The sequence below is a fragment of the Oncorhynchus tshawytscha genome, linkage group LG05 (genome assembly GCF_018296145.1).
Source record: "Oncorhynchus tshawytscha isolate Ot180627B linkage group LG05, Otsh_v2.0, whole genome shotgun sequence".
Taxonomy (NCBI): Eukaryota; Metazoa; Chordata; class Actinopteri; order Salmoniformes; family Salmonidae; genus Oncorhynchus; species Oncorhynchus tshawytscha.
Genome location: NC_056433.1, coordinates 31,423,160 through 31,560,268, shown reverse-complemented (window position 1 = coordinate 31,560,268; position 137,109 = coordinate 31,423,160). Strand labels below are relative to the sequence as shown.

The following is a 137,109-nucleotide window of genomic DNA, read 5'->3' as shown; positions in this document are numbered from 1 at the left end:
ACCTTCACACAAGCATACACCCACACAGCTAATTATAGTGCCTGTGTGATGAGGACGAGGTGTATCTCACAGAACCCCGCGGGGTTACTTTGTGCCTCTAATCCTTTGTTATGATTTGTGTCTTAAACAAGCAGTGTCTACTCAGTCCTCCTAGTGTCAGCACCCAGAGTATCCATGGCAACTGCCGGCTGGGCCCAGCTCATGGAGATGCAGTCTGTTGCCCAACAGGCAGAAAAGATACCTCGCGTACACTAAATAGTGTGAATGACAGTGCTCTCCTATGGGGCGTTCCTCCAAGTGCATGGAAGAGGGTTTTGATCAACTCTGGTTCCAGCAGGGGGAGGCTGATTGATGCAAGATTTGACTCCAGGATCTGAATGGGTTTTGGACATTTGATTGCTACAGTTCACGTGAGAGCAAAAAATGCTAAAGCAAAGGCCAATGTAAACATCACAAACCAGTGAACAAAACAATTCAGCTATTTTGTAGCCATCAGCACCATCTATTGGTGATATTTGATAATAGATTAAAAAAACAAATGGACCGTTCTCATCTATTTCTAACCTATATTCAACCTGGCTGCAACACCGTACTGCTATACGCACACGATAAACTCTTTATTCTCAGTTAAAAGCAACAACAATAAAAAAAATACAATCTTGATATTCTTAAGTATAAAAATTAGAGTTAAAAGAATGTGAATAATTCCTCAAAAATGTGTTATGTAAAAAATGTTTTTTAAATACATGTGCAACATGAAATAGACCTCCTTTTGCATAATGTTTATTTCAATTTGAAACTGTAAGCATAACGCCTGACATGTAACATTTTACAAGTGGAACAGTAGATATGGTCAACTAGCTTTGTTGACATTTTGATAGAGCCTGATATAGCTTCACCTGCAAATTGAGGTTAATTGCGTTTACAATGTAATGTCTTTTTATGGAATAGGAAAAACGAATATATTAGATAAATGAATGGGTAGTAAAAAGTGGAATAGATATTAAGTGTAAATAAGTGTAATAAAGCCTGTTTTATATGGTAGCCTATGCATGAAAACCAAAATGCTTCACTTTCATATCAATAAGTATTCTACAGTTGAAGTCGGAAGTTTACATACACTTAGGTTGAAGTCATTAAAACTCGTTTTTCAACCACTCCACAAATTTCCTGTTAACAAACTAGAGTTTTGGCAAGTCGGTTAGGACATCTACTTTGTGCATGACACGGGTCATTTTTCCAACAATTGTTTAAAGACAGATTATTTCACTGTATCACAATTCCAGTGGGTTAGAAGTTTACATACACTTAGTTGACTGTGCCTTTAAACAGCGTGGAAAATTCCAGAAAATTATGTCATGGATTTAGAAGCTTCTGATAGGCTAATTGCCATCAATTTAGTAAATTGGATGTTTTTCAAGGTCTACCTTCAAACTCAGTGCCTCTTTGCTTGACATCATGGGAAAATGAAAAGAAATCATCCCAAAAAATTGTAGACCTCCACAAGTCTGGCTCATCCAAACGCCTGGTACCACGTTCATCTGTACAAACAATAGCATGCAAGTATAAACACCATGGGACCACGCAGACGTCATACCGCTCAGGAAGGAGACGCGTTCTGTCTCCTAGAGATGAACGTACTTTGGTGGGAAAAGTGCAAATCAATTCCAGAACAGCAGCAAAGGACCTTGTGAAGATGCTGGAGGAAACAGGTACAAAATGATCTAATCGTACTTTCTGGAGAAATGTCCTCTGGTCTGACGAAAGAAAAATAGAGCTGTTTGGCCATAATTGCCATCGTTATGTTTGGAGGAAAGAGGGGGAGGCTTGCAATCCGAAGAACACCATCCCAACCGTGAAGCACGGGGGTGGCAGCATCATGTTGTGGGGGTGCTTTGCTGCAGGGGGGACTGGTGCACTTCACAAAATATATAGCATCATGAGGATTGAAAATTATGTGGCTATATTGAAGCAACATCAAGACATCAGTCAGGAAGTTAAAGCTTGGTCACAAATGGGTCTTCCAAATTAACAATGACCCCAAGCATACTTCCAAAGTTGTTGCAAAATGGCTTAAGGACAACAAAGTCAAGATATTGGAGTGGCCATCACAAAGCCCTGACCTCAATACCATAGAAAATTTGTGGGCAAAAACGTGTGCGAGCAAGGAGGCCTACAAACCTGACTCAGTTACACCAGCTCTGTCAGGAGGAATGGGCCAAAATGTACCCAACTTATTGTGGGAAGCTTGCGGAAGGCTACCTGAAACATTTGAACCAAGTTAAACAATTTAAAGGAAATGCTACCAAATACTAATTGAGTGGATGTAAACTTCTGACCCACTGGTCATTGTGGTGAAAGAAAAAAAGAGCTGAAATTAATCTCTCTATTATTGACATTTCACATTCTTAAAATAAAGTGGTGATCCTGACCTAAAACAGGCAATTTTTACTAGGATTAAATGTCAGGAATTGTGAAAAACTGAGTTTAAATGTATTTGGCTAAGGTGTATGTAAACTTCCGACTTCAAATGTACCTTGTAAATGCTCCCTTTCATACCTTTACTATGCACATATCCTTAACGTTCCTCTACGCAAAGAATTAACACTATGATAAACCCCAGTACACAAAACCATGACATGCATGGGCAGAAGTCTAGATGCAGGAGTGTCGAGAATATACAGGTCAAAATAAAGGAAACAGTCAAATAAAATGTCTTAATAGGCCGTTGGGCCACCACAAGCCAGAACAGCTTCAATGCACCTTGGTGTAGATTCTACAAGTGTCTGGAACTCTTTTGGAGGGACGAGACACCGTTGTTCCATGAGAAGTTTTGTTGATGGAAAACGCTGTCTCAAGCGCCACTCCAGAATTTCCCATAGTTGTCCAATTGGGTTGAAATCTGGTGACTGAGACGGCCATGGCATATGGTTTACATAGTTGTCATGCTCGTCAAATCATTCAGTGCCTACTTGTGCCCTGTGGATGGGGGCATTGTCATCCCATGGGGGCATAGCGATGGTAGGCAAAATAATGGCATGCCCAGCATTTGTTTTATACAGGATGGGATGCTAATTGATTAATAAACTCAGGAACCACACCTGTGTGGAAGGAACTCATTTCAATATACTTTGTATCCCTCATGTACACAACAGTTTCCATTATTTTGACATTTAACTGTAAAATACGTTTGTCTCTGCAGCAAGTGTCCTTCTCTAAAGATATAACACTTTCCTGTGTGAAATGTGAACACACTTCATGAAATACATTTTCACACAAAAAAACTAGATATTCCAGTTGTTAATTACAGAATGTACTATGATGAATATTGCAGAAAAGTATTCTCCCTTTTCTTCTTATGAAACAACATTAGGTGACATTGTAAACTTCGTTTTATTTTAGCAAAAATCCCTGAGGTGAGTACATTTTACTACAGTATATTCTGATAAAAATATTTTAGTAGCAGTGGCTTTATTTTTTAAAATACAAAATCCAGAACAAAACAAAAACTACTGCTGATGACAGGGTTGTGCGCAACTAACTATTTGCATAATGTATTCTACCTTCCCACCCCTAGGAGGCTCACTACGTCGTGTCTTTGGCAGGCTGCTCAGTAAATATCCCCTTGTGGTACTTCTGTCCAATCCCATAAGGCACGTGTGCAGCGATAGTCCCCAGCTCCTTGGCACCTTCAATGTGGAACATCTGGTCATCAAAGAAGATGTGAGGCTGGATCTTCTGCAGGAGAGGCCCTTTAGGGGCCCCGGCTAGGAACAGGGCCTCATCTATCTCCAGGCCCCAGCTCCTGAGTGTCTTGAGGACGCGGACCCCTGAGCTGGCCGCACTGCGGGATGTTACTAGGTAGGTACGAATGGGGCAGGTCATACGCTCGTTCTTGGCATAGAACTTCCTCTGGAGCATCCCCAGCGCCTCCAGGAAACACTTTACGGGACCCTGAGTGAATGAACGAGACATAGGGTTGGCATTGCATAATTTTTGTACTTTAAAAAGATTTTTTTTTTTTAAATCTAGGCAAATAAAACAAATGGGTTCAACTTTATTTGGACATTCTCCTATTATAGATGGTCTTTAGACGCTCAAACTATCGCCAATCAATCAACTACCACAGATGATACGCAACAACTTACAAGGGTTAAGGTTAGGTCTAGGATTAGAGTAAGTGGGTGTGTTTGTTAAATATCTATAAAAGAAGTCGACCGATTAAACGGAATGGGCGATTAATTAGGGCCGATTTCAAGTTGTCATAATCGGAAATCGGTATTTTTAGACACCGATTTGGCAGATTAAAAAAAATATTTTTTACACCATTATTGAACTAGAGAAGTCAGTTCAGAACACATACGGAACGGTTCCGTATTTCATTGAAAGAATAAACATCTTGTTTGAGATTATAGTTTCCGGATTCGACCATATTAATGACCTACGGCTCGTATTTCTGTGTGTTATCATGTTATAACTAAGTCTATGATTTGATAGAGCAGTCTGACTGAGCGATGGTAGGCACCAGCAGGCTCATAAGCATTCATTCAAACAGCACTTTTGTGTGTTTTGCCAGCAGCTCTTCGTTGTGCGTCAAGCATTGCGCTGTTTATGACTTCAAACTTATCAACTCCCGAGATTAGGCTTGTGTAACCGATGTGAAATGGCTAGCTAGTTAGCGGGGTATGCGCTAATAGCGTTCCAAACGTCACTCGCGCCCCTTGCTTTGCATGGGTAACGCTGCTTCGAGGGTGGCTGTTGTCGTTGTGTTCCTGGTTCGAGTCCAGTGAGGAGCGAGGAGAGGGACGGAAGCTATACTGTTACACTGGCAATACTAAAGTGCCTATAAGAACATCCAATAGTCAAAGGTTAATGAAATACAAATGGTAGAGAGAAATAGTCCTATAATTCCTATAATAACTACAACCTAAAACTTCTTACCTGGGAATATTGAAGACTCATGTTAAAAGGAACCACCAGCTTTCATATGTTCTCATGTTCTGAGCAAGGAACTTAAACGTTAGCTTTCTTACATGGCACATATTGTACTTTTACTTTCTTCTCCAACACTTTGTTTTCATTATTTATTTGAGGCGAAATTGATTTTATTGATGTATTATATTCAGTTAAAATAAGTGTTCATTCAGTATTGTTGTAATTGTTATTATTACAAATACATAAATAAAAGTGGCTTTTTTTAGTCCTCCAATAATCGGTATCGGCGTTAAAATCATAATCGGTCGACCTCTAATCTATAACCCTCTATAGGCAGACTCCAAATAAAGTGTTACCCATCGAAAAGAAAAAAAGTGAATCAGAAACGAAAAGCTAAAAGAAAAATGGAGGCATGTTCTCTCGAACACCTGTGCACGAGGTTTGTTCTCAAACTCTGTCTCGTGCTCAAAGAACGTGTCCAGGCTGTGTTGTTTCACGATGATCGCCGACTCAGAGAAGAGGACGGCGTCCCCGTCAAAGGCAACTTTCAGCTGTGTGTCGGATAGCTGGTTCTCCACATCTCCGGACGCAAACGTGGTCGCTGCTGCAATGCCTATTTATAAAGACATTATAAAGGGGCTTATACATGCTCATAACAATGGTATCATAATGTATTACATCTGTAGGCTATATTATACCTATAAAGCGTTCCCACAATGTACGGCTACAGTTTTTATTTTTAACTCCGTTACAAACGCAGTATCCAAGCTAAACTAAAACAGTTTAATCCCTATAGGACAATAAAGGAAAGTAGCATTATCAATTACCCTCCTCAATGGCCTCGATGACTTGCTCTCCATCCTTTGAGAGGTACAGGTTGGTCATGTAGGCCTTCAGGTAGCCAATAGGGCTTTCCCCTCCCGTCATACAGAATCTTTCAATGGTTAAATCTGTCAGGGAGAGTGGAAAACAAAAACATATCAGAACCCAATAGAAATCTGATATCGTCATCAGGCTGGTAGCCAAAGACAGCCACTAACATCCACACAAAACAGGCATTTAACTATTAATAAAAAAACATTTGGTCAAAAATACCAGTTATTCAGTGAAATGCAGCACAGAAGTAGTGAGTCTTATAACCAAAGAAATAGAATTACTAGAATTACTGGTCATTGTATTTCTCTGCTTACAGCACTGTAGTATGGCTGAGAGTGTCGACCACGAACCGTAGTGGTTGATGCTGTTGATGAGGCGCACCCCGACCTGGGCATGGTTATTCGTCATCAGGACGATGTCAAACAACTCGTCGCTGTCGGGGTAGAGCCGCCTCAGCCCTGCGTTCACATTCATCAGAGCCTGCAGTGTGTGTGTGTGTGTGTGTGTGTGTGTGTTTTTAGGACAGAATTGACACAGCGGTAAAGTCAAAACCTGACTGGTGGGTACTAGAGCAACTACTTACAGGTGGTTGCTTCAGACTATTTAGTCCCAAGTTGCAACATATACATATGCAGGCAGGCACACTCGCATGTACTGATAAATGCACAGGGGTGGAAGGGGACCAGAATTCGGCCCTGGCATTTTTATCCACACCAGCCCACGTCGCTGTATAAACCACCATCATGCTACCACCCCCGGTAGGCCACCAACCACACACACTATACCCTGACAGGCAATAGTGCTGACATTACATTGGTAGTACAAATCAGCGTTTATCAACCATTTTCTGTTCCAGTGACTGGCAACACATGGTCCTCTTTTTTTATCCAGCTCATGTTTAAAAAGAGATGTATTTCCAGTGGTGTTTTTACAACTCACCACTATAACTGGGCCTCTTCTCTAACCATTTTGGTTTGCCTCCCTGTTGTGCTGTCTATTAACGACTTAGGCTATATTGCAAACTCGTGCCCGTCGTACATGTTCTCCTGAATCAGCACGGCCCATGTTGGTGGTTCACACCAACATAGATTAAACCTTGATTTAACCCAGTTTAAGAGTTCTAATAATCTTGGTGCAACAAATTTTACATTTAAATTAAATCTTTCCTCTAATCTAAGTTTAGTTTTCACTTCAAACCTGTTGCTCAACGAATAAAAAAATATTAACTTAGATTGGAGATTAATTCTAAACTGCCACTTGAGGTGGTTTAACTGATCAAACGACAGCACATTACTGTGGAGAAACCAAAATGACAAGAGTTCCTCAGAGATTAATTAGAGACAGGGTGAATCCTGTTGCGTGTTATGATAATTAACAAATGATTAGTAGGCTATTTACGTGCCCATTTTGTACAACAATTGAATTATGGGCTTATGACATGCCCAGCCTTGGTACGAATGATGTTATGCAACAATCTGAACGGGCCTGATAACGGTAACATTGTAGTGAAGAAGCATTAACGTTAGTTATAACGTGCACTATAGGCATTGATATTTACCAGTTATTTACGCTTACTAAATATTGCTGGGTGGAGTTGTGTGTCGTCATCACAGGAGTTATGGAGAGGGGCAAACTGCTGGGGAATCATCTCACATCTCTTCTGGGTGATGGGATCAATTGCCTTGGACAGACGCCCCCCTCCGAAGAAGTGTAACATTGTTTCATCTAACATGTACAAGCAGGAATACATGACTCAATACATTTTGTACAACCTAACCCAGTAATTGTCATGCATTATGGGTTGACAATTAGACTATAGCTGCTATATTTCGGTCAAAAAAAGGACTCCAGATTTTTGTTTTAATAGTTCAATAGAGATGATACGTCGTAATGTTCAAAACCTGAGGAAATGGAAACTCAAAACAAAATGAACCAGATCGATAACTCGCTAGTAGCCATGTATTCAACCAACAGTACATTTGATGTCCTAAAGCACTTTGCATTTGTAGGCTACTACCCATGTGACCTATAGGCCTACACTACACTTGCAATGTCCTTTGCGCATTTCGCACGTGTACCGCTCCATATCTCAAAGCCATATCAAATATCTAGGTGGTAAAATAATTGCTATTGAGCGTGGTTTAATAAAAATGATACCTGCAGAAAGCGGAGGCCCTCCAATCGTCAACCAGGAAAAGGGGGACAAAGCTTCCAAAGCTGTGTTTTCCCCCCCAATTACATTTTGAAATGTCATACGATTAGAACATATTTCTCTAAAGTGCATTAGGGTGGGGGGTTTACAGAAGCAGGCCCCAGTGAAAACAGGCACACACTTTCATTACAGGAATCTTGAGGCTAATGCACTTTACCGTTTGCCCAAATCATGGTTTTAGCTGCAAAAAAAAGACATTTTGAGTAAGAAGAAATGTAAAATGTGCTCTTCCTAAGTTTATAGGCAGTGACACCCACCCTAACAGTTTATGATCCATGATGTCTGTCTAACTGATGACAGTGTCGGAACAAGTATCTTTAGCTATGCCGCGTTTCACTTTGAATATGAGTTTGCATGACCTCGGCCTACCAGAAAATCAGGCCGGCCCATCTTGGCAGATTAGTATAACAGAAATTGCACAAATCAAATCAAATAAAACCAACAAATTAACTGGTCCAGCCCATCTGGCATTTCCCAGAATTGCCAGATGTCTAGGGGCAGGTTGGACAACAGTCGCTTACATGTGCTAATTAGCTAAATGAGTCTTTGAACACCTGTGTGTAAACAGAGGACAGACGCCACAAACATGTCACTGAAAAACACTGTTGGCTGCAACTGTGTTAACATTGGAGTCCACCTGTGGTAAAGCTGTGGTAAATTCAATTGATTGGACATGATTTGGAAAAGGACACACTTCTCTAAATAAGGTTCCACAGTTGACAGTGCATGTCAGAGCAAAAACCAAGCCATGAGGTCGAAGGAATTGTCCGTAGAGCTCAGAGACAGGATTGTGTCAATGCACAGATCTAGGGAAGGATACCAAAACCTTTCTGCGGCATTGAAGGTCCCCAAGAACACAGTGGTCTATATCATTCGTAAATGGATAAAGTTTGGAACCACAAAAACTCTTCCTAGAGCTGGCTGCCTGGCCAAACTGAGAAATCGGGGGAGAAGGGCCTTGGTTAGGGATATGACCAAGAAACCGATGGTCACTCAGACAGAGCTCCTCTGTGGAGATGGGACAACCTTCCAGAAGGACAACCATCTCTGCAGCACTCCACCAATCAGGCCTTTATGGTAGTGGCCAGACGGAAGCCACTCCTCAGTAAAAGGCACATGACAGCCTGCTTGGTGTTTGCAAAAAGGCACCTAAAGACTCGCAGACCATGAACTCATTGGCCTGAATGCCAAGCTTCACGTCTGGAGGAAACCTGGCACCATCCATGCTTCACGGTGGTGGCAGCATTATGCTGTGGGGATTTTTTTCAGCGGCAGGGAGTGGGAGACTAGTCAGGATTGAGGGGGGGAAAATGAACAGAAGTACAGACAGATCGTTAATGAAAAGGTTCACCTTCCAACAGTAAAATGACCCTAAGCACACAGCCAAGACAATGCAGGAGTGGCTATGGGACAAGTCTCCAAGTGTCCTAGAGCCCAAACCAGATCGAACATCTCTGGAGAGACCTGAAAATAGCTGTGCAGCAACTCCCCATCCAACCTGACAGAAGTTAAGAGGATCTGCAGAGAAGAATGGGTGAAACTCCCCAAATACAGGTGTGCCAAGCTTGTAGCGTCATACCCAAGAAGACTTAATGTAATCACTGCTAAAGGTGCTTCAACAAAGTACTGAGTAAAGGGTCTGAATACTTATGTAAATGTGATGGTTGCTTAAAATATAACTATTTCTAAAAACCTGTTTTTGCTTTGTCATTATGGGCTATTCTGTGTAAATTGAGGAACAAAAAAACAACTATTTTAGAAAAAGGCTGAAATTTAACAAAATGTGGAAAAAGTGAAGGTCTGAATACTTTCCGAATGAATTGTATATCTACCGCAGTCATATACCCTTGAAAGCACCTCAGCTATGACATCTTTGTCTGTCTGTAAGGTACACCGTTTTTAAAATGCCGAATTGCTACGCCATTTTACTTGTCTGTAAAGGAATGCCACTTTTGAAACGGAATAACGTCAATCACTAGCCGACCAGAAATGTCAATCAAATAATCTTGCGCGCAGACCACTCTCTCCAAAATAAAGTACTTTGAAATGTGTTAAATACCGTGACATTTGAAAGAAAACATCCACTAGGAATGAACTCCTAAGATTCAGTATTTCTGGAAACGAGGAGACTGATTAGTTGCCGTACTTCCACGAACACTTGCATCTTTCATAATGAGCTACAAAGGGTCGGGGAGAGAGAGGAGAGGGGCACAGTATAGGTAGGTCGGCCACCAGGCAGACAGTCAGAACTATGCACTAGGCTTATCTATCTGCAATCAAAAGTTGTATCAGGCACCTTCAGTAAAGAAGGGCCTATCATCAATAAATAGGCTAGGATATTCTACACGCAAATGACCAAAAGACTGAACACACACACACACTCGCATGATTTGCAAAGAGAAAGAGCAGGCTAGCCAACTGCACTGTGATGTTTCTTAAATTTTAAGGATCCATATTTTTTTGGTTTAAACATTTTAACATTCACACCCCCTCATAGACTTAATTAAACAGAAATTATGATGACTTTCACAGACTTTCCTCCAACCTATCAGAGCTCTTGCAGTATGGACTAACATCTTGTCCAGCCAATCAAAGGATCAGAGAATTAATCTAGTCCTGAAAGCATAAACTACAGCTAGCACTGCATAAAGTGTGGTGAGTAGTTGACTCAGAAAGAGAGACAATTGAACAGTTAAATTAATTTCTTCCAAAATTAATGAGAAGAAGCAGAGAGAGCTAGCTATGTTCCATTGTATTTTTTTCCCCTTCAGAGTTTACCTTTCACTTAGCTAGTTAATTTAGCCTACTCAACAACCTGCCTCAGAGAGGACTGCTATTTATGCAAGCTGGCCAAGCTTACCTTGACTTGCATTCATTTGCTGTACTGCGTGATTGTACACATGGATTGTATTGTGGGTTTACTAATGTTTTTTTTGCCTGGTCACAGGCAGCTGTTGTGAACTGAAGTCCAAATTTGAGTATCATGTAGTAGCCTAAACCTATCGATGTTACATTGAGCTGGGTGAATGGAATATGAATGACAGTCATTCAATATGCTTGCATTCGTGAAATTATTTTGATGTGATATGAAAGTAAGGGGCTGTTTCTAGAACCTCAATGCAATTGAGAATCGATCTGTGTTTAAATTCATATTTTGGCTGTTTTTGTTGCCAGAGCCAATTTGCCTATAAACAGAATCTAATACCCCTTACCAAAAAGATTGCAGTCAGAGTGCAGTATAACTGTAGTTAAAATGCAGTATAACTGCAGGAGGCTGAAAATACTACATCCCAAATAACTTTTTTTACCGCAGTAATTTTTCAGTATAACCGCAGTTGTTCTGCAATCCCTGCCTCCGAAATACCACAGTCGACTGCAGTTAGTGCACTTTTACTGCAGTTTCAAAACTGCAATAATAATAATTGTAGGGGCACACTCTGCCTTTTCCTCGCACAGACATGACGGTAGGCCATGTCCTTCAATCACTCTCTGAATTAACCTACCTCCACTAGAGGAAACGCCACCCCTGGCATGAGCGGCTCATTGTCGTGCTCCTGTTGATAGGCCACATACTTCTCGACCCCATCTTCTTTGTAGATCTTCCCCTCTGCAACCATGTTGAACAGGGAGCGAGAGGAGACGGCGATAGTAACGGCATACTGGGGTTTGGGCTGTTCGCAAGACAGAACAAAATTACGATACGAGATTAGCAGCAAATATACCCCTATTGACAATTATTTTATCTGCAAACAATATATTTTTATTTTACCTTTATTTAAACTAGGCAAGTCAGTTAATTAAGAACAAATTCTTATTTTCAATGACGGCCTAGGAACAGTGGGTTAACTGCCTGTTCAGGGGCAGAACGACAGATTTGTACCTTGTCAGCTCGGGGGTTTTGAACCAACACTCAAACCACTAGGCTACCCTGCCGCCCCAATATGCGAATGTATCACTTACAGGTCTAGGTTGGTTTGTTTTTAAACTGTCAAAAAAGGCTTTTGTTGCTGTCCAGTCCTTTTCCTCTCCAGCCTCCGTGGCTGCTGGATCGGTAGTTTTGCTTTCAGCCATATTTGGCCTGGAATTGAAACGTTTTTAGTCAGATAATTCCGTAACAACGATTACCAACGTAGACTACCAGACCAAGCGACAACAGGAAATGCTTGCGTGAAGATGTTCGTGTGTTTTTACCCATGATGCTCAATCACATGAGGTTGGTGGCATCTTAATTGGGGAGGACGGGCTCATGGTAATAGCTGGATCAGAATCAGTGGAATGGTATCAATACATAAAACCAGGGGCCGGCTCTAGCCTTTTGGAGGCTCTAATAAGATTTGGTCGGGGGCTCCAATCTCGTGGCAAAAAAAACAAACATTTTAGTGCCCCCCCCGCTTGACGTGGAGAGAAAATGTTAAAGCTGCAATATGTAACTTTTTGGACAACTTGACCAAATTCAGATTGACATGTGTGTTATAGATCTGTCATTCTCATTGACAGCAAGTCTAAGAAGCGGCAGATATTTAGAAGTTTAGCGGTTTAGATGGTACAATGATTATCTACACTATACCTGTTTTGTCACGTAAACTGAAATTAAGCGAACTATTAGAATTTTAACAACCAGGAAATGGCCGAGTGATTTCTGCATAGTGCATCTTTACACATTTTGCAAAGAGGCGTAGAGAAAATGTGGCCGTTTTAAAGCAAGTTTTCTTCAATTTCTTCAACGTTTTGTAAGTACTTATGACAAGTTAATATGATATCTGAGTGAGAATGACTAACTAAATCAATGGGGGCCCCAGAAGGTCAGGGCCTCTCGGCACGTGCCCTGCTTGCCCAGTCTGTATTCAGACAAGATTTCTACAAGTTTAGAACATGGCTAATTGAGTGACTGTCAGTGACTGACATAATGAGAAAAACTGCTGATGCGCAACCAATTTCGAAATTGCACCTTATGTAATTCTAATATTCATACTCTTAATAGTAAGTTGAGACCCTAGCTGTGTTCAAATACCCATACTAACATACTGTATACTACATACTTAATGAGTATATATTACATATGCTATTAGTTCATTTTAGTATACTGTAAACGGAACAGTATCCTTTCAGTACTAGCTCTTTGCCAGTCTACCGGAAGTTGATGCTGCTGCTATGCAACCTCTTGCTAGCTAGTTAGCAAAACAAATGACTAGTTAGACATTTTACAACTTTGGGTGTGTTGTTAAATTCAATCTGGAGTGCCAGAGTGCGCTCGAAAATTCAGAGCATTGTCAGATTGTCCGTTTGTAAATTCAGAGCATTTTGCTTTCGGAGCACACTGGACGCTCGGGCGGAGGAGTAGGGTTGATTCGAGCGTTCTGACCTTACAACGGCAGTCAAGCACCCAAGCTAACGTTAGCTAGCTACTTCCAGAAACAAATGAGTGACCATTTTACTCGCCCAAGCAGAGCTGGTTAGGCAGTTTTCATGTTATCTAGAGCGTTGGTGACTAAATGTGTTGCTGGCAACAATTGCCTTAACTGACACCGGCCATATTCAACCGATGTTGAGCGCTCGTAAATTCATTATTCTAACCTCTGGTACACTCAGAAGAGAGTGCTCTGAAATCAGAGTAGATAGCCAGAGCGAATTTACGAAAGCACCCGAATGTCCATTGAGAACGCACAACGACTATACCATTTAGCTAAACTAAGAATGACGGGAATAAACAAGTCAATAAACGTTGGGTAGTTAGTTAGATAGCCTATTGTTAAAACTTCTTATGGCTGCAGGGGCAATATTGAGTAGCTTGGATGAAAGGTGCACAGATGTGCCCAGAGTAAACGGCTTGCTCCTCAGTCCCAGTTGCTGACTAAATACTTTTTTGCCCCACTGTATGTTGCTTTTGCCTGGAACCGCCCTGCACATGGCTTCCATGCATTTGATGCCATTACATTTACTTTCTTCCCTCCTTTCTTTTCCTCCTTTCCTAGGATTAACCATGGCCAGTAGAGAGGAAATGAAAGGAAGAAGGAAAGGCAGGAATCTAGGAAAGGGAGCTATTAAAGGAGGAAGTTAGATAAGCTAGGAAAGGAAATTAGATAAGGAAAGGGATATAGAGAAGGAGGAGAGGAAAGAGAGGTAGGGAAGGAAGCTAGGAAAGGAGGAAAGGAAATACATCTAGGAAAGTAGAAAAATAAATGGAGTTAGGAAAGGAAAATGACAGGGGAAGGAAGATTAATCTAGGAAAGATAAGGAGTAGAGGAAAAGTAAGCCAGAAAAGGGAGCTAGGAATGGAAGAAAGGCACTAGGAAAGGAAAGGAGACAAGAACATGGAGATGGGGAAAGAGGAGAGGAAAGGGAAATAAGTTAATAAAGGAGCAAAGGAAGCTAGGAAAGGAAAGGAACCTATTAAAGAAAAGGAGTTCACATATATGTGGAAGGGATTAATGGCAGCCATTAGATGGCTATAGTATTAGTTTCAGTAACAGGCTATTTTTAGTGACAGGCTAGTTTTAGTTACAGGCTGCTGTGGATGATCGCTCTGTCATTCTGAAAAAAAGAAAAGAAAATACTAATGTTCCCAGGCTACACATTTTAAGCACATTATCTGGCTACTTTTTGCATAAAGCCAAACGGCCGCTATATAGTTACTGTTTATCTGGGCATTATTACTAATTCATTGTAATAACAGTGATACCAGCACAAAAACACAGAAAATGCAATAATGGGAAAACTGATTAATATTGAAAACTACACAAGATGATCCCACAGGTGAAGAAGCCAGATGTGGAGGTCCTGGACTGGCTTGGTTACACGTGGTCTGCATTTGTGAGGCCGGTCGGACGTATTGCCAAATTCTCTAAAACAATGTTGGAGGCAGCTTATGGTATAGAAATTAACATTAAATTATCTGGCAGTAGCTCTGGTGGATAATCCTACAAGTCAGCATGCCAATTTCACACTCCCTCAAAACTTGAGACATCTGTGGCATTATGTTGTGTGACAAAACTGCACATTTTAGAGTGTCCTTTTATTGTCTCCAGCACAAGGTGCAGCTATGTAATGATCATGCTGTTTAATCAGCTATTTGATATGCCACACCTGTCAGGTGGATGGATTATCTTGGCAAAGGAGAAATGCTCACTAACAGGGATGTAAACAAATTTGTGTCCAACATTTGAGAGAATGAACATTTTGTGTGTATGGAACATTTCTGGCATCTTTATTTCAGGTCATGAAACATGAGACCAACACTACATTTTGCGTTTATTTTTTTGTTCAGTGTATAAATATTACAAACATTTTTACTTTACGACAGTATGCATAACATAAAATAGCCTATTTGATACACACATAATGAATTCATGTTGACCTATACACTTAAAAATAAAAATACATAATCCATCATGCAAATGAACAATTATTAAACGATGTATTGCAAATAACTTACTAGTTCTTATTGCACCTACAGGTAGGCTACACTCAATGTGCGGTGCTGATGAACAGCGTCAAACAATGCCCCCCTCCCTCAAACACAAGAATAACTTCTCCCGAGTTTTCACCCCCTCGCCTTGGACCAGTCCGAAACAGAACATCATGGCGATTGATGGTAAGTACACCGTTAACTTGCATGGGACATAGTTAGAATGCTTAGTGACAGTACCATTAATTCAGCAAGATAGATGTCTAGTAATGATATAGATGCACATTGCGTTGTCCCGTCAGCTTGGGCTGTAGGCAGCCTACATAGCGAGACGGGATGCTGAAGATTAGACGCAAGAGGCAATAGGGATGTTGCAGTACCTTCACCGGATGCGCGCGAAGTGGTGTTGAAGTGGACAGCGACCAATAACATACATGTGACTCGGACATTACGTTGTCTTTGCTTAGTCGTATATCGAAATCTTGATAGGCTACACAAATGCTTCCTTAGAAACAGGAGTAAGTGTTCAAGTGTATTATAGGATAATGGGATGGGAACTTTATGAGAGGTGCTGTCAATGGTAGCCTACCTGTCAGTTTGTCTTTTTAAAGCTCTGAAAATGTCTAGATTGAAAACTGCATGCCTGCTTCTGGGCAATACTGCATGTCATACACATTTATGGGCTACTTGGTCACGTGTACTCACTAGCGCGTTGGTTGGTTGCGATCCCATCTCAGCATTGGAAGTGCGGCACTCACACCTGGCAAATGTGGTGCTGTGAGATGGAAGAGAGAGGAGAGATTGTCAGCTGTCAGTTGGTGAATGTGCTGGTCCTTAGCCAATGCTCGTCTATACTGTACTGGTCATTGGTGTAAATACACAAAATGTTTCTAAATTACTTAGGCTATTGCTTTTTTTGTAACCTATATCCATTTTTTGAGGCAGGCTTCGGCTCAACAGAAAATTGCGTTGAGAGCAAATAGGAAGCATTTTCTGCAAGCTACAGATATTGCCAGAAGATAGAAAAGCTTTGCCTATTTTCAAGTGCTTTTGGTTTTTTGACTTTTTTTGCTAGACGGCTGACTGAAAATATAGAAACGGAGAGCGATAGAAAAAGTAGTCACTACTGGTCATATAGGGCTACTGCCAAAGTAAACACATCATTCATTTCTAAGCAGTAGCCTGTTTTGCACTCTTTGAGCAACCTCTTGTTTTTGTCCTCGGCAAAAAATGTCAACACGGGGAAGGGAAGCTTTAACCAAGCTGTTAGTCAAGTGGCTTAGACTCACAAGACAGAGTAGTGTTGAGGTTGATTTGTGTGAAATGAGAAAGGTTGCCTCAGTGCCCTGACTGAGAGAGGTTGCCTCAGTGCCCTGACTGAGAGAGGTTGCCTCAGTGCCCTGACTGAGAGAGGTTGCCTCAGTGCCCTGACTGAGAGAGGTTGCCTCAGTGCCCTGACTGAGAGAGGTTGCCTCAGTGCCCTGACTGCCCTTGCTGCCTAATTGACCTCAGTGATGTACTTCGATTTCCTTCTTCAATGTGGACTTCCCGTGTGCTCTGTCTCTGTAAACTCACACACCATAGGGAGTATAGTACACATTCAGTAGTGAGAGGGTCATTTGAGGGTCAAGAGCCTGAGCTACTATGCGACTAAGAACTATAGTACACTCTCTCTGTAGCCACTCAGAAAAGTAATTCCTACACGACATAGTGCGAAGTATGTGTGTGTTGCATGAGTGCATGTGCCTGCATGTGTGTACTTTGCATGTGCCTGTGTGCGTGTTTGTGTATTCGTGTGTTTGTTTGTCTTTATTGTCCTATGAGTTTGTGAAGGTTGGGATACAGGGTTAAGAACATTGATCTATTTACAGTGCATTCAGAAAGTATTCACACCCCTTGACTTTTTACACATTTTGTTATTTTACAGCCTTATTCTAAAATAAACATTTTCCTCATCAATCTACACACAATACCCACAATGAAAAAGCAAAAACGGGTTGTTCAATTTTTTTGCAAATGTCTTCAAAATAAAAAAATAAATACCTTATTTACATAAGTATATACTTTATATAATGTAGCAAAATGTGGAAAAAGTCAAGGGGTCTGAATATTTCTGAATGCGCTGTATATAAGTATACTCTGTGTTCTCTATTCTATTTTACTTCTCAACATTTAAATTCAACGGTTTAATGGACAGACACGTTTTGTTCGATTTTAAACCCTTATTCATGTGTGATTCCTCACAGATAAGGAATTGAACCCTTTAGTGAATTCCTCCAGTGAAAGAGCTTCTCATTATGTAATGGGACAGTGCCTTGATAAATCTAATTGAATGTACTTAAACACTTGATAACCCCATGAGATTAGTTGGCTCGAGTTAATTAGTGTGACATCTGCCTCAGTAGCCTGAGGAGGAGTCGACATAGGAGCCAGAGCAATTTCTTAACCCCTGACCCCTGACGCTCGTATCCCTTTACTTACCCCTTAGGTGGTGGTGGTAGGAGCTGTGGGGTGCATGAGCTCATCTGTGCCAGACGAGGTAAGATCAGGGGGGTTGCACTGTTTGTCTGTCTGTACTCTACTGTGCTCTATGCTTCCTTGACTGTCTGCTTGACTGTACTTGTATCCCCCTAAAAGCAGAGAGATGGCTCCATCAAAGCACTTGGCTATCTGTTTTGCTTGTTTGTAACTTTCGAGTATAGAATTGGCTACTCTATTGTTACACATTTCTAGAAGATTCGATATCTGTGTGTGACAGTGGAGGCTGGTGAGAGGAGCTATAGGAGGACGGGCTCATTGTAATGGCTGAAATGGAACGGAGTCAAACGTGGTTTCCATATGTTTGGTACCGTTCCATAAATTCCATTCCAGCCATTACAATGAGCCTGTCCTCCTATAGCCCCTCCCACCAGCCTCCACTGGTGTGTGAATCAAGTTTTAGACCTCTTCTCCAGAGAAGGCAATAGTAGTCATTATTTATTTACCACAGAGGTTTTGTTTCGTATATGGGGGGCAACGTTTTCAGATTAACCAATTGCGTTTAAATATGCGTGCCCTACATTTCCTTAGTAACCTCAAACACTCATACAATGGCACTCTGATACTGGGTCCTGAAAAAGGATATTGCCATTGCTACCATGCTCAGCTAGTCGGGTGGCAGGTGGTCTAGCGGTTAGAGTGGTAGGCCAGTCCATGTGCCCTTGAGCAAAGCACTTAACCTTCATTTGCTCCAGGAGTGCTGGACTGCTATGACTGACCCTGTAAAACAACACATTTCGCTGCACTTATCTGGTGTATGTGACAATGAAACGTTTTTGTTTTATCTGAATGTAAACAGCGAATTATGCAAAGAGGAAATACTAGAATAAATGTGGCAGTTTTCTTTTCTTCTCATCAGTATTTCAGTGTCATATCGTAGACTCTCTTTTTTTCATTCGAATTTTGTGGACAAACATGGTACACATTTGTCAGAGTAACTCGGCTGTTGACATATATTCCATTAGTGGAATGTCAAATGTTCATGGTCTTTTACTTTTAATTAGTGTTTTTTTTTTTTTGTGTGTGAACAGTTTTTTGTGTGTCAGTTATCTGGAAAACAGATGTAGCCCTGAGGCTTGGGAGTTCAAGTTCACATACTGTACAGCAGAACGCGCTTGTTGTTTTCTTTCTCTGATGCTCGGTTCATAGATTGCCCTTGGGAAAACACAACACACACACACATACACAAACACATGCACGCACATGCACGTACTTTACATACGCACACACAAACACATGCATGCATGCACACACACACCCCTACCCATTCACATCCACCCATGCTCTCACACACACACACACACACACACACACACACACACACACACACACACACACACACACACACACACACTCAGCTGCTTTGGAAACTCATCATATGAGCTCATCCCATCTGTCAGTATGAGATGAATAAGTCCAGTGTCCATGACTTCACTCACCATCAGCCTGTATTGCCTTATAACAGTAATCCTTAGTGAGTGCAGAGCGGGACAACAGCATCTCACTACGAGTGCTGATCTAGGATCAGCTCTCCCTGGCCATATAATCATATTCATTCATCTCTAAAAGGCATAACTGATCCTCTATCAGCACTCTGAGACTCTGTGAACACAGGCTCGGGTCATGTTAGCATGGGGCTAGCTAATGGCTAAAGGTCCCCCAGCATCTGTCAATGAGAGAGTCATCTGGTTACTGCAGGTGTTTGAATTATTTAGGAGCAGTTGACATGCAAACAGCAGTAGCTTATGAAGTGTCACCACTGCACTCAGGTCAGGGACAGGGGCATACAGCACAGGACAGTTAAGCCTGGCATTTGGACTTCAGGGTCACTTCAGGACCTAATTTGACTCAATTACTAGAATTGTCTTCAGTGAGAGAGGATAGGTACTGTAACTGTGTTGGGTGTTGAGAAGAATCAAGGAATTTTTGACCAAACACGAAAGATCACCTTATGGTCTCGAAGCGTTGTTACAGCTTTTGGTTACGTTGGACTCAATATTAGGATCATAACCGATTTTTTGTGTGTTTTTTTTCTTTGTGTTAGACTCAATAATTGTATTGGATAACCGGATTACCACTAAGGGGAACAGCACACAACACTGGTGTTTTGACAGAATGGAATAATTCACCATAGCCTAGGCGTGAAGCAATTGAGACACATACACAATCGAAAGCTGCTAGAATGGAGAAGGTGAGCTATGCATGTGGGTTATTGTTCTCTTATCTCTCCCTCTCTTTCACTCTTTCTGCTGAGCTTTGACTATCAGTCTATCCGTTTTGGGAGGAGGAGGAGACAGGAGAAGCCACTACTTCTTGTCTGTTCTCAGGCTTCAGTGGTCTCTGCCTGTTGCCATGGTGAGAAGAAGAGATAGTCCACGAGAAGTAGTTCCTTCTAAACTCAGCCAGGGTTGGATGAATGGTGCACCTTTTCCTGTGGAGATGTAGTGTGAGCGAGAGCTGTAAGGCCTTCACTCCTCAGGCAATAGACGTTTTCATATTGATGAACGTCCGCCCACGATACTCTGCCAATGACCCTTCAACGTTGCTGAATTATTCTCAGTGTTTCTGAATTGTTCTGTGGCAGTGAATGTGCATATCAGATCGAAATGGAGGCTCTCGTGGACTCTTGGTGTGTTTTCCGAGCTTTTCTAGCAGCTCTGTGTTATTTTTGTAATTGAACGCCCACTCATGCACCTGTGGCTATTCCATGGCCTGTATATTATCCATTAACTACCCTGTTTCCATAACGACAACCCCAAAGTAATGGGAAAGATAAGCACCATATCATTTTCAGATCTTATTTAGTGCTATACTCTTTCCATTCATTTGGGTTTGAAGCATTTAGATGGATCGACACAATTGATGGCGTGAGACGTGGATTTCCCTTGAAAGCTATTTGTGCCCTGTTTGTCCCGGTATCTGCTTAATCAGTGAAACTCAATGCCTCAGAGGTCTCTGTTAAAAATAACACATCGGCAAGAACAGTGGGAGGCTGCTTAGTAACATGAGGTATTGTTGGCCTGCATAAGTGAGCCTTTGAAGTGAAAAATGAATCACGAACTGAACTGTACCGTAATGGGGAAGCTATCTGGTTTCTCAACTCATTCACGAACTGAACTGTACCGTAATGGGGACGCTATCTGGTTTCTCAACTCATTCACGAACTGAACTGTACCGTAATGGGGACGCTATCGGGTTTCTCCACTCATTCACGAACTGAACTGTATTGTAATGGGGAAGCTATCGGGTTTCTCAACTCATTCACGAACTGAACCGTAATGGGGAAGCTATCGGGTTTTTCAACTCATTCACTAGGGCGCATTCTCACACTGTCTCCTTCATTTGTCTGTTTGTCTTCTCCCCCTCTTCCTTTATGTCTATGTATGTTTGTCTCCCCTCTCTCTCTCTCTCTCTCTCTCTCTCTCTACTCAGTGTCTCCTGAGCTGCTAGGGGTCCTGTCCTCCATTGCAGCCTTCATGGGCCTGATGGCTCTCTTTTTTCTTTACCTCAGCAACAAGCTGTCTGTGGAGAGCACAAGCGACCTGTCATGTCTGGACGACTATAGGCCCGACCAGCAAGGTAAACACGTCAAGGTGTATAACATGCAAAGTCTGTAAACAGTTTGTTTATTGTTCAATGGGCCTGAGATAGTTTCTCGGACCAAGATTAAGCCTAGTTCTGGACTGAAAATAATATTATTCTACAGACATTTTAGCAAATTTATTAAAAAGAAAAAACAGAAATATCTTATTTACCTAAGTATTAAGACCCATTGCTATGAGACTCAAAATGGAGCTCAGGTGCATTCTGTTTACATTGATCATCCTTGAGAGGTTTCTACAACTTGATTGGAGTTCACCAGTGGTAAATTCAATTGATTGGACATTATTTGGAATGGCACACACCTGTCTATATAAGGTCCCACAATTGACAGTGCATGTCAGAGCAAAAATGAATTGTCCGTAGAGCTCCGAGACAGGATTGTGTCGAGGCACAGATCTGGGGAATGGTACCAAAAAATGTCTGCAGCATTGAAGATCCCCAACAACACAGTGGCCTCCATAATTCTTATATGAAAGAAGTTTGGAACCAACAAGACTCTTCCTAGAACTGAGCAATTGGGGGAGAAGAGCCTTGGTCAAGGAGGTAACCAAGAACCCAATGGTCACTCTGACAGAGCTCTAGAGTTCCTCTGTGGAGATGGGAGAACCTTCCAGAAGGACAACCATCTCTGCAGAACTCCACCCATCAGTCCTTTATGGTAGAGTGGCCAGACGAAAGCCACTTCTCAGTAAAAGGCACATGACAGCCCGCTTGGAATTTGCCAAAAGGCACCTAAAGACTCTCAGATGATGAGAAACAAGATTCTCTGGTCTGATGAAACCAAGATTGAACTCTTTGGCCTGAATGCCAAGTGTTATATCTGGAGGAAACCTGACACCATCCCTACGGTGAAGCATGGTGGTGGCAGCATCATGCTGTGGGGATGTTTTTCAGTGGCAGGGTCTGGGAGACTAGTCAGGATCGACGCAAAGATGAACGGAGAAAAGTACAGAGAGATCCTTGATGAAAACCTGCTCCAGAGCGCTCAGGACCTATAGTCACTGCCAAAGGTGCTTCAACAAAGTATTGAGTAAAGGGTCTGAATACTTATGTAAATGTGTTACGGCTGTCGTCGAAATGAGACCAAGGTGCAGCGTGGAGGCGTACATTTAGAATTTATTTAAATGAACAACCCAAAAAAACAAGAAAGATAAACTACACGTAAATTAATGTAGCGCTAAACCAGCAACTAAAAAAAACAAGATCCCACAACAGAAAGTGGGGAAAAAGGGCTGCCTAAGTATGATCCCCAATCAGAGACAACGAAAGATAGCTGCCTCTGATTGGGAACCATACTCAGCCAAAAACAAAGAAATAGACAACATAGAATGCCCACCCCAAATCACACCCTGACCTAACCAAACAGAGAAATAAAACGGCTCTGTAAGGTCAGGCCGTGACAGTACCCCCCCTCCCCCACCAAAGGTGCGGACTCCTGGCCGCAAACCTGAACCTATAGGGGAGGGTCCGGGTGGGCATCTACCCTCTGTGGCGGCTCCGGTTCGGGACGTAGCTCCCTACGCTGATCCCTCTGCTTCTGTGGAACCGGACCGTGGATTGTCGCCGGAGACAATCTGGACTGCAGCTCGTCGCTGAAGACTCTGGACTGCGGACCGTCGCTGGAGGCTTCGGACTGGGGACTGTCGCTGGAGGCTTCGGACTGGGGACCGTCGCTGGAGGATTCGGACAGGGGACCGTCGCTGGAGGCTCCGGACTGGGGACCGTCGCTACAGGCTCCGGGCCATGGATCATCACTGGAGGCTTCGTGCCATGGATCATCACTGGAGGCTCCGGGCCATGAATCATCACTGGAGGCTTTGTGCCATGGATCATCACTGGAGGCTCCAGGCCATGGATCATCACTGGAGGCTTCGTGCCATGGATCATCACTGGAGGCTTCGTGCCATGGATTATCACTAGAGGCTCTGGGCCATGGATCATCACTGGAGGCTTCGGGCCTTGGATCATCCCTGGAGGCTTCATACGTGGAGCCGGAATAGGTCTCACCGGACTGAGGAGACTTACTGGCAGCCTAGTGAGTGGAGCTCCCACAACACATCCTGGCTGGATACCCACTCTAGCTTGGTGAGTGTGGAGAGCTGGTACCGGATGCACTGGGCTATGACGGCGCACTGGAGGCATAGTGCGTAGAGCCAGCGCAGGACACACTGGACCGTGGAGGCGCACCGGAAGTCTGGAGCACAGAGCTGGCACAACTCGTCCTGGCTGGATACACCCGTAGCCCGGCATGTGCGGGGAGCTGGAACAGGCCGCACTGGGTTGTGCTGGCGAACTGGGGATACCGTGCGTAGAGCTGGTGCAGGACAACCTGGGCCGAAGAGACGCACCGGAGGCCAGGAACGATGAGCCGGCACAATCTCTCCTGGCTGAATGCCCACTCTAGCACGGCAACTGTGGGGAGCTTGCAGAGAGCGCACCGGGCTGTGGCTGCGCATCGAAGGCATGGTGAGCAGAACTGGATAACACGGTGCTTGACCAGTCAGTCGCTCCCCATGGTAAACACGGGAAGTTGGCTCAGGTCTGAACCCTGACTCCGCCAATCTCCCCGTTTGCCTCCCCCCAAAAATGTTTGGGGCTGCCTCTCGTGCTTGCTTCGTTGAGCCAACTCCTCGTAACTCCGCCGCTCCGCTTTAGCTGCCCCCATCTCCTCCTTCGGATGGCAATACCCTCAAGCCTGCGCCCAGGGTCCTTTCCCGTCTAAGATCTCCTCCTAGGTCCATTCCTCCTGACCACGCTGCTTGGTCCTTCTGTGGCGGGATCTTCTGCTACAGCTGTCGTCGGAATGAGACCAAGGTGCAGCGTAGAGGCATACATTTTGAATTTATTTAAATGGAACAACCCAAAAAAACAAGAAAGATAAACGACACGTAATGTAGCGCTAAACCAGCAACTAACAAAAAAAAGATCCCACAACAGAAAGTGGGAAAAAGGGCTGCCTAAGTATGCTCCCCAATCAGAGACAACGAAAGACGGCTGCCTCTGATTGGGAACCATACTCGACCAAAAACAAGGAAAAAGACAACATAGAATGCCCACCCCAAATCACACCCTGACCTAACCAAATAGAGAAATAAAACGTCTCTCTAAGGTCAGGGCGTGACAAAATCTAATATCAGTTTTTTTAAATACACATTTGCAAAACCTGTTTTTGCTTTATAATTTTGGGGTATTGTGTGTAGATTGATGAGGGAAAAATGTGTTTAATCAATTTTAGAATACGGCTGTAACGCATCAAAATGTGGAAAAAGTCAAGAGGTCTGAATACTTTACGAATGCACTGTATATAATCTGACTAGCAATTTAAAACTCTCATAATCACTGTTGAGATGCATGCTTGTGGGTGAGAATGTTGTGAATATACATGATCCCTATTCCCAACCACAAATTGTCCTCCTCATACATGTATAAAGTGTAAGTCATGGATTTCAGATAGTAATACCTTTCCCACACACTCTCATGAACCAAATGTCCCTGCCAGAGCTGTGATTATGATATAATCTAGAACACACCAGACAGTGTGGAGAAGGACAGCAGCCCCAGCCATCAGCGAATCCAACCAACATGGCGTTCTTCAAGAGCTTCGGTCAGAACCTACCATCGGTCAGCATCTCCTCCATCTTGGATTCAGTCAGCAGCAGAGTGGACGACCTAGCCAGCGCTGTCACTACAGCGTCAGTGACCAGCTGACTGAGCTCAGGTCATCAAAGAAGGTGCAGACAGAGGAGGAGGAGGAGGCTGCAGATACGGCAGAGGGGGGCCAGGACAGCCAGGAAGGAAAGGCCCAGGAAGGGATGGCCGAGTCAGTGAGGAGCAAAATCAAGCGGCAGGCTTCAGAGGCCTGCTCAAGCCTAACAGACTACAGCTCCAAGCTTAACCAATCCAGTGACTATGGTTTGAAGAACAACCAATCGAGTGAAGTGACCGCAGAGGACTATCTTCCAGCCCACTTGGAATGGGTGTGGAAAGACGGAGGCTGGCAGGCTGTAAAACCAGGGGAGAGTTCTGCGGGGGACAAGGAACCAGAAGACAAAAGGAAGAAGGAGGAGAAGGAGAAGAGGAAAGCGAAGAAGAAGGAGGAGGAGAGGCTGAAATAGGTGGAGGAAAAGGAAAATAGCCATGGGGAGACCATCAAGGAAGAGCCTGAAGATATAGAAACCAGCTTGTCCCCTAAAGAGAACCACACTGCTTGTCAGGACAACGATGGCCAGAAAGAGGACAAATCCAATGGGGTCCACCAGAGTGACGACCATAGCGATCCACCAGAGTCTCCTTGCCCTGAGGAAGAGTCGAGAGCATCCAAAACGAAAAAGAAGGGGGAAGCTGAAGAGGAGGAGAACGAGGTGAGCCCTGAGGGAGATGGAGAGCAGAATGAGACTGAAGCCACTGTATCTCCCGCTTCTGAGGGAAAGAAGAAAGAGCGTGACGTGAAGAATAAGAAGGGGAAAGGGAAGAAAGAGAACAAGAAGAAGAAGAAGAGAGGGGATAAAGGTGAGAGGGTGTGCTGCTTCCCTCCAAATATCTCTCTGGATCTCTTCTTCTCTTCTACTCTTCATGTCTGTCTGTGACGTTAATTAACTGAAGTCATGGGTTCTAAAACTGAAAACAAATCCTATTTTAACAGTCATGGATGGATCCAAATACATCTGTCTGTAGCTGTCATGTTTACACTTTCACTTCTTTCTCCTCACAGATTGACCTATTTCTCTCAAATGAGTGTTGTAGATGTGATATCGTGGACACAGAGGAATAGCTTACCAGTTAGAAATATGATACTTCTCTTCTCTGACGTTCGGCTAAGATCAAGTGTAGTATCCATTCTTATCAGTCTGCTATCTAATACATCCCCTAACTGGAGAACATGAAATAGATTTGTGGAACAGGGTAAAAAAATAAAAAATCCTTCCATTTTTTGCGAGGACACATCCTCTGTGGTCTGTGAGTGGAAATGTGTCTTATGTTGACTGATTGTGATGATGTACTATGATCTTGTGTGTGTATATGTTTGTCCAGACCAGAGCTGCCCAGAACGTGGCTCTGAGGACGATAGTGAGGAGGACAGACCAGGGAGACACTCTGAATCCTCTGCCCAGCACAGAGCCTCAGTCTGGGATAACAGACAGAAACACACCAGCGACCACAGCAGTGAAGCCTCCATTGGACAAAGTGAGAAACTCATTGATGTGACAACATACATGCATGCACACATACACACACATCCGAGATGTTTACTAAGTCACAGATGAATCGTATCCATCACTCTGTTCCACAGCCAACAATATCCAGTGGATGAGACGGGGCTCCCCCCTCAACGAGAACCAGCCTCCCCCGTATCAGGATGAGGATAGACCGGTCCGGGTGTCTCTCTCGCGGTCGGAGGTAGGGGGTCTGGGGGAGTCGAACCCTGACGGCAATGGTACACGGCGCTCAAGCAAGGCCAGCGTTGACCAGGACACTGCGAGTTACCTCAACAAGGGCTATGATGAGGATGTACCTAGTGACAGCACTGCCGTCCTGGGACCAGAGGTGAGCTAGGACAAAGACACTCATGCACCAGACTGTTAGCATTTCCCATAGGACACTGTGTCACGCTAGCCGGGCATGCCGACACTACCTGAGCATGCTCACTGGCGTAGCACAAACTCCACAAGGCGGGGGGGGTGGGGGGGGTGGAATACACATGTCTCTCAAAAAGTATAGAATAGCTGGAAATTAGCTCAGGGATTCTTGAAAGTCGGGACAATCCTTGTCTGGCAGGGAAACTATATTTTATTATGTTGCATTATTTGAGCTTAAAATGTACATTTAGGATGAATGTTACAAGGAAAATATTTTTGAAAGAATTTTCTAAATACTTTCGATATATACAGTATACACTACCGTTCAAAAGTTTGGGGTCACTTTGAAATGTCCTTGTTTTTGAAAGAAAAGCAAACATTTTTGCCCATTAAAATAACCTCAAATTTATCAGAAATACAGTGTAGACATTGTTAATGTTAATGACTATTGGCTTTCTAGGCAGAGTTGCAAAGAAAAAGCCATATCTCAGCCTGGCAAATAAAAATAAAAGATTAAGATAGGCAAAAGAACACAGACACTGGACAGAGGAACTCTGCCTAGAAGGCCAGCATCCCGGAGTCGCCTCTTCACTGTTGACGTTGAGACCGGTGTTTTGCGGGTACTATTTAATGAAGCTGCCAGTTGAGGACTTGTGAGGCGCCTGTTTCTCAAACTAGACACTCTAATGTACTTTGTCCTCTTGCTCAGTTGTGCACCGGGGCCTTCTACTCCTCTTTCTATTCTGGTTAGAGCCAGTTTGCGCTGTTCTGTGAAGGGAGTAGTACACAGCGTTGTATGAGATCTTCAGTTTATTGGCAGTATCTTGCATGGAATAGCCTTAATTTCTCAGAACAAGAATAGACTGATGAGTTTCAGAAGAAAGCGCTTTGTTTCTGGCCATTTTGAGCCTGTAATCGAACCCACAAATGCTGATGCTCCAGATACTCAACTAGTCTAAAGAAGGCACATTTCTTAAGCATTTTGGCATCCTTTTCTAGATTTAAAACATAAAAAAAAACATTTATTAAGCAAACAGGTCTAGCACAGCAAATGCTTCCATTGTTTGAGCATATGCTGAAGAACAGTGATAGAAATCTTTTTTCATGATATTGAGGGGTTAGCCATCAGTGACGTAGTTGACAAGCCACTTACGGAGTTGACAACAGATTCTCATAACAGATTTTTGCCTCTACAAATAAAAGTTCAATACAAACACTTGTAAAATATGGAATCCCAATAAAACCTTTACTTTACAGACCATGAGTGGTCATGTTGCACTGCATGTAATGGGGACATGAATAAGGGGTCCTTATGATAACTGATCCTGCTCTTTCTGGATTTTTTACAAATCTGACCAAATCTCCACACATCTTTTATGAATCGTAGTTTTGAGAAAATTCCAGAAAATGATGTCATGGCTTTAGAAGCTTCTGATAGACTAATTGACATCATTTGGGTAAATCGGAGGTGTACCTGTGGATGTATTTCAAGGCCTACCTTCAAACTCAGTGCCTCTTTTGCTTGACATCATGGGACAAAAATGAGTTTGGAGATTTGTATGACATATTTGATCAAGGCCTGTAAACACTTGCTGGTGAAATGCCTTTCATTGTTTCTGACGGAGTTGACAGAAATCCATATAGTTGCATTTTATGAGAAATAACATGGTGTGAAAGCTAATACTTTGATCTATCAAAATATGTATTTCACATTTTGTTAATATTAAGACAAATATGTGTGGAAGATTATCCCATCTTTCCAGAATCGCTTAGCTTGCTTGTACCTTGTGGTTTTATGCATTAAAATGAAACTTATCATTCTGTCTCTCTACCCCCCGCCCCTCTCTCCTCTCTCCTCTCTCTCTCTCTCTCTCTCTTTCTCTCCCCCTCTCTCTCTCTTTCTCTCCCCCTCTCTCTCTCTCTCTCTTCCTCTCTCTCTCTTCCCCTCTCTCTCTCTCTCTCTCTCTCTCTCTCTCTCCCCCCTCTCTCTCTCTCTCTCTCTTCCCTCTCTCTCTCTCTCTCTCTCTCTCTCTCTCTCTCTCTCTCTCTCTCTCTCTCTCTCTCTCTCTCTCTCTCTCTCTCTCTCTCTCTCTCTCTCTTCCCTCTCTCTCTCTCTCTTCCCCTCTCTCTCCTCTCTCTTCCCCCTCTCTCTCTCTCTCTACCCCCCTCTCTCCTCTCTCTCTCTCTCTCCCTCTCTCTCTCTCCCTCTCTCTCTCTCTCCCTCTCTCTCTACCCCCTCTCTCTCTCTCTCTCTCTCCTCTCTCTCTCTCTCTCTCTCTCTCTCTCTCCCCCCTCCCTCCTCTCCCCTCTCTCCCCCCCTCTCTCTCCTCCCTCCCACAAGATGGTTCACCATCCCATCTGCCCTTCACTCAGTGCTCTAAGGGACTATATCTACTCTCACTCTGTGATGTAATAGATGAGGACTGACTAACAGAATCATGCATTAAAATGCATATTTTCATTATCTCTCTCCCTCTCACCCCTTCCCCCTCACTCACAGGAGGGTTCACCCTCCCAGCTCCCCGGTGGCTATGAGCCCGAGCCACTGGCTAAGTACGGCACACTGGACGTGGCCTTCGAGTATGACTCGGGCAAGCAACACCTCGCCGTCACTGTCACTGCGGCAACCGACATCCCCGTGCTCAAACAGACAGGCAACATCGCGTGGCAGGTGAAAAAACTTTACTGTTGTACTTGTCTTACTTGCTCTCACACGTAAACATATTTTCTCACTAGCACTGATTTTGCTACTAGCGTTTATTTTCCAAGAAAGTTTTACTTGCAATGATTGTGATATGTGATTGTACCTACTACCTTAGTTGCCAGCACTGACTGCAAGTCACCCTGGATGAGAGCGTCTGCTTCAGCTTAAGTTACGGTGAATTATACAAAAAGAGAGATAATACATTAGAAGACATTATGAAGGCTCATGCATGCCTACAGCAAGCTATAAAGCATTCTACCAAACTCTCCTCCTGGAGATCTACCACCTGTAGGTTTTTACTCCAACCTTAATTTAGAACACCTTATTCTACTTGTTAGCCGTTCACCAAGATCTAACTAGCTGAATCAGGTATGTTAGGTGAGGTTTGGACTGGAAACCTGCAGGACGATAGTTCTCCAGGAAGAGGTTTGGGCAGCTCTGCTTTAAGTAAAGTGCTACCTACAGTGCATTCAGAAAGTATTCAGACCCCTGGATTTTTTCCACATTTTGTTACGTTACAGCCTTATTCTAGAATTGATTCAATAAAAATATTTCCTCATCAATCTACACACAATGCCCCATAATGACAAAGCAAAACCAGTTTTTTTTTAAATGTTGTGAATTTATATTAAAAAACAAACAGAAATACCTTATTTACATAAGTATTCAGACCTTTTGCTATGTGACCCAAGATTAAGCGAAGCTGCATCCTGTTTCCATTGATCATCCTTGAAAGTTTCTACAACTTGACTGGAGTCCACCTGAGGTAAATTCAATTGAAGGTCCCACAGTTCACAGTGCATGTCAGAGCAAAAACAAAGCCATGAAGTCAAAGGAATTGTCCGCAGAGCTCCGAGACAGGATTGTGTCGAGGCACAGATCTGGGGAAGGTGCCAAAAGATTTCTGCAGCATTGAAGGTCCCCCAAGAACATAGTGGCCTTCAACATTCTTAAATGCAAGAAGTTTGGAACGTCCAAGACTCTTCCTAGAGCTGGCTACCTGGCCAAACTGAGCAATCAGGGGAGAAGGGCCTTTGTCAAGGAGGTGACCAAGAACCCAATGGTCACTCTGATAGAGCTCCAGTTTCTCTGTGGAGATGGGAGAACCTTCCAGAAGAACAACTATCTCTGCAGAACTCCACCAATCAGGCCTTTATGGTACAGTGGCCAGATGTAAACCACTCCTCAGTAAAAGGCACATGACAGCCCGCTTGGAGTTTGCCAAAAGGCACCTAAAGACTCTCAGACTATGAGAAACAAGATTCTCTGGTCTGATGAAACCAAGATTGAAGTCTTTGGCCTGAATGCCAAGCGTCATGTCTGGAGGAAACCTGGCACCATCCCTACGGTGAAGCATGGGGGTGGCAGGATCATGCTGTGGGGATGTTTTTCAGTGGCAGGGACTGGGAGACTAGTCAGGATTGAGGGAAAGATGAACGGAGCAAAGTACAGATAGATCCTTGATGAAAACCTGCTCCCGAACACTGTTGTGTCTGTGACTATCATTAATGTGAAGACTGTTATTTTATCAAATCAATTCTCTATGTGTAATTATTATTGTTATTATGTGATTTAAAGTACTCATGTATACTTTAATTAACTAAGAAGTCGGGGCACAAATGTTTCTATTTCCTGAATTGACAAAACAGTCGCTTATTAATGAATTGTACCTCATCAGTTCTCATTACTGAACGTCGCAATCCCTTGGATATCTGCACGAACCCTAGCATAAATTATGAATCAGCGATATACAAATTGACTTAATTATTTATTTACTAACTAACTAATCAAATCACAAAAAAACATGAAAACACACAAAATTAGTTCATACCCCACGTATTGCATGATACAAAGAAAATGTCCCTAGCGGACAAAACCGATATGACGGCTTGGTAGACAAAGGAAAGGGGGTGTGGACCACTCAAGAGCATGAAACTCATAGCTGATAACTACATGAACGACCACTCATTGGAAAAATTTGGAAGCAATTGACATATTTACGAGCGTATGTCTTGTCTCTCTCTGGGGTCGCCGGTCCATCTGCTGGAGAGAGTTGACAGAAAAGTCTCTGGTTGTGTTCCCCAGAACTCGGTCTGTCGTAGTTGTTATAATAGATACTTCAGAGTCCCATTCGGAAATCTTTTTTTAATCAGATTCGTTTACCAGACTAAAGTATTTAAACAGCTGCATTCTGAATAATTATTCTTTAGTTTGTAGATTTCTTTGCCATTTCAACGTGGGAATGATCTCCACGTTCTCTGGTCTTGTCCTCTGGTAGAGTTGTAGTTTAAACCACTTCACACACTAGTGTCACCATGTTTTGGTCTTAGAAATTCAACCGTTTGCAACCTTAGCTTACACCGTGGTTTGCGTGGTCTGCGTGCTCTGCAGTGAATTGTGCCACAGGGGCTTTTATTCTTGAGTAGAAAAGGGCCGTCTCATCATGTTTGTGCCCACCTGGGCATGGCTACTGACTGTGCATAAGTTACCATAAAACAACCAATTGTCATTTAGAAGACTATATCACATTATCTTTCCAAAAGTATTATTTTACTTATTCATCCATCTTATACAACATTCAGAAGTAAACCTGACGGGGGGCCACAATATACACCCAAAAGACCACATCGTGACAGCACTCAGGACCTCAGACTGGGGTGAATGTTCACAATCCAACAGGACAACGACCCTAAGCACACAGCCAAGACAACGCAGGAGTGGCTTCGGGGACAAGTCTCTGAATGTCCTTGAGTGGCCCGGCCAGAGCCCGGACTTGAACCCGATCGAACATCTCTGGAGTAACCTGAAAATAGCTGTGCAGCAACGCTTCCCATCCAACCTGACAGAGCTTGAGAGGATCTGCAGTAAAGAATGGGAGAAACTCCCCAAATACAGGTGTGCCAAGCTTGTAGCGTCATACTCAAGACTGTAATTGCTGCCAAAGTTGCTTCAACAAAGTACTGAGGAAAGGGTCTAAATACTTATGTAAATGTGATATTTAAGTTACTTTTCTTTTTATACATTTGCAAACATTTCTAAAAACCTGTTTTTGCTTTGTCATTATGAGGTATTGTGTGTAGATTGATGAGGGGGAAATAACAATTGAATCTGTTTTAGAATACGGCAATAACGTAACAATGTGTAAAAAGTCAAGGGGTCTGAATACTTTCCGAATGCACTGTATGTAGGTACACCTGGTATTACTGCCCACTAAGAAGCAGCGGGCCAAGACGGGGGTGCAGAGGGGGCCGTGCCCAGTGTTCACAGAGACCTTCCGCTTCTCCCGGGTGGAGCAGGAGGCACTGGCGGACCACGCCGTCCGGTTCCGCCTCTACAGCGTCAGGAGGATGAAGAAGGAGAAGGTTTGGGGGGGAAAACAAGCATGTATGCAATAATTCTTGTAAGTCACTTTGGATAAAAGCATCTGCTAAATGGCATATCTTATTATATTATTATTTATGTTAGGTGTTGGGCGAGAAGGTTTTCTATTTGACTAAACTCAACCTGCAGGGCAAGATGGCGCTGCCCGTTACACTGGAGCCTGGCACTGCACTAATGGTGAGTGACTGCGAAGATAGGGGTAAAAAGGGGTGTGTGTATGTTTGTTTTACTATACTTGTGAGGACCAGAAAAGAGAATTCGGACAAGTGAGGACATTTGACCGGTCCTAAAAAGGAAAAGGATTAGGTTTAGGAGTTAAGGTTAGGTTTAGGGAAAATGGGATTTTGAATGGGCATCAATTGTTGGTCCCCAATTTAGTGTAGTAATACACAACTGTGTGTCTGTGTATGTGGTAGGGGTCTGTTTGTGCAATTTCTTGCCAATAAGAAGTAACCTGATTTGTATGATGTCCACTTAGATAAATTATCTTGGCATTTTTCCTATTTTGTTGCCTTGCAACCTGGAATTAAAATAGTTTTTTTGGGGGGGTTTGTATCATTTGATTTACACAACATGCCTACCACTTAGAGGATGCAAAATAATTTTTATTGTGAAACAAACAAGGAATAAAACAGAAACCTTGAGTGTGCATAACTATTCACCCCCCCCAAAGTCAATACTTTGTAGAGCCACCTTTTGCAGCAATTACAGCTGCAAGTCTCTTGGGGTATGTCTCTATAAGCTTGGCACATCTAGCCACTGACATTTTTGCCCATTCTTCAAGGCAAAACTGCTCCAGCTCCTTCAAGTTGGAAAGGTTCTCAATTGGATTTTGGTCTGGGCTTTGACTTGGCCATTCCAAGACATTTAAATGTTTCAACCTTAAACCACCCGAGTGTTGCTTTAGCAGTATTCATAGGGTCATTGTCCTGCTGGAAGGTGAACCTCCGTCCCAGTCTCAAATCTCTGGAAGACTGAAACAGGTTTCCCTCAAGAATTTCCCTGTATTTAGCACCATCCATCATTCCTTCAATTCTGACCAGTTTCCCAGTCCCTGCCGATGAAAAACATCCCCACAGCATGATGCTGCCACTACCATGTTTCACTGTGGGAATGATGAGAGGTGTTGGGTTTGCACCAGACATAGCATTTTCCTTGATGGCCAAGAAACTCCATTTTAGTCTCATCTGACCAGAGTACCTTCCATATGTTTGGGGAGTCTCCCACATGCCTTTTGGCGAACACCAAACATATTTCCTTATTTTTTTCTTTAAGCAATGGCTTTTTTCTGGCCACTCTTCCGTTAAGACCAGCTCTGTGGAGTGTACGGTTTAACGTGGTCCTATGGACAGATACTCCAATCTCCGTTGTGGAGCTTTGCAGCTCCTTCAGGGTTATCTTTGGTCTCTTTGTTTACTCTCTGATTATTGCCCTCCTTGCCTGGTCAGTGAGTTTTGGTGGGCGGCCCTCACTTGGCAGGTTGGTTGTGGTGCCATATTCTTTCCATTTTTTAATAATGGATTTAATGGTGCTCCGTGGGATGTTCAAAGTTTCTGATATTTTTTTATAACCCAACCCTGATCTGTACTTCTCCACAACTTTGTCCCCGACCTGTTTGGAAAGCTCCTTGGTCTTCATGGTTTCGCTTGCTTGGTGGTGCCCCTTGCTTCGTGGTGTTGCAGACTCTGGGGCATTTCAGAACAGGTGTGTGTGTATATATATATATATGCACACACATACATACACTGAGATCATGTGACACTTAGATTGTACACAGGTGGACATTAACTAATTGTGACTTCTGAAGGTAATTGGTTGCACCAGACCTTATTTAGGTGCTTCATAGCAAAGGGGTGAATACATATTTTCACCACTTTTCCATTTTATTTTTTAGAGTTTTTTGAAACAAGTTATTTTTTTCACTTCACCAATTTGTGTATGTCCATGTCATGAAATCCAAATACAAATCTATTTAAATTACATGTTGTAATGCAACAAAATAGGAAAAACACCAAGGGGATGAATACTTTTGCAAGGCACTGTTTAATGGTACAGTAACTCGTAGACTAACCTCGTCCTCAGCTTCCAATTGCTGGCGCATGGAGCCTGGTGACAGTGTGGGACTGTTTGGGACTTAGTGGGTGTGGATTTACTGAGTGAAATGATAAATTCAAATTCTGAGCAACTCACACGACTATGAAGCGTGGTTCCAAATCGAGGCGGCAAAGTGTGTGTTATGGTGCACCACGGAAATAATTCTCTGGAACCTAAGGTAGTAGGCACACAAAACATATCTTTTAGCTGGCTATACGAACCTACCATCTATCTAAACTTTTAGTAATCATGGTCGGATTACCGACCGGGGGCCCCATTGATTTTGTTAGTTACACTCACTCAGATATCATATTAAAACATGTCTGCAAACATTTCTCTCCACCCTATGGTAAAATGTGTAGAATTGCATGAAATTAGCTGTAAAACTGCACATTTTTGCCCCATGGCAAGTAGAGTAGAATTGCATGAATTTAGTAATAAAATTACTAAATCTTCTCTTCGCTCCATAGCAAAATGTGTACAATTGCAGCAAACGTTCTTTAAAACTGCAACATTTTCTCTACACCCCATGGCAACATGTGTAGAATTGCAGGAAATTATCTCTAAAACTTCTCTCTCCTCTGTCAAGAGAGAGGCTGCTAAAATGTTTTGCTCGCAAGGCTAAGGCCAGCTCTGACTGCATGTGTGGGTATGGATGTGGGTACACTGACCGGTGAGCCACTGCGGCTTCTCATGATGAGTTTCGATTTTTTTGTTTGCTCCCACCCATCAAAGTTGCCCATCTACACTCGAAGGTGATGGACTGAGAGATCAGCCAATTAAAACCAGCGGTTGTTTTTGTGCTCTCCTGTGGCGCTTGAAAACCAGACGAGAGAGCCGGCTGCTTTAGACAAAGCATAGCCTCACCCAATCCAAGCCATTCAGTTGCATTGTACTAATTCCTACCTGCCTCTAACGTCCATCCTCTCCTTTCTCCCTTACAGGGCTGTGGGTCGTTGGTGAGTGTGTCCCGTAGTGCAGGGGCTCTATCCTACCGTTCCACCGGGGACTCCTCCCCAGAAATTCTACTGGGCCTCATCTACAATGCCACCACTGGTAGGCTCTCTGCAGAGGTCATCCAGGGCAGCCACTTCAAAAACACAGCCTCAGACAAACCTCCCAGTGAGTGGACAAATAACACGTGTCTATTTTCCTGTTGTGTCTTTGATAATGTTTTGGAGTAGTTGGGTAGCTTAGCATTCAAATCCATAGAACTGAATACCTGTTCTTATTCCTATGTTTGTGTCTACCAGCCATTTACTTCAGTCGTCATACGGTCTTCTCTCTTCTTTCCTCCCTCTGTGTGGTGTCCCCCAGGTGGTCTGTTCTGTTGTATGAAACGGTTCATCGGGGGACAACTTTACATCATGAGAGGTGAGCCCACTGTTATCAATCCATGTACCTCTATCTATACCAGAGTCACTGTCTGTTCCTCTCTGGGTCTGCTGATAATGTCGGGAAAGGGGGATACTTAGTCAGTTGTACAACTGAAATGTGTCTTCCGCATTTAACCCAACCCCTCTACATATTGTATCGTGAAAAGGAACCCCAAAAAATGGCTGGTTTCAAAAAGCAATTCGTATTCTATTGTGGGTCAACAATTTTTATTTTACTAGGTTAGTCTCGTTGAGATTAACAATCACTTTTACAAGAGACCTGGCCAAAATAGCAGCACACAAAGTTGCAGATGCATTTTCAACATAAAGCAATACAGTTTAAAAACATGAATTTACACATTGAACAGCATGTATTGGGAAAGCGTGGTGCGACTAGGGGTCAAAACAAACCCCCCTCCCACACACACACTTTATTTTCCATCGTAGTGTTTAACCTAGCTTTAAACCCATTTAAAAGGGACGGGCTCCTGTTATTTCACGACCCTTTGAAGCTCGTTCCAGGTCAAAGAGGCAGAGAACTGGAAAGCTTTTTACCATAGCTCTGTACGGCCTTAGGCACAATCAACAAAACACAGTCCGGTGAGCGCAGGCAATAGTTTGTCTGCCGGACAATGTAGTTACGTAGCACAAGTAAAATGGTAGCTAGCTATCTATATATATAAACCTACCAATGATTCAATCTCAGAAGAGCTAAGGAGTTCCAGCCCACTCTCGCAGAGCGTACAGTGATGAGTGAGGGCTTTGGAGTTAGTAACAAACTTCAGCGCCCCATGGTACACAGTCCAGCATATGTACTGATGCCACAGGGGCATACATATACATGATATCACCAGAATCACTTACAGGCACAAAACAATGGAATTACAATAGACTATACATGACTTGAAGATCTTCTTCTGCAATACGCCATTTTGTATTATTCTCCACTAGATGGCAGCCTCTCACCATCTTCCTCCTCCCTTCCCCAGACACCTATGTGAAGCTGACCATGCTCGACTCCAAGGGCAAGGAGATGTCCAAGTGCAAGACGTCAGTTTGCCGCGGCCAGCCCAACCCCACTTACAAGGAGACCTTTGTCTTCCAGGTGAGGGAGGGAAGAGATATAAAATAATACATTTTGCATACATGGACCCTGTTTACAACCCACCCCATCGCTCGTCTTCCAGGTGGCCCTCTTCCAGCTGTCCGAGGTCTCCCTGGTGGTGTCCGTGTACAGCCGGAGGAGCAGCATGAAGGCCAGGGAGAGGGTGGGCTGGGTGTCCCTGGGGCTCAACAGCACCGGAGAGGAGCAGCAGGCCCACTGGAGCCAGATGAAGGAGGCCGGGGGACAGCAGGTGTGCAACTGGCACACGCTCTTGGAATCTTGAACAGGTCTTTATGAGAATCACAAGATTTCATCTCGGTGACACAGGAGGAGAAATACAGAGCCAGAGGAAGATTATAGGGTATCTTGATCTCGGTGTTGAAAGGGGATTGGTTCCTTGACCTTCCGTCAGAGATGCAGACGAGGAACCATCTACCAATGCTATGCATATGAACTTGGAATGGGATGTGTGTGAGGGTGCAGCGCTATGAGAGGCACGTGGATTCCACATGCAGTCGCTGTTCATTAAGTGCTGCTTTAAATACCCTTTAATATGTAAAAGCGCCACTTGACCTGAGAAAGACTGACTGGTTCTAAGCAATGACTTCCTGATCCTGTCATGGTCAATGGGGACTGTCAGACTGATCTTTTAATACAACAGCTGATAGACCTCAGTTATGAACTGGTCCTGAAATGGACGAAACTGCTACTGAAATGAACACAGCGGGTCCTGATCCAGTCTCTGATTGATGCCAATTTTGTGTAATTCATTTCCCATATTCTGGTCCATAATAATATTTTTGCATGTAATTGTTTACAGAAGATGATCAAAATAGGACCATACATATCTCGTACAATGGACCATTTTCATCCTGAACCGAGGACCAAAGAGTGTGTGGAAGAACAACGACCAAAACAAGCCAGCCCCCCTCACATTCTTCTGGAGTTGTACTGGCCATAGAAATAGAATTACAAGAAGGGGAAAAGCCCCTCAGACCACTGCAATTTAAATGATACAATCATGGATTCACTCAATATGGCCGACATGGTAATTCTAATGGTACTGACTTCTAATAACACCAGCATCAGTCATTTCTCAACTGACGCTCACAGCCATTGGTAACAGGTATGATGTTACCATGACTGTTAAAGCCAGCTGGGCCTGTAACAACTATGCTAACGAGCTATGCTTATTTTTTTACACTTTGACATTATGCAACATACATTTGACTGATTTGTAATTTTTATTTTTGGGGTTTCTTTTGACAGCCGTTTCACCTCCCGTTATAATAGCGTGTATTATCTTGTGTGCATGTGTTCAAGAACACAAAATACAAAGTACATCTTCAGAATCACATTTAGCATCATTTGAGAATTTTTGTGGCTCACTGAATCAGACAACTCTGTAACCAACACCATCCTTGTAAAAGACACGTCACCTTTCGTGTATTACATATTCGAAGCTACAGGGCCTTCAGAAAGTTCACACCCCTTGACTTGTTCCACATTTTGTTTCAATCCCTTTATGGCAAGCCTAAAAATGTTCAGGAGTAAATTTGTACTTAACTAGTCAAATAATAAGTTGCATGTACTCACTCTGTGTGCAATAATTGTGTAACATATTTTTTGAATGACTACCTCATCTCTGTACCCCACACATACATATAATTGTACGGTCCCTTGCAAAGAAGGGCACCTTTTGGTAGTTGGGTAAAAAAAAAACAGTAATTGAATATCCCTCTGATCATGGGTAGCCTAGTGGTTAGAGCGTTGGACTAGTAACCGGAAGGTTGCAAGTTCAAACCCCCGAGCTGACAAGGTACAAATCTGTTGTTCTGCCCCTGAACAGGCAGTTAACCCACTGTTCCTAGGCCGTCATTGAAAATAAGAATTTGTTCTTAACTGACTTGCCTAGTTAAATAAAGGTACTTTTTTTTTTTTAACAAAAATTGTGAAGTTATGAATTACACTTTGGATGGTGTATCAATACACCCAGTCAATAAAGATACAGGCGTCCTTCCTAATTCAGTTGCCTGAGAGGAAGGAAACAGCGCAGGGATTTCACAATGAGGCCAATGGTGACTTTAAAACAGAGTTGAATGGCAGTGATAGGAGAAATCTGAGGATGGATCAACAACATTGTAGTTACTCCACAATACTAACTTAAATGACAGAGTGAAAAGAAAGCCTGTACATATTACAAATATTCAAAAACATGCATCCTGTTTGCAACAAGGCACTAAAGTAATACTGCAAAAACAATTCCAAAGCAATTAACTTTTTGTCCTGAATACAAAGCGTTAGGTTTGGGGAAAATCACTTTACTGAGTACCACTCTCCATATTTTCAAGCTCAATGGTGGCTGCATCATGTTATGGGTATGCTTGTACTCAATAAGGACCGGGGAGGTTTCCAGGATAAAAACTAAACAGAATGGAACGAAGCACAGGCAAAATCCTAGAGGAAAACCTGGTTCAGTCTGCTTCACCATGACAATAACCTAAAACACAAAGCCAAATCTACACTGGAGTTGCTTACCAAGAAGACGGTGAATGTCCCTGAGTGGCCAAGTTACAGTTTTGAATCTACCTGAAATTGGTTGTCTAGAAATGGTCAATAACCAATGTGACAGAGCTTGAAGACTTTTTAAAAGAATAATGGGTAAACGTTGCACAATCCTGGTGTGGAAAGCTCTTAAGAGATTTACCCAGAAAGACTCCGCTGTAATCGCTGCCAAAGGTTCTTCTACAAAGTATTGACTCGGGTGTGAATACTTATGTAAATGAGATATTTCTGTATTTCATTTTCAATAAATGTACAAAAATGTCAAAATACATGTTTTCACTTTGTCATTGTGGGGGTATTGTGTGTAGGTGGGCGAGAAAATATATATTTAATTCATCCACATTACAGTATGCTCTTCCATAGAAATATAATCTAGTCGTTATATTTCTATGTAGAGAATCACTGGTGAAACAGAGCATTATGGGTACTGAAGTTATGCTACAAAAGGTGTACAGTATGACAAGCAGGCCTGGAACACAGGGTCTATTTCACATTTCACTGTGAAACATGTTTGATGGCTGCCACCGAGAAGCAGAAGTGAACACTAGAGTCTCGTACTAGCACCACACCCCGGCTTTACTGTTACAAGAACCCCCTCCTCCCTCGCTCTCCTGGCTGGAGATGAGGGGAGGAGTCTCATCTCTCCCTCTTGTGATGTTAGTGGCTCAGTGTTTAGTTCAGGCTTGCTGCCCAACGCCCCACACCCATTGGGTCAGGGTTTCTACCGTGTGCAGCCACACCTCGCAGCATGGAGTCATGGAGAGATGGGTGACATATTGCGCTGAGATCCACCAGTATGCTGACTGAAGTAAATCCCCAGAGTCTAACTTCCAGTGCCATTGATGAAGCTGAACATGCTCATAGTGGCTAATAACGTGTGAGAATAGAGAACGTCAGGAAATGTATGCCTACTTTTTCATTTCTGCGGTGAAAGGAGGAGACAGGGAGTTGGATGACAAAAGAACAACACGAGTCAGAGACACGCTTTAAACTAACGTTGAGATTTTAATTCCATGTCTGGCCTTCAACGGTTTGTTTTACCCTGTCATCAGTGGTCAGTCTGGTACAGAACAGGGCAGGCAGCAGTAGTTGCAGTTGGCAGGTAGCCTAGCCCAGGGTCATATTCATTGGGGCACACTAGCAAACAGCTTTAAAGCGTTTTTATTTTATTTTAGATTTTTTAATTTTTTAATGTATTGGACCAACTCCAGATAGGGACTTCCTGTTTCAGTCTGTTTGGTGCCTAATGAACAAGACTCAGGGCTGGGTGTGTTGGAGGAAACAGTCCCATGAGCGCATAGTTTCAGAACACTTAAACAGCTAGCTAGAGGAATGATTGGTGGCTTTTTTCTGGCCCTCTTTCTTCATCTGTTGACACTAGAAAAACCAGCTGTGTCATTGTCCGCCGAGGGGGAAAATGGGAAGGGGAGAGGTGGGACTTCCAAAGCACTGCATGAGACGTCACCCGAGTCGACCCCTCCCTGCCCCTGGAAATGTTAGGAGTGTGTCTGTCAGCCAGGTAATTTTTCAGACAGCATCTGGAGCTCAAACTCAAGTCACTGGTATGTGTGAGTGCACATTATTGCAAATGGGCTGACCGAGTCAGTCAAAAACAGGTTTGAGCACATACCCAGACTGTAGTGGTCTCAAAGACTTGATCTCAGATCAGTTTTGCTTTTCACCTCTTAAAAAGGTTCAGGTTAGGATTGGCGTAGGCTAGAGATGTGTTTTAGGGAGAGTTTTAAGTCGAGCTGTCAAGGCCACCTGCTGGTTCTCGTTAGTGTTCTAATGAGGCCCCCCCCACTGGGCACACACACTGGTTGAATCAAAGTTGTTTCCACATCATTTCAATGAAAGGACTTTGAACCAATGCGGAATAGATGTTGAAGTGGACCAGTGATGCGTGGTCAGTCAGGTGAGGAGGTTCCGTTGACCAAGATCACGTTTCATTTTATTGCAGTCATCATTTCTAGTCACAAAGTTAACCCCTTCAGAAGCAAGCCTTAGTATACCCATTTTATATATTCAATTCAATAAATATACAGACGATAATGTGGAGTTCCATAGTTTGAACTTCCCAGAATCAAATAGTTTCCTATTGCTGATCAACAGTGTCGTCACATCTCCTGAATCATCTCAAATAAAGGATCTAGTGTTACAGATTAGATCCTCAAGTCAAATCAATGGAATGAAGCCAGAAAAGGTCAAAGCACGTTAATTTATAAGGGCTGTATAGGCACTGCCATTTCAATTGGTGAGGGGGGAGTCAACTTTCTTTTCTTTTTTTTTCTTTTAAGAGTGGGGAGTGGGGGGATACTGTCTAAAAGGGGTGAGGGGGCAAGGGTGTACCAGACCGCATCCTATTAACAAGCGTTCACATTGTGCCGTTTTTCAGCAGTTAAAATCGTACCTATTTGGCAAAGAAAACATTCATTGGGGATTTACATCAATCGTTACAAAATGAAACTTGAGGGACCGGACGTGGAGACGCTGTACAGAGAAGCAGCTCATTTTGGAGGTTAATACTGAATGGAACTGTGATGATGATGAGGGATAGAAACACCAAAATAAGCTTGTTTTTCAGTTCCTTGCACTAAGGTCTGATATTTTTAGACTTGTGTTTCCCGAAAGTGCCCAATTGAAACAATTATTAAATGTTCCGGGGTCAAGTCTTCCCCTAGGTACAGATCTGGGATCAGCTTCTCCTCCCCCAATCCTAACCTTAAAGGTCCAATGCAGCCATTTTTATCTCAATATCAAATCACTTCTGGGTAACAATTAAGTACCTTACTGTGATTCTTTTTGACCATTTTAATTGAAAACAAACAAAAATAGCCTCTTAGCAAAGAGCAGTGGTCTGAGCTGTTATTGGCAGAGAGGTCTCCCTCCCACCAAAACAGGCTGAATTGTCTGTCTTTTCAAACAGATCACCATTTTCACAATTTCACAGTATTATTCCAACCTCACAGTGTGGAAATACATGATAAAACACAAAAATCAACGGTTTTCACTGCACTGGGCCTTTAACCATTGGTGGGTGAAATGCAAAACTGACCCAATATCAGAATCTAGGGGTAAGTTCACCCTCCTCAATTACTGAACACTTCATTAGAGGACTATATAGGAACGACTCCCCCGCCATTTAAAGCCGACCATTGATAGGTAGCCTAATACCACCAAGATCCAAAAAGTCACAAAAAGCCGTGTAAACACTCAGTGACGGCTGGTGACAACCATTCTGAAAACAACAGGGCCTACTAAGTGTTTCGGTCCAGCTTAAAACCATTGTAGTCTGCTGTAGCCTTCACAAACGTGTAAGGTAATTGCTTTCCCATTTTCCTATGAATATTTGAGCAATTTTTTTCGGGGCAGGGGGGAGGGGGTAAATATATAGAACTTGTGGCCTAATAATCCTGTTCTTTAGTCTCCATCTGTAGTCATTGAGAGGCAGAGTGACAAACGGGACTCTGTCTGGAGTTAGCTTCGGTCTGCCCATAGAAACAAAATCTACTCTGAGAATGCCATGGTCTGAGGGGCTTTGCCCATTCTAGTAATTCTATTTCTATGGGTCTGCCAACGACAAGAGGGTCTTGGTGACTGATAATCCCACGTCGAGATTGGGATTTACAAAATTAAACACCACATAAAAAAAACAAAAAAAACAAGATCACCGAAAAAAAAATACTTCTGCGACCATCAGTGCTTCTCTCGCGGTTTCATATACAAGAGTAGAGTATATAAATGTAAAATGAGTAAAAAAATAATAAAATAAAGAAATGAGTGCAATGACAAACCATATATGCCTTTGCCCCTTTGTTTCTCTCCCAAAAGGTTACATGTCTAGCTAGCGATTCAGGAGCTCAGGACCCACTGCGACAGTCCACTGTCTCTCGGTCTCGCTCTCCCTGTGTCAGTTTAAAACCAGTCGTTTACATTGTCAGTTTGAGTTTGGCTCTGAGAGTTAAGTTAAGTCCTTGGGTAGGCAGTGTTTACCACCCCTCGTGCCCATAAAAAGTGGCGCAAAAAATTGAATCTGTAGTGGTTGCTGATAAAACACACAGATGACATGAGGACAGAAAACAAATGAAAAGGCTTTTTGATTGGCAGCGGCCCTTCTCTGCTTCCAGCCTATCAGGGGTTCCAGTAAAGGTGTGGGGGGGGCGGCTCTGAGGGGGTTTAGCCAATTAACTGGAGAGGGTTGTTATTGTACATCCTAGATCCAATTCTTAGGTGTATGCCCTCACCCCCAAACCTCCATCCATCTCAGAACCAGCCCTCTCTGCTCCCTCTTCCGTTTTGCCCGAGTTCCTCATTCTCTTGCTCCGTTCTGCCCAACTTCCTTAGCTGGGCCTAGCCCTGGGCTAGATGAACTTGAAGCACTTAGTCTTGTCGTGGGGCAGACGTGTCTTGAAGAGCACAGAGTCCACGCGGAACTGTGTGTAGAGTAAGGGCATGTAGCCGTACACCTTGACAAAGAAGTTGATGCACTTGTGGCGCTCGTGGAAGTGAGAGTCGTCGTGCGACAGGGCCTGCGGGCAGCCGGGGCAGCGGAAGGTCCAACGAGACGTCACCTAAGAGGGAGGAAATGGAAAGGGTGGTGTCTGTGTGTATCTAATCACAATGCTACAACCATTTTGATTGCTTTGTCGATACCATGAACATGTGGTCGTAAAATATGGCAGTGTGTGCCAATGAATACTGGGACAGAATACTTGCACAGAATTGAATACCGCGACACATATTACAGTGCATAAAATAAGGTTGACTCTTAGGGTTGGTTCTCCAGGAAAAGGAAAGTCACTCATTGGTTATAGGAGGTTACTTCCCACCACATGCATTATTCACCTGCCTTATTCTTACCATGGCCAACTTGCTGTCAAGTCACACACGCCATCGAAGCCTGCTCTAATTCCGGAATGGAACACCTGGGAATATTCCAAGATTCCAGGTCCCAAAATTCCCCCTGGCTCGATTGGCATAATTAGTCCGCTAGCCATAAATATGTATATGCTAATATAAATGTCTTGCAAATAGATGTCGAGGGAAACGCAAGCGTAGGGCAACAATCCAATCTTGTTGTGCTCTGATTTATAATTTGCCACAGAATATTGAGCATGTCAGGTTGAGTAATGGTTGGCTAAGTGAGCAGAAATATAAATAAACAGTGCCCGGGGGTGTGTGTGTCTTTTTGGAGTATACGTGTGTGTGTGCGCCCCACTGACCTTGATAGGGGGCTTTCGGGTGATGTGTGACACCAGGAAGTTCATGGCGATATCCTCGCAGTTGATGTACTCGTCCACCATGTCGCGGATGGCCTGAGGCATCACATACGAGTACAGGTACGCGTAGTACTGCAGCAGAGAGACAAAACATATGAGGGAATCAACCGGCATTCCGTTCATTAGAACACTCAATGTAAAAAAAAAGAAAGAAAATGCAACAGAAAATGAGCGAGTCCAGTGGACAAGTCATCCCTCTGTTTTATGTTCTTTTCTTCCGTTTGGTGCCTAATGAATATGGCCCAGGTACAATGAGAGTGAGACAGGTCAGACCAAAGAAAGTACAAGGAAGTCATGGAGAGGAGGGATGAGGGTGATGTCTCTTATAGAAGACAGGTTTCGGAAAGTATTCAGTCCCCTTCCCTTTTTGATATGTTACAGCCTTATTTTAAAATGGATTAAATAAAACATTTTACTCTTCATTTTACACACAATACCCCATAATGACAAAGTGAAAACAGGTTAAGATTTTTTTTTTTTTTACATTTAATAAACCTAAAAAATAGAAATACCTTATTTACATAAGTATTCAGACCATTTCCTATGATACTCGAAATTGAGCTCCGCTGCATCCTGTTTCCATTGATCATCCTTCAGATGTTTCTACAACTTGATTGGAGTCCACCTGTGGTAAATTCAATTGATTGGACATGATTTGGAAAGGCACACGCCTGTCTAAATAAGGTTGCATAGTTGACAGTGCATTACAGAGCAAAAACCAAGCCATGAGGTCAAAGGAATTGTCCGTAGAGCACAGAGACAGGATTGTGTCGAGGCACAGATCTGGGGAAGGGTACCAAAACATTCCTGCAGCATTGTAAGTCCCCAAGAACACAGTGGCCTCCATCATTCTTAAATGGAAGAAGTTTGGAACCACCGAGACTCTTTCTACAGCTGGCCACCCAGCCAGATTTAGCAATCAGGGGAGAAGGGCCTTGGTCAGGGAGGTGTTCAAGAACCCGATGGTCACAATGACAGAGCTCCAGAGTTCCTCAGTGGAGATGGGAGAACCATCCAGAAGGACAACTATCTCTGCAGAACTCCACCAATCAGGCCTTTCTGGTAGAGTGGCCAGTTCGGAAGCCACTCCTCAGTAAAAGGCACATGACAGAGCCAGCTTGGAGTTTGCCAAAAGGCACCTAGAGACTCTCAGACCATGAGAAACAAGATTTTCTGTTCTGAATGCCAAGCGTCACATCTGGAGGAAACCTGGCACCATCCCTACGGTGAAGCATGGTGGTGGCAGCATCATGCTGTGGGGATGTCTTTCAGAGGCAGGGACTGGGAAAATAGTCAGGATTGAGGGAAAGATGAATGGAGCAAAGTACAGAGATCATTGATGAAAACCTGCTCCAGAGCACTCAGGACCTCAGACTGGGGCGAAAGTTCACCTTCCAACAGGACAACGATTCTAAGCACACAGCCAAGACAACGCAAGAGTGGCTTCGGGACAAGTCTCCGAGTGTCCTTGAGTGGCCCAGCCAGAGCCCAGACTTGAACCCAATCAAATATCTCTGGAGAGACCTGAAAATAGCTGTGCAGCGATGCTCACAATCCAACCAGACAGAGCTTGAGAGGATCTGCAGAGAAGAATGGGAGAAACTCCCCAAGTACAGATGCCAAGCTTTTAGCATCATACCCAAGAAGACTTGAGACTGTAATCGCTGCCAAAGGTGCTTCAACAAGGTACTGAGTAAAGGGTCTGAATACTTATGTGATATCAGTTTTTTTTATATTAGCAGAAATGTCTAAAAACCTGTTTTTGCTTCAACATTATGCAGTATTGTGTGTAGATGAGGGAAAACCATTTAATCAATTTTAGAATAAGGCTGCAACGCACAACAAAATGTGGAAAATAGTATTTCCGAATACACTTTATGATATAATAATATATGCCTTTTAGCAGATGCTTTTATTCAAAGTGACTTGCAGTCGCCGACACACTTTACATTACGGGTTTTCCCGGGAATCAAACCCACTACCCTGGTGTTGCAAGCGCCATGCTCTACCACCTGAGTTACAGAGGACCACCGAACAGAGCTACGTGCAGCAGAGGTCAGGGCTCACGGGGTTGAAAGGTGTCACGACAGGGGAGGGAAGAGGGGGAGTACCTTGTGAAAGAAGGCGGCGCCCGTCAGCACCATGGACAGTTCACAGGAGTAGTTAGAGTTGTAGAGCCATGACTGGTGGTTGACGTCCCAGGCATGGAATCTCCCGGGGAAGCCCACGATGCGGTCCCTGGCCTCCCGCCACACCCTGATCCACACAACCAGACCAAGAGAAACATGACGAAAAAGGCAGCAATATACTGGGGAGAATGAGCTGAGGAGAATTGCATCAAAATGAGACCACAATATATTCATATTGTATTGTACACATAGGCCTATAAGGACTATCATACAGCTGACAAAAAGGTCTCCACAGCTCGTCAGCGAGGACGGCAATCTACAAGGAGAAGAGATATGTGTTCTGTTGTGTATTATTTTCGGACGTGCACACAGACGCACACGAGACTACAAGGACGTGCTCACTGATTGGGGAGTATCAACAGCTACATGCTGTTATCAGACGACACGCTCCTACTTCTGGAAGTCTCTGAAAAATGCTTGGCACGTACAAGAGTATAACCCCTTCCCTTTGAGATCTAGTACATTCCCATTACACCCACGCTATAGAACGTGGTTCTAGGTGAGGGGGAAAATGATTACAGGATACTTCATGACAAATGACCCCATTCATACGGTGCCTGCCTGGACACGCTGCAAAAGTGGTAAAAACCTGTGGACAATGCTGCAGTCGGGGATTTTGGGAAGCTGTTCAAAATGGTCAGGAATCAATATTTACCCATTGATTCTTGAAGAATGTAACTTATCAATAAATGGCTTAGGGGGCAATGATCTATCTTTATCATAACCCAAAATTATAGGCCAATGTTGTATTTCTCCATTGTTTACAAACAACAAAGAATGGAAACAAAGTACGTATAGCTTCAAGATATGGTTTAAAAATATGAACAAACATGTCCAGTCACTGCGTGTAGAGCGCCGTCTATGGATTTGAGAGGTGTTACATTCCCTAGCTCAGCTTTTTTCTCTCTCCTCTGTTTTGAATCCCATAATGTAGCTTTGCACATGGCCCTGATGTTATATTCAAGGTGAGGCAAGTCTAGTACTGTATGCTCATGTGGTGTTTGAAAGTCAACATGGTCCATTTCTCTCTTGTTGATCTGTCAGGGTCAGTTGCATTAGTGCCATGTTTTGGTTTATGCTCTGGTACTGAGCTGAAAATGCTTTTAAAATGTCAGCGTGCGTTTTTTCATGATTATTTTTATTTTTCATGAGTATATTATTTTTCATTATTTCATTATTATATATATATATATATACGTGCAGCAGAGGTCATATATATATATATATATATATATATATATATTTTTTTTACTTTTGGAATAAGTGTCGATTCACACGATGCTTGTCGATATCTGTAGACAGATCGGTCTGCTGGGTTCCAAAGAAAAATGCATCTCTTTGAAAATCAATGAGGCACAAAACAAAGTACACTTTCTATCTCCAAAGAGCTTTGGATCCAATGACTGGTCCCAGACTCCCCTCTAACTGACCTGAACCCAAACATAATCTCGTCATGGCGGAGGTGGGCGTCGTCGTCGATGGACAAGATGGCCTCTGTCTCCACGGCGTCCCAGGGCAGGAAGCGGTTGTTGAGGCTGTTCTTCTCCGTGCGCACCACCTGCAGGACAGGAGAAGTATTAAAGAGAAAATATTTGAGTATTTTCTTAGTTAGTTCACTGTTAATACAATCCCAAGAATGTGTGCATGTCGGTAGTCAAGTTGTCAAGATAGAGGACTTTGAATACAGAGCAAAAACTGTATGTTTTGCATCACTATCCATTTAATGTGGCATTTCATGAAAGTATAGCACAGGGTAATGGTCCAATCCACTCAGCCCCCCCCTTTCTCAACTGCTTTATTAGGCTAACCCATCTAACAAAAAACATGAAAGTATGGAATGATCTAATAGCATTCAATAGTTATGCGGTTGGTTAAATGTGTGGACCAATTAGGCTAGTCATTCAAGATCATTAAACTTTCCTCCCATATCTCCCTACAGAGAGGGAATCTCTTTCCTACAGACAGTGTAATTGGGATACTTGACTATTCTGTTTAAGTTCCATTCTAAAAGACAGACCTATATCAGCTGGTGTAATTTGTCCGGCTGCCCTGCGGAGTTGTAAGCGAAGCAGGGAGAGCAGATGAAATGAGTTTCAGCAGCTAGACCAATGTGAGCACACTCTCAGACACACACGGCGCCTTCCAAGACTGCTGCGCCACGACACAAGTTACACTATTTGCATTTCAGAATGGGGTAGGACGAGCAGGGCCTTTCAGATCACTCTCTCCCATTCAATCATAGTGTTCAGTCTGAGCAGTGAGCACTAAGCAGTACTCACCACGATGGGCAGGCCGATGTCTGGCCACAGCAGGTCGTCTGAAGGAGGCTTGGGGGAGTTCCACACCACCACCACCTTGTTGAGGTAGGGCAACCCGTTGAGCCTTTCCAGGGAGTTCATTAGCACCTCCTCCCTCTCGTAGGTCAGCATGACCACTGTGAACTGCTCCCGGGGCACGTTACCACCCAGCGCTGCCTGAAATTCCTTCCCCGAGCCCCCAGCACCGCCGCCAATGGGGCGGAAGCCCGTGCCCGAGCCCAGGAACTTGGCCTCCGAGGGCAACACGGGGTCCAGCGGCGTGTGGGGGAACAGATGGAAAGGCCCCGGGGCACGGTTCCAGGTTTGGTAGGTGTTGGCTGACGTGTAGGTAAAGTTGCGGAGGAAGCGCGGCGAGGCGTAGGGTGGCTCCGTCTCCACGGGGCCCAGGTCCAGGTCACCGTTGTCGGCCAGGTTAGCGTCCGTGCCGGCCATCTTGCCTGCTTTGTGGGGGATCTCCTGGGCGGGCTCCTCGCGGATGGGTGCGGCAGGCACCTGAATGCTGGTTCGGACGCTGGCCAGGATGGTGCCCAGTACATTCTCCGAGGTGGAGAAGTAGGTCTCCCACAGGAAGCGGCCCTGTCGTCGCATGGCCAGCAGGTCATTGTCTGATAGGCTGCGCAGCAGGAAATGCAGCTCGGTGATGCGGGGCTTAGGCACCATGATGGCTGCCTCGCTCCAGCGGATCAGCTCATGGTAGGGCAGCCTAGCGTGGTCCCCAAGCACCACAGGGATGGCCCCCACCTCTAGGGCTTCAAACAGCCTCATGCTACTGCCTGCAGAGGCCACCAACTGACAGTCCCCGGGGGAGATGACCAGGGCGAAGGTGGAGGCCTTGAGGACCTCGAGCCGCTCCTCCCTCTCGCCACACAGAGCCCACTCGGTAGGCAGGCTGGGCCGCGGGCTCTTACAGGTGAACTCCACCAGCACCTGGTCCAGGCGGCTGTCCTGAACCGCCTTGAGCGTGCCGATGATGCGGTCATCGTAGTCAGCTGGCGAATCTCCCTCCATCTCCTCCTCAAAGGACTGGTGCGGTCCCTCCTGCAGCCTACTTCGCAGAGACTCCACCTTTTCGCCCTGGAAGGTGAACAGGTACTTCCTCTTGACGGGCACCTGGGGCGGCACCTCCAGGAAGTTGGGCTCAGAGAGGGCGTGGACCAGCGGGGACACCACCAAGTCAAAGCCCTCGCGGTACTGCTGCTCCAGGAAGGTAGACTGGGCCACTGCCGCTCGGCCCGTGCTCACATTGTACAGGAAGTTCTGCGTCATGGACTTCCTGGAAAGATGGACCAGGAGGTGGTTGTGTCCATCAGACCTCCAGTAGGGTAGAGCCTTCAGCTGCTTCTCCAGCTCCAAGGAAGCCGGGAGGGGGGAGGAGGGAGTCTCCTGCAGCTCCCCAACCAGCACCACATACAGACAGGCGATGCTGGGGTTGTTCGTCACATAGATGCTGCTCTTTACCGAGGTGGCGAAGGCCTGCTTGACCAATGGGTCCAGGGACTCGCCCCAGGGGTAGGAGGCCGTGTCATAGACGTACACAGGGAAGCCAGAGGTCATCGGGCAGCGGGCGTAGTCGAAGCAGGAGCGCAGGCGGCAGGCACGGGCAGACTTTGGCGGGGGCAGGCCTGGGTCGTCCTTGTCGGGTAATAACCTCACGGGCAGAGAGAGCTTGGGCTGGTTCTGGGCCATCAGCTCTTTGTACGAGTGCTCCGTCTGGCTGATGACATTCTTCAGCTGCAGCAGGTCCTGCTTGGCACTGTCGATGCTCCGCTTGCACGCCTCGATGCGCAGGTTGAGCCGGGAGATCTCCCCGTTCAGCTCCTGCCGCTTTGCCTCCAGCTGTAGCAGCTCCTCACTGACTGACTCACGGATGCGGCACAGGTCTTGCACGTGCTTGGTCTCGCACAGTTCGCCGCCGGGCCGCGGGCCGAAGATGCGCTTGTCGGGGCCGCCCGCCTCGTCGATGGTGGTGAGGTAGTAGTGGGCGATGAGTGGGAAGAAAACCAGGATGAAGAAGAGCATGAAGCTGAGCCAGGTGAGGCGCACGCGCCGCAGCAGCCACGGCTGGCCGCCGGGCCCCACCCCGCCACCGTTACGCTGCATCATGGGTTAGGGTCACTGGGCTTAGCTCAGCGCCGGAGTCTCTACTAGTCTACAGGGATCAGCAGCCATGGTGCAACCTCGTCAACATGGTGAAACAGTGTAGCCGCTAAACCATCAGAATTGTTAAATCGACTTGTTTTGTCCTCATAAAATGGATAAAATGTCATCTGAGTGGATCTACCTGATCGTGGTTTTCCTTTTGGTATCAGATGTTGGGGGACTTCACCTTTGTCTTGCTGGCGTGTCATAGTTCAAACAAGTCCTTGCCATCGTTCCTCTTGTCTGGTGTAGTTGTATTTCTGGCCTATGTGAGCAAACTGTCGGGTGGAGAGGAGCCCCTGCTGGTAAACGTTGGGGAGGAGGGCATGGCTGGTCACAGTCCTGCAGTGTGGCATCATGGGTCAGCTGCTACTGCCCTGGTTGTGCCCATTTCTTCTAGGTCCGTCAAAGAATGAAAGGCCTCCAAATTCTCCTTCAACGTTGAATAACAAGACCTGAAACTGATAAAGAGAAACTATGTCAAAATGGTAATATTTAAGGTCACTTAGTTGGCATTCTTAGTATATCAGATTAAAAAGAAAAAAAATCCAGAAAAGTCCAGCCTTCACATCATAATCCAATTAAGAACCATACCAGCATTCTGATGATATCACGAGGATAAACATTCTTAACTATTAAATTGTGTGCGTGACGTGACATATGTTTTAAGTTAACACAAAAATACATAATTTGAACATACATTTGAATGTAAATACAAACTCGCCAATATGAAAATGTATTTCGCCAAATAATGCTTAGGCATTTGATGGTTTAAACATGGTTGTGTTATCATGATGAGGAGTCTAGTTTTTCCCCATGTCTCTCCACAAGCCTAAAACAGAGATCAGTAACCTATCTGATCAGCAGCACTGTGCATACTGTATCAAAACCACTGGCACAAGGTATGGTTCATAGGAACAGCATCTCATCCCTTTAGGCATCATCCTCATTAGGAACTAACGGTTTTCTCCTCTTTGCTGGTTTCCCCAGGCTAAATCACACAGGAGACAGGTCTTCCTGTTGAACAGCTCATTTCTAAAAAGAGAGACTGCAGAATCACAATACGCTGTGTTGGAGGAAACAGTAACAACAAAGTTCTGGCTTTGCAATCAGCAGACCATTAGCAGATAAACCAAAGCGATGATAGGAAAGACATACTGATTAAAATGGTAAGGGCAGCCAGGGACAGGAGGAGAGACCAAAAAGGACATATTAGGCATTTGTTCTCAGACAAGAGTCCTACTGCATCAGAAAATAATGAAAATAGCCTATTCTCCAGCAGACCAAAGACAAAAAAAGGCATGGAACACAAACTAATCAATGCTGGTTCACACCAGTCTTGGACAAGGCGACAGAACTAGACTATCTAAAGGCCAGAGAGTACGGTGTTCTCACTGCTACATATTGGTAGATACGGCTTGTTTGGCTGAAGGCCTATCAACTAGGCCTGCACACTAAACCACAAACACTATGTTCCCCGATAGGACTAACATTACAGAATGGAGTTCAGAATGAGATTTCACACGGACACATAATATCACAAAATAGAAAGTGTGACCAAGTACGTGTTTACCTTGGCAACAGACAAGGTTCAGTTGCAGATGAGCCATAAACTCACAGTCGTGACAAGTAGGCTGCACCATTCATTGGGCTACAGTGAGACCTAATCTGCAGAAGGGCCACTTTCACTGCTGTCCTATTAAAACATGTTTGCCTGCCTGCTCGATTATAACACATAGATTACTAAAAGCCTTGTGACGATTTGGAGACTCAAGCATCCAGCATATGCATTTTTCTCTGACCAATGGAGCATCTTGCAATATGGCCACACAGGTCTGCTCTTATTTTCCACACTGTACTGTAGCTATCAGGGGCTAGCCTTGCAGCTATCAAGGGCTAGCCTTCTTAACACAGTGTGTGCCATTATGGCAGCAGTTATCAGCACAGCGCCCAGTAGGTCAGCTCCAAAGTGCTACTGTGTCACATGACGTCATCTCTGCCTGCTGGCCCTTGCACCTCCGAGGTGCCACTGGGAGACAGAAAGAGGTGCTGGCACTCGAACCCTCTAGGTGCCACTGGGAGACCCGTGAGAGTGCCTATCAGGAGCCTCTGATTAATTGCTGCGGGGCTGGGATGCAAATCTACAGTGTAATGGGAGGCAGATGCTGCAGCCTCTCGGGGGCAAAGCAATGCCACATCTAATCTGGGGCCATAAACACACCGACTAGAGCCCCAGCTCGTGTTAGCCTTTGGGTGAAAGTCTCATCTACAACGGCAGGACTTCGGTAATCCTCAGAGTGCATAGTCTTTACTCTGTACCACAGAGTTTCATTTAATCTGTAGAGCATGGATGTGGAACACACAAACATCCACGCCAGTGTTTCCTATGGAAGGTTTAGGGGGGCACAGAGTAGATGGATTTCTACGGTCCAGTAGGACTGAGAAGCTCAGTTCTGGTGACCATTTAAAAGGACATTCTAACAAAAATATGTTAAAATAAATTATGCTGACACCCTCTAAAATAAAATTTCCACACTGAGAAATGAGCCCAATAACATATTGGTAAACTTTGCATGGCCCATATTATTAGGCATGTTATTAGCATAAGAATTGCAGTGTTTTCCACGAGTGAATAGAAAACATAGCCCGCCAGGTGTCCCCGGGTCGGAGCTCTATTTTGGTGGCCTCTGGTACATTCTAACGCTTAGATTCCATCTGAAATACACAGCAAAATTATTGCATACTTGAATATGAGTTTATCTCTCAGATTGGAAATATTTGTTGTGGTATTGTGTAGGAAAGTCATGACTTCACAATTTTAATGACTGAAAATGTATGAATTCAGTATATCGTAAGTTGTTCTGGATATTGTCTAGGTCTAGGCCTGCAGTGCCTTCAGAAAGTATTCTTACTCCTTGACTTTTTGTTGTTGTTACAGCCTGAATTCAAAATGGACTAAATAGATTTTTTTTTATACCTCACCCATCTACACACAAAACTCCATAATGACAAAGGGAAAACACATTTAGAAATTTGGGGAAATGTATTAAAAAAAAAATGTAATTGCAGAAATCTAATTTACATAAGTATTCACACCCCTGAGTCAATCCTTTGTAGAAGCACCTTTGGCGGCGATTACAGTTGAGTTTTATTGGGTAAGTCTCCAAGCGCATTGCACACGTGGATTGTACAATAATTCTCCATTATTATTATTTTTTTTCATCAAAAAGCTCTGTCAAGTTGATTGTTGATCATTACTAGACAGCCATTTTCAAGTCTTGCCCTAGATTTTCAAGCCGATTTAGGTCAAAACTGTAACTAGGCCACTCAGAAACATTCAATGTAGAATCTCAATTCAACGGCTCAGACTCAAGAGGTATGTGGCAGGGTCTACAGTAAATCACGGATTACAAAAAGAAAACCAGCACCGTCACGGACCAGGATGTCTTGTTCCCAGGCAGACTAAATAACTTTTTTGCCCGCTTTGAGGACAATACAGTGCCACTGACACTGCCCGCAACTAAAACATGCGGACTCTCCTTCACTGCAGCCGACGTGAGGAAAACATTTAAACGTGTCAACCCTCGCAAGGCTGCAGGCCCAGACGGCATCCCCAGCCGAGCCCTCAGAGCATGCGCAGACCAGCTGGCTGGTGTGTTTACGGACATATTCAATCAATCCCTATCCCAGTCTGTTGTTCCCACATGCTTCAAGAGGGCCACCATTGTTCCTGTTCCCAAGAAAGCTAAGGTAACTGAGCTAAGCGACTACCGCCCCGTAGCACTCACTTCCGTCATCATGAAGTGCTTTGAGAGACTAGTCAAGGACCATATCACCTCCACCCTACCTGACACCCTAGACCCACTCCAATTTGCTTACCGCCCAAATAGGTCCACAGACGATGCAATCTCAACCACACTGCCCTAACCCATCTGGACAAGAGGAATACCTATGTGAGAATGCTGTTCATCGACTACAGCTCGGCATTTAATACCATAGTGCCCTCCAAGCTCGTCATCAAGCTCGAGACCCTGGGTCTCAACCCCGCCCTGTGCAACTGGGTACTGGACTTCCTGACAGGCCGCCCCCAGGTGGTGAGGGTAGGCAACAACATCTCCACCCCGCTGATCCTCAACACTGGGGCCCCACAAGGGTGCGTTCTGAGCCCTCTCCTGTACTCCCTGTTCACCCACGACTGCGTGGCCACGCACACCTCCAACTCAATCATCAAGTTTGCGGACGACACAACAGTGGTAGGCTTGATTACCAACAACGATGAGACGGCCTACAGGGAGGAGGTGAGGGCCCTCGGAGTGTGGTGTCAGGAAAATAACCTCACACTCAACGTCAACAAAACTAAGGAGATGATTGTGGACTTCAGAAAACAGCAGAGGGAACACCCCCCTATCCACATCGATGGAACAGTAGTGGAGAGGGTAGTAAGTTTTAAGTTCTTCGGCGTACACATCACAGACAAACTGAATTGGTCCACCCACACAGACAGCATCGTGAAGAAGGTGCAGCAGCGCCTCTTCAACCTCAGGAGGCTGAAGAAATTTGGCTTGTCACCAAAAGCACTCACAAACTTCTACAGATGCACAATCGAGAGCATCCTGTCGGGCTGTATCACCGCCTGGTACGGGAACTGCTCCGCCCACAACCGTAAGGCTCTCCAGAGGGTAGTGAGGTCTGCACAACGCCCCACCGGGGGCAAACTACCTGCCCTCCAGGACAGCTACACCACCCGATGTCACAGGAAGGCCATAAAGATCATCAAGGACAACAACCACCCGAGCCACTGCCTGTTCACCCCGCTATCATCCAGAAGGTGAGGTCAGTACAGGTGCATCAAAGCTGGGACCGAGAGACAGAAAAGCTGTTTTTCAATCTCAAGGCCATAAGACTGTTAAACAGCCACCACTAACATTGAGTGGCTGCTGCCAACATACTGACTCGAGCTCCAGCCACTTTAATAATGGGAATTGATGGGAAATTATGTAAAATATATCACTAGCCACTTTAAACAATGCTACCTAATATAATGTTTACATACCCTACATTATTCATCTCATATGTATACGTATATACTGTACTCTATATCATCTACTGCATCTTTATGTAATACATGTATCACTAGCCACTTTAACTATGCCACTTTGTTTACATACTCATCTCATATGTATATACTGTACTCAATACCATCTACTGTATCTTGCCTATGCCGCTCTGTACCATCACTCATTCATATATCTTTATGTACATATTCTTTATCCCCTTACACTTGTGTCTATAAGGTAGTAGTTTTGGAATAGTTAGCTAGATTACTTGTTGGTTATTACTGCATTGTCGGAACTAGAAGCACAAGCATTTCGCTACACTCGCACTAACAGCTGCTAACCATGTGTATGTGACAAATAAAATTTGATTTGATTTGAATGTTGTCTTGGTAAGCAACTCCAGTGTAGATTTGGCCTTGTGTTTTAGTTTATTGTCCTGCTGAAAGGTAAATTCGCCTCCCGGTGTCTGTTCCAAAGCAGACAACCAGGTTTTCCAATAGGAAGTTGCCTCTGCTTATTGCTGTATTCCATTTATTTTTATCCCCCCAAAAACTCCCTAGTCCTTGCCCGATTTCAAGCATACCTGTTACATGATGCAGCCACCATGCTTGAAAATACTTAGTGATGTGTTGGACTTGCCTCAAATGTAACGCTTTGTATTCAGGACAAAAAAAATTAATTTCTTTGACACATTTTTTGCAGTATTACTTTAGGGCCGCATTAGTCACTTAAAAATCATATTAAAACACTATTATTGCACGCAGTGAGCCCATGCAACATACAATACTTTTTAAGCACATATTTACACCTGAACTTATTTAGGCGTGCCATAACAAAAGGGGTTGAATACTTAAATGCATCGTAAATGTATTGAGTCAACGAGAGGCTATGCATTCTCTGGAAAATAATGAACGACGTGGAAGGTGTGTTCCACAACACGCTAGCGGAGAGGAACTGACCTTCCAGGGAGTTGCATTATTTTCCAGAGAAAGCATAGAACCCCGAGTTGATTATCCCTTTTATACCATGGCTATAATTTAACACATTTGCTGCTAGAAATGTGTCAATTTGCCAATATAATTGCGTTAAACATCCACTGAAGTAGCTTGCAATTTTACTAGATAGCTACAGTAGGCACCTTCGTAACCAAACCGACTTGCTAGTTTAGCTAACCAAACCATCGGTCCTAGCTTGCTTTTATGAAAATCAAATTCAACAATGCCAACAATGTTTTCAATTCGACTTTTGCTTTAAAAAGCAGCTCAAACATAGAACATGAAAAAATGAACTATAGACATTGAATTCTACCGTGCTGATATACTGTGCATTATAATCAGAAATGAGTATTCAACAATGACATGGTATAACAATTTAATATAGTTTTAATTCAGGCTGTAACAAAATGAGAGAAAAGTAAAGGAAAGTGATGAACTGTACATGATCAGGACTAAGAGAACTACTAAGACAACAAACCTGTTAACATTTAAACTTCTTCTCTTGAGATGAGTCTTATTTACAGTTGTACTGCAACATATGAATTTCCACAATGTATTTTTTTCAAATTATGTATTTTATTAAAACAGAACAATTTAAGGTTTCGTTTTTTCAGATTTCCCCATTCTCACTCTGAAAAATCACAAGTCCACAACAATGCTTAAATCGCATCAGGAGACCACTTTTGAGGTCTGGGAAGAATCTGGAGGAATTTTGGGTGTAGTTACTGTTTATTTGAAGTGCTCACCTAGCTGTTTTTGTAGTGCACACGTGATGGTAGAGTTAGCAAAACAAATACCCACTGGATTGATTCAAATAATTAGCATATCATTCTGCCAGGGAAGCATAACTTGTAGTTAACATTTAATTGAGACGGTCGTTGGGAAAGCCTCTTCATCTACCAGAAGAGTGTTTTCATTAGCATCCTCGCGAATGGCTACACAAAGCGTTATAGATGCCCGCACTGCATTCACTTTGCCTCATCAGAAAGTTTCATTTTTGACAGGTTTTGGCGAGAGTGAAACCGCTAGCGTCGCCTCTTTGTCGCTGCTGCGTTTCCCTGTCATCGTTCGCTTGGTAACTGACAGGCGCCTATCCTATCAATAGATCACTAGAAGACGCATATCGTTCATTCGCGCTGGAGAGGGCTCGACGGACTAGAGAATTGAAACTTTAAAATGGAAAGTAGCCTGGTTAATATGAAGTGGACAATGTAACCGGCTGATTAGCGACAGCCGGTGCTAATGGAAAACACTAGCATTATCACCTTTAGCCCAACTGAAGCAGCATAGAGAAGAAAAAATGCTTGGTTAAAAACAACCCACTATGGTAACCCAGCACTGGGTAAATATTGGACTGAAAACACACTGGGTTACTTTGACCCAGCCAGTTGAGTTGCCTGAATAACCCAACATGTTAGGTTGTTGGGATTACCCAAACATGGGTTAATTTAACCAACAGTTTCTTACTTTCATGCTGGATTTGATCCAAAAATTAGATTTGCATATGTTTTTAGGGAACTCATAGGTCTGTATGTCTCATTGAAGCTACACAAATTTAAAAATGTTCAACCTTAACATGTGATAACTATACAAAAGAACAGCAATACATTTTACACAGGTGGAAAGCCACGCCCCTACTAAACTACACCTCCAGTCTTCTGTTCTGACCTACTGGGTCATATCTTTATAACGCATCAACCACCCATCCTGGCTCTTTTCAAAGAAAACCCAACACACCTACAACCCAGCAGTTGGGTCAACCAAACAACCCACCATGTTTTAGTGTAGCGGTAATAAATAAAGACAAACATGGGGTTGCCTATCTGCATTTACTCAATTGAGCTCATCATTAGCGAGATCCAAAATGTGATCTATTAACTAGCTTTCATCCATTTAATTAAATTGAAGTCCCAAAAAACTTGCACAAACAAGTTAAATTAATGTAGGCCTATGTGTTCGGGTAATGTGATTCCAGTTCATCTGTTATTTTGTATCGTTACCATAGTTACCATAGTTATTCATTGGATGGTTCTCCATCGATTGGGTTCCCGCCCATAAATACCTGGGCATTTGGATTGACAAAGTTTTTATTTTATTTTTTAAACTACGGACGAGCTAGTTAAAAAGTGAAGATTTAAATTAATCTTGCCTCACCGTAAATAGCAGGATGCAGATTGTAGTCAACTTTCCTGCCAGTTCTTGACTATGTTGACACCATTTACCAGTTTGCAGCAGCCACTACTCTTAAACCTTTGGATGCCGTCTACCATAGCGCCCTTCGCTTTATCACAGGGGACAGTTTTAATACTCACCATTGCATCCTGTATCAAAAGGTTGGCTGGTCTTCATTAAAGTACCGTAGGTCTCTTAATCATTCCCTTTTTTGTTTACAAAGCTCTACTACACAAGCTTCCGACTTACCCAACTTCGCTGTTAAAATATATAAACATGACACCAAAACATTTCACAAAGATGTTTAACTCTTGAGGTTCCCCGGGTCTCCACCGAACTAGGTAAATCCACTTTTAGTTTTAAAAGAATCTCATTGCTGGAACCAACTACAAAATACATTGTACAAAAAAAATTATGAACACCTGCTCTTTCCATGACATACTGACCAGGTGAATCCAGGTGAAAGATGTGACATCAATAATGGATCATTTGTTAAATCCATTTCAAATCAATGTAGATGAAGTGGAGGAGACAGGTTAAAGAAGGATTTTTAACCATTGAGAGAACTTAAAAACATGTATGACATGTATTGGGGTCCAGAATGGTGGATTAATTTAAAATACAATAGAAGAATCTTTAAATTAATTCTAAAACTCACAGGTAGCCAGTGCAGAGACCCTAAAACCAGTGTAACGTGTGGTCTCCATCTGGTCTTGGTCAGTACACATTAGAGGTCGACCGATTAATCAGAATGGCCGATTTCAAGTTTTCATAACAATCGGAATTTTGGGGCGCCAATTTTTATTTATACCTTTATTTATCTAGGCAAGTCGGTTAAGAACACATTCTTATTTTCAATGACGGCCTAGGAACGGTGGGTTAACTGCCTTGTTCAGGGGCAGAAATACAGACTTTCACCTTGTCAGCTCGGGGGATCCAATCTTGCAACCGTACTGTTAACTAGTCCAACACTCTAACCACCTGATTACATTAACAGGAGCCTGCCTGTTACGTGAATGCAGTAGAAGCCAAGGTAAGTTGCTAGCTAGCATTAAACAATCATAATCACTAGTTATAACTAGACCTGGTTGATGATATTACGCATTTATCTAGCGTGTCCTGCGTTGCATATAATCGATGCAACGCTGGGGGATGATTTAACAAAAGCGCATTTGCGGAAAAAAGCACACTCGTTGAACAACTGTACCTAAACACCAATGCCTTTCTTAAAATCAATACACAGAAGTATATATTTTATCTAAAAGAAATCCAGGTTAGCAGGCAATATTAACCAGGTGAAATTGTGTCACATCTCTTATGTTCATTGCACGCAGAGTCAGGGTATATGCAACAGTTTGGGCAGCCTGGCTCATTGTGAACTAATTTGTCAGAATTTTAAGTGATTATGACATAACAAGAATATTTCGACTTAGGGATGCCACCCGTTAGATAAAATACCGAACGGTTCCGTATTTCACTGAAATAGTAAAAATAATTATTTATAAACTTGACAACATCTTGACTATATTTCCTATTCATTTTGCAACTCATTTCATGTATGTTTTCATGGAAAACAAAGACATTTCTAAGTGACCCCAAACCATTGAGCGGTAGTGTACACAATACCAGTGAAAAGTTAGGACACACCTACTCATCCTAGGATTTTTCATGTTACCATTTTCTACATTGCAGAATAATAGTGGAGACATCAAAACTATGAAATTACACATATGGAATCATGTAGTAACCAAAAAAGTGTTAAATCAAAATATATTTTATATTTGAGATTATTCAAAGTAGCCACCCTTTGCCTTGACAGCTTTGCACACTCTTGGCATCCTCTCAACCAGCTTTATGGGTTAGAAACCTGGAATGCATTTCAGTTAACAGGTGTGCCTTGTTAAAAGTTAAGTTAATGTGTTTGAGTCAATCAGTTGTGTTGTGACAAGGTATGTTTTGTATACAGACGCCCTGTTTGGTAAAAGACCAAGTCCATATTATGGCAAGAACAGCTCATCTAAGCAAAGAGAAATGACAGTCCATCATTACTTTAAGACATGAAGGTCAGTCAATTCGGAAAATAGGGCCGGGCAATGAAGTTATATCTACTGTAAACCTTTACAGACATAGAACACTGCTACATGTTGATCGTGACAATTGATAACTTTTCAGACTATATAAAAATTTAAAAAAATGCTGCATCAGGTCTTTATCTTTTCCGACAGTAGAATTCTGCTCTGTCATAAAATATTATCTATTTTTTTCCCCCTGACAACAATAAACATTGCTGATTGATGTTCTGCAGCGTTGTTTTTTTTATGCTGTGTTAGCTAGATGTGTTTATTTATACTGAATGTCTTGGTAAGTCACAGTATTTAACTAACTTTAAAGTACTTTTGTAGGAGAGAGTGGTCTGCGCACAGGCAGCAGGCTGCATGCGTCAGCGCACAATTATTTGATTGACAGTTCTGGTTGCCTAGTGATGGATTTTAGTCCCGGTTCAGAAGAGGCATTCTTTTACAGGTAAGTAAAATGTCTGTTCATATCATCAGAGAAGGTTTCATGTCGGCATAAAAAATATGTAGTGTAGCCTACCCTAACAGACATTCCATAGCCGCATTCCATTGTCTGAAAAGCATAAATTGATCCAGGCTACCGGAAGCCTTCTGTAATTTCATATGAGGCAAAAATGAAGAGCAGGCTACCCCATGCCTGCAAGACTGGCCCGAAGACCTCAGTGCCACGAATAGGCTAGGGTTTCCTTAACTCAGTCCTCGGGACCACAAGGTTTGCATGTTTTGGTTTTTGCCATGGCACTACACAGCCGATTAAAAAAATATGCTAATCATCAAGCTTTGATCATTTGAACCAGCTGCGCAGTGTTAGGGCAAAAAAACTAAAAAGGTGCCCCCCTTGGGGCCCCGAGGACCAAGTTCGGGAAACACTGCCATGATATTCTACACGCAACAGACCGAAGAAGGCAGAAGGGTACTCATACATTTTTGGTAATGTGAATCTCGCAATGTCTTGTCTTGCATATTCACCAAGTAGCCTAAAGTTTGCCTCTTCCTCTCTGGTTTTACTTGAATTACACAACTTCCCAGGCCTTTAAAGCCTAGCGGCTATAACATGGTAAATCATATTTTTTTGTGATAACTGAATTGTGATTTCAACTAAAGTGGAGAGAAAAAAAAAAATAAAAAATCAGTTAGGGATTTTTCTTAACGTTAAGGATCTCAACTTTGTTTAAAAGTTTTAATGTTTAAACCTTCACACCCCTAGTCTCAATGCTAACTCCCTGCTTAAATAAAGGTTGAAAGATACCATATATATACAAAAAGTGAACACCCCTTCAAATAGTGGATTTGGCTATTTCAGCACACCCGTTGCTGATTGGTGTATAAAATTGAGCACATGGCAATGCAAGCTCCATAGACAAATAGTGGCAGTAGAATTACCTTACTGAAGAGCTCAGAGACTTTTAACGTGTCACCGTCATAGGATGCCACCTTTCCAACAAGTCAGTTTGTCACATTTCTGCCCTGCTAGAGCTGCCCCGGGCAACTGTAAGTGCTGTTATTGTGAAGTGGAAACGTGTTGGAGCAACAACGGCTCAGCCGCAAAGTGGTAGGCCACACAAGCTCACAGAACGGGATCGGTCTGTCCTTGGTTGCAACACTCACTACAGAGTTCCAAACTACCTCTGGAAGTAACATCAACACAAGAACTGTTCATCGGGAGCTTCATGAAATGGGTTTCCATGGCTGAGCAGCCGCACACAACTGTAAGATCCCCATGCACAATGGGGTGGAGCAGTGGAAACGTGTTCTCTGGAGTGATGATTCACGCTTCCCCATCAGGCAGTCCGACGGACGAATCTGGGTTTGGCAGCTGCCAGGAGAATGCTACCTGCCCCAATGTATAGTGCTAACTGTAGAGTTTGGTGGAAGAGGAATAATGGTCTGGGGCTGTTTTTCATGGTTTGGGCTAAGCCCCTTAGTTTCAGTAGAGGGAAATCTCAACACTACAGCATACAATGACATTCTAGATGATTCTGTGCTTCCAATATCGTGGCAACAGTTAGGGTTAGGCCATTTCCTTTTTCACAATAAGCATAACGCGACCTCACTAATGCTCTTGTGGCCTAATGGAAGCAAGTCCACGCAGCAATGTTCCAACATCTAGTGTAAAGCCTTCCCAGAAGAGTGGAGGCTGTTATAGCAGCAAGGGGGGGGGAGACCAACTCCATATTGATGCCCATGATTCTGGAATGAGATGTTCGACGAGCAGGTGTCCACATACCTTTGGTCATGTAGTGTAAAATAGAAATCCATCCCCGGTAACAAGCCCCCTGCCTGTACTTCTCACAGAAACCACGTCATGTCACAAAAGGTATGTGTAGACTGTTCTAGCATCTTTAAAGTGCACCACGACAGAATTGTTTTCTTCATTTTCAATATTCTTTGGAGCGTGGTGGCAATTCATTTGCAGTGGCACAGCGCCACAGCTAAATTACTTTAGCGGAAACACTGATCCACACACACAGTATTGATCATGCCAGACACAGCTTATGTGAGAATCAATGATAATCTAATCATCGGCGTTACGAGGCAGGTTTATGTTCAGCTCCTAATCGACGGCAGGGTCCATTTGCACTTGCACTTTCGGGGAAAGACAACCACAAGGAGGTACAGACTGAGGCTGTAAAAGGCAGCCCGGAACGCATTGTATTACAGCGGCATGCATTACGATACTGTTTCTTTGTCTTCACCTTAAAGCGGGCTACATCAACAGGAACATGTAAGGCTTGGGCCACCTCAATTATTTCAGCTCCATTTCAGAATTCTGCAACATGATCAAATCAGGAGGCCCGGGTTGTTCTCCCGGGAGGGGGTAGAGGCAGAAGCACAGCCTGATGACCCAGATAAAGGAGCAGCCAGTCGAGGAGTTAGTCAGCACGTTGGTGCTCAGAGCCGGGGAACAGAGCTGTCTAATCTAATTGCGATATCAAAGTTAATTTCATTTTGGCCGTATAGTGAGGCTGCTATGAACTCGAGCTGTTAATGTCTAGCTAACGTTTTAAAGTTATAGAATGTGCGTCAGGTGACAGTGACAAGGCAACATGATGAAGTTGGCATGAGGAAAGGGGAGTGAAAAGGGAGAACTGAGCGTAGAATCATGAAAAGGGCCAAATGTCAGCCTAGTTAGTTAGGCTGGAAGGCTTTAGGCCTATATCCTTATGGTAAAGAGTAAGACCAGACAGGTCTAGGCTGGGCTCGTCAGAGCGGAATTGGGCAGAAAATACAAACTGATTTTATAAGGCCCTAAGAGAAGTGAGTCAGGCAAGCGTCAGTGGCTCTAGTTTCTGAGGTCGAGACGAGTTGAGCCATCACTGGCTAACCCTCCAGACAGAGTTTAAGAAGCACACAGTCAGAAGAACAAACTTCCGGGTTCCCACACTATCATTTCGTCAGGCAAGCGACAAGTGCATCTCTAAATGTTTGAACAGTCTCTCTGCACACTGGCTGGGTGAGTGAAAGAGAGGGAGTCCTACACTTCTGGCCAGAATATCATATCAGGGTATTAAAAAAAAAAAATAATTGACAGTATTTTATGTTTTTGAATAATGAATGTTCAAAATTTGCTTCGTGAGTAGTGCGTGACCCTAGGGTGGCAACACATACATTCTAAGTGACTTCATTGCGTCTTTCTCCATTCTGATTGTTTTATACTGTTCAATTGAACTTCAACCAAAAATCATTTTCAGCATTTCCAATTTCTGCATTTCCTGCACTCATTTGAGATCATTTCCACACTGCCGCTTAGGGATGCACGATATGGGCAAACAATCTAGGCCTTATTTTTAACCAAATATTGCAATTGCATTTTGACTTGTGATTTAGAGCAAAACACTTGGGTGAACTGTTGGAATCATGAAAATAGAATGATTATTATTAGAATATATTATTATAATATAATAGCGGGCATTTTGAATACAGTGTTTGACAACAAATGAAAATGCCAAGGAGGAGTTATTGGGACGGGTAGGAACCAAGTGTTGACAAGTGTTTCTTAGGGGTCCTATAATCTTTGGCTACATGTAATGCTCTCTCTTAGCTACTTCACGTAGCTAACATTCTTGCTTTGCGTATTTCTCTTGGATTTAAAAAAGATACTGTTGCACAAAAAACATGTAGGTCTACACATGTAGGTCTACACAATCACAGGGATTATCAGGCTGTATAGCTAGTAGAGGTCGACCGATTAATCGGAATGGCCGATTAATTAGGGCCGAGTTCAAGTTTTCATAACAATCAGTAATTGTGATTTTTGCACTCCACACATTGCACTTCACGAGGAGACTGCGTGGTAGACTGAATACCTGTTATGCGAGTGCAGCAAGGAGCCAAGGTAAGGTGCTAGCTAGCATTAAATGTATCTTGTAAAAAAACAATCAATCTTAACATAATCACTAGTTAACTTCTTTGGGACTGGGGGGCAGTATTGAGTAGCTTGGATGAATAAGGTGCCCAGAGTAAACTGCCTGCTACTCAGGCCCAGTTACTAATATATACATATTATAAGTAGATTTGGATAGAAACCACTGAAGTTTCTAAAAACTGTTTGAATGATGTCTGTGAGTATAACAGAACTCTTATGGCAGGCAAAAACCTGAGAAAAAATGCAACCAGGCAGTGGGGAATCTGAGGTTTGTCGTTTTTCAAGTCATTGTCTATTAAATATACAGTGTCTATGGGGTCATATTGCACTTCCTATGGCTTCCACTAGATGTCAACAGTCTTTAGAACCTTGTTTGATGCTTCTACTGTGAAGGAGGGGGGAATGGGAGCTGAATGAGTCAGAGGTCTGTCAGAGCGGCATGAGCTGCTCACGTGAGAGCGACCTGCGTTCCATCGCATTTCTACAGACAAAGGAATTCTCCGGTTGAAACATCGACGATTTATGTTAAAAACATCTTAAAGATTGATTCTATACATCATTTTACATGTTTCTACGGACTGTAATATGACTTTTCTTCTGAACTTTTGCCTGGACTTGCCCACGCGTCATGAGTTTGGATTGTGTACTAAACGCGCCAACAAAAACGAGGTATTTAGACATAAATTATGGACTTTATCAAACAAATCAAACATTTATTGTGGAACTGGGATTCCTGGGAGTGCAGTCTGATGAAGATCAAAGGTAAGTGAATATTTATAATGCTATTTCTGACTTTGTTGACTCCACAACATGGCGGATATCTGTATGGCTTGTTTTGTTGTCTGAGAGCTGTACTCAGATAATTGCATGGTGTGCTTTTTCGGTAAAGCGTTTTTGAAATCTGACACAGCGGTTGCATTAAGGAGAAGTGGATCTAAAATTCCATGCATAACACTTGTATCTTTAGCAATGTTTATTATGAGTATTTCTGTAAATTGATGTGGCTCTCTGCAAAATCACCGGATGTTTTGGAACTACTGAACATAACGCACCAATGTAAACTGAGATTTTTGGATATAAATATGAACTTTATCGAACAAAACATACATATATTGTGTAACATGAAGTCCTATGAGTGTAATCTGATGAAGATCATCAAAGGTTAGTGATTAATTTTTATCTCTATTTCTGCTTTTTGTGATTCCTCTCTTTGGCTGGAAAAATGGCTGTGTTTTTCTGTGACTAGGTACTGACCTAACATAATCGTTTGGTGTGCATTCGTCGTTAAAGCCTTTTTGAAATCGGACACTAAGGCTGGATTTACAAGTTTATCTTTAAAATGGTGTAAAATACTGGTATGTTTGAGAAATTTTAATTATGGGATTTCTTTTGTTTTGAATTTGGCGCCTTGCACTTTCACTGGCTGTTGTTGAGGTGGGACGCTACCGCCCCGAATATCCCAGAGAGGTTAACTACACATGGCTGATGATATTACTAGTTTATCTAGCTTGTCCTGCGTTGCATATAATCGATGAGGTGCCTGTTTATTTATCATTGAATCATAGCCTATTTCGCCAAACGGTTATTTAATAAGCGCATTCGTGACAAAAGCAGTCGTTGCACCAATGTGTACCTAACCATAAACATCAAAACCTTTCTTGAAATCAATACACAAGTATACATTTTTAAGCCTGCATATTTAGTTAATATTGCCTGCTAACATGAATTTCTTTTAACTAGGGAAATTGTGTCACATGCAAAAAAAAAGCACATTGTTGAATTTTTTTACCTAACCATAAACATCAATGCCTTTCTTAAAAGAAACCACCAGCTTTCATATGTTCTCATGTTCTGAGCAAGGAACTTAAACGTTAGCTTTCTTACATGGAACATATTGCACTTTTACTTTCTTCTCCAACACTTTGTTTTTGCATTATTTAAACCAAATTGAACATGTTTCATTATTTATTTGAGGCTAAATTGATTTTATTGATGTATTATATTAAGTTAAAATAAGTGTTCATTCAGTATTGTTGTAATTGTCATTATTACAAATAATTAATATATATATATATATTCTTTTTTTATTGGCCGATTAATCGATATCGGCTTTTTTGGTCCTCCAATAATCGGTATCGGTATTGAAAAATCATAATCTGTCGACCTCTAATTGCTAGTTATGTTTTCTCTGACAGTACATGTATTAGCTAGCTAGCGATTAGTGTTAGTGATTAGCGACTAACAATATTTGGGCCCAACTTGCTAAGAAACGACAAACTTGCTATTTGCAGATGTAAGAAGCAAAGTAAGTGTAATTATAACAAAATTGTTGTCATCAACATTGTTGCATGTGCTACATTGACCATGCAGGGACTGAATGAAAGTGTCTTGTGGTCGAGGAACGACAAACACGCTCCTTGAGTGACAGGGGGCGGGGCAAGGTCTGTGTGGAAAGCAGCATGGAGGAGAGAGAGAGAAAGCGGTTAAAGATGACTAAAGCGAACTATAAAAATGGACATTACACGGCGGATAACATTTAACAAACAAAACATTTAAAAACCGTTATAGAAATTAAAGTAAAATCCCAAACTGGTCAGTGTATCAATACCGGTATATCGTAAAATACGTAATACTATTCAGCCCTAGGAGAGAAGGATGGCAGAGACAAAACTGTCAGTCAGCCACATCCAAAGAGAGAGCGAGAGAGAGATTAGAAGTGAGTGGACTCAAATAGACTGGGGGCATTGTCTCAACTAGATTTGGGGATGGCAGGAAGAGAGATTTTGTAGTTCGTCTGCGGTTGTCAGTGTGAGTAATGAAAAAGTTTATGCAACACCAATGGGGGGAAAAAAACTGCACAGACCTGAGGCCTGCCTGGCTGCAAAGTTATTTTTAATGTGAATTTGACAGAGAGCGAGACAGACAGACAGTGAGAGAGATCCGGGGGCAGACAGAGGGAGAGATCACACAGCCTGTATTTTTAATAGGGCCCAGTGTACTGTGTGTGCACTCCTCCAGATGGGTACAGAGATCTCATTCTGACGCCTCGATTTTTTCTGTTATTCTTTAGTTCTTGCATCTTTGTTGTAAAGTAGCCTATAGTTCCACAACGCACAACTTATTATATAAGTCTTAAATGGAAAGGTCCACACATTTTGAATGTTATATTGTTTTTCTACATCTGAGTGATGTTCTATTGATTCCCTGGTTCATTTCATGTTTGAGTTAAGCCAAAATACAACATTTGTTCACAAAAAAATATTGTTCTCAGAGTTATTTAACACTGTAAATGAAAGGAATTAGTGGTTTTGGGTGGATTTTTATTTGAATTCACACAAAGCAGATGACATGGTTAAAGCTTGCTGACCATTGAGGACAGGGGGCCTCGGTATAACTCGAGGGGGCATTATTGTTGAGCAGATATATCAGCCAGTCATGAACAGCACGAGGGACTTAGGGATCCAGAATCAGAATACACAGACTTTTGCACCGAATGTCTGAGTTTGCTGTTTGCTGAGGCAGCAACTGGCACAGGCCTCTGGAGGTGCTCTGCTATTGAACAGATGATCCCAGCAGATGACACTGTCTTGCGTCCCAAATGGCACCCTACCCCTACATCGTGCATCACTTGTGCGCTATACAGGGAACAGGGTACCGTTTGGGACGCAGACACTGTGTGAGCACTAAGCGAGTACGGAGTGAGAACGGTATCTGAGAAATGCTCCAACTGTGCCTGCGCATGTCTGATTTCCTAATAGGGTCCCTCCCTTTGTGCTTCAGTAAACTACCAACTGAAATCACTAACTTCACGGCAAGGGGAGTATTCTCTGAGGAGAAGAAGAATGAGGAAGAGGAGGAAGGCAGCTTTGGAGCAAGGTGACAGGGCTGTGGGAGGGAGTGGAGAGCAGCAGCTGTTTCAGACATGGCTCATGCCTCATCTGCAGCCAGCTGACTGCCCTGAGGGCCTGTCTCTAGCTGAGTTACAGTGGACCCACAGAGAGGAAGAGAGACACAGAGAACCTTATTCTAGGACTCGTCATTAAAAGCAGATAACTCAGCACCAATAACTAACAATGAGCTGGATTGTGATCAGACCGTGTCTGTAGCGGTGCGCATACATTGGTAATTGGAATGCTCTCCACCACTGTGTGTGCAGTAATAGGTTGTGTGGCTCAGTTGGTAGAGCATGGCGCTTGCAACACCAGGGTTGTGGGTTCAATTCCCATGGGGGGGGGGGGCAGTATGAAAAAGTATGTAAGTCGCATCATTTAACATGTTGAGAAAGACTATGTCCAGCCAAGTAACTATTTAACAAAAAGAAATGTGCAGGCTAGCTACCTATTTTGATTGACAGTCATTTAATGTGAGCGGCTCAGCGTTGTCAGGATTTTGAAAGCCGTGCAGTATATGCCTGGTATTAGAAAAGTAGGTGATGCATGGTCCGTGTGACGCATTGTCAGGATGAGAATCCACCTTCACGGGGGAATTACAAACTAAACGGCTGTGAGTGATTGCCGTTTGACCCTTTCGTTACCGCAATCAAATTACAGACAAAGGCATTGTGGTACACGTTAAATCCTATGTGCCAGCCTAATTTGGCTAGATAGAGGAGGGAGTGGGGTGCAATTAAGTTAGTAGCCACTAGACTAGCCTACATGTCGAAGTCCGGTTCCGTACACGGACAGCGTTATGAAGCAGCAGAGCAAACATCTATTGTTATGAATGAAATACAGCATCAAAAAGGTCTGCCAGCAATACATTACAAGCATGTGCGCGAGCGTGCGAGGTGAAACCGTAAATGCAGAACCACTGACCAGAAAAACAGAGAGAACCTTTCAAGCCCATTTCCCTAAAATACTTATGACACGAACAAACTGAAAAACACCTCATTTTAAAGCTCCTTGCTTTATTCCCAGTTAGCCTCGCAGGTAGCTACATTAAAATCATTTTGAATTATGGGAAACATCTGATCCAGATGGGGTAGTGGGGCCCCTCCTGATAACGGCTGTAAATCCACTGGGAGGAGATTCAAGGCCTGAGAATGACCAAGGGCTCCAATTGAAATGCATTACTTCTCTTTCCTGGGTCTTTCCAATCACAGCCTTCTCTCACTTACTTATTCTCTGACCGGGAATCTTTCGCATAAGTGTATTGGCTATAAAGCTGAACGCTAATTTTCTTATGTCATTGAATGCCCCCTAAAATGTACATTTCTACTCTTTAAAAAAAAAAAATATTTACACTTTATGCTGCAGATCAAACAGGCCATAGGACTCTGACGCAGTTCTTGATGAGGATGGATTGGCGCCCATTTAATCATGAGCTGAGCTCGCTTTGGTATTTGAAGGGCAGGGCAACCTTAATTAGTCAACCGGGCTGTAATCAAGCATCGTCTCCAGCAACGCAAAACCAGACATTACACCCCCCCACAAGCACTTCGACGGCTTAGCGTCACAGCATTACAACAGGTCATTCAAGGGAAGTGAGAGAAAAATTTGAGGGAAAAAAAACAAGTTCCTTTTTGTATTCTAGGGTGGAGACGGCTGGCTTCGGTGATCGATTCCATTTCAAATTCCCTGCGGCTGACGCTTTCTCTTGGAGTGTCAGACGCACGCACACGCACGCACACCTCTCCCTTTCTCTGGTCAGGACTGACATCTGCAGCGGTGCGAGTTGCAGCCATCCGAGGCGAGGCGCTGCAGTGAAGTGCCCCAGGGCAGAGGGCACAACAGGAGACGCTGGCTGTCTGTGCTAATGGAGAAATGAAGTAGAGGGCAGCAGAGGAAGCAGCACAGGCCAGATCAGCTCCATCCATGGCACACAGACAGACAGCACTGCAGTCAGTCAGCAGGACCTTGTGTCAGCCAGAAAATGGAAACCAGTTTAACGCACAGACAGGATCTGTCAAGCAGCGCAATAATGAACAGGCAACCACACAGAAAAAAACAGGTGCTCTGAATGTTAAGGGCACAGCATATTAAGTCTACCTTCCAAACATTGTCACTGTAATGACTCAAGCTTAGAACTGTACAGTGCTATAGTTTCCTTTTGGGAAGGCAGAGTTTGTGCCAGAACTCTCCATTTCTATGTATGAACACAGAAAGTTGATCATGCAGCTGACCAAATTAAAGGGATATTTCGAGATTTTGGCAATGATGCCCTTTTTCTACTCCCGCAGAGTCAGATGAACTTGTGGATACCATTTTTATGTCTCCTTGTCCAGTATGAAGGAAGTTTGAGGTAGTTTCGTGAGCTAATGCTAACTAGCGTTAGCCCGACTGGCAGTCTATGTGTATCCACTAGCAGATACCCATAGACCTCCAGTCGGTGCGCTAACGCTAGTTGGCAATTACACTAGCTAGCAACTTCCTTCAAACTGCATGCAGAGACAAAAATGGTATCCGTGCGTCCATCCGACTCTGTGGAAGGAGATAAAGGCCCTCATTGTCAAAATCCCAAATATCCCTTTAAGCAAGACTAACAGAGGTTAGAAGCAACCCAATGGAAACAGCGGAGTAAAAAAAAATCAGCCGAATTAGCCTAACACTTGCACACAGCAAGCCAATTCTAAATAAATAAATCCTACCTCTTGTAATCTGGCCATAGCAGCGGTGGCAGCCTTGGTTTCCTGGGCCTCCTGAGAGCCTCTCTCGCCCTATCCCAGCCTAGGCAGCTAGCTTAGCCCATCACAGATGGAGGTAAGCCCTGCCAACAGCTGCCAGCCCCAGCCCACCCCTTCTTCCTCCCCCCACCCCATTCTCCAGACTCTCTTGGATTGTGGGAGAGGAGCCAGGGTGATTAGCCCCTACCATGGGGGATTTACTTCGGTATACCGCCACAATGGAGACGGCACCCAAATCTTAACAGTTAACGGAAACATTCACAAGGCAAAGACCCACATTTCACTTGTATGCATTTTGGACGTCAATGAAAGAGCAACAGTGAATATCTGGCGTTGGAGACTGCCATTGATCCATTCCAGTAACAAGTAAGCACCATTCCATCAGCAACTAGCCAAAAGCTTTCAAGAGCCCAGAAAACAGAGGGCCATGGCACTAGCAATTTGGTCTGAAAAGGACCCACATAGACCACGTCCTGTTCAATGACAGCCTATTCACAGGACGTTATGTTCTGCCACCACTCTAACTGGGCTTCCATTCAAATATTTACCCTTGGCCCGTGCTAGGCTAGCTATTTATTTTTAACTGCTTTCATCTTAACTACACATATGTTTACATTGTGTGGGGGTGGGATTGCCATCGGGATCCTCTGGGGGAGAGAAAAAAAAAAGAGGGCAAACGGGGCTCTGGAAAAAATGTAGCTTGGGAGAGGATGGATTAGCTAAGTAATCCCGATAGTGAAGCGGGGCCAGGATTTAACATGCGTGCTCCTCTGCTATCCACCGTCTCTGCCAAGAGCACATTAATTCTGCCACCTCCCTCCCTCTCACATACCAACATTCTATCACAGTGCAATTCCTTTACTCTCCATGCTGATTTAATCTGCCTCTGATCCCTTCATGTTCTCTACCTACACAGTGGACTACTCTGCATATTCTCTGAAACGCAATGAACTGAACTTCAGAAGTGGCGCTTGGCCCGTAGAAATACCTTTCCCCCTCTGACAGAGAGAGAGAGAAAATAAAACAGATGTTGATGAGTCAGGCTTTAGAGCCCGCCCTGCAACACAAACATTCATCGACAAACACGGCCAAACGTCTGCACCCTCTCAGCGCTATCGGGAGAAAGTCGAGCAGACACTGCAAAAGGCAACACCTCTAGCTTATTTGCTAATTTATTGTCATTAAACTGGCACCAGTAGACATAGCTTGCACATAAAAAAAACATGAAGTAATTGCCCACGCACATAGACGCCTGAGCAATGGATCAAACGGAGCAGCTGCATCCATTCTCCCACAAGAGCTTCATGAAATGGGTTCCCATTGCCAAGTAGTCGTACACAAGCCTAAGATCACCATGCGCAATGCCAAGTGTCGGCTGGAGTGGTGTAAAGCTCTCCACCGTTGGACTCTGGAGCAGCGGAAACGCGTTCACTGGAGTGATGAATCACGCTTCACCATCTGGCTGCCCGACGGACGAATGTGGGTTTGGCAGATGCCAGGAGAACGCTACCTGCCCCAATGTATAGTGCCAACTGTAAAGTTTGGTGGAGGAGGAATAATGGTCTGGGGCTGTTTTTCATGGTTTGGGCTAAGCCCCTTAGTTTCAGTGAAGGGAAATCTTAACACTACAGCATACAATGACATTCTAGAAGATTCTGTGCTTCCAGCATGGGTAAGACACTTTCCTGATTCAGTATGACAATGCCCCCAGTGCACAAAGGGAGGTCAATACAGAAATGGTTTGTCGAGATCAGTGTGGAAGAACTTGACTGGCCTGCACAGAGCCCTGACCTCAACCACATCCAACACCTTTGGGATGAATTGGAACACCGATTGCGAGGCAGGCTTAAATCGCCCAAGATAAATGCACGACCTCACTAATGCTTGTGGCTGAATGGAAGCAAGTCCCCGCAGTCATGTTCAAACATCTAGTGGAAAGCATTCCCAGAAGAGTGGAGGCTGTTATTGCAGCAAAGTGGGGGACCAACTCCATATTAATGCCCATGATTTTGGAATGAGATGTTCAACGAGCATCTGTCACATACTTTTGTATTGCATTTTGTTTTTTGAGGTGGAATGAAAAAACACTTTTTCCCCCACAAATTGTGCTCTGATGGACTAACTGATACTCTAAATCATGATTCCTTAATATGAAAATGTATGTTATTTGTGGTTTACACGATAACCACTAAAAAGCAACTATATCCTCTATAAATACGCAAGTAAATACGAAACACTTGTTCAGTTACCTTAAGTACAACTTAAAGATCGATGGCAGTGGATAAGAATGCAGAAGTGTTTTGGGCTGAAGCACCACAAGCGCACTAATAAACAAGGCGGCTGAATTAATGTAACTGTCTCAAGGTCAATCTGAAACTTTCCACAAGATCAAACTCCTGTAACACGCAGTTCATAATGTCACCACTTTGTATTGAGTAGATTCACTACAGCGCTTTACAACAGTCAAAGGTCATGTGAAGAAATCATTTTCTCCATCTCTGGCTTGTTATCCCATAATGTACTAGCACACGCTAGCTGTTCATTACGGAAAATGTTTCCTTACTGAAATCAATGTAAACTACACTGTTGTCGAATTCAAAATGTGTTAGCTATATATTTCAACTGTAAATGGCATGCGCTGGTGACTGAAAACATCAATGCAGGAAAACGCTTCCTGCACTGGTTTTAGTCACGCGCTCTAATTTAGCTAGCTAACAATATTCTCATCATGTATGAAGCACATGGCCTGAATGATAGATCCGTCAACTCAGGGTTTCCCGAACTCAGTTTGTTTATTCACTTCTTGATCAGCCTTGGTCAAAGAGCCCTGAGTAAAGTAGGTGCAGCCACATAGGGCTGGGTGATATGGCCAAAATATATCACATCACAGTATTTAAAATTTTAAAAACATGGTATTTGATGGTATTTTATCTTTTTGAATAATACAAATTCTTCATTTGCTTTATGAGTAGTGCGTGACCCTAGAGTGGCAACACATACATTCTCAGTGATTTCAATGGGTCTTTCTCCATTCTGATTGTTTTCTACTGTTCAATTAAACTTCCACATAAAATTATTTTCAGCATTTTCCTGCACTCATTTACACACTGCCAAGTAGGTTTGCACGATATGGGCCTTATTTTTAACCAAATGTTGCAATTGCGATTTGAAGATTAAGAGCTCAACACTTCGGTGAACTGTTGGAATCAGTGGGCACTTTGAAGTGTTGTTTGACATGACAACAAATGAAAATGCCAGGAGGAGTTATTGTGACAGGAACCAAAGTGCTAATAAGTGTTTCCTAGGAGACCCTAGAATCTTTGGCTACATAGAATTTTCTCTTTTAAATTGTTTTACTATTTATTTATTTTTTACCTTTAGTTAACTAGGCAAGTAATTTAAGAACAAATTCTTATTTACAAAAGGCCTCCTGCAGGGACAGGGGCTGGGATAAAAAATATGTGTATATATAACACATCACAACGCTACATAAAGAGAGACCTAAGACGACAACACAGCATGGCAGCAACACATGAAAACACAGCAACACCACATGGCAGCAAAACCACATGGCAGCAGAACAAAATATGGTACAAACATTATTGGGCAAAGACAACAGCACAAAGGGAAGGAAGGTAGAGACAACAATACATCACACGAAGAAGCCACAACTGTCAGTAAGAGTGTCCATGATTGAGTCTTTGAATGAAGAGATGGAGATAAAACGGTCCAGTTTTTTGCAGCTCGTTCGCTAGTTGCAGCGAACTGAAAAGAGGAGTGACCCAGGAATGTGTGTGCTTTGGGGAGCTTTAACAGAATGTGACTGGGAGAACAGCTGTTGTATGTGGAGGATGAGGGCTGCAGAAGGTATCTCAGATAGGGGGGAGTGAGGCTAAGAGGGTTTTAGAAATAAGCATCAATCTTGCGACGGGTATACAGGGATGACCAGTTTACAGAGCAGTATAGAGTGCAGTGATGAGTCCTATAAAGAGCATTGGTGGCAAATCTGATGGCCGAATGGTAAAGAACATCTAGCCGCTCGAGAGCACCCTTATCTGCTGATCTATGAAATTAAGTCTCCGTAGTCTAGCATAGGTAAGTTGTTCAGCTGAATCAGGGTTAGTTTGGCAGCTGGGGTGAAAGAGGAGCGATTACGATAGATGAAAACAAGTCTAGATTTAACCTTAGACTGCAGCTTTGATATGTGCTGAGAGAAGGACAGTGTACCATCTAGCCATACTCACAAGTACTTGCATGAGGTGACTACCTCAAGCTCTAAAATCTCATAGGTAGTAATCATACCGGTGAGGTGAGCGGCATTCTTCTTACCAAACCACATGACCTTTGTTTTGGAGGTGTTCAGAGCAAGGTTAAGGGCAGAGAAAGCAAGTTGGACAATAAGAAAGCTTTGTTGTAGAGCGTTTAACATAAAATCCAGGGAGGGGCCAGCTGAGAATAAGACTATCATCTGCATATAAATGGATGAGAGCTTCCTACTGCTTGAGCTATGTTGTTGATGTACAGTGGGGCTAAAAAGTATTTAGTCAGCCACCAATTGTGCAAGTTCTCCCACTTAAAAAGATGAGAGAGGCCTGTAATTTTCATCATAGGTACACTTCAACTATGACAGACAAAATGAGGGGGGAAAAATCCAGAAAATCACATTGTAGGATTTTTAATGAATTTATTTGCAAATTATGGTGGAAAATAAGTATTTGGTTTATTTGAAAATTACAGGCCTCTCTCATCTTTTTAAGTGGGAGAACTTGCACAATTGGTGGCTGACTAAATACTTTTTTGCCCCACTGTAAATTGAGAAGAGTGTGGGACCTAGGATCGAGCCTTGGGGGTACTCATTTGGTGACAGGTATTGGCTGAGACAGCAGATGTTCTGACTTTATACACTGCACTCTTTGAGGTAGTTAGTAAACCAGGTCAAAGACCCTTCAGAGATGCCAATACTCCTTCGCCAGACCACAAGAATGGAGTACTCTACCGTATCAAAAGCTTTGGCCACGTCAATAAAAATAGCAGCACAACATTGCTTAGAATCAAGGGCAATGGTGACATAATTTATGACCTTTAAGGCTGCAGTGACACATCCATAACCTGAGCGGAAACCAGATTGCGTACTCGAGAGAATACTATAGACTTCAAGAAAGCCAGTTGATTATTGACACGTTTTTCCAACACTTTTGATAAACAGGGCAAAATAGAATTTGGCCTATAACAGTTAGGATCAGATTGATCTCCCCCTTTAAATAAAGGACGCACTGCAGCTGCCTTCCAAAGCAATGGGAACTTCCCCAGAGAGGAGAGAGAGGTTAAAAAGGTCAGAGATAGAGTTGGTGATGATAGGGGCAGCAACCTTAACTTTTTATGGCTGCAGGGGCAGTATTGAGTAGCTTGGATGAAAAGGTGCCCATATCAAACGGCCTGCTCCTCAGTCATAGTTGCTAATATTTGCATATTATTATTAGTATTGAATAGAACACACTCTGAAGTTTCTAAAACTGTTTGAATGATGTTTGTGAGTATAACAGAACTCATATTGGCAGGCAAAATCCTGAGTTGAAATCAAAACAGGAAGTCAGAAATCTGAGCTTGTATGTATTCACCAGAGTCCCCAATGAAATCCCCTGGAGATATGAATTATGTTGCACTGCCTAGGGGTTCCACTAGATGTCAACCATCAATAGAAATTATAATGAGGCTTCCATGTTGTTGTGGGAGTGAATGAGAGCAGAATATATCGGCTGTCCATCAAGCAGCCATTTTGAGATCCCACTTTTTCATCATGGTAGTCACTTGCGTTCCATTGCTCACGAAGACAAGAAGGAATACTCCAGTTTGAACTTTATTGAAACTATATGTTAAAAACATCCTAATGATTGATTCTGTACTTAGTTTAAATGTTTCTTCGACCGGTAATATCACTTTTTGAAGTTTTTGTCCGATATATAACGCTGACCAGAATTAGCGTTTGGATATGTATACCACCATGTTGACGCCATCTTTGCGGCTGTGGTGTTTTTAAATTGAGCGCAGTCTCAGATAATTGCATGCTTTTCTTTTTCCGTAAAGTTTTTTTTAAATCTGACACAGCGGTTGCATTAAGGAGAGGTATATCTATAATTCCATGTGTATAACTATATTATCATCTACATTTATGATGAGTATTTCTGTTGAATGATGTGGCTATGCAAAATCACTTGATGTTTTTGGAGCTAGTGAATCTAACGTGCCAATGTAAACTCAGATTGAAATAAAAATATAAATATTAACTTTATCAAACAAAACATGCATGTATTGTGTAACATGAAGTCCTATGAGTGTCATCTGATGAAGATAAAATTAATCACTAACCTTGAATTATCTTTATTTCTGGTTTTTGTGAAGGCTATATTTCGCTGGAAAATGGCTGTGCTTATTGTGGTTTGGTGGAGACCTAACAATCGTTTGTAGTGCTTTCGTTGAAAAGCCTATTTGAAATAGGACACTTTGGTGGGATTAACAACGAAAATAGATTTTAAATGATATAAGACACATGTATGTTTTAGGAATTGTAATTATGAGATTTGTGTGGTTTGAATTTTGGCGCCCTCTGTTTTCACTGGTAGTTGTCATATCGATCCTGGTATCGGGATTGCAGCCATAACAGGTTAAAGAAGAAAGGGTCTAAACCATCTGACCCAGATGCTTTTTTGGGGTCAAGTGTAAGGAGCTCCTTTGGCACCTCAGACTCAGAGACCGCCTGCAGGGAGAAAGACTGAAGAGCATCGGGGATAGACGCATTAGAAGGACTGGGGGATGAGGAAATGTTGGACAGGCAAGGAGGCATGGCAGAGTCAAATAGGAATGCTGACTTAATGAAGTGGTGATTAAAGAGCTCAGCCATGTGCTCGTCAGTAACAAACACATCAACATTAAGGGACATGGGTAGCTGTGAGGAGGGTTTATTCTCCTTGTCTTTAATCGTTTTCCAGAACCTCTTGGGGTTATTAAATAGCTTCATTAAATAGTACCCGTAAAACATCCGTCTCAACGTCAACAGTGGAGAGGCGACTCCGGGATGCTGGCTTTCTAGGCAGAGATGCAAAGATAAAGCCATATTGCAGACTGGCCAATAAAAATAAAAGATTAGGATGGGCAGAGGAACTCTGCCTAGATGCCAGCATCCCTGAGTCGCCTCTTCACTGTTGACATTGAGACTGGTGTTATGCGGGTACTATTTTATTAAGCTGACCGTTGAGGAATTGTGAGGCGTCTGTTTCTCAAACTCGACACTCTACTTGTCCTCTTGCTCAGTTGTGCACTGGGGCCTCCCACTCCTCTTTCTATTCTGGTTAGAGCCCGTTTGCGCTGTTCTGTAAAGGGAGGAGTACACAGCGTAGTACGAGATCTTCAGTTTCTTGGCAATTTCTCACATGGAATAGCCTTCATTTCTCAGAACAAGAATAGATTGACGAGTTTCTGAAGAAAGTTATTTATTTCTGGCCATTTTGAGCCTGTAATCAAACCCACAAACGAGGATGCTCCAGATACTCAAGGACAGTTTATTCACTTCTTTATCAGAACGACAGTTTTCAGCTGTGCTAACATAATTGCAAAATGATTGTCTAATGATCAATTAGTCTTCTAAAATGATAAACTTGGATTAGCTAACACAACGTGCCATTGGAACACAGGAGTGATGGTTGCTGATAATGGGACTCTATACGCCTATGTAGATATTCCATTAAAAAAATAATCAGTTTCTAGCTGCAACAGTCATTTACAAGATTAACAATGTTTACACTGTATTTCTGATCAATTTGATGTTATTTAAATGGACAATACATGTGCTTTTCTTACAAAAACAAGGACATTTGTATGCATGTATGTATATATCTATACACACACACAACCTATATATACATACTCTACCGGTCACAAGTTTTAGAACACCTACTCAATTCAAGGGTTTTTCTTTATTTGTACTATTTTCTACATTACAGAATAATAGTGAAGACATCAAAACCATGAAATAACACACATGGAATCATAGTAACCAAAAAAAGTGTTTAACAAATTAAAATGTTTTATATTTGATATTCTTCGAATAGCCACCCTTTGCCTTGATAACAGCTTTGCACACTCTGGCTCTGTCGCATACTGGGTACATATTCAATGGTAGGCTGTGGAAATCCTACCATTGAATATGTACTTACCCAGTATGCGACAGAGCACACACACACACACACACACACCATTTAGCAGACACTTTTATCTAAAAGATACTTAGTCATTTGAGCATACATTTGAAGTATGGGTGGTCCCGGGACTCCAACCCACTATCCTTTTAGCGCGATGCTCTAAAAACTGAGCAACAGAGGACCACATAACATTTGGTTTTTAGTGACAGGATTTGGGCATGCATTTTGAAGCATCCTGCCATAGGCCCTACCACTCCCATTGTTTCAATAGCGGCGATGCCAAGGCTAGCTGTGGGGTAAGTAAATAAAGGCAACTAAGCCATATTCTCTATCATTTTCTCTTTGGATCAATGGATGAAACACTGTCAATAAATGTAAGTATATATACATTTTATGTACCACCCCTTTTACAGAATATACAAATTAAGTGTCATTTTGCTCAAATAACAGTCTGTTTTGGTTATTTTATTGCAGAGGACATTATTTACATGTCAAATGATGATTTGCTATGATTGTTTATTTTTCCAATAGTTTATTGGGGTCAAAATGACCCTACTTGGTAACCCATGCATGTAAAATATCAATATAGCTAACATATGAAATCCAATAAACTATCATGTTAAGGAAAACTGAGGTTTGTAATTACCTCTATTTAGTACCACTATTACTAAGTAGTAGCTTTTCTGGGGACCTCTACTGAGGCTTATAGTAACAGAACAACATAATAACATCCTTGTCCCAAGTCCTTGTTGTTGGTGTGGTGTCACCCTTCTTCATACCATGTTTCACTCCATGCCAATGGCACTGAATTGGCTAAGTATTGTGGCAAGCCAACTTCATTGCAGCATGCAAATCAAATGGGAAAAAGACTAGCTAGTTACATTGACTAGGTAACCAGCTAGCTTACTAGTTAGCTGCAATAAACAACATTTTGCTTGCCTGTAACACTGACACCAAGTACTGTTTAGTCACCTTAATCATGTAATGTCTATACACTATATGGGATCCCGAGTAGCGCAGCGGTCTAAGGCTAAGGTCTAACTTCATCTCAGTGCTTGAAGCGTCACTAGACACCCTGGTTCGAATCCAGGCTGTATCACAACCGGCCGTGATTGGGAGTCCCATAGGACAGCGCACAATTGGCCCAGCGTCGTCCGGGTTTGGCCGGTGTAGGCCGTCATTGTACATACGAATTTGTTCTTAACTGACTTGCCTAGTCAAGTAAAACGAAATTTAAAAAAGTATCGCTAGCTAGCTAATGACTTACTGCTGGGTTGATGTGTGTGTCGTGTCGGTCAGAGGGGAGAGATCAAAGCAAACACGCTCTCGATGGGACTAAGAACGACCGACACACAAACACAACGCTGGCTTTTAATAGCATAATACTTGAGGCGACATGGCTAAGTTCATCACTGTTCATCACTGAATAGTTAAGAGTAATAGACGTCTCGGCACAACAAGATAAGGGGATTGGAGAAAAGGCAAAAAGGGGGACCATGTAAACCAGCTATCCAAAACAGGCATTTACTTGCTAGCAGACGAATGTTAGTTTAGCTAGGTAGTTAGCTTGCTACTCACCCGGTATGAAGCTCCGAAATGTCTCCAAATAAAAACCTTCAAAAGGCCTCAAAATATATGTCACGTTATGCAAGGTGATAACAAAATGTCATGCTCGTTGTTTAATGTAACCATGTACGCGTACCTAGCTAGATCTAGATCCCCCTGTGTGCACGATCAATTTTACATTGAGCTGCATTGTTGGAGAAGGCTAGGCAAGCATACTGAAGCATTCTGGGACTGGGAGTTGCTGAACCTTGGACAAACTGTAGCGGTGAAGTGCTACACCTTGTGGCCATAAACGTTGTGGTTGTACTGTAATACGGAGTATGCCCACAATATGTACTGTGCAAGCTAAATCAAACAATACATCCACAAAGTCGATTTCATAATTTAAACAGATACATTATGTAAACTAAGGGGTATGTAGCAGGGGCATATTAGGCACGACAGCCTCTGACAAAAGGTCTTGACTAGTCTTTACCGATGGCACAGGGCGGGAGGTACTGTTAAAAACCCTCTCCAAATCCTAAACTATAATGGCATTAGGCTTGGCAAGTATTGAGGGAGGCAGCCAGCTGCCCATGAAAGCACATCTATCATGTTACAAAGTGAGAGGTATTAAAACTGCTCTGCTTGTAGACCATGCACACCTCTTTTGAGCAAAGGAAAATCATACATGAAGTTGATTTACTTATTTTCCATGCTTCTTCATATGTAATTAAATCTAGAATAGCATTAATAAAGTAAGCACTATGTAAAGGCTTTAAAAGTAGCCTACACCGTACAAACACAGATTAAAGGGTGTTAGTTGTCATAACCTTTGGTACAAACTAACGATGTGTACAAACTCTGGATGACAATTTATAATTTGACACGTTTATTCTGTATTGAAGCCACCGCGCAGCCATCTTGGTATTCCTCCTCAAGTGTAAAAACGTATTTCAGAAGCTATACAAATGCATTTATTATTTTCTAATTTGACAGGTTTATTCTATTACCTTTAATGCATACTTTCAAATTATGGCATGTGAGCTAAGACATAAACGATTACAAATTAAAACATTTAAAAAACTTTTTTTTAGAGCGCTAATATCGCTGTCCTCACAACTTAAATACATGTAATTGTGCCCTTGAAACATTCAATTGAAATACTGTCTAATTCCATTAATTTCTATGGACTGCTCCTTCCAGGGAGGGGCAATATGACCAATACATAGCCCAGGGTTTACATACATCGTTGGTAAAAGCACTCGGAGTATGACAAAAGAGATTGCTGCATCTAACAGCCTGCACAGTAGAGGGCGATAAAGTTCTTTATCTAGCTTGTAGTTAGCTGATATACAAATAAAAATCCCTAATAATAATAGTAATAATAATTATTATTTTTTAATTTGTATATTCATAATACAAAACAACTTACATCGCTACACCAAACATGTTTAACAAAACAAAACACAGTTATAAACAAGAAAATACTAAATACATACAAAAACATTTAATATATAAAAATTATTTTACAAAAGAACAACAAGTCTAGTGCAATTGCATTCACTCAGAAGGAATCTCATTATAATGATTCAGGAAGATGTTATTATTTTTCTTATTCACAAGGAATAATGTCTCAACAAGATCATTAAATTCAATCAAAAATATTTGTAATTTTGTTATAGAATTCTGGAATTTTTGTTTGTGTCTAAAGTATTTGGCAAAATTTTTTAATAATTCACAATAATTTCAATTGTCTTGTTATCATTGCAAAAGTAACATATTATATCCTTCATGTTAAAAACTTTGATAGTGTTCAAAAAGGTAAATAAGTATTCTGTTAGGTTTTCCCAGTTTATGTGTTGGTGGGCTAGGGTCAGTCTGTTAAATCTGGAGTATTTATCCTGTCTTATCCGGTGTCCTGTGTGAATTTAAGTATGCTCTCTCTAATTCTCTCTCATTTTCTCTCTTTCTTTCTCTTCTTTCTTTCTTTCTTTCTTTCTTTCTTTCTTTCTTTCTTTCTTTCTTTCTTTCTTTCTTTCTTTCTTTCTTTCTTTCTTTCTTTCTTTCTTTCTTTCTTTCTTTCTTTCTCTCGGAGGACCTGAGCCCTAGGACCATGCCTCAGGACTACCTGGCCTGATGACGCCTTGCTGTCCCCAGTCCATCTGGTCGTGCTGCTGCTCCAGGTTCAACTGTTCTGCCTGCGGTTATGGAACCCTGACCTGTTCACCAGATGTGCTACCTGTCCCAGACACACTGTTTTCAACTCTCTAGAGACAGCAGGAGCGGTAGAGATACTCTGAATAATCGGCTATGAAAAGCCAACTGACATTTACTCCTGAGGTGCTGACCGGTTGCACCCTCAACAACCACTGTCATTATTATTATTTGACTCTGCTGGTCATCTATGAACATTTGAACATCTTGGCCATGTTCTGTTATAATCTCCACCCGGCACAGCCAGAAGAGTACTGGCCACCCCTCATAGCCTGGTTCCTCTCTAGGTTTCTTCCTAGGTTCTGGCCTTTCTAGGGAGTTTATCCTAGCCACTGTGCTTCTACACCTGCATTGCTTGCTGTTTGGGGTTTTAGGCTGGGTTTCTGTACAGCATTTTGTGACATCATTTGATGTAAGAAGGACTTTATAAATACATTTGATTGATTATCACAGATTTACATTCATAGAACAAGTGAGTCAGATTTTCACCATCTTCTTTGCAGAAAATGCAGACATCATCATTAGCCACAAATTTGGACGACATAGAATCTTGTGTAGAATTTTAAAGTGCACTTCCTTAAATTTGTTTGGTATACAATATTTGTAAGGCATCAACCAAGACAATGTCAGGAATAAGCATGTTCCAGAAAATGTTTCCTCGAGGCGTAAGTTGGTTCCGTGAATGGGAAATTTGTCTTATGTATTTATTACAACAAGATTTCTCAAGTAAGCCAACGCCTTCCAAACTGAGATCTGGATAAGCTCTGTGATCATCACCAAAGCTAAGATGAGTTTTCATTAGTGTAGTTAGACCTCTGGGAATGGCTTTGATCACAGAAATAAACTCTCTGAAAGGAATTGGAAACTCATTCAATGTTATAAATTCTGCATATGCAAGAATATTACCCCTGTTATTGAAAACATCAAAAACAAAGTAAATATTCCTCTCATGCCAGCTAGGGTAGAACAATGATTTATTCCTTACAGATATGTTTGAATTATTCCACAAATAGCTTTATGAGTGGAAAAATTATGCAGAAAACATATTTTCCAGGACATTAAGGCTTGTTGGTGAAACCTAGCCAATTTAGTGGAATATAATTACATTTCAGTAAAAATTGAAAACCTCCACACTTATTTAACACATTGTTTGGAATGAAATACCAAATTGATTTTGTATTGACCAAACATCTTTTCAACCAATTGATCTTGAAAGTGTTATTTATGTCAACAAAATGCAATACTTCCAGACCTCCTTCAGCTCTTTAATTTGAGAGGACTGACATTTTAGTATGTGAGATTTATTTTTGTAGATGAAGTCAAGAAAGGTCTTGTTGATCTCTTTAGAGGTAGAGGGATTTATTAATAAAGATAATGAGGGGTACACAAAGCGAGACAGTCCATCTGCCTTGGACAGAAACTCCCAAGTATAGACAGATACCTTGTAATTATAAAAAAATATTCTTGGATTTCTTAATTTTAGGAGTGGCATTTATATGTTGTCTAAGTGTTTTTTTGACAGATGTATTCCTAAATATTTAACATAGTCGTTCACAGGAATCTTTTCTGTCTTTATCACCAGAGTCATATAAACATAAGATTTTACACGTAGAAACGTTCAGTTTTAATCCAGATGCAATAGAGAATGTGGCGATGAAATACCCGTAAGAATATCCCTGTTGTCGCACTATTGATGACGTCAGGAATGAGAAAATATTCGACAACATGGAGAAGAAACATGTGTCAGCTTTTGAATTGTACCAAAATGCGCTATTAGCATCGACTCCTGAAGTTAAAACATCATCTGTGAAGGTACTTTGGGTTATGTTATTACTACTGGTGTTTACTCGCTTCCAATTTCAGGCTATGTTTTTTTTTTGTGTCCTATTTTGCCGGCAAACGTCAACTGTGTTGACAAATCAACTGAAGTAGCTAGCAAATTGATGTATTTGGAAGTTGGCGTCTTCCATAATGTGTATATAAGTAAGGAACATCTGTTTAATATACTATTGCAATATGCATCTGAGCAATTGACTGTTGATTGCCTAATACCATTTCATGCCTGACTGCCTCTGCCTACTGGATGCTTTTGTAGATCACAGCAAAGAAGCAGAAGGAAAATGGTATCCAGACCCCCAAATCCATCAAAAAGACCAAAAGGAAACAGATGGGCAAGCAGGTCATAAAAGCGGCACAGAGAGAGGAGACGGTGGAGAGACTGGCAGAGGTTAGTTTGGGGCATCAGCATATAGCCTATGTAATTGTTTGACGGTGGTTCCCTGGGTTTTTCAGTCATTGTATGTGTTTGAGATAAACTACATTGTATTCAGACTGAGCAGATTCGCTGCTCCACAATCACTTTGCATCCCAAATAGCTCAACTGATTGTGATCAATATAAGCTATTCTGTGCCTCGCTGGTCAAACTGAACCCCTTAAACATGCTGATTGTCTGGTTGCATGCAGGAGGTACAGTGTGGAGAGATTAGCGGAGTGGCACTAGATTCTCTGCTGGGTGACCTGGCTAAAGTCAGCAACAGCAGGGTGAGAGCCAGCAAACTTTTCCAGTGGCTCATCCACCCAATTCCCTCCAAGAGTTTCTTCAGGTAATGATATCAGTGTAGCTTTTCACAGTACAGTATTGTAGTCGATTGCACAGGAAGATATCCTTTGTTAACTGTTGACTTCCTTGATCTTATAGAGATGCATGGGAAAAGAAGCCAGTTTTGATCAAACGTCAGAATCCAGACTATTATACGGGACTGTTTTCCACAGCAGAGTTTGATCGCATTTTAAGACGGGTAAGGTGTCACGACTAGCTACACATCTTCTGTGTTTAGTGTCATTTTTGTTGCTCAAATAAGGTTTTTCCTATTGATATTTTCAGGATGACGTTCAGTATGGGGTGAACCTGGATGTCACCAGCTACAGAAATGGCAAAAGAGAGACACACAATCCTCCAGGGAGGGCTCTCCCATTCACTGTATGGGACTTCTATGAGGTAAAAAGCCAAGTGAAAGTCTACTGTTTGTCAAGTTTCATTTACAAAGTGTGAGCAAGTGTTGGTTAAATCATACCAATGGCCGTGTAACATGTTTTAGTTAGAAGTCCTTAGTACCTCAACATAATATTGAAACCCAACCTGTTGTCTTCCATGTTTTCCAGAGTGGTTGCTCGCTGCGTATGCTTAACCCCCAGGCCTTCTCCTCCACTGTGTGGAATGTGCTGTCCATCCTACAGGAGCACTTTGGCAGCATGGCAGGAGCCAACATGTGAGTCACCCTCTCTGACAATCTATCTGACCAGTGAGATGCTCTCACACAACATTGAAAGTTATTGAACATGCATGGGACAGTGAACATCATTTCCTCCTGGGAGGACAAACTATTCTGTTGTATTCTTACCGCATGCTGATGCACTTCCTCATGACATTTCAGTAAAAATTTATTTTGCGTCCCCAGGTATTTGACACCTCCAGGAACACAGGGCTTTGCTCCACATTACGATGATATTGAGGCCTTTGTGGTTCAGCTGGAAGGGAAGAAGCACTGGAGAGTTTACAACCCCAGGTGACTAGTTTCTCAGTACAATTCCCAAAAAGGTGATCAGCACCATCACACCATTTTGAACTTGATTCATGTCAGTAAACTCTGCTGAGAAACAAATACATTTTGTGGGATGTGTGTTTCCTGTCACTTTTCAGGTCAGAAAATGAGGTCTTGCCTGTCGTTTCCAGTCGTAAGTAATCTTTTGTCCACTGTTGTGCCTATGAATAGACAATAAGCATGACAGATCACTCCCCTGTACCTCAGGCTCATTCCTTACAGATGGCTTGGTATTGCTCTTCCAGCTAACTTTAGCCACTCAGAGATCGGGAAGCCCATCATGGAGGCAGTCCTGGAGGCTGGGGATCTCCTCTACTTCCCCCGAGGGTTCATCCACCAGGGGGACTGCCTGTCGGATGCTCACTCCCTCCACATCACTGTCTCATCTTACCAGAGGAACAGTTGGGGAAACTTACTGGCAAAGGTTTGTTATTAACCTGCGTAATCCTATGCATTCCTTGTATGGGACATTGTCCAGTTCTTTGTCTAATTTTGTATCATTAAATACATTTACACTTTGAGTAAGAAAACAACTGAAAATATTGCAGGATATACAATATGGCATGTCCATACCAAAAAATGCATTTACTTGTAAGTATAGGCTTGTATTGTGTACGATGTAGAACATGATCTCTTTGACAGGTGGTACCAGCAGCCCTAGAGATGGCCATGGAGGAGGATGTGGACTTCAGAGGAGGCCTGCCTGTGGATTACCTGACATACATGGGGGTGCAGAACTCAGACAAGGTACTTCAGATGCCACCATTTCTGTGCCTGGTTTCCAATGTACAATCAACCTTGAAGCACCCACCCTCAGCAGGGGTGTGTTTAGAAAGAAACGCTACAGAGCTGACGCCTATGCCCCGTTGCGAAGAACATCTGTTCTGCAAAATCTATTTCTACTGGAACATACTGTAACGTCGCACCCTCGTAACGGCCCTCAATCTACCTGTGCACGTATAGGAGGATCCACGCAGGGCCCAGTTCCTATCCAGAATAGAGGGTCTGATGAAGAAGCTATCAACCTTTGCCCCTGTGGATGCTGCTGTGGATCAGAAAGCTAGGGGCTATCTCCATGACTGTCTCCCCCCGATGCTCACCGCAGGTACCACAAGGTTTTACTTGAAATTGTGATAGGTGGTTGTTTTTACCTTCAGTTGAAACCACTTATTGCAAGTCACTGTGTATAATAGTTGTTAAATGACTCAATGTAAATATTTACTCTAAAATGTCACATTTTAAAGTGACTGTGACTCCGACAGTTTAAATGATGATTATCCACAGAGGAAAGGGCCAGCAGTGTCCAGGGAGCTCCTTCCAGGTGGGAGAATGGAGAGCCGGTAGACATGGGTGTGGCCATTAGAGGCCAGATCAGAGTCAGACTTGTCCGTTCTGGAATCGCCAGGTAGCTCTCAGCATTAAACACAAAAGCATGGCTATAAATGGTTGACCTTTCCAGAAAAGATGACTTTCCTTTGTGCCCCTGCAGGTTATGCAGTGATGGAGAAGCAGTTTGGCTTTACTACACTGCTGACAACTCCAGAGTCTACCACAAGGAGGAGCCCAAGAGTGTTGAAATAAAAGCAGAGGTATGAATGTTTGGGTCTCTGTAATTGCCTTGCTAATATAGCAGTGACGTGTGCCTGTCTGATATGGTGCACTGCAGTGATGACCTTTGATGCAACTCTTTCAGCACACCGATGCCATGGAGTTTCTGATCCATGCATATCCAAAGTTTGTGACAGTGGGCAGTTTGCCATGCAAGTTGGCTGAGGACAAGGTGTGTTTCCTCAACATGTTATGCAACATTGCATGCTTTCTTCTGCATAAAGTCTAACCACATATGCAGCTCTGTAGTGCATGGTCAAGCCTTGATGATATACAGTGTTGGTCTCTGCACTGCAGTTTTCTTAGATGTAATTCCCTGCTCTTCCAGGTGTCCTTGGCTGAGCTGCTGTTTAAGAGAGGGCTTATTCACACTGCAGAACCTCTGCAGCAATCCTGAAGAGTTTCAAAATAAATGTCTGCCATGCCAGCATCATTCACTTCACTATTATGTGTAGGTAGAATTGTTCCGATTTTTAGGACAGCGGTCATTAACTCAGTCCATCAGCATTGCCCTCTACAACAAATTCATCTAAAATCTTCAAAAACTGTTAGTAATAGAGCTGACATAGCTATTTTACAATGTTACCCTTGTTCAGTAAGTATTGAATTAAACTTACTTGCATATTGGTGTAAAACACTCCTTGTTTGTGTGTGTTGTTAATGTCCAACTTTGTCTTATTGCTATAGTTGTGTATACTTAAATCACAAATGAATGACGAGGTTAAGATGACAACGGGGCATGTTTATTGGTTGATACAGTGACTGAAACGTATCGGGGTGCTTGATTTGAAGACCATCCAGAAAATGTAAATCACAACAGGAGATGTGACTAATGCACAATAAATATTCCACGACAGGTGGGTCTACTTCCAGGTGACTTCCTCGCCAGGCTTCAGCTCCCTTTTTTATAGAGGAGAAAATTCAGAGAACCATTAGAACCCACTTAGATTATTTCTAGGAATGTATGCTTTAATGTCTAGATACTGTCATGCCTGATAAACACTGGGACCAAGCTATACTGGCCTGGTTTCACATCCACTACAGTTGCTTGAAAATAAATCTGTGCCAGCACAGTATGGTTTGCATCTATAGTATCTGTGTGGGTGCTGCAGATTTATACCTGCTGTACAATGCGCTTTTGTTCCTGAAAGCGGTCAGCTTCTGGTCCTGTGCTCTGTCCATGTAGATCCCGATAACAAAGCCAAGGGGGACAAATATGTTAACCCAATGGTCACGCATCAGGGCAGCAAAGTTCACCATACTTCCTGTTGGTGACAAAGCACACGTTTTTAGTTTACTGTATGCAACCAAATTGTATTAAAAAAATCTTTGGTGCAGCATAAGTTAGCATACCAGTCTTTCTGATGTCAATTTCATAAGCAGTTGTTAAAGGATGAACGTCATAACATTTGGCAGTCAATTAGCTAGCTACAGTAGTTTAATCTAGCAAATTTGTCAAATTGCACATTTGCTAAATTCTAGAAATAGCTACAATACCAGCCAAACGTTTGGACACCTACTCATTCAAGGGTTTTTATTTACCATTTTCTACAATGTAGAATAATAGGAGACATCAAATAAAACATATGGAATCATGGAGTAACCAAAAAAAGTGTTAAATCAAAATATTTTATATTTGAGATTCTTCAAAGTAACCACCCTTTGCCTTCATGACACTCTTGGCATTCTCTCAACCAGTTTCATGAGGTCATCACCTGGAATGAATTTAAATTAACATGTGTGCCTTAAGTTAATTTGTGGAATTTCTTTCCTTCTGAATACGTTTTAGCTAATCAGTTGTGTCAAGGAAGGGTTGGTAAACAGAAGATGCCCTATTTGGTAAAAGACAATCCATATTATGGCAAGAACAGTTCAGATAAGCAAAGAGAAACGACAGTCCATCACTTTAAGACATGAAGATCAGTCAATCCAGAAAATTAATAACTTTGAAATTCAGTTGCAAAAACCACATTGGCTAACCGGGCTGCCTGCATTGTGTCCCACCACCCACCAACCCCTCTTTTACACTACTGCTACTCTCTGTTCATCATATGCATAGTCACTTTAACCATATCTACATGTACATACTACCTCAATCAGCCTGACTAACTGGTGTCTGTATGTAGCCTCGCTACTATTATTTTCAAATGCCTTTTTACTGTTTTCTTTCTTTCTTTACTTACCTATTGTTCACCTAATACCTTTTTTTGCACTATTGGTTAGTGTCTGTAAGTAAGCATTTCACTGTAAGGTCTACTACACCTGTTGTATTCGGCACACGTGACAAATAAACTTTGATTTGATGGGTCCAAATTTGAGATTTTTCCAACTGCTGTGTCTTTGTGAGATGCAGATTAGGTGAACGGATGAGCTCCGCATGTGTGGTTCCCACCGTGAAGCATGGAGGAGGTGGTGTGGGGATGTTTGGTGGCGACACTGATTTATTTAGAATTTAAGGCACACGTAACCAGCATGTCTACCACAGCATTCTGCAGCGATATGCCATCCCATCTGGTTTGCAGATAGTGGGACTTATTTGTTTTCAACAGGACAATGCCCCAACACCTCCAGACTGTGTAAGGGCATTTTGACCTCAACCCAATTGAGATGGTTTGGGATGAGTTGGCCTGCAGAGTGAAGGAAAAGCAGCAAACAAGTGCTCAACATATGTGGGAACTGCAACACGGTTGGAAAAGCATTCCAGGTGAAGCTGGTTGAGAGAATGCAGACTGTGCAAAGCTGTCAAGGCAAATGGTGGCTACTATATACTTAATTTTATCAACAGTGTTTCATCCATTGATCCTAAGAGAAAATGATAGAGAATATGGCTTAGTTGCCTTTACTTACCCCACAGCTAGCCTTAGCATCGCTGCTATTGAAACAATGGGAGTGGTAGGGCCTATGACAGGATGCTTCAAAATGCATGCCCAAATCCTGTCACTAAAAACCAAATGTTATGTGGTCCTCTGTTGCTCAGTTTTTAGAGCATCGCGCTAAAAGGATAGTGGGTTGGAGTCCCGGGACCACCCATACTTCAAATGTATGCTCAAATGACTAAGTATCGTTTAGATAAAAGTGTCTGCTAAATGGTGTATATATATATATATATATATATAAACACAGTGCCCTCGGAAAGTATTCAGACCCCTTGACTTTTAACACATTTCCACTGCCGACCATTGAATATGTACCCAGTATGCAACAGAGCCAAGAGTGTGCAAAGCTGTCATCAAGGCAAAGGGTGGCTATTTGAATAATCTCAAATATATTTGGATTTGTTAAACACTGTTTTTGGTTACCACATGATTCCGTATGTGTTAGTTCATAGTTTTGATGTCTTCACTTATATTACAATGTGTAAAATAGTACAAATAAAGAAACCTCATGGAATGAGGTGTCCAAACTTGACTGGTACTGTATATCAACTGGTTACCATAGATAGCAGTTGTGGTCACAAACTATCAGCAAATATTCCATTTCTGACAAGAATGAGTGTATTTGCTCAAATCTAGAAATAGCTAGCTATATCAGCTGGTTATCATAGCTAGTTTGTGTCCACAACTGCATCAGCAAATACATTCATTCCGGTAGCTACCGGTAAATATTTTTTTTTAAACTAGCTAATAGCTATCGTTGAAATTATTACCATATATATCTGTGTTATTAATCTAAACCAGCAAGCTAGCTGACAAGCATGGACTCAATAGGACCAGCTAACATCGTTAGCTCGCAAACAATATGCCTCGATTCTTCACACAATAATTCTACAGTATGTTGCAATTGAATTATATATATATATTTTAAGTATTGCACTGCTATAGAAATGCTTATAACGACGTCAAACTAATAACGAATTTATAGGAAGGCATAAAAAAAGTGACATTTTACCTCGTCTTGGCCTTCGACTTCTCTTGCTCACTGGCTCTCAGAGGACGTTGGACCCTACCACCTGCTCTAAAATGGTGTTGTTGCCTTTTAACAAAAATGAATCATTAAAAATCACTGTTTAATTCAATATGACTTCAACTTCAGAATATTAGAAAATTCGTCTGGGGGATAATTTCAATGTAAAAAAACGGGTGCTGTCTTCTTTGAAAATAAAAGTTATTCTATTCACGATGCGATAAATATGACTTGATGGTACCTCCCCAGTGACCTCTCACATTTTCAGCGGCAAGCTTCCGCTTCATTGAAAGACGTGTTGACAATCGTTGCTGAAAATGCCGTAATGTTAGACTGTTCATGTTATTGATTTCTTTGCTCAGTTTTTGTGAAATATTATATAGCACTTTATGGTATGTTACTCTATGGCCCATTTTTATAGGACAATTAGTCTGATGGCCAACTTAGCATGCTAGCTAACGTTAGCTAGCATGGACTGCAAACAGAATAGGTAGCATGGCTTCTCTAACTAGTTCTGTATGATGAGTAGTGTTAAGAATTGCTGTGTAAGTGTATCATGTCCATGTACCGTTCATGGACCATGTCTGTTCACATTATTATAAAGATCAGACCTGCAGACCTGTTCGTCGTCAGTCATATTTTTTGCATGTGAAAGTGGCTTGAAATATATAGCCATCTTGTTGATAACTAGGTAATGGTCTTGTCCCTGCAGTATGACAGCTGAGGAGAATGACTTCTATTATCAAACTGACCGCTGTGTCAGGGGTGCAGGAGGAGTCTGCCCTCTGCTACCTGCTGCAGGTGGATGAGTTCCGCTTCCTCCTGGACTGTGGCTGGGATGAGAGCTTCTCTATGGACATTATTGATGCCATGAAAAGGTAGAACACACATCATCTAAGCCAGTAGTTCTCAATGGGGTACATGGCCTATCCAAAGGGAGTACTTGGTAAGACTCAGAACATAGGCCTAATGATTGGTTACACATGAAGGGGCACATGTGCAGAGCAAAATGTGATTGGAGGTACGGATTGAGAATCACTGATCTACACTATCTAGACATTGTCTTTGATTCCTGAAGTCTACAACTAGAACTTATCCCTGTCAATCAGATCTCTTACGGGCCATTCCACTTCTCAATAGGTATGTCCACCAGGTTGATGCGGTGCTCCTCTCCCACCCTGACCCCCTGCACCTGGGGGCTCTGCCCTACGCCGTGGGCAAGCTGGGCCTCAACTGCCCCATCTACGCCACCATCCCCGTCTACAAGATGGGTCAGATGTTCATGTATGACCTGTATCAGGTAAAGGCAGGGGTGTGTTAACCTGGTCCCAGATCTGTTTGTGATGTCTTGCCAACTCAGCAGGACAGCACAAACCCATCTGGGACCAGGCTAGGGGATGTGGGTGATGTCCTATTGAACAAGAGGTGACCGTGCACTGTAAAACTATTCTCACAATTGGGATCTGTTGTTTTGGTAGTCGCGCAACAACACAGAGGACTTCAACCTGTTCACCCTGGATGATGTAGACTGCGCTTTTGATAAAATCCAGCAGTTGAAGTACTCCCAGATTGTAAATCTGAAAGGTCAGTAAAACATGTATCAGTCTTACATAGTGATTGAATGATCATATTTCTATTGAGTAACCTCCTTGTTATAGCTCAAACAACCTTTTTACTCTTCTGGACAGGGAAAGGACATGGTCTGTCCATCACTCCACTTCCTGCTGGTCACATGATCGGTGGGACCATCTGGAAGATTGTGAAGGATGGGGAGGAGGAGATTGTTTACGCGGTGGACTTCAACCACAAGCGAGAGATGTGAGTAGAGACTGGATAGTGCATGTTTATTTTGCTGCTGAACCTTCAAGGTACAGTACATGACCAAAAGTATGTGGACACCTGTTCTTCGAACATCACATTCCAAAATCATGGGCATTATTATGGAATTGGCCTCATCAATTTGAAACAGCTACGCGGCAATAATGACCTGACCTGTGTCCCATAATGAACCTGTATTTCATATAGAACCTGGCTAATAAAGGCTAGCCATCTTTTAAATTAGCATGTCCTTGCAGGGCTTGACATTCAGGCACACTACATGATCAAAAATATGTGGAGACCTGCTCATCAAACATAATTTAATTTCAAAATCATGGGCATCAATATGAAGTTGGTCCCCCAACATATTGTAAATCTTTCCTCCAGCCACCTGAATGGGTGTACATTGGAGTCGGTGAGTCGTCCCTCTCTGCTCATCACAGACTCCTTTAACGCTACATACGTGCAGCCGCGTCGCAAACAAAGGGACGAGCAGCTTCTCAGTAAGTTAATCAACTCTCACTCATGTGTGCAGTAATGCTATCCTGATCACAAATATTTTTATGCTGTCTTGCCAACTCCTGTGGTTACTGTCACATCATGGCCATGGCTAGACAGCACAAAAAGATCTGGGCCCAGGCTACAGTAATACCTAAACGTTGAATATTAAAAAAATGTCTAACCCGCCAATCATTTCCCCCTTCAGCCAATGTGATGGAGACGCTACGTGGTGACGGCAACGTGCTGATTGCCGTGGATACGGCAGGCCGTGTGCTTGAGCTGGCTCAACTGCTGGACCAGATCTGGAGGACGAAGGACGCCGGTCTCGGGGTCTACTCTCTGGCCCTGCTCAACAACGTCAGCTACAACGTGGTGGAGTTCTCCAAGTCTCAGGTCTCGGCCACACGCATACCCTTTTCATTACATGGTCACACAGTACCAGACAATCTTTAAAACAGTTTTAAGTGTTTGTTTCAGCCTGCCTGCAGTGCCAGATGGGTGGGGTTTGCACTTTTGGGACTGTTCCATTGGTTCAGTTGCACCGTGCAAGCTCAGTGAAGCAGAGCTAAAGTATTTGAAAGATCTCATATAATATTTGAACCCAGGTCTCTAGCTCACTCACCATGAGGAGATGTGATCAACTTTGTGCTAATGTTCACTTTTCAATAGTGCTCACTGCTCGGTCATACATTTTGTGAAAAATATTACAATGATTGACTTTTGTGGGATGGATTTAATCTTTTTCTCAATGTTGTTGTAACACACGGCGCATGTCCTGCTAATATTGTGTGATTATCCTGTCATTGTAATAGGCACGTTAACAAGAGATGTGATTCTGCCTGTTATATTCTCCCCCTACAGGTGGAGTGGATGAGTGACAAGCTGATGCGTTGCTTCGAGGACAAGCGCAACAACCCTTTCCAGTTCCGCCACCTGTCCCTGTGCCACAGCCTGGCCGACCTAGCACGTGTGCCCAGCCCCAAGGTGGTGCTCTGCAGCCAGCCCGATCTGGAGTCTGGCTTCTCCCGCGAGCTCTTCATCCAGTGGTGCCAGGAGGCCAAGAACTCAGTGATCCTCACCTACCGCACCACGCCTGGCACCCTGGGCCGCTACCTCATCGATAACCCCGGGGAGAAGATGCTAGACCTGGAGGTGAGACTAGGACAGGGGGCGGCAACTAGGTTTTCCTTCGGGGGAATTTTTCTGGGCTAGTAATCAACGGGTCAGAACATAATTAGTATATTAGCAGCCCAATTCATAGGCCTACACTACAAATTGGACACCATTGGTCCAATGCAGCCATTTTAATCTCAATATAAAATAATTTCTGGGTAACAATAAGTACCTTACTTAGAGTGTTTTCAATTAAAATGGTCAAACAGAAACAAGTTTAGTTTCTCAGCAAAGGGCAATTTCTCAAGCAAGAAGTTTGCTATGACTGTTTGGGAGTGGTCTGTGTAGGGAGGGAAAGACTGAACATTTGCTGTTATTGGCTGTTATTGAGGTTTGGAACGTTCTTCTTGGTCTATTAACTAATTTGCCTCTTGGTGATATCACCATTGATGGCCAAAACTACCTCCCACCTTAAACAGGAATAAAGTTTGAAACAGCTCTGACACTAAAAGGGCATTATCATCATTTTCACAGTATTATTCCAACCTCACAGTGTATATAAAGCATCACGATTTTGACTGCACTGGGCCTTTAACACATCTGGTTAGTATAATGGACATAAATAAACGCAACATGCAACAATTTCAAAGATTTTATTGAATTAAAGTTCATATATGGAAATCTGTCAATTTTAAATAAATACATTTGGCCTAATCTATGTATTTCACATGACTGGGAATACAGATATACATTTATTGGTCACAAATAGCTTAAAAAAAGGTAGGGGCGTAGATCAGCGAACAAGGGAATATCTGGTGTGACCATCATTTACCTCATGCAGTGTGACACTCCTTTGCATAGAGTTGATCAGGCTGTTGATTGGTGCCTGCTCTTCTTCAATGGCTGTGTGAAGCTGCTGTATATCAGCTTCCAGGAATTGTGTACAGATCCTTGCAACCATTGGGCTGTGCATTATCATGCTGAAACATGAGGTGATGGCGGCTGATGAATGGCACAACAATCGGCCTCAGGATCTCTGTCACGGTATCTCTGTGTATTCAAATTGCCATCAATAAAATGCAGTCGTGTTCGTTGTCTGTAGCTTATGCCTGCCCATACCATAACCACACCACCACCACCATGGTGCACTCTGTTCACAACATTGACATCCGCAAACCACTCGCCCGCATGTCCCGATACATGTGGTCTGCGGTTGTACAGTCGGATGGATGTACTGCCAAAACTTCTAAAACAATGTTGGAGGGCGGCTTATGGTAGTGAAATGCACATTAGATTCTCTGGCAACAGGTCTGGTGGACATTCCTCCTGTCCGCATGCCAATTGCACGCTCCCTCAAAACTTGAGATGTCTGTAGCACAGACATACAACTGCACATTTTAGTGGCCTTTTTTATTGTCCCCAGCACAAGGTGCACCTGTGTAATGATCATGCCATTTAATCTGCTTATTGATATGCTTACTAACAGGGATGTGAAGAAATTTGTTTTCCACATTTGAGAGCAATAAGATTTGAGCATATGGAACACTTGTGGGATCTGGCAGCTCTTGCTGCTTTTTATATTTTTGTTAAGTGTCTATAGTCAATTCAATGACAATAACATAATCATTTCTATCTGATTACACTGATATAATCAACAATGTCTTTACTAAATTCGTTTTTAAAATATATTTTTATGCGTTGATTGGGGTGAATCATCTTGCAATCAAGAGAAAACGACGCTCTCAAAACAAAGGTGGCTAATGAAAATAGAAGTTTAAGGGAAGACTGGGCCCAGAAATATGCATTCTTACCATATTTCTCCAATGTCGAACCAGAGTGTCTTTTTTTTTGCTACAAAACTGTTGCTTTTTGCAAATAATGACGTCTGGGACATCCTTATGACTCTAAGCATGGTAGCCTACTTTTTTCAAAAGTAAACTTTCCACTCAGACAGCATCCCGACAGATGCAGAAAATGTTTAGCTTAGAGTGACAGGATAGCAAATTCGTTTTTTTTTGTCTCTTTCGAATATAGGTCGTAGCACAGCTTCAAAATGTCATAGCGAGAAACCATATGCGTCAGTCAGATATTTTGCGTGCATTTTATAAAGCTTGTCTGTAATGTAAGGCACCAGTGTTGAGCATCGTTATAGAACGCTTTATGTAATCGGGGTCCTTTTTTATTATTTCATTTCAAAAGATTATATAAAAAAAATATTATATTATATATATTATTATATAGAATATTTGCAAAGGCATTCCTGTGATTTGGCTGGAGGAATGGGAAGAAGGAATATGGAATGGCATCAAACACATAGAAACCGTGTTTGATACCATTCCTCTCATTCTGCTCCAGCCATTACCACAAGTCCGTCCTCCCCAATTCAGGTGATATACCTCCTATGATATACAGTGCCTTGCGAAAGTATTCGGCCCCCTTGAACTTTGCGACCTTTTGCCACATTTCAGGCTTCAAACATAAAGATATAAAACTGTATTTTTTTGTGAAGAATCAACAACAAGTGGGACACAATCATGAAGTGGAACGACATTTATTGGATATTTCAAACTTTTTTATCAAATCAAAAACTGAAAAATTGGGTGTGCAAAATTATTCAGCCCCTTTTACTTTCAGTGCAGCAAACTCTCTCCAGAAGTTCAGTGAGGATCTCTGAATGATCCAATGTTGACCTAAATGACTAATGATGATAAATCCAATCCACCTGTGTGTAATCAAGTCTCCGTATAAATGCACCTGCACTGTGATAGTCTCAGAGGTCCGTTAAAAGCGCAGAGAGCATCATGAAGAACAAGGAACACACCAGGCAGGTCCGAGATACTGTTGTGAAGAAGTTTAAAGCCGGATTTGGATACAAAAAGATTTCCCAAGCTTTAAACATCCCAAGGAGCACTGTGCAAGCGATAATATTGAAATGGAAGGAGTATCAGACCACTGCAAATCTACCAAGACCTGGCCGTCCCTCTAAACTTTCAGCTCATACAAGGAGAAGACTGATCAGAGATGCAGCCAAGAGGCCCATGATCACTCTGGATGAACTGCAGAGATCTACAGCTGAGGTGGGAGACTCTGTCCATAGGACAACAATCAGTCGTATATTGCACAAATCTGGCCTTTATGGAAGAGTGGCAAGAAGAAAGCCATTTCTTAAAGATATCCATAAAAAGTGTTGTTTAAAGTTTGCCACAAGCCACCTGGGAGACACACCAAACATGTGGAAGAAGGTGCTCTGGTCAGATGAAACCAAAATTGAACTTTTTGGCAACAATGCAAAACGTTATGTTTGGCGTAAAAGTAACACAGCTCATCACCCTGAACACCTCATCCCCACTGTCAAACATGGTGGTGGCATCATGGTTTGGGCCTGCTTTTCTTCAGCAGGGACAGGGAAGATGGTTAAAATTGATGGGAAGATGGATGGAGCCAAATGCAGGACCATTCTGGAAGAAAACCTGATGGAGTCTGCAAAAGACCTGAGACTGGGACGGAGATTTGTCTTCCAACAAGACAATGATCCAAAACATAAAGCAAAATCTACAATGGAATGGTTCAAAAATAAACATATCCAGGTGTTAGAATGGCCAAGTCAAAGTCCAGACCTGAATCCAATCGAGAATCTGTGGAAAGAACTGAAAACTGCTGTTCACAAATGCTCTCCATCCAACCTCACTGAGCTCGAGCTGTTTTGCAAGGAGGAATGGGAAAAATTTCAGTCTCTCGATGTGCAAAACTGATAGACATACCCCAAGCGACTTACAGCTGTAATCGCAGCAAAAGGTGGCGCTACAAAGTATTAACTTAAGGGGGCTGAATAATTTTGCACACCCAATTTTTCAGTTTTTGATTTGTTAAAAAAGTTTGAAATATCCAATAAATGTCGTTCCACTTCATGATTGTGTCCCACTTGTTGTTGATTCTTCACAAAAAAATACAGTTTTATATCTTTGTTTGAAGCCTGAAATGTGGCAAAAGGTCGCAAAGTTCAAGGGGGCCGAATACTTTCGCAAGGCACTGTACCTGCAGAATGATCTGCATGTCATTGTGTCAGTATGGAGAAAATACTGCAGAATGATCTGCATGTCATTGTGTCAGTAAGGAGAAAATACTGCAGAATGATCTGCATGTCATTGTGTCAGTAAGGAGAAAATACTGCAGAATGATCTGCATGTCATTGTGTCAGTAAGGAGAAAATACTGCAGAATGATCTGCATGTCATTGTGTCAGTAAGGAGAAAATACTGCAGAATGATCTGCATGTCATTGTGTCAGTATGTCATTGTGTCAGTAAGGAGAAAATACTGCAGATGATGATCATTGTGTCATGTCAGAATGATCTGCATGTCATTGTGTCAGTAAGGAGAAAATACTGCAGAATGATCTGCATGTCATTGTGTCAGTAAGGAGAAAATACTGCAGAATGATCTGCATGTCATTGTGTCAGTATGGAGAAAATACTGCAGAATGATCTGCATGTCAGTGTGTCAGTATGGAGAAAAAACTGCATGAAACCTTCTTTCCTCTTCAGTTAACACATACTCACTCTCATAAACACACAACTCTCTCTCTCTCTCTCTTTCACATACACACACTGCTTCCAATTTTCCAAACGTTAAGACACCAAACAGAATGTAAGGAGGACCAGATAAACATAGATGTTTGATATAGTTTATGCTTACATTAGTTAGGCCTTATATGAATTATACCTTTTCCTTTCTTCCTGTGCCAATCAAATTTGCCTAAACCTACTGTCAAGTTACCAGGTTGTTAGCTAGCTCGGTTACATGACTGAACACTGTTATCAAACCAATAATTAACGACCCGGGATTAGTTTAAAACGGCCTGCGACATGGTTTGTGAAAAGATGTCAAATGCGCGCGAACCCCGATGGAAAGAATAAAAGGCATCTCTGTTAATATGGGTCTTATTTTTGTAATGTTTAGGCTAGAGACAAGGCGTTTTCTTTTTGCTGTAAAGCTGCAAACATGCTTGTCGCAAAGCGGTGCTCCATTTTCCCTCCCTGACACTCCGAGTCTGCATGACAGTGAGCTTGCAAAGTCTACTCAGACTGGTCCGTGCTCTTTGTTATAACAGGCGATGAAATGATACAATGTATCAGCTTTGCGCACTAATCCAATGTAACAAATGTACAATTCTAACAACAAAAGACTCATAAGGGTCTGGGTCTGCATCCCTGCTCGCCATCGCGGTTCAATTATATTGGGGGTAAATAAAACAGACGGAGGAATAGACGCGCGGACAGAGTGAAGCAGGTGAGTGAGCACTGGTAGGGGATGCGGCTGGCTGGTTCCAGCTGACACAGGTGATATGCGCTTGAAAGGGAAGTGGATATTGGACCTGCATATACAAGTGGCTGTTGCTTCAATTCAACTGAATTTATAAACCAAACTAACTTTCTAAACATGTTATAACCGGCACCAGCAGGTTCTTAATATCGGTAGGGCTGAAAAAGTTGGTAGTATCATATGAAATGGTACTACAGTATTCTATAATGTTATTGTAAGTGTCATGACGTTTTGGTACCTTGATATTACACCATGGTACACCAGCACAACCTGGCACGCTTGCCTTATTAGTTGACTGTCTCTTGCACTCTCTCCTCATGGATTGAAGTTCAAATTTAACTTTTGCATTATTTTGGCGGGGTAACTTCTTCTTGGGACATTACATTTGGATCCGATACTATTTGGGGAACCCAAAAAAATAGAAGAGCAGCTGTGCGGCCATTTTGGCTCCAACTGATAGCTTTTTGGATTTATTTATTTTGGTGCAGCATCTCCCTAGGGCTCTTCCTGTCTCTGTTTCCGTCTCAACTCAAGCGTGGAACAGCTTGATGTGTCACTGGCATTCGCACTGTTTCCCCCCTTTTTTTTCTCCATTTCATTTTCTTGTCATGTTGACAGATTAGAAAACGGGTGAAGCTGGAAGGCAGGGAGCTGGAAGAATACCTGGAGAAAGAGAGAATGAAGAAGGAAGCTGCTAAAAAACTTGAACAAGAAAAAGAGTGAGTCACTGACACTGTTTGTGTGTTTTGGGCCTCAACTTATTTACAATATTTGGGCACCGTGAATAATATTCCCAGACATGGGTATTGTTCTGTGTGTGTGTTACGCGCATGTGTGCGTGGAGGACATACTATACAGATTCATGAAGTTGGTCTCCGGGAACGAAGATGTTTGTTTTTGAGATGAAGAAACACAGCAAGATTGTGTGTGTGTGAGTCTAATATATTTGTGTCTTTCAGGGTGGATGTGGACTCCAGTGACGAGAGCGACATGGAGGATGACCTGGAGCTGCCGACGATGGTGAAGACCAAACACCACGACCTGATGATGAAGGGAGACGGCGTCCGCAAGGGCAGCTTCTTCAAACAGGCCAAGAAGTCCTACCCCATGTTCCCCACCCACGAGGAGAGGGTCAAATGGGATGAGTACGGAGAGATCATCAGGTACTGTAGTCATTAAACTATTACCCTTTTCACACTAAAGCGCTGATCAAAACTGAGCTGTGCTGACCTGGTTATGCATCAACCATAGATGCTGGACAAGGGAAATATCAGCGCCAGTACAGTCCGGTTGGCACAGAAGTGTAAAAATGCTCTACACAGACTGTCTTTTACCTCGGTAGAAACCCCTTTGAATAATGAGCTATGGATTTTTTGTTGAAGCAGAGCTTAACTTCACACGATGATGTATTAATTAATGACTGTCTCCAGGCCGGAGGACTTCCTGGTACCAGAGCTCCAGGCCACAGAGGAGGAGAAGAACAAGCTGGAGTCGGGCATGGCCAAAGGAGACGAACCCATGGACCAGGACTCCTCATCCAAAGTACCCACCAAGTGTACCTCCACTACAGAGAACCTGGAGATCAAGTAAGTGGGCCTACCCACCTAAATTGAAAGCAGACTTCTTCAGAGAGCCTCTCAATGCAAAAAAACAATATGATTAATTTTTATATTGTAATGATTTACAAAGAACACGTAGTGCTGAAACGTGTACGTTTGGGATTTTAATGATCCTTGTGGATATGCCAAGACTATAGTTATTTTAATTTGCGCATAATATTAAAAGTACCTTAGTATTTTTCTCTAATATTATCAGGGACCTCCTCTCAGGCAAACCCACCCCCATCATACGTTAGCAAGAGAGAAAACATTCACATGTCTTGTCGTCAAGGGAATGATAATGGCATGTAAAAGTCGTGTTTTTTATTCTTATTTTATTGCTTTTTGATCTCCCCACATAATTTGAATAGGAAGTGTAAACTCTAACAGCCTATTTGCTCGAAAGGTAACTCAAACACATTTTTGCTAAGAGTAGCCATTTAGCGGCTTAACAGCAGCCAGCGGCACTTGGTGGCCTATTTGCAGGTGCTTTTTCAATCCTATGTCAGATACTCCATTGAGTGTAATTTGCTCAGTGTTAAGAGATAGAGTTTGTCTTATTAGAAATAACATATTCTCCTCTTTTCTACTGTAGGTATGTAATTCAAAATGTGTTTATTTTGTTGCTAGCAATATTCATAAAAACATTGAAATCAAACATTTTATATATTTATTTTTGCTGAAAATTGCTGAAAATAAGGGGTCTGCAGACTGCCAGTTGTATAACGCTGATAGTATATATTTTTTTTTTACATCACATTTAAAATTAATATCTTAATTCATATTTAAAATATTGAGAAATTAGAAATTCTTATCTGATCATTCTGTGCAGAGCCAGGGTGACGTACATCGACTACGAGGGGCGTTCAGACGGCGACTCTATCAAGAAGATCATCAATCAGATGAAGCCGCGGCAGCTGGTGATCGTGCACGGCCCTCCCGAGGCCAGCCTGGACCTGGCCGAGTCCTGCAAGGCCTTCACCAAGGACATTAAGGTCTACACGCCTAAGCTGCAGGAGACTGTGGACGCCACCAGTGAGACACACATCTACCAGGTCAGTCGGGTTCGAATTTTATACAAAATGCCATGCTAATTTAAAATATTTTGGGACAGATTGACTCATGCCCTATATGATTGTGAATAATTGACACAGAATGTTGTGTTATCACAATTCACCAATCAGAATGATGATGTGCTTAAGTAACTGCAACTCATTTAACCCAGGTCATCTTAGAATTTTGTAACTTGACAGTGGGTCAATTGTGTATAAGGTTAATAATAATATTATTATAATATATTCCATTTGAGTTACAGTCGTGTGTGCATAAATATACCGTACAGGTATTCGTGGGAATCGAACCCCACTATCTTGGCATTACAAGCGCCGTGATCTACCATCTGGGCTACAGAGGACCCAGTTAAGCAGTTTGTTTGTGTGCAATAACATTTTAAATGTTAAGCTTAAGCACATTCTGTCATTTATACATGAAATATTTTATTCTTCCTGCCCAGGTGCGGTTGAAAGACTCGCTGGTGAGCTCGCTGCAGTTTTGCCGCGCCAAGGACACGGAGCTGGCGTGGATTGACGGCGTGCTGGACATGCGCGTGGTCAAGGTGGACACAGGCGTGCTGCCCGAGGAGGGCATGGTGAAGGGTGAAAAGGGAGCTGGCGAGGAGGCCGTGGAGGATGGCGAGCTGGCCATGGACGTGACCCCTGCTGACGACGGCGCCACAGACCATAGTGTGGTGGCTCAGCAGCGCGCCATGAAGACGCTGTTTGGCGAGGACGTGCGCGAGCCGTCGGAGGAGAGTGACGTCATCCCCACCCTGGAGCCCCTGCCCGCCCACGAGGTGAGAGAGCGAGAGATGGAGGGGAAGAGGAGATGTACTGTAGCGAGAGATACTGTGGATAGACGGAGGGGAGGGCACAGAATAGGGGAGGGTTGGCTGTAATCCCTTAGTTCAGACAAAGGGAGAGAGAGGAGCTAGAAAGAGGGTAAAATGAGGTGGCTTTGTCGTCAGTGAAAGAGGATGGGAGAGCGCTGACCCGAGGGAGAGGGAGACTAGCGTTGATCCCGGGACCGTTTTTTATTCAGAGAGGGAAATGATAGGTTGAGTGGTTCCTCTCTAGGTTTCTTCCTAGGTTCCTGCCTTTCTAGGAAGTTGTTCCTAGTCCCAATGCTTCTACATCTGCATTGCTTGCTGTTTGGGTTTTTGGCTGTGTTTCTGTATAGCACTTTGTAAAAAAGGGCTTTATAAATACATTTGATTGATATGACAATAGACACAAAGAGCAGCACAATGCACAGGAAGAAAGCTAGCCTGTGGCTAATTTAGCAACAGAGAGAAGGGAGCTCACCGAGTAAAACTGATATGAGGTTATATGTATAGAAATGATTAGTGATGGGGGAAAAAATTGATAGTTACAAATCGCAATATTATTTTTGGATGACATATTCATATTTGACTCTAAGTATTGATTTGTATAAAAATAACATTTATTTGTCTGTTTTTGGTTCACAATTTCCTTTAATTTTTTTATATATTTTTTCAAACAGCAATGGGTATGCAAACCAGGTATTCAAAACGTTTGGGACAAAGTCTTGGTTGAATCTTTTGCGATGTGCGATTCGGTCGTCATGCACTGTATGAATGAAAATGTCTAAAGGCTTTCTCAAAAAAACATACCAATTGAATGTTGAATGCAAAGTAGGCCTACCTGGCAGAATCATTTCATGATGATTTGTATCGATCACGGGTACATTGTAACCTCTTTTTTAAATTATTATTATTGTTCACAGACGTCTTAAGTGGTCTGCTGATGTGGTTTAAGCGTTGTTGTGGACTTGGTACATCACATTTTAGTTTTTTTTTCTATAAACAAAAAGTGTGATTATGAGAGTGAAAGAAAAAAAATCTCTGAAACCTGGATCATGAAACCGGGAAAACGGAGTTTACCAAAATATAAAACTGATTTTATAGGGCCCTACAACTGTAGAGTGACTTATAAATCGCTACCAATAACACTAGTATTGAGATTGAGTAAAAAAGGTTTTATTTTTGTCCATCCTAACAACAATGTACACAATATATGCAAAAGTATGTGGACACCCCTTCATATTAGTGGATTTGGTTATTTCAGCCACACCCATTGCTGACAGGTGTATAAAATCGAACACACAGCCATGCAATCTCCATAGACAAATATTGGCAGTAGAATGGCCTTACTGAAGAGCTCAGTGACTTTCAACATGGCACCGTCATAGGATGCCACCTTTCCAACAAGTTAGTATATCAAATTTCTTGCACTGCTAGAGCTGCCCCGGTCAACTGTAAGTGCTGTTATTGTGAAGTGGAAGCATCTATTAGCAACAACGGCTCAGCCACGAAGTGGTAAGCCTCACAAGCTCACGGGACTACCGAGTGCTGAAGCATGTAGCATGTAAAAATCGTCTGTCCTCAGTTGCAATACACTCTACCAAGGTCCAGACTGCCTCTGTAAGCAATGTCAGTGCATCAACTGTTTGTCGGAAGCTTCATGAAATGGGTTTCCATGGCCGAGCAGCTGCAAGCCTAACAAGCCTAAGATCGCAAGATGCACAATGCCAAGCGCCGGCTGGAGTGGTGTAAAGGTAGCCGCCATTGGACTCTGGAGCAGTGGAAACGCGTTCCCTAGAGTGATAAATCATGCTTCACCATATGGCAGTCTGACGGACGAATCAGGGTTTGGCGGATGCCAGGAGAACGCTACCTGCCTTAATGCTTAGTGCTTACTGTAAAGTTTGGTGGAGGAGGAATAATGGTCTGGGGAAGTTTTTCATAGACCGGGCTAGGCTCCTTAGTTCCTGTGAAGGGAAATTTTAGTGCTACAGCATACAATTACATTCTAGAAGATTCTGTGCGTCCAACTTTGTGGCAACAGTTTGGAGAAGGCCCTTTCCTGTTTCAGCATGACAATGCCCCCGTGCACAAAGCGAGGTCCATACAGAATTGTTGAAATCGGTGTAGAAGAACTTGACTGGCCTGCACAGAACCCTGACCTCAACCCAATCGACCTGTGAGCCAGGTCTAATTGCCCAACATCAGTGCCAGACCTCACAATTGCTCTTGTGGCTGAATGGAAACAAGTCCCCGCAGCAATGTTCCAGAAGAGTGGAAGCTGTTATAGCAGCAAAGGGGGGACCAACTTCATATTGATGCCCATGATTCTGGAATGAAATGTTCAATGAGCAGGTGTCCACATACTTTTGATAACTTAGTGTACCTGGATTTCAAGCCCTGCAAGGACATGCTAATTTAAAAGGTGGCTAGTCATTATTAGCTTGGGTCTATATGAAATGCAGGTTCATTATGGGACACAGGTCAGGTCATTATTGCTGTGAAAAATTGTTGCAACCAAATCTTGTGCTGATGCCATCCACTGAAAAAGTTGGATTCACACCAGTGCCACAAGTACAAAAAGTTTGTCTCGAGCCCTGAACTAATCCACAGAGTCCAACTGATCGGAGGTCAGATTTACCAGTAGTATTAAAAACTGTATGGTTGGGGTTCCACAGAGTCCATTCAGTTCAACTGATCGAAGATCAGAAGTGTGTTCAATAAGGTAAATACTTTGTGAACATGAGCTAACACATTCCATTTGTTTTGTGTTGGCCATGAAGTTGCGGAATTTTGCTAACGTTATCAAAAAGCCGGAGAAGGTAGTGTGCAGCGAACGTACGTGTCTGTTTCGGATCTAAACTGTCACTACAGATAATCAAATCAAAGTTTATTTGTCACGTGCGCCAAAGACAACAGGTGAAATGCTTACTTACGGGACACAATGCAAATAGTCCGTTAGCTATTTGATTACCTGTTCAGAAGTCTCATGGCTTGGGGGTAAAAGCTGTTGAGAAGGCTTTGGGCTTGCGGTAGTAGAGAGAACAGTCTAAGACTGGGGTGGCTGGGTTCTTTGACCATTTTTAGGGCCTTCCTCTGACACCATGTGGTATAGAGGTCCTGGATGGCATGCAGCTTAGCTCCAGTGAATGGGGGTGTGCTCAGTCCTCCCTTTTTCTGTAGTCCACAATCATCTCCTTCGTCTTGGTTACATTGAGGGATAGGTTGTTATTCTGGCACCACCCGGCCAGGTCTCTGACCTCCTCCTTATAGGCTGTCTGTTGTGTCGTCTGTAAACTTAATGACGGTGTTGGAGTCGTGCCTGGCCATGCAGTCGTGGGTGAACTGGGAGCACAGGAGGGGCTCCGGGGTTGAGGATCAGCGTGGCAGATGTTTTGTTACCTACCCTCACCACCTGGGGGATCCAGGTGCAGAGGGAGGTGTTTAGTCTAAGGGTCCTTAGCTTAGTGATAGGCTTTGAGGGCACTATGGTGTTGAACACTGAGCTGTAGTCAATGAATAGCATTCTCTTGTAGGTGTTCCTTTTGTCCAGGTGGGAAAGGGCAGTGTGGAGTGCAATAGAGATTGCGTCATCTGTGGATCTGTTTGAGCGGTATGCAAATTGGAGTGGGTCTCGTGTATCTGGGATAATGGTGTTAATGTGAGCCATTACCAGCTTTTCAGGACTACAGACATGAGTGCTACGGGTCAGTAGTCATTTAGGCAGGTTACCTTAGTGCTCTTGGGCACAGGGACTATGGTGGTCTGCTTGAAGAATGTTGGTATTACAGACAGGGAGAGGTTGAAAATGTCAGTGAAGACACCTGCCAGTTGGTCAGCACGTGGCCATGTAGGTTTGTAGTTGGAATAGCAAAGTCATTTGCAGTTTGATTATTTCCTCTAAATGCCACAGTAATCCTTAGAAAATATTTTGTTTCATGTTTCACCGTAACATTTTTGAATGTCCATTCAAATTGTTTCTAAGGCTGCATTTACACAGGCAGCCCAATTCGGAGCTTTTTTCACTAATTGTGTCTTTTGACCAATCAGATCAGCTCTTTTGCCAGTAAATGAGCAAAAAATCTAACATAGTCCTTAGAGTCATACTGATCTGAGGTTAGATGTACAGAAGCTGTATGGTTGTGGTTCCACTAATCCACATAGGATGCGTTTACACAGGCAGCCAATTCTGATATTTTGGCATGACCATGGCAAAAGAGCTCATCTGATCAAAAGACCAATTAGTGGAAAAAAATATCAGAATGTGGTTACCTGTGTAAATGCAACCGTATATTACAACTGGTCTGAGATCAGTTGTATATAATGTGTTCTGGTTCTAACCCATACACACCCTGTCTAACTCACAGATCCCAGGCCACCAGTCGGTGTTCATCAACGAGCCCCGCCTGTCCGACTTCAAGCAGGTGCTGCTGAGGGAAGGCATCCAGGCTGAGTTTGTGGGAGGAGTGCTGGTGTGCAACAACATTGTGGCCGTCCGCAGGGTGAGTTGTCCGTCTCTCTGTCCTTCTACCCCAACACACCACAGTACAGCCACAGTCATTCATTTAGTTAATTCAGCTCGCTTTGACAGCATAAGCCAATCCCAGCCCTGACCGGCGATAAGTAGTTTGTAGGCTGAAGGGGCAACCTATGTATAAACAAAACATTTCTGCTGCATACTAAAGTCAGCACTCTCCATCTCCACATCTATTTGTGGATGTTAAAGTGGGGGAAAATGGTTGTGACTATGCGTGACCCCTCTAACCCTTGTCCATGTCGCCCCCCCCCCTGTACAGACGGAGGCAGGGCGCATCGGCCTGGAGGGCTGCCTGTGTGATGACTACTATAAAATCCGCGAGCTGCTCTATCAGCAGTATGCTGTGGTATAGGAGAGGCGAGCAGCCGCGGAGACGGCGTCGGCCGTTACATGATCACACAGAGACATTCCGTTTGAGAGGAGAGAGAGTGGAGAGAGCGGACGATACCCAGAGGACCACAGTGTTCTAGGTGTTCTCCGCACACAGGCTACCTGAGCTCCCCTCGAGCATCTCCAGCTGTTTTACTTCCAACCGCTGTGTTGATTTCTCCTTTTTTACCCCCTTTGTCTGTTTACTGTTATTTTTTTTATTGTGCGTCTTTCCCCCCGCAGTGAGAGACAGATGGGCTCTCCCTTAGTGACCTCTCCTTGATGCGAACACATGATGTGCGAACCAACGGTAACCCTCAGGGTCTTTTTTACCTCTCCTCAAACTCCCTCAGCTCTGGAGAACATTCACCACACACTCGCTGGAGAGTGCCAACATCGCTTGACATAAGCTGAAATGGTTTCTGTTTTTTTGTTTTCTACTACTCATTAAATTCCCTTTTTTGAACAATTTAATTGGTTTGTGTCATATATTTGCTGTTGGTTGAGAGGGGAACCAGACTTGTATATGTACTTGTATGTAGGTTTGGGGTCAATTCAGTTAATGTTTCAATGAGGGCAATTTTGAATGGGAATTCCAGTTTACTTCCTGAATTGAGTGAATGGAAATGGAATTGACCCCGACCCTGACTGTATGTAGTACCATTAAGGGGCTTTGCTCTACTGTGCTGCTGCAGTTACGGTTTGATAACACAAGATGGAGACATTTTTCTGCCTCTTCCTCCCTCTACCTCTCTCCCACAGCAGCAATTCTACGGTTGAGAGATGACGTTGTCCCTGCAGTGATATCTTGGAAAATTAGCATAATTCACTCAGTTATGTACATAACAAGGTATAATACTTAATTCTCTAATGCTTATATTTCAGGTAACAAATTAGGTTATATAGTTAAGATTGAGACTGAGGAAAATGAATGTATTTAAAATGGCTTGCTGATTTGTGATGTCTTCTAATCCACATATAAGGTCAATGTTATTATCCCTGTGAAGTTTAAATTCACCATTGTCTCAGGAGACTGCTTGGGGGGAGGGCGTGTCCCAAATTGCCAAATTAACCGGAGCCTTATGGTGTAATGTAGTGCACTATAATGTGAGTAGGCTGGTGTGACTGTGATGATGGGGGGGTGTGAAGCAGCCTTTTTCTCCTCGGCGGCGGTGTGTCATTGGCTGGCTGAAGTCCGCTGCTGCAGTAGTGGTGGCACATCGTCTCAGCCCATTACGCTCACAGACAGTCAGCATTGTGCGAATCCCCGGGGTGGCCCCTCGCCTAGCCACCTTACCACATGGGCAGTTGTGGTATGTCACTGCCGTGGCTCGACCAACAACAAAGGACCCCTCTACCATACACACAATCTCTCTCGCTCTCTCTCTCTACACACACTCACTCAGTGACCTATCGTCATGGGTCAAAGCACCTCCCCTACCATACACACAGTGACATCACTTCACCCTCAGTCGTTGTCGACTACCAAACTGCCCAACCTATGGACCCGCAGCCAGTCAGAGTACGGTGGGCCACGAACGTTTTAGTCTGGGCCGACCCGACGAAGCGAGCTGACGGTGGGCAGAGGGAGAGAAGGATCATGGGGATGGAGGGAGTTATAGGCATGAGCAGCATGGATGGCTGGCCCACTGATGCGCAGCTAGGTTAGTTTTGTACAGAACAGTTGCATAACATATAGTTTTGCACTTTAGAAACATTAAAATTTAAATGGCCTTTTTTATAATCCATGGCACAGGCACACACACACACACACACACATACGCACACAACATTTGCGGCAGAAAATATGCCTTTATTCTCTCTGTCACAGAAGGGATTACTGAAGTTCACACAGAGAGAATGGGATGGAGATAAACTGAGAGAGATGGAACAAGAGAGGCTCCTGCCCAGTCACTACTTTTCATTTTGATAATTGACGGTGGGAACGCCAGAAAGGTCCATCAGCGTAATCCTCTTAGTGCATTGTTTATAATGTTGACTGTCACAGAAGCTCCCTATTTTTTTAATGTAATGAGCAGCTAAGGCCCCACTTTGCCCCCAGGAGGCAGGGAGGAGACCTGAGCCCTGAATGCATCTCAATTGACACCCTATTCCCTAATGTACTACTTTTGACCAGAGACCTATGGGCCCTGGTAAAAGTAGGACACGAAATAGGGAATAGGATGCCATTTGAGTGAGAAGCACAGCATTTCTCCTCTTCTCACTCAACAAGTGCCCTTCTCATTTGTGCCATGGGATGGGAGGACAAGCAAGGATATTAGGCCAAAAGCAAAGTTAAAACTGGGCATCTACTGTATGTGTATTTATTCATAGCTCTGTGGAGGACAAATGAATTCAACCTGATCCCGTTGAATTCCTGGTGGCCACTCTCTTTCTCCCTCCCTCTCTTCTTTTCTCTGTATTAAGCTGACCACTTAATGCTGCCAGTGACATCAATGGAATAATGTGAAATAGGAGTGGTTTTCTAAGAAAGAATGTTTGAAACAACATATGGCACAGGCACAAATGGCAGATCATTTGTTGTCTGGGCTTCCAAAGGTAGGCTATGTTTGAGCCGTTCCATGTGGGTGTGAAACACTCCTGATTCGCTGCATACGGTTAGGATGAGGAGGGGTCCGCTTTCACTTTCCCTACCCCTCTCTCCTTCCCCTGCCCTCTCTCTCAGTCTCTCTCTAATTCCCTCTACTCCATGGGGCTGGGTAATCCCTCTGTGCCAGTGTCTTCAAGCAGTAATGGCCCTTAGCAGTGGAGCCAGTCATGCCCACCCACTCATAAGACACATGGAGGGGGCTGGGCTGTCTCGGGGGGGCTGCTGGGGATGCGATGGGCTGAGCATCCTCCTTTTGAATTACACAATTACTAAGGTGATCCTCTTACGCAACCAGCTCCTCACACCGGCACACAATACAAGGTAGGCAATCCCTGTGAGCATAAATCCATCCACAAAGGCAGGCAGCTCGATGACAGATTATCCCCCAGGCCAATAATACAGGCAGCTGCCATATTGCCTTTGTGATAAAACAATTGTGCATTTGTGGATGGAGGACATTGGGTTGGGTGATATGATCAAATCAAAATCAAGTCAAATTTTATTTGTCACGTGCCGAATACAACAGTGAAATGCTTACTTACAAGCCCTTACTTACAAGCCCTTAACCAACAATGCAGTTAAGAAAATACAGAAAAAAGTAAGCGATAAGAATAACAAATAATTAAAGAGCAGCAGTAAATAACAATAGGAGGGGCTGTATACAGGGCGTACCTGTACAGAGTTAATGTCAATGTGCGGGGGAACCGGTGTCGAGGTAATATGGACATGTAGGTAGAGTTATTTAAAGTGACTAAGCATAGATAATAACAGAGTAGTAGCAGCAGTGTTCCGGGGGGCTGCTATGCAGATAGTCTGGGTAGCCATTTGATTAGCTGTTCTGGAGTCTTATGGCTTGGGGGTAGAAGCTATTTAGGAGCCTCCTGGACCTAGACTTGGTGCTCCGGTACCGCTTGCAGTTCGGTTGCAAAGAGAACAGTCTATGACTAGGGTGGCTGGAGTCATTTACTATTTTTAGGGCCTTCCTCTGGCACCGCCTGGTATAGAGGTCCTGGATGGAAGGAAGCTTGGCCACGGTGATGTACTGGGCCGTACGTGCTATCCTCAAAAGTGCCTTCCGGTCGGAGGCTGAGCAGTTGCCGTTCCAGACAGTGATGCAACCGGTCAGGATGCTCTCAATGGCGCAGCTGTAAAACTTTTTGAGGATCTGAGGACCCATGCCAAATCTTTTCAGTCTCCTGAGGCGGAATAGGTTTTGTCGTGCCCTCTTCACGACTGTCTTGGTGTGCTTGAACCATGTTCGTTTGTTGGTGATGTGGATGCCAAGGAACTTGAAGCTCTCAACCACCTCCACTACAACCCCGTCGATGAGAATGGGGGTGTGCTCGTCCTCCTTTTCCTGTAGTACACAGTCATCTCCTTTGTCTTGATCACGTTGAGGGAGAGGTTGTTGTACTTTCACCACCCGGTCAGGTCTCTGACCTCCCTACAGGCTGTCTCATCGTTGTCAGTGATCAGGCCTACAGCTGTTGTCATCAGCAAAATTAATGATGGTGTTGGAGTCGTGACTGGCCATGCCTTCATGAGTGAACAGGGAGTACAGGAGGGGGCTGAGCATGCACCCTAGAGGGGCCCCCATGTTGAGGATCAGAGTGGCGGATGTGTTGTTACCTACCCTTACCACCTGGGGGCGGCCTGTAAGGAAGTCCAGGATCCAGTTGCGGAGGGAGATGTTTAGTCCCAGGGTTCTTAGCTTAGTGATGAGCTTTGAGGGCACTATGGTGTTGAAATCAGAGCTGTAGTCAATGAATAGCGTTCTCACATAGGTGTTCCTTTTGTCCAGGTGTGGAGTGCAATAGAGATCGCATCATCTGTGGATCTGTTTGTGCGGTATGTAAATTGGAGTGGGTATAGGGTTTCTGGGATAATGGAGTCGATGTGATCCATGACCAGTCTTTCAAAGCATTTCAAGTAGGGTGGAGGTGATATGGTTCTTGACTAGTCTCTCAAAGCACTTCATGATGACGGAAGTGAGTGCTACGGGGTGGTAGTCGTTTAGCTCAGTTACCTTAGCTTTCTTGGGAACATGAACAATGGTGGCCTCTTGAAGCATGTGGGAACAGCAGACCGGGATAAGGATTGATTGAATATGTCCGTAAACACACCAGCCAGCTGGTCTGCGCATGCTCTGAGGACGCGGCTGGGGATGCCATCTGGGCCTGCAGCCTTGCGAGGGTTAACACGTTTAAATGTTTTACTCACGTCGGCTGCAGTGAAGGAGAGTCCGCAGGTTTTGGTTGCGGGCCGTGTCAGTGGCACTGTATTGTCCTCAAAGCGAGCAAAGAAGTGTTTTAGTCTGCCTGGGAGCAAGACATCCTGGTCCGCGACGGGGCTGGTTTTCTTTTTGTAATCCGTGATTGACTGTAGACCCTGCCACATACCTCTTGTGTCTGAGCTGTTGAATTGCAACTCTATTTTGTCTCTATACTGATGCTTAGCTTGTTTGATTGCCTTGCGAAGGGAATCTCTACACTGTTTGTATTCGGTCATGTTTCCGGTCACTTGCCCTGGTTAAAAGCAGTGGTTTGCGCTTTCCGTTTCAATGATACAGGGTTTTACCAGCCCTGGTAGCACAATCGATATGCTGATAGAATTTAGGGAGTCTTGTTTTCAGATTAGCCTTGTTAAAATCCCCAGCTACAATGAATGCAGCCTCAGGATATGTGGTTTCCAGTTTACATAGAGTCAAATAAAGTTTGTTCAGGGCCATCGATGTGTCTGCTTGGGGGGGAATATATGCGGCTGTGATTATAATCGAAGAGAATTCTCTTGGTAGATAATGCGTACTGCATTTGATTATGAGGAAGTCAGGTTAACAGAAGGACTTGAGTTCCTGTATGTTGTTATGATCACACCATGTCTCGTTAATCATAAGGCATACCCCTCCACCCCTTTTCTTAACAGAAAGATGCTTGTTTCTGTCTGCGCAATGCGTGAAGAAATCAGCTGGCTGTACCAACTCCGATAGCGTGTCTCGAGTGAGCCATTATTCCGTGAAAAAAAACTGCATAGTTTCCTAGGACCGCGAAGCGAGGCGGCCATCTCTGTCGGCGCCGGAGGTACTAAGTACTATACGCCCTGGTAATCCGTCTGGCCCTGCAGCCTTGTGAATGTTGACCTGTTTGAAGGTCTGCGTGATCACACAGTCATCCGGAACAGCTGATGCGCTCATGCATGTTTCAGTGTTACTTGCCTAGAAGCAACATAGAAGTTATTTAGCTCATCTGGTAGGCTTGTGTCACTGAGTAGCTCTCGGCTGTCCTCCCCTTTGTAGTCTGTAATAGTTTGCAAGCCCTACCACATCTGACTAGGTACGATTCGATCTTAGTCCTGTATTGACACTTTGCCTATTTAATGGTTTGTCAGATGGCAGAGCGTTTATTTTTTATATATGCTTACGGGTATGAGTCCCGCTCCTTGAAAGCGGCTGCTCTACCCTTTAGCTCAGTATGAATGTTGCCTGTATTCAATGGCTTCTGGTTGGGGTATGTACGTACAGTCACTGTGGGGGCGACGTCGTCAATGCAAAGGAGTCCTGAAGTTTAGCATCTGCTTAATCTGAACACTTTCTTATTGACTGAGTCGCTGGTGCTTCCTGCTTTAATTTTTGCTTGTAAGCAGGAATCAGGAGGATAGAATTATGGTCAGACTTTCCAAATGGAGGGAGAGATTTGTATGCGTCTCTGTGTGTGGAGTAAAGGTGGTCTAGAATTGTTTTCCCTCTAGTTGCACATTTAACATGCTGATAGAAATTAGGTAAAACAGATTTAAGTTTCCCTACATTAAAGTCCCCGGCCACTAGGAGCGTCGCCTCTGGATGAGCTTTTTCCTGTTTGCTTATGGCGGTATACAGCTCATTGAGTGCGGTTTTAGTGCCAGCATCGGTCTGTGGTGGTATGAAGACAGCTATGAAAAATACAGATAAACTCTCTAGGTAGATAGTGTGGTCTACAGCTTATCATGAGCTACTCCACTCAGGGGAGCAAAACCTTGACTTAGATATTGTGCTCCAGCTTTTGTTCACATATATGCATAGGCCACCACCCTGTGTCTTACCAGAGGCTGCTGTTCTGTCCTGCCGATGGAGTGTATAACTCGCCAGCTGTATGTTCTTAATGTTGTCGTTCAGCCACGACTCAGTGAAACATAAGGCTAAATCAACTGATGCAATTGTGTTTTCTGAGACCTGACTCAGCAAGTCTGTTTTTGATACGGATATTTGTATAAGTGGTTACAATGTTTATCGCACTGATCGGGTTCAGAAAGGTGGGGGTGTGGTTATATATGTAACATCTAAATTCCATGTAAGTGTGGCAAAGTCTGAAACTATTTGTTAACAGTTGGAATTACTTGCTTTGAATATTGAGGTTTCAAAGGGCCTCTCTATAACTGTGATTGGCTGTTATAGACCCCCCTCTGCTCTCTATAACTGTGATTGGCTGTTATAGACCCCCCTCTGCTCTCTATGACTGTGATTGGCTGTTATAGACCCCCTCTGCTCTCGTGATGGATTTTCTTCTTTCACGCACCTTATGTCTAAACTTCTTGACAGTGAAATGATCTTGATTGGTGATCTCAACTGGTGTTGGTTAAAGCCGGTGTCTGATGATTTAAAAATGTTTTGTAATTCTATGAATCTTACCCAGTTGATTAACTCACCCACTCGCCCAAATCTTAAATGCCCAGATAAATCTACCCTGATTGATTTGATATTCACAAATGTTCCACATAATTTTCTGCAGTTGGTGTTTTTGTAATGATTTAAGTGACCATTGTGCTGTTGTTGCTGTTAGAAATACTAAGGTTCCAAAGACAAACCCACGTTTTATTTGTAAGAGAAATTTGAAGTGTTTTAATGAGCAGGCTTTCTTTCATGATTTGTTTTGTTTTGACTGGAGCAAGATTGAGCTTATTCCTGATGTGGAAACTGCCTGGAAATTCTTTCATGATGGTTTTTCCCAAATAGTAAACAAACATGCCCCATTCCGCAGGTTCAGGGTTAAAGGGCGGAATAATTCATGGTTTTCTTCTGAGCTGTCTTGTATTATTCACGACCGTAATCTAGCCTGGGCTAAAGCAAGGAAATCATGTTCTGATGCTGATTGGCTTATTTTTAGGCAGTTACGAAACAAGTGTTCTTTTCTTCTCAGGTAGGCCAAGTCTGAATATTTTATGTCTGTTACCACTGATAACCTGAATGACCCTAGAAGGTTTTGAAAGGCTATTAAGTCTATGTCTGGTAACAGTAATGTTAATGAATTACTGTCATGTGTTTTGAAGGACTCTGTTGCTATACATGACAAAACTGAAATGCTGAATTGTTTCAATGGGCACTTTGTATCATCTGGTAGGCTGTTTGATTCAGTGTCCTCTGTCTCTGTACAACCCTGTGTGGATGAACCAGTGAGAGCTGGTCAAACTTTGAGCTTTTTGCCATTCTCAGTGCAGGTGGTACATAAAGCCCTGCAATCCTTAGATCAGAGAAAGCCTGCAGGTCCTGATCTTTCGGATCCCTGCTTTTTAAATCTGGCAGCTGATTTAATAGCTGAACCACTTACATCTCTGTTCAATCTAACCCTGGAATGTAATGAAATTCCAAAGATCTGGAAATCAGCATTTGTCCTACCACTTTTAAAAGGGGGAGATCCACCTCTTTTAAATAATTATAGGCCAATCTTAAAGCTGTCACCCCTGGTGGAAATACTTGAAACCCTTGTAAGTGAACAGCTAAAAGAGTTTTTATTTACTAACTCTATTTTATCAATGTAGCAATCGGGCTTCAGTAAGAAGCATAGCACAATTACAGCAGCCATGAAGGTTTTAAATTATATCACTGAAGCCATTGACAAAAAACATTACTGTGTCTCACTTTTTATTGATCTCTCTAAGGCTTTTGATATAGTTGATCATGCTATACTAAGGCAGAGATTGTCAAGTGTAGTTCTTTCAGAGCATGCAGTTGCATGGTCTGCTAACTATCTGTCTGATAGAACTCAGTGCACTCAATTTGATGGGCTTGTCTGTTAAAATGTCTGTCTTGAATGGTGTACCCCAAGGCTCTGTACTTGGTCCTCTCTTATTCACTATTTATATAAATGATTTAGACAAAAATGTCCAAAATGCACAACTTTTTTTATGCTGATGATACTGTTATTTACTGTTGTGCCTCGTCTCTTACAAAAGCTTTCCAGAACTTGCAAACTGCTTTTATACTGTTCAACATACCTTGTGTCAATTCAAGCTTATCCTCAATACTGACAACTAAACGAATGGTGTTTTCTAATGCAAGAAATAGACCCCTGAACCTTTCACCTATTACTACCTGTCAGGGCAAGGAGATTGAGGTTGTAACCTCATATAAATATCTTGGAATTTTAATTGATGACGGCCTCTCTTTTAAATGGCATAAAAAATTGAAGCTGAAATTGGGATTTTATTTTAGGAATTAGGCCTGTTTTTCTTTTGAAGCCAGAAGGAGGCTAGTATCAGCTACATTTATGCCTTTACTAGACTATGGGGTATTATATATATGAATGCTTCCACTCAGTGTTTGAGATCAATTGACATTTTTTACCATGGCACTTTGAGATTTATTTTAAACTGAAAAACCCTTACACACCACTGTACCTTGTATACCAGGGTTGGCTGGCCTTCTCTATTCACTCGTAGACTCAGTCACTGGTATACTTTTATTTACAAAGCCATTTTGGGTTTACTACCTTTTTATTTGTGCATTTTTATTGTTCAGAAATGTGGTGGGTACTCTCTTCGTTTGCTGGACTTTATCCGGCGAACTGTTCCAAATGTCCGAACTGAATTTGGTAAAAGGGCTTTTATGTACTCTGCGCCATCGTCTTGGAACACCTTACAAAATACTTTTTAACTGGAAGAACTTGTCCCGATTGGTGTTTTTAAATCACTGATGAAGGATTTTGAAGGCTGATTCCCTGACCTGTCAATGTTTTTAATTTGCTGTTTTATACTCTTATGAATTCAATGGTTTTTACTAGATTACTTGTAGTTTTTCATGTCTGTCTGTAATTTTTTTGTAATGACTTGGTGCTGCCTATCTTGGCCAGGGTGCTCTTGAAAAACAGATTTTAATCTCAATGAGCCCTTCCTGGTTAAATAAAGGTTAAATAAAATAAATAAATAATAAGATATTACAGTTTTGAATGTCCCGTTGGTAGGATATATACGTGCTTTCAGCTCATCCCATTTATTTTCCAGCCATTGAACAGTAGCTAGCAGGATGGAAGGCAAGGGCAGATTAATCCTTGCCTTACTTGGACTAACAGTATATACTTTGACACTGACAAGAAGCATTATGACCACCATAATCATATAAACCAGATAAGCCCATCACTTACATGCCCTTGTATCAGTCATTAATATGTTGTCTTCTTGTCCTGCTCCTGAAATCTGCTCCTGCATTCATCCCAGTCATCAACAGGGCATTGGGATGGGTGCATGTTGGACATCAATGTGTGCGCAATTACAATGATAATTTAATAGGTTCAATTGAAATACATATATATAGCCTACGTGTCAACATTATGTTTATGGTGTAATGGAATGTTTTGCCTTGTGTGGTTGGTTTTGTGGGTTTTGACACTCTTATGAAGGTGTCATAACCAGCCATAAAATAACTACAGTGTAAGTTCTGTGGGTTTTTACACTCTTGTGTAGGTGTCATAACCAGCCATAAAATAATGCAATATATATCACAAAAGGTCTAAATGTGTCATGACAGTGTTGTGACCATATTATAACAGGTTATGTCAGCTGTTATGACATTAGGACATGGTTATGACCGTGTCATAGTGTTATGACACTGGGTGTCAAGTCTAGCAGAACCTGCTAGTCAAATTATTATAGATGATGCCGTAGCGCGTGTGCAGTGTAGCCTTTTTGTCTTCTACCAAACCAATCAGATGGTTATTCGACATAACGAAGCTTCGGACGCCATTGATCACGTGCTTCTGATAAAGGATACAAGCATCGGCACAATGTTTCGAAGCTCCGGTATCAAAAGTAACATCAGGCCCTATTATGCTGTTTGGAGAATGTACAGTTGAAGTCGGAGGTTTACATAAACTTAGGTTGGAGTCATTAAAACTCATTTTTTCAACCACTCAACAAGAAATGTGTGAACAAACTATAGTTTTGGCAAGTCGGTTAGGACATCTACTTTGTGCATGACACGAGTCATTTTTCCAACAATTGTTTACAGATTATTTCACTTATAATTCACTGTATCACAATTTAAGTGGGTCAGAAGTTTACAAATACGAAGTTGACTGTGCCTTTAAACAGCTTGGAAAATTCCAGAAAATTATGTCATGGCTTTAGAAGCTTCTGTTTGGCTAATTGACATAATTTGAGTCAATTGGAGGTGTACATGTGGATGTATTTCAAGGCCTACCTTCAAACGCTGTACCTCTTTGCTTGACATCATGGGAAAATCAATAGAAAACAGCCAAGACCTCAGAAAAAATATTGTAGACCTACAGAAGTCTGGTTCATGCTTGGGAGCAATTTCCAAATGCCTGAAGGTACCACGCTCATCTGTACAAACAATAGTATGCAAGTATAAACACCATGGGACCACGCAGCTGTCATACTGCTCAGGAAGGAGATGCATTCTGTCTCCTACTCTGGTGCGAAAAGTGAAAATCAATCCCAGAACGACAGCAAAGGACCTTGTAATGATGCTGGAGGAAACAGGTACAAAAGTATCTATATCCACTGTAAAATGAGTCCTATATCCACATTACCTGAAAGGCCGCTCCGCAAGGAAGAAGCCACTGCTCCAAAACCTCCATTAAAAAAAGCCAGACTACGGTTTGCAACTGCACATAGGGACAAAGATCGTACTATTTGGAGAAATGTCCTCTGGTCTGATGAAACAAAAATAGATCTGTTTGGCCATAATGACCATCGTTATGTTTGGAGGAAAAAGGGGGGGGGGGCTTGCAAGCCAAAGAACACCACCCCAACTGTGAAGCACGAGAGTGGCAGCATCATGTTGTGGGTTGTGCTTTGCTGCAGGGGGGGCTGGTGCACTTCACAAAATAGATGGCATCATGAGGAAGGAAACTTATATGGATATATTGAAGCAACATCTCAAGACAAGAGGAAGTTAAAGCTTGGTCGCAAATGGGTCTTCCAAATGGACAAAGCATACTTCCAAATTTGTGGCAAAATGGCCTAAGGACAACAAAGTCAAGGTATTGGAGTGGCCATCACATGGCCCTGACCTCAAACCTATAGAATATTTGTGGGCAGAACTGAAAAAGCACGTGCGAGCAAGGAGGCCTACAAACCTGACTCAGTTACACAAGCTCTGTCAGGAGGAATGGGCCAAAATACACCCAACTTACTGTGGGAAGCTTGTGGAAGGCTACCTGAAATATTTGACCCAAGTTAAACAATGTAAAGGCAATGCTTCCAAATGCTAATTGAGTGTACAGTCGTGGCCAAAAGTTCTGAGAATGACACAACTATACATTTTCAAACAGTTTGCTGCTTAGGTGTCTTTAGATATTTTTGTCTGGTGTTACTATGGAATACTGAATGTATAATTACAAGCATTTCATAAGTGTAAAAGGCTTTTTATTGACAATTACATGAAGTTGATGCAAAGAGTCAATATTTGCAGTGTTGACCCTTCTTTTTCAAGACCTCTGCAATATGCCCTGGCATGCTGTCAAGTTACTTCTGGGCCACATCCTGACTGATGGCAGCCCATGCTTGGAGTTTGTCATAATTTGTGGGTTTTTGTTTGTCCACCCGCCTCTTGAGGATTGACCACAAGTTCTCAATGGGATTAAGGTCTGGGTAGTTTCCTGGCCATGGACCCATAATATCGATGTTTTGTTCCCCGAGCCACTTTTGCCTTATGGCAAGGTGCTCCATCTTGCTGGAAAAGGCATTGTTCGTCACCAAACTGTTCCTGGATGGTTGGGAGAAGTTGCTCTCGGAGGATGTATTGGTACCATTCTTTATTCATGGCTGTGTTCTTAGGCAAAATTGTGAGTGAGCCCACTCCCTTGGCTGAGAAGCAACCCCACACATGAATGGTCTCAGGATGCTTTACTGTTGGCATTACGCAGGACTGATGGTAGCGCTCACCTCACCAAGCTTTTTTCCGGATGCCCCAAACAATCGGAAAGGGGATTCATCAGAGAAAATGACTTTACCCCAGTCCTCAGCAGTCCAATCCCTGTACCTTTTGCAGAATATCAGTCTGTGCCTGATGTTTTTTCTGTAGAACGGGCTTCTTTGCTGCCCTTCTTGACACCATTCCATTCTCCAAAAGATTTATTCTCCCTGTGCATGCAGATGCATTCACACCTGCCTGCTGCCATTCCTGAGCAAGCTCTGTTCTGGTGGTGCCCCGATCCCGCAGCTGTATCAACTTTAGGAGACGGTCCTGGCGCTTGCTGGACTTTCTTGTGTGCACTGAAGCCTTCTTCACAACAATTGAACCGCTCTCCTTGAAGTTCTTGATGATCCAATAAATGGTGGATTTAGGTGCAATCTTACTGGCAGCAATATCCTTGCCTGTGAAGCCCTTTTTGTGCAAAGCAATGATGATGGCACATGTTTTCTTGCAGGTAACCATGATTGACAGAGGAAGAACAATGATTCCAAGCACCACCCTCCTTTTGAAGCTTCCAGACGGTTATTCGAACTCAATCAGCATGACAGAGTGATCTCCAACCTTATCCTCGTCAACACTCACCTGTGTTAACGAGATAATCACTGACATGATGTCAGCTGGTCCTTTTGTGGCAGGGCTGAAATGCAGTGGAAATGTTTTGGGGGGATCCAGTTAATTTGCATGGCAAAGAGGGACTTTGCAATTAAATGCAATTCATCTGATCACTCTTCATAAAATTCTGGCGTATATGCAAATTGCCATCATACAAACTGAGGCAGCAGACTTTGTGAAAATTAATATTTTTGTTATTCTCAAAACTTTTGGCCATGACTGTATGTAAACTTCTGACCCACTGGGAATGTGTTGAAATAAATAAAAGCTGAAATAAATAATTTTCTCCACTGTTATTCTGACATTTCACATTCTTAAAATAAAGTGGTGATCCTAACTGACCTAAAACAGGGAATTTTTCTAGGATTAAATGTCAGGAATTGTGAAAGACTGAGTTGAAATGTGTTTGGCTAGGGTGTATGTAAACTTCCGACTTCAACTGTAAGTCCTAAATAATATATACTTGCTGCCCTATGTTCTATCCCTTTGTATGTCCATGCCCTTAGTTCCTATTCCTTTTAGTCACCTGCCACTACTTTGTTTTGTCTGCAGCACCTTATGTTGATCTTAATGTGTTTCCCTCATCTCCCTTCCAGACCACATCCTAAAGCATATCCTTGGTATCCACACCATTCCTATCTCCAACTCCTGTTTGTTTGTGTGTGTAATACCGCTAAATCTGTATTGCTGCTTCATCACCTCATTTGCATTCTGACCGATGTGCAATAGTGGTAGGAACAGTCCTGAACATAGTTTACAGTCCACCCTAGTCCCAGTCCTTTCCTTCAAAGCTCATAAGGCATTTTTTAAACTATGTTCTTTAAGAATCAATGGGTAGATATCATTCATTTATTATTCATTAATTTATTCATTTTAAGTCCAAAAATGGATGTTGCAACTAAGGATTCCAACTTTTAAAAAGTGTCAATGATTTCACTACTGGTTCCCTCCCCATTCATTGTGCAATAAGATGTATTTCTGCTTTGTACCTGGTCTGACAAGGCTTCATCCTTCTCAAGAGTTTTCCATTAATCTTTGGACTGTTTCAAAGCAGCAATAAAGTTAAAAAAGTTGTAAAACAAAAGATGGCAACACAGTAAAGTAGGGGGCTGAACTGAAATAAACAGGACTTTTATGAAGGTTTAGTATGGTTTTGTTTTTGTCACATCAGGGCATCAGCCAAGGCCACATCCTTATCAATTTTCCATTCATCTTTGAACCGTTGCACACAATTAACAAAATTAAAGCTGTAAAAAGACAGATGGTAAAGTTGGTGGGTGTGCCTAAACTAAAGTAAACTGATGTTTTCATTCTCAAAGTTTAGAACCATCTATATTGAAAAAAATATATAAATGCAACATGTAAAGTGTTGGTCCTATGTTTCATGAGCTGAAATAAAAGATCCCTGAAATGTTCCATACGCACAAAAAGCTTATTTCTCTAAAATGTTGTGCACAAATGTTTACTTCCCTGTTAGTGAGCATTTCTCATTTGTCAAGATAATCCATCCACCTGACAGGTGTGGCATAACAAGAAGCTGATTATACAGCCTGATCATTACAAAGGTGCAGCAGACATTTTTGGCCTTTTATTTTTTTTTAAATAAAAGGCCACTCTAAAATGTGCAGTTTTGTCACACAATACAATGCCACACAAGTCTCAAGTTTTGAGGGCGCATCCAATTGGCATGTTAACTGCAGGAATGTCCACTAGAGTCATTGCCAGAGAATTTAATGTTTATTTCTCGACCATATTTCTCTACCTCATTTTAGAGAATTTGGCAGTACGTCCACATCTGGTTTCTACACCTGCTGGATAGTCTGAGACCAGCCACCTGACCAGCTGATGAAACTGTGGATTTGCACAACTGAAGAATTTCTGCACAAACTGTCAGAAACAGTCTTAGGGAAGCTCCTCTGCGTGCTCTTCGACCTTACCAGGGTCTTGACCTGACTGCAGTTCGGCATCATAACTGACCTCAGTGGGCAAATGCTCACTTTCGATCGCCACTCGCATGCTGGAGAAGTGCTCTCTTCACAGATGAATCTCGGTTTCAACTATACCGGGCAGATGGATGACAGCGTGTATGGCGTTATGTGGGCGAGCATTTTTATCGATGGCAACTTCAATACACAAAGATATCGTGACGAGATGCCCATTGTCGTGCCATTCATCCGCGGCCATCCTCCGACTTCATGTTTCAGCATGATAATGCAGAGCCAAAATGGTCGCAAGGATCTGTACACGATTCCTGGAAGCTGAAAATGTTCCAGTTCTTCCATGCATACTCACCAGACATGTCACCCATTGAGCATGTTTGGGATGCTCTGGATTGACGTGTACAACAGCGTCTTCCACTTCACGCCAATAACCAGCAACTTCGCACAGACATTGAAGAGGAGTGGGACAACATTCCACAGACTGCAATCAACAGCTTGATCAACTCTATGCGAAGGAGATGTGTCTCGCTGCATGAGGCAAATGGTGGTCACTCCAGATACGGACTGGTTTCCCTACCAACAGATGCATATCTGTGTTCCCAGTCATGTGAAATCCATAGATTAGGGCCTAATGCATTTATTATCAGAGATCGGTGTCTAAAGATCGATTTAAGTGAAAATGTCAGTCGGAACCAGTACCACGCAGGTCCCTTAAACAGGAGACTTTTGCATCAAAGACGTTTTCCATAATAAATTGAGCGAAAATATAAATGCAACATACAACAATTTCTGAGATTTTATTGAGTTACAGATCATATAAGGAAATCAGTCAACGGAAATAGATTCATTAGGCCCCAATCTATGGATTTCACATGACTGGGAATACAGATATGCATCTGTTCGTCACAGATACCTTAAAGGTAGGGGCATGGATCAGCTAACGTCATAGACAACATAGCTACTAGAACTAATGTGTTAGTAAAGCCGCTACAGTGATGCAGTAAGGTGTACAGTCAGCAAGCTATTTAGCAGTTACACCGGCGGGCCCTGGTGGCAATGAATTAATAAAACCAAAAGCTTACCTTGACTTGGAATAGTTTCAGAGTTAGATAGCCATAGCCAGCTAGATAACATAGCATCCCTCTCTGTTTTCTCCGGGTGTTTGCGTAGGCTAATCTAGCTAGCTGGAGTGAAAATAAAACAATTATGAAATATAGATACTCTATCTCTTGCTTTCCTTCATTAAAAAGTTAATTTGTTCAACTATTCTCTTTCTCTCTTTTGAGTCAATATTTTATGCGCTGCAGTGCTAGTTAGCCTATGCTTTCAATACTAGATTCATTCTCTGATCTTTTGATTGGGTGGACAACGTGTCAGTTCATGCTGCAAGAGCTCTGATAGGTTGGAGAACATCTTCCTGGAGGGTGTCATAATTACTATGTAAGTCTCTAGAAGGGGAAGAGAACCCTGAGCCTCCTAGGTTTTGTATTGAAGTCAATGTACACATAGGAGGACGGAAAGTCTTCCATTTTATCTAAAAAGGATAGCTTTCCATATTTCACTATGAAAAAAAAATGAAATTCACTGAGGAGGATGGTCCTCCCCTTCCTCCTCTGAGGAGCATCCACTGATAATAATTTTCAATGAGCATGTCAGCATTCCAACTTGTCAACACTCTTTTATCAGCCTGTGAACATTCTATTGTATAGGCTCCCATACAACAAGATATATTACGGTGTGAAAAACATAGAAAGCTTCTTTAAAAAAAAATCATATCAATTTGATAAGGGCCTTGTGGGGAACAATTTAATACCATCAAACCTTTGGACAAGTGGACACATTTTTAATCTGCAGCGAATGAAATTGTATTTAAAAAGCCTGTGGCTCATCTGCTTTATTTCATCACTGTATAGAGAAGTCCTTCTTCGGCAAACCTCTCCACTCCCGCATTTGTCCTAAACGTTTCCCAGTCGAGCCGCATCATATTTAGGATCCTGTTTCCGAAACTCTTATCTTCTCAAGAGTAAATGGGCTTGACGAACTGCAGGAATAACCTTTGTGATCTTCCTCAATGGGATTCTTTGCAGTGATTTGCAGGGGCAAAAGGTTAGTCTTTCCTTTCCCTGCCCTTCCATTCTGCTTGGGAGACAGAAGCATAATGAAGTTACTTATATGAGGCTCGTTACAAATGCCCTGTGCCCTCACCGAGATAGCCCACTCTGTGCTTCTGTCTTCCATCCCTTGTCTGAATCCTGGAATATGGAATATCTACAGGTGTACAGAGGCACATTATCAGCAACCATCACTCCTGTGTTTCAATGGCATGTTGTGTTAGCTAATCCAAGTTTATAATTTTAAAAGGCTAATTGATCATTAGAAAACCCTTTTGCAATTATGTTAGCACAGCTGAAAACTGTTGTTCTGATTAAAGAAGCAATAAAACTGGACTTCTTTAGACTAGTTGAGTATCTGAAGCATCAGCATTTGTGGGTTTGATTACAGGCTCAAAATGGCCAGAAACAACGTGCTTTCTTCTGAAACTCGTCAGTCTATTCTTGTTCTGAGAAGTAAAGGCTATTCCATGCGAGAAATTGCCAAGAAACTGAAGATCTCGTACAACACTGTGTACTCCTCCCTTTACAGAACAGCGCAAACGGGCTCTAACCAGAATCGAAAGAGTAGTGGGAGGCCCAGGTGCACAACTGAGCAAGGGGACAAGTACATTAGAGTGTCTAGTTTGAGAAACAGACGCCTCACAAGTCCTTAACTGGCAGCTTTTGAACGGTAGTGTATATGTTTTAAAATAATTTCTTATTGATCTATACAATATATGAAATACTTTTCACTTTCTAACATTCAAAATAGATATCTCTAAATGTCACTACAACACCACAAAGCACTGTTGGGACAAGCCAATTTTCTTTCCCTAAGCACTTTAAACAACGCATAAACAAAAATGATTGTAGTATAAAGGACTTTCATGATTAATTATTGATAAGCAGTTCAATATAAACAAAAACATGTATGATGTATTTGTAATTTTTTAAGTGTTACTTGTGGTCCTGCATCTCATTGCTTGAGGCGTCACTACAAACCCTGGTTCGATCCCGAGCTGTATTACAACCGGCCGTGACCGGGAGTCCCATAGGGCGGCGCACAATTGGCCCAGCGTCGTCCGGGTTAGGGGAGGGTTTGGCCAGGGTAGGGCGTCATTGTAAAATAAGAATTTGTTCTTCACTGACTTGTCTAGTTAAATTAAAAAATATGTTGATCTTTGTCAATATGTCATTGTGGCACATTACATCTCCCTGTGTTTGAGAAATAAACCTTTTATGGGCAAGGTGTGTTTGCCTGGCCTGGCTGTATCAGAGGTGACACTCAATGGGTGATTGAGTCCAATTGTTAAGGAGCTGATATCAGTCAGGCATAGTGCTGAAGATGACTGCTGGCTCCAGAATGCATAGACTAGGCTCTTTGCTGCTTCTCTTTCTGTGCTGTTTACTCTTCACACCCGACCAGGCATACAAACAGACCTGCAGCGCTGCTGCTGCCACAGAACCAACGCTCTACGTTGATGATGAATATTACATTTTTCCTGCAGCAAGAAGTAAATTCAGCACTTTCATAGGGACGCCCCATGTACACGACAAGGCTGTCAGGTGCTGTTTTTTTGTTGTTGTTATTCTTATTTTTTTATTTCACTTTTATTTAACCAGGTAGGACAGTTGAGAGCAAGTTCTCATTTACAACTGCGACCTGGCCAAGATAAAGCAAAGCAGTGCGACAAAAACAACAACACAGAGTTACACATTATCAAGCGTACAGTCAGTAACACAAAAGTAAAGAAAAATAGAAAGATCTATGTACAGTGTCTGCAAATGTAGAAGAGTAGGGTGGTAGGCAATAAATAGGCCATTGAGGCGAAAATAATTACAATTTAGCATTAATACTGGAGGGATAGATGTGCAGATGACGATGTGCACGTAGAGATACTGGGGTGCAAAAAGAGAAAGAGGGTAAGTAATAATATGGGGATGAGGAAGTCATCTATTTACAGATTGGCTGTGTACAGGTACAGTGATCGGTAAGCTGCTCTGACAGCTGATGCTTTAAGTTAGAGAGGGAGATGTAAGACTCCTGCTTCAGAGGTTTTTGCAATTCGTTCCAGCCATTGGCAGGAAAGAACTGTAAGGAAAGGTGGCCAAAGGAAGTGTTGGCTTTGGGGATGACCAGTGAAATATTCCTGCTGGAGCGCATGCTACGGGTGGGTGTTGCTTTGGTGTGAGCTGAGATAAGGCGGGGCTTTACCTAGCAAAGACTTACAGATGACCTGGAGCCAGTGGGTTTAGCGGCGGATATGTAGTGAGTGCCAGCCAACGAGAGCATACAGGTTGCAGTGGTGGGTAGTATATGGGGGTTTGCTGATAAAATGGATGGCACTGTGATAGACTACATCCAGTTTTCTGAGTAGAGTGTTGGGGGCTATTTTGTGAATGACATCACCGAAGTCAAGGATCGGTAGGATAGTCAGTTTTACGAGGGTATGTTTGGCAGCATGAGTGAAGGATGCTTTGTTGCGAAATAGGAAGCCGATTCTAGATTTAATTTTGGATTGGAGATGCTTAATGTGAGTCTGGATGGAGAGTTTACAGTCTAACCAGACACCTAGGTATTCGTCCATATATTCTAAGTCCGAACTGTCCAGAGTAGTGATGCTAGTTGGGCGGGAGGGAGCAGGCAGCAATCAGTTGAAGAGCATGCACTTAGTTTTACTAGCATTTAAAAGCAGTTGGAGTCCACGGAAGGAGTGTTGTATGGCATTGAAGCTCGTTGGGAGGTTTGTTAGCGCAGTGTCCAAAGAAGGGCCAGATGTATACAGAATGGTGTCGTCTGCGTAGAGGTGGATCAGAGAATCACCAGCAGCAAGAGCGACATCATTGATATATACAGAGAAAAAAGTCGGCCCGAGAATTGAACCCTGTGGCACCCCCATAGAGACTGCCAGAGGTCCGGACAAAATGCCCTCCGATTTGACACACTGAACTCTATCTGAGAAGTAGTTGGTGAACCAGGCGAGGCAGTCATTTGAGAAGCCAAGGCTATTGAGTCTGCTGATAAGAGTGTGATGATTGAAAGAGTCGAAAGCCTTGGCCAGGTCGATGAAGACGGCTACACAGTACTGTCTTTTATCGATGGCGGTTATGATATAGTTTAGTACCTTGAGCGGGGCTGAGGTGCACCCATGACTAGCTCGGATACCAGATTGCATAGTGGAGAAGGTACGGTGGGATTCGAAATGGTCGGTGATCTGTTTATTAACTTGGCTTTTGAAGATTTTAGAAAGGCAGGGCAGGATGGATATAGGTCTATAACAGTTTGGGTCGAGAGTGTCTCCCCCTTTGAAGAGAGGGATGACTGCGGCAGCTTTCCAATCTTTGGGGATCTCAGACGATACAAAATAGAGGTTGAATAGGCTAATAATAGGGTTTGCAACAATTTCGGCGGATAATTTTAGAAAAAGAGGGTCCAGATTGTCTAGCCCAGCTGATTTGTAGGGATCCAGATTTTGCAGCTCTTTGTGGTATCCGATAGGGTGGGGGAAGTTGTTGGAATGGTATGCGGCGGCGTTAGCACATGGGAAACTGACAATAAAAAAGGCCAGTCCTGACCTCAGTGTTATGCTATTAATACAGAACCGGAGACTACAGAACCGGAGACTAATACAGACCGGAGACTAATTCAGACCAGACTCCCTCCCTCTCTCCTCCACCAGCTCCCAAACAGTTAGAAAAATATGATTTACAATGCCCGCGAGGCATTAATGCAAGGTGTCAGACTTCCTCCTTCAGCTCTGTGACACCCAGGCCCAGGCAGCCTCTCCTCCGCACCCCCCCTCTAGAGAGATGGACACGTATGCTCGCTCGGCTGTCTGTGTGTTGCTGGTGGCCTCAGCAGAATTTGCCACTCATGTACAGTATGGGATATCCCAGCTCACCCTAGCAACTTGACATCTGAACCCATCCAAAAGAACATATCACCGTCATCCTTTTTCTTTCTCCACACTACATATGCAGTTTACGTAAAGCCTGCTACCAACTTTAGAATTGCTAAATAATGTAGCATGACGATGCAGGCATTGCTCATTTGAATTGTGAATAATGGGGCATGAATCACCCCACTGCTGAGGTAGACAGGGGGAGAAACTGCTGTATTGTTATGTGTGTCACTCAGTCCATTGTCAACGCCCTCAACACTTGTCTTTCCCGGGTAAGGACATGACACAAGCTTCCCACAATGAGGTTAGTATTTTTTGTTGCTTTTGCATCCAAGTCCACACACACACAGCTTTCTCTCTGTCTCTATTTCTCTGCTGCAGGTCAGATACACTGCGATGGGTCCCACAGAAGGAGCAGGAGGAGGGGTCTCCCGAGTGTCGCAGTAGTCTAAGGCACTGCATCGCAGCGCTAGCTGTGCCACTAGAGATCCTGGTTTGAGTCCAGGCTCTGTCGCAGCCGTCCGCGACCGGGAAAGCCATGGGGGCGGTGCACAATTGGCCCAGTGTCGTCCGGGTTAGGGGAGGGTTTGGCCGGCAGGGATGTTCTTGTCCCATCGTGCACTAGCAACTCCTGTGGCGGGCCATGCGCAATGCACGCTGACACGGTCGCCAGGTGTACGGTGTTTCCTCTGACACATTGGTGCTGCTGGTTCCCGGGTTAAGCGGGCATTGTGTCAAGAAGCAGTGCGGCATGGCTGGGTCGTGTTTCAGGAAGAAGCATGGCTCTCGACCCTCATCTCTCCCCAGTCCGTACGGGAGTTGCAGCGATGGGACAAGACTGTAACTACCAATTGGATACCACAAAATTGGGGAGAAAAAAAGTAGCAGGAAGGAGCAAGCAGGTGATATGTGTAGATGTAGCACAGTGGATAAAGTCCTGTGAGCAAGCCCTGGCACGGCTCCCTGATTGCTTGCCTGCCTGCTGTGTGGGCCGTGGCCTGCCTGCTTTGTGGGTCATGGCCTCCCTTGACGTGTGTGTTGCTGGCTGGCTGGTGACCCATGCTGCAGGATGGAAGGACCTGGGGCCAGATTAACCCTGTGAGAACCACGTTACCTAAATTGCATCCTTTACAGGCAAAATATAAAATGTATTTCATTGTCTTACAGACATGTCAAATGACCAAAAGTAAATATATTTTTAAATGTATGCTAAAAGAGGTCAGGACAACCAAATATTACTAAAAGTAAGTCAGATGTTCTCCATACGTAGAAAACACCCCAAATAGTTGATCCTTTCATAAATATACATTTTTGGTAGCGAAATACAAACATTTGAATTGGTCAAGTTGGTACATTTTGCCATTTCAGATGTGTATACACCATTAGACAATAGTTCCCATCACGTCAATGCTTTTGCTCCATTTGAATGGGATTTGTATATCATTTCAGTTGTTTTTAGCACAATTGTAATACCATTGAAGCCCATGTGGCCTTTTTGCAACGATTCCATAAAATTGTTCTACAAACCTGAAATTGAAAAAAACATATTTTCATAATCAGAGGCCAAGTAAGTATTTATGAAGGGTAATCAATTTTCTTGCTCTAATTTGGATCTATGCTTTGGTCTCACAGGGTCAGAAAGCCCTCGCTAATGACAGAGATGCCTTCCATTCACACTTGACCAGCTGGCACAGACACAGGCCCCTCAGAAAACATAAATGGCATTGCAGTACATCCCTTAATGCAAAGAGTATGTTTTGGAGGTTGAGGGTGATCTGACATAATGCATGTCCACCAGATATTGTGAGGCGAGTGCCTTGACCCTTTGATCTTTAACTCCTCCTTGGTGTTTTCGACTAAGTGGGCGGCTGCAGTAAGTCCTGGCGGAAGATGACAAGCTGAAATCTGACAGGCTGATTTCTGACATGTCAACCTGCCCCCTTGCGGATTAGTCTGTGGCTGCATGCGGCGTGCGGCATCTCTCCTCTGTAATGTATATGTATATATTTTTTTTAAATGTAGGCGGTAGATCAGCTTTAATATTGAAGATAGATTGTGGCTTCCATCAATTTAATTGTCCTTCATTTCCAATCACCCATATTTGTTTTGTTTAAATATATTTTCCTTCATTTTTTCCCACTAACCCTACCATCCCTCCCCTAAATGGGATGAACGAATGGACAACAACTCTTAGGCTTCCACTTTCATCTTATATATACTATATACATTTTACGGACACAGTATATTTTACAATAGTTATCTTTTGTTTGTTTTTAGTCCCATCCTTCAACTCCACACAACCCCTCCCATCTATCTCTGAACACCATCCAGTCCCATCCTTCAGCTCCACACAACCCCTCCCATCTATCTCTGAACACCATCCAGTCCCATCCTTCAGCTCCACACAACCCCTCCCATCTATCTCTGAACACCATCCAGTCCCATCCTTCAGCTCCACACAACCCCTCCCATCTATCTCTGAACACCATCCAGTCCCATCCTTCAGCTCCACACAACCCCTCCCATCTATCTCTGAACACCATCCAGTCCCATCCTTCAGCTCCACACAACCCCTCCCATCTATCTCTGAACACCATCCAGTCCCATCCTTCAGCTCCACACAACCCCTCCCATCTATCTCTGAACACCATCCAGTCCCATCCTTCAGCTCCACACAACCCCTCCCATCTATCTCTGAACACCATCCAGTCCCATCCTTCAGCTCCACACAACCCCTCCCATCTATCTCTGAACACCATCCAGTCCCATCCTTCAGCTCCACACAACCCCTCCCATCTATCTCTGAACACCATCCAGTCCCATCCTTCAGCTCCACACAACCCCTCCCATCTATCTCTGAACACCAGCCAGTCCCATCCTTCAGCTCCACACAACCCCTCCCATCTATCTCTGAACACCATCCAGTCCCATCCTTCAGCTCCACACAACCCCTCCCATCTATCTCTGAACACCATCCAGTCCCATCCTTCAGCTCCACACAACCCCTCCCATCTATCTCTGAACACCATCCAGTCCCATCCTTCAGCTCCACACAACCCCTCCCATCTATCTCTGAACACCATCCAGTCCCATCCTTCAGCTCCACACAACCCCTCCCATCTATCTCTGAACACCATCCAGTCCCATCCTTCAGCTCCACACAACCCCTCCCATCTATCTCTGAACACCATCCAGTCCCATCCTTCAGCTCCACACAACCCCTCCCATCTATCTCTGAACACCATCCAGTCCCATCCTTCAGCTCCACACAACCCCTCCCATCTATCTCTGAACACCATCCAGTCCCATCCTTCAGCTCCACACAACCCCTCCCATCTATCTCTGAACACCAGCCAGTCCCATCCTTCAGCTCCACACAACCCCTCCCATCTATCTCTGAACACCATCCAGTCCCATCCTTCAGCTCCACACAACCCCTCCCATCTATCTCTGAACACCATCCAGTCCCATCCTTCAGCTCCACACAACCCCTCCCATCTATCTCTGAACACCATCCAGTCCCATCCTTCAGCTCCACACAACCCCTCCCATCTATCTCTGAACACCATCCAGTCCCATCCTTCAGCTCTACACAACCCCTCCCATCTATCTCTGAACACCAGCCAGTTTTGCGCTGTGATGTTTCACAAAAGTTCCGAACACTTCTATTCTCATAGATTCTACATATTGTAAATTTAAAAAAAAATGTTTTGCTAAGAGTATTATTATATTATTGATCGATTTGACTATGACTTTTTAAATCACCCATCAGTGCTATTTGCAGAGGTGGACATAACTTGGCAGGGGGTCTGGTGGTCCTCACATTTTCTGGGGCACCGAAAGATAATTTCTACACAATCTAATATGACCCATGGCCCTTCTAGTCATCTCTCTTTAGAACAACAAAAAGTAAGCAAAAATGCCCACAGTCATCAAGCTAGGTAAGAGATTATTAAATATGTTTAGGTAATTGATAAGAC

At 43.0% G+C, this 137,109-nt stretch overlaps 7 protein-coding genes and 1 non-coding gene across 13 annotated transcripts in view; 4 read left to right on the top strand and 4 right to left on the bottom strand.

Annotated features, from left to right (window-relative positions):
* Nucleotides 1-90, bottom strand: part of LOC112251754 (protein transport protein Sec16A-like) — a 3,901-nt gene extending 3,811 nt beyond the window's left edge. Inside the window, exon 1 of the mRNA XM_024422705.2 lies at nucleotides 1-90. This exon is cut by the window's left edge and continues 44 nt beyond it. The gene's annotated coding sequence lies outside the window, so the exon portion shown is untranslated.
* Nucleotides 91-3,374: 3,284 nt separating this feature from the next.
* On the bottom strand, nucleotides 3,375-12,232 carry LOC112250480 (cytosolic 5'-nucleotidase 1A-like). Of its 2 annotated transcripts, none has more exons than XM_024420664.2 (6): nucleotides 11,984-12,232; nucleotides 11,527-11,694; nucleotides 6,126-6,291; nucleotides 5,763-5,885; nucleotides 5,364-5,548; nucleotides 3,375-3,954 (listed from the first exon to the last, which is right to left on the bottom strand). In XM_024420664.2, exons 1-6 carry the CDS (start codon nucleotides 12,092-12,094, stop codon nucleotides 3,586-3,588), a joined length of 1,122 nt encoding a protein of 373 aa, XP_024276432.1. In that variant the 5' UTR covers nucleotides 12,095-12,232; the 3' UTR covers nucleotides 3,375-3,585. The 2 variants fall into 2 exon arrangements, with proteins under 2 accessions (XP_024276432.1, XP_024276433.1); XM_024420665.2 differs by having other exon boundaries at nucleotides 6,162-6,291; nucleotides 11,984-12,231.
* Nucleotides 12,233-15,445: 3,213 nt separating this feature from the next.
* On the top strand, nucleotides 15,446-39,670 carry syt14b (synaptotagmin XIVb). The gene is made up of 12 exons (XM_042321804.1): nucleotides 15,446-15,614; nucleotides 17,917-17,967; nucleotides 21,399-21,545; nucleotides 26,601-26,753; nucleotides 26,860-27,113; nucleotides 29,646-29,816; nucleotides 33,038-33,211; nucleotides 33,315-33,407; nucleotides 36,269-36,446; nucleotides 36,642-36,698; nucleotides 37,690-37,805; nucleotides 37,888-39,670. The coding sequence occupies exons 1-12, from the start codon at nucleotides 15,491-15,493 to the stop codon at nucleotides 38,086-38,088; spliced, it is 1,719 nt and encodes a 572-aa protein (XP_042177738.1). The 5' UTR covers nucleotides 15,446-15,490; the 3' UTR covers nucleotides 38,089-39,670.
* On the top strand, nucleotides 26,364-26,550 carry LOC112251915. Its single transcript, XR_002953778.1, has one exon. It is a non-coding gene; the product is annotated as a U2 spliceosomal RNA (small nuclear RNA).
* A 1,680-nt stretch (nucleotides 39,671-41,350) lies between the features above and the next one.
* Nucleotides 41,351-83,586, bottom strand: LOC112250478 (exostosin-like 3). The gene is made up of 6 exons (XM_024420663.2): nucleotides 83,356-83,586; nucleotides 50,118-52,756; nucleotides 49,269-49,396; nucleotides 47,761-47,905; nucleotides 45,593-45,721; nucleotides 41,351-44,941 (listed from the first exon to the last, which is right to left on the bottom strand). Exons 2-6 carry the CDS (start codon nucleotides 52,257-52,259, stop codon nucleotides 44,732-44,734), a joined length of 2,754 nt encoding a protein of 917 aa, XP_024276431.1. The 5' UTR covers nucleotides 52,260-52,756; nucleotides 83,356-83,586; the 3' UTR covers nucleotides 41,351-44,731.
* Nucleotides 83,587-87,220: 3,634 nt separating this feature from the next.
* Nucleotides 87,221-91,387, top strand: LOC112250477 (ribosomal oxygenase 1-like). Its single transcript, XM_024420662.2, has 15 exons — nucleotides 87,221-87,351; nucleotides 87,635-87,766; nucleotides 88,004-88,143; nucleotides 88,239-88,338; nucleotides 88,425-88,538; nucleotides 88,703-88,809; nucleotides 88,999-89,106; nucleotides 89,241-89,275; nucleotides 89,388-89,566; nucleotides 89,785-89,889; nucleotides 90,106-90,247; nucleotides 90,427-90,547; nucleotides 90,632-90,731; nucleotides 90,836-90,922; nucleotides 91,079-91,387. Exons 1-15 carry the CDS (start codon nucleotides 87,265-87,267, stop codon nucleotides 91,145-91,147), a joined length of 1,626 nt encoding a protein of 541 aa, XP_024276430.1. The 5' UTR covers nucleotides 87,221-87,264; the 3' UTR covers nucleotides 91,148-91,387.
* Nucleotides 91,388-91,471: 84 nt separating this feature from the next.
* Nucleotides 91,472-94,782, bottom strand: LOC121846511 (NADH dehydrogenase [ubiquinone] 1 beta subcomplex subunit 1-like). Its single transcript, XM_042321803.1, has 3 exons — nucleotides 94,639-94,782; nucleotides 91,871-92,015; nucleotides 91,472-91,650 (listed from the first exon to the last, which is right to left on the bottom strand). Exons 2-3 carry the CDS (start codon nucleotides 92,008-92,010, stop codon nucleotides 91,614-91,616), a joined length of 177 nt encoding a protein of 58 aa, XP_042177737.1. The 5' UTR covers nucleotides 92,011-92,015; nucleotides 94,639-94,782; the 3' UTR covers nucleotides 91,472-91,613.
* A 109-nt stretch (nucleotides 94,783-94,891) lies between these two features.
* Nucleotides 94,892-112,262, top strand: LOC112250476 (cleavage and polyadenylation specificity factor subunit 2-like). 5 transcript variants are annotated; one of them, XM_024420659.2, is made up of 15 exons: nucleotides 94,892-94,980; nucleotides 95,366-95,531; nucleotides 95,794-95,953; nucleotides 96,132-96,237; nucleotides 96,342-96,471; nucleotides 96,859-96,974; nucleotides 97,178-97,365; nucleotides 97,834-98,124; nucleotides 104,024-104,124; nucleotides 104,365-104,568; nucleotides 104,836-104,991; nucleotides 105,836-106,058; nucleotides 106,517-106,855; nucleotides 111,250-111,384; nucleotides 111,679-112,262. In XM_024420659.2, the coding sequence occupies exons 2-15, from the start codon at nucleotides 95,383-95,385 to the stop codon at nucleotides 111,769-111,771; spliced, it is 2,391 nt and encodes a 796-aa protein (XP_024276427.2). In that variant the 5' UTR covers nucleotides 94,892-94,980; nucleotides 95,366-95,382; the 3' UTR covers nucleotides 111,772-112,262. The 5 variants fall into 5 exon arrangements, with proteins under 5 accessions (XP_024276427.2, XP_024276428.2, XP_024276424.2 ...); XM_024420660.2 differs by having other exon boundaries at nucleotides 94,911-94,975; XM_024420656.2 differs by having other exon boundaries at nucleotides 94,912-95,045.
* Nucleotides 112,263-137,109: the final 24,847 nt, after the last annotated feature.

What these genes read in the sequence shown, in the direction of transcription:
- LOC112250480 (XM_024420664.2), bottom strand. Translation starts at nt 12,094, where the DNA reads ATGGCTGAAAGCAAAACTACCGATCCAGCAGCCACGGAGGCTGGAGAG. An exon ending in TGGCGTTTCCTCTAGTGGAG is followed by an intron (nt 6,292 to 11,526) that starts GTAGGTTAATTC and finishes CACACACTGCAG; the next exon opens with GCTCTGATGAATGTGAACGC. An exon ending in CTCAGCCATACTACAGTGCT is followed by an intron (nt 5,886 to 6,125) that starts GTAAGCAGAGAA and finishes TCTCCCTGACAG; the next exon opens with ATTTAACCATTGAAAGATTC.
- syt14b (XM_042321804.1), top strand. Translation starts at nt 15,491, where the DNA reads ATGTGCGGTGCTGATGAACAGCGTCAAACAATGCCCCCCTCCCTCAAA. An exon ending in AGCCTGGCACTGCACTAATG is followed by an intron (nt 33,408 to 36,268) that starts GTGAGTGACTGC and finishes TCTCCCTTACAG; the next exon opens with GGCTGTGGGTCGTTGGTGAG. An exon ending in AGGAGACCTTTGTCTTCCAG is followed by an intron (nt 37,806 to 37,887) that starts GTGAGGGAGGGA and finishes CTCGTCTTCCAG; the next exon opens with GTGGCCCTCTTCCAGCTGTC.
- LOC112250478 (XM_024420663.2), bottom strand. Translation starts at nt 52,259, where the DNA reads ATGATGCAGCGTAACGGTGGCGGGGTGGGGCCCGGCGGCCAGCCGTGG. An exon ending in ACATCGGCCTGCCCATCGTG is followed by an intron (nt 49,397 to 50,117) that starts GTGAGTACTGCT and finishes CCTGTCCTGCAG; the next exon opens with GTGGTGCGCACGGAGAAGAA. An exon ending in GCGCCGCCTTCTTTCACAAG is followed by an intron (nt 45,722 to 47,760) that starts GTACTCCCCCTC and finishes TCTCTGCTGCAG; the next exon opens with TACTACGCGTACCTGTACTC.
- LOC112250477 (XM_024420662.2), top strand. Translation starts at nt 87,265, where the DNA reads ATGGAGAAGAAACATGTGTCAGCTTTTGAATTGTACCAAAATGCGCTA. An exon ending in TGGAGAGTTTACAACCCCAG is followed by an intron (nt 89,107 to 89,240) that starts GTGACTAGTTTC and finishes GTCACTTTTCAG; the next exon opens with GTCAGAAAATGAGGTCTTGC. An exon ending in GGGGAAACTTACTGGCAAAG is followed by an intron (nt 89,567 to 89,784) that starts GTTTGTTATTAA and finishes TCTCTTTGACAG; the next exon opens with GTGGTACCAGCAGCCCTAGA.
- LOC121846511 (XM_042321803.1), bottom strand. Translation starts at nt 92,010, where the DNA reads ATGGTGAACTTTGCTGCCCTGATGCGTGACCATTGGGTTAACATATTT. An exon ending in AAAAGCGCATTGTACAGCAG is followed by an intron (nt 91,651 to 91,870) that starts GTATAAATCTGC and finishes TCTATAAAAAAG; the next exon opens with GGAGCTGAAGCCTGGCGAGG.
- LOC112250476 (XM_024420659.2), top strand. Translation starts at nt 95,383, where the DNA reads ATGACTTCTATTATCAAACTGACCGCTGTGTCAGGGGTGCAGGAGGAG. An exon ending in GAGTACGGAGAGATCATCAG is followed by an intron (nt 104,569 to 104,835) that starts GTACTGTAGTCA and finishes GACTGTCTCCAG; the next exon opens with GCCGGAGGACTTCCTGGTAC. An exon ending in GTGAGACACACATCTACCAG is followed by an intron (nt 106,059 to 106,516) that starts GTCAGTCGGGTT and finishes CTTCCTGCCCAG; the next exon opens with GTGCGGTTGAAAGACTCGCT.